Source organism: Cervus elaphus, chromosome 10, assembly GCF_910594005.1.
Source record: "Cervus elaphus chromosome 10, mCerEla1.1, whole genome shotgun sequence".
NCBI lineage: Eukaryota > Metazoa > Chordata > Mammalia > Artiodactyla > Cervidae > Cervus > Cervus elaphus.
Genome location: NC_057824.1, coordinates 16967928 through 17089823, shown reverse-complemented (window position 1 = coordinate 17089823; position 121896 = coordinate 16967928). Strand labels below are relative to the sequence as shown.

Below are 121896 nucleotides of genomic sequence, written 5' to 3'. Positions count from 1 at the left end.
ACATTTGAGAAAAGACAGCTGGCTTCTCATATCTGTGTCTGCCTTCACTCTTTAAGAATACATTGATTTGATTGAAGTGCATGAAGAAAATTTAGCCTCAGATTTGAAAAAAATTGGAAAAGAAAGTAGTCTTTTTAAAGCCTTTTCAGATAATTATGGCTGTTCTTCTTTGATACTACACCAACACTCAGAATGTGGTGGTTTTTTAAAGGTTAGCTGCAACATGGAATCTCAGATGATATTCGTGTGCTTTTTGTGTTCTATTACATGAAAACCCACTGATCTATCTTGCACTTTGAAAGGATCTTTTACTCACATGTGATTTTGTAAATCACATGTTGGTCTTTCCAAACATATTTGTTCACTGACTAGATCTTGCAACCGTTGACACATCTTATTATACAATATGAAAAAAAAATGTATAACATTCATGAATATTGCAACCCTGTCAATATTAGGAAGTTGTGAAGCTAAAGGTGGCAGATACAGTCTCCAAAATTGTACTTTTTGCCAAAAGCCTTAGAATTTTATTATTGGCAACAAATTCTGTCAGTTTGGTGTCACTGTCTTGATTCACACTAAGAACCATCACTGCTTTCGCAACATTGGTGCAAACTCACCACAGTGAAAAAGGTCACAATTGCCTCAGTATTATTAATACTATGAAATATTCATGGGCCTCCTGAAAGGGCTTTGGGAACCCCTAGAGGCCACCAGAATACACTTTGAGACCTGCTGCACTATTCATTTTCTTTCTTTCTTTTTTTTTTATGAGTTAAGTTTTATTTAGGGCAATATAAGGACCGCAGTCTGGGAGACAGCACCTCAGACGGCTCTGAGAAACTGCTCCAAAGACGTTGGGTGAAGAACAGTATATATGTGATTTTGGTAAAGGGGAATAGATGCAGTCAAGCACATTTATTTTTTTTAGAAAGTTTCTGCTGGTCTTGTGAAGCTTCTGCTAGTCACGAGAAACAGTTGTCACCACGAAGGATTTTAGTGTTTTTCTAGATATGAGGAGGTACTAGAATTGGGCTCATAAAATCAGCTCCTGAGAACATCTCTCTGAAGACCTGTCCTTGTCCTACCAGCTTTCTGGAGCACCGAGTGCCTCGTTTCTGCTCTCCACCCTGGACTTCAGGGGATGCTGGAGGGCAGCCGCTGCAGCAGCGCATGATTTAATCCTTGTAGAGGCAGATGGCGAGCACCCATGGCAAGTGCCAATATGTGGTTGACAGTGATTTAGTTGCTAAGTCATGTTCGACTCTTGTGACCCCATGGACAATAGCCCACCAGGCTCCTCTGTCCGTGGGATTTCCCAGCAAGAATACTGGAGTGGGTTGCCATTTCCTCCTCCATCATTTTTCTATGAACTGGTTCATCTTTTGCTTACTGATTTAAGAAACCTTACTGAATTCAGTTAACCCTAGCATTCCACATTTGATGGAAACATTATCATTTGCATCTGGTGGGGGAGGTGGTTAGGAAACTTGGTGTATGCATCTACACATCTGAATATTTATTTATTTATTGGCCACGCCTGCCCACTTGTGAGATCTTGGTCCCCAACCAGGAATCAAACCAGGGCCCTAGAAAGTGCAAGCAGAGTCCTAACCACTGCACCACCAGGGAATTCCATATTCAGCTAAATCTAGTGGTCTTTTCCGATTTGAGTTTCTTGTTTTTTAAAAAAATCATCCTGGCCTTCCCCAGTGGTACAGCGGATAAGAACCACCTGCCAAGGCAGGGGACATGGGTTTGATCCCTGGTCCAGGAAAATTCCACATGCCCTGTGCAACTAAAGCCCGTGTACCACAATTACTGAAGCCAAGCACCCTAGCGCCTACATGCTGCAACTACTGAAGCCCACGTGCCTAGAACCTGTGCTCCACAACAAGAGAAGCTACCACAGTGAGAAGCCCTGGCACCGTAATGAAGAGTAGCCCTCTCTCATCGCAACTAGAGAAAGCCCAGCCACAACAGTGAAGACCCAGCACAACCAAAAATAGATCAATAAATAAAATTTTGAAAATTAAATAAAATAATCCTAAGCAAGTTCTTCCCATATTAGTATTAGTGTGTAAGTATCACAAATGGAGTGGCTGAAACAATAGAAAATTCTCATCTGATAGATCTGGAAGCCAGAAATTTGAGGTCAAGGTGTGGACAGGATGGCCTCCTTCTGAGGGTTGAGTTGCTCAGTCGCTCGGTTGTGTCCGACTCTTTGCGACCCCATGAACTGCAGCACACCAAGTTCCCCCTGTCCTTCACTGTCTCCCAGCGTTTGCTCAAACTCGTGTCCTTTGAGTAGGTGATGCCATCTAACCATCTCAGGGCTGGGAGGGAGAGTCGATTCCAGGCCTCCCTCCTTGGCTTCTAGTTGCATCACCCCGCTCTCTGCCTTCACCTTCATAGAGTGTCCTCCTGTGTGCATTTCTGTGTCCACATTTCCCCTTTTCATAAGGACACCTGTCATTTGAATTGGGTCCACCCTAGCAACTTCATCTTAACATGATCATCTTAAGGACTTAATGGCAAAGTCCTTATTTCTAAACAAGGTCACATTCACAAGCACCGGGGATTAGGACTTGAACTTCTCCGTGTGGGGAGTGGGGACACAATTCAATTCATAGCATTTGCTTTGACTTGTTTCTAACGGTTTGATAATTTCTCCCTTTCCGCTCGATTCTCTCATGTTTGGAAATGTTTTTTTTTTAATATATTGCCAAATTGTTTCAAAACACTGATAATGCTTAGAGACCTGTCTATAATTTTAACTGATTGAAAATCGAATTTCTCATTGCCCCTATCAAATAGTTTTTTCGGCATGTGGGATCTTAATTCCCTGACCAGAGATCAAGTCCATGCTCCTTGCAGTGAAAGCTGGGAATCTTAACCACTGACCACCAGGGAATTCCCCTGGGATTTATTTATTCAACAAATACGTCTCTAATAATGACTAATGTATATTTCCAAAGGGAAAATTTTATTCTGTGTCAACTGTACTTCAAGGACATTGCTTTTATAAAAAGTAAGTATTGTGAAAGGAAGAAAGAAGGGAGGGAGGAAAGAAATAAAGAGAGGAAGGAGACGGAAGAGGGGCCTGCAATTAGCATTGAGCTTTATGTCGGAGGAGTTTGGAGTGAAGGATATCGCCTGTATTCTTCAGATAGCCAGCCATCTAGCCGGGTGGTCAGTGAGAGATCCTTCCTGGCCGAATCACCACCCTCCCCCAACCTCTGCAGAAGACAAGTTAGAGCTGGGGCCCAGGCCTCAAAGGATTTGGATGGGCCTCCGAGGTCGGCTGGCTCAGACGGCGTCCCCACGCGTCCCTTCCCTGTCACCAGGAGCATCAGCTGCAGCGTGTCCACGGGGTGGGGGAAACGGGGGTCTGCTCTCCATGTTGACCCGGGACAAGCAGAGGTCGTGTGCACAGAAAGGCGGTTTGGTTTCTCCGGTCTTCCGTTCCCCCGACCCCGTTACTGAATAACTAGAAGACTTCCTGTTTATCCTCTGACATAGTTGTTTCACTCTTTGGCCTATCCTGAGGCAACCCGGATTTAGCCTCAGGCTTTTTGAGTTATTTATAACAGAGAAACAAATATGACATGACTTTGATGTCCATCCACTGACATGTGGATAGATAAATGCTGGCTATCCCTCAATGCAGCATTACTCAGCCACGTGCCGTGTCTGTGCTAAGTCGCTTCAGCCGTGTCCGACTCTTTGTGACCCTATGGATTTGTTGCCTGCCGGGCTCCTCTGTCTATGGTATTCTCCAGGCAACAACACTGGAGTGGGTTGCCATTTCCCTCTCCAGGGGATCTTCCCGACCCAGGGATGGAACTCGGGTCTCCTGCATTTTGTGCAGATTCTTTACTGTCTGAGCCCCCATAATAAGGGACCAAATACAGATACCTATATACCGTAGAGGAACCTGGGAGACCTCACTGCTGGGTGAAAGAAGCCAGACAGTAGATGACAAATACTGTGTGTTCCATTTATGTGAAACACAGAGAAAAGGCAAATCCATAGAGACAGAAAGTAGACTAGTAATGGCTGGGGGCTGAGAGATTTGGGGGGAAATGAGGAGTGACCGCTGAAAGGGGACTGCCTTTCTTTGGGGGTTATGATGGCATTCTGTAATTAGATAATGGTGATGGTCGTAAATATACTATTAATAAAAGCCACAAAGCTGTACACTCTAAAACAGTGAATATTGGGAATTCCCTGTTGCTCTAGTGCTTAGGATTCAGGGCTTTCACAGCCCTGCAAGGGTGTGGTAGTGGGAGGGGAATTCCATCCCTGGTGGGGGAACTGAGGTCCTGTGTGGCCAAAATCTTTTTTAGTTGTTTAAATTAAAAATGGTGAATATTATGGCATGTGAACTAAATCTCAGTTGAAAAAAAAAAAGAAAAAAAACAGAGAATTCCCTGTGGTGTTTAGGAGTTCATGATTCCATTGCAGGGGGCACAGGTTTGATTGATCTCTGTTCAGGGAACTAGGATCCCATATGCTGCCACATAGCATGGCAGTTAAAAAGAAAAAGAAAAAATAATAAATGTGGGAGTTTGGGATGAGCAGATGCAAATTATTACATATAAGTTGGATAAACAACAAGGTCCTCCTGTATAGCACAGGGAACTATATTCAATATCCTGTAATAAATCATAACAGGAAAGAATATGAAAGAGTATATATATATGTGTGTGTGTAACTGAATCACTTTCCTGTACAGCAGCAGAAATTAACACAGCATTGCAAATCAACTCTACGTCAGTAAAATAAATCAAAGCATAGTTGTCATAAAAATCTCAGTTGTTGCCCACAGAAAGTCAGAAAACTGGCAGATGTGATCAATCCCACATCTGGTGTGAGACGTGTTGGTGTGTGACTGTGAGTGCAGGAGAGGTAAAGCAGGGTGCTTTTCCCTTGTCAGGGCTTCAGAGCACAGAGGCCCCAAAGGGGCCAGGCCAGGCAGCCCTGGAGAAGGGCCAGGAGCCTGTTTGGGGTGGGGAGAGTTCAGGGCTGCTTGGGTTAGAGCTGGGCCTCCAAGGGCTCTGAATCCTGGGATTCAGAGACCAGTTCTGTAACAGAGTCAGGCACATTCAATACGTGTGTGTTCAACAAATTTATTTTTATGCCCACAAGTTGATTTTGTTCAAACCCCAAAGATAAAATGTTGCTTCAAAGGATTCCTGACCCCAGGAAGGTGGATCCTCCAGTCTGCAGGGGGCTGGGAGAAGATTCCTTTCAATACATTTTAGGGTTCTTGTTCATTTTTACCTGCAAGAGAAGTGGGTGGGGTCAGGCAGGGCCCAGAACTGACCATGGGAGGAGGACAAAGGTGGCCAGTTGGGTGGGGCCACTAGACCTCCAGGCCAATGGAGGGAGCCCCACCACCTTCTCCCCACACCTGTGCCGCCCCCAAACCACGCCCAGGCTTCCCTCTTACTCACACACTCCCCGATCCCTACCTGTGGTCAACCTAGGACCTCTTAGGGCATGATGTTTCAGTGCTCCTCTTCCAGGCGTAAAGGGCCATCCCAGCGACCACTACTAGTGCAGCGGGCCACACTGCAGACCCTATGGCCATAAAACCCACAGACACAGAACCCTTTGCCTATAAGGGGGGGAATGAGGTCAGGTGACGTGAGTGACCCCAGGGTGACCCCACAGGATGGAGACAGTGAGGGGATTGTGGGGCTCGGGGTCCCAGACTGACGGGAGGAGGTGCAGGAACCAGAAAAAAGACAGGGACACTCAACAAGATGGCCCCATCCCTGCCCCTCCACCCCAGATGAGCAGGAAGAACAAACCCTTAGGCGGATGTTAGCCTTGCCCCTCCCTCTGCAGTAATTTCAGGGCAACGACTTGGCCCTCATGGAGACGGCACCCTCTGCCTCCTGGCCTGGTGGGAGGAAACAAGTGCCCACCAGGGGTGGGGGGCATCTGGGCCAGGACTGCCTGGGGGAGCCCTCCCGGGTGAGCCAGGTATGGGCTCTAGGGTCTGGGGTGAGGGGGGCACTCTGGCTGCTAAAGCATGACTCCAGCCAGACCCGGGCTCCCAGCAGGGGGTGGAGGCCGAGGGGTCCCCGGAACCTCCTGGTCTGTAGCTGGGGATGTGCTGGGAAGCACAGTCCCTCCACCTCCTCCAAGGGAAGCAGTCCCTCCACCCTCACCCCTAGGTCCCTGGAGACTTCATCTGTTCTGGAAACAATCAGGGTCCTGCTCTTGGGCCAGGAGCTGTTGGCTGGGCCTGGTCAGGTCCGGCTGGTTTCGAGGGGGGCACTTGTCTCTCACCATGAAGAAGATTATCCCGCTTTTCACGCCAGTCATCTTCTCAAGGTATCAGAGTTCACCCCTGTGGGGGGACACCTGTAATCTTCCTTCCCCCACACTCCGACTCCCCCAAGGTCCCCCTGCAGAGACTGAGGCCCCTCCCCAACCCTTCTGGAGGGGTCGCCCAGACAAGAGACGACTGCCACTTGCCTGGAGCTGACCTGGGGCGGGGCGGTCTGCTGGAAGGTGACAGTGGGGTGCAGGCTGGGCCACCCCAGGGATTGCTGGGTGTGGAGAAAGGAGCATCAAGTCCCCCTCCTTCCCCTCCTTCCCCTCCCCCCCACTTCCTGCCCAACTGCCCCCACCCCGAGCCTGTTCAAAGGCACCCCCACATGTTGGTGCAGCAGCAATCCCACTCTGGTCCCCCCGTCTGGCACCCCCTCACCTTTTGAAGGAAGCCGAGCTCTCTCCTCTCCGACTCTCAGCTCTAACTCGGCCAGACCCGCAAATGGACTTGGGAGTGCTATTTGCTTTCTCCTCCCTCCTGTGCACCGCACCACACTACCAGGGCTTCTTAGAACAGCACTAGCTTCCCGGAAACCATGTTTCTGAGATCACGCATGCGTAGTTGCTCAGTCGTGTCCGACTCTCTGCGACCCCTATGGGCCGTAGTCCGCCAGGCTCCTCTGTCCATGGGATTCTCCAAGCAAGAATACTGGAGTGGGTTGCCGTGCCCTGCTCCAGAGGATTTTCTCAACCCAGAGATCAAACCTGCGTCTCTTACATCTCCTGTATTGGCAGGCGGGTTCTTTACCACTACCGCCACTGGGAAGCAATGGTTTGTTCCATTGTTCTCTTTCTCCTGCTAAGCAACAAAAGCTTTTAAAGGTACCAGCTGTGAGACAACTCAGGGCTCTATGTGTGCAGATGAGGGGGAGAGGGAGCGCCCAGCATCTGGGCGAGCTTCCCACATAGCTGGTAAAGGAGCCATGGAGAGGTGGTAAGCCACAGGCTCAGAAAATGGAGCCAAAGACCCCGTAACTTGGAGCCCTTTGGAGAGGAGGCTGAGCTCCTGCGTAAACACAGCTGCAAGTCCAGTCCCTGCCCACTCAGTAGCCTCCAGCTCCTACTGATCAGAGTCCCTGTAGCCAATAGTTTTGGCAGCAGACGTTTACTCTGGGAGGTCCCAGCCGGGAGCCTTCAGTCCTGGGAGACTTCCTGGAGGAGGTGACAATTGGTCTTGGGAGGGCAGTGACTTGGGGAGGGCTGTGTCCTGGGGAGGGCTAGCTAGCAGGAGGAAGCCTGAGGCTTCCTGGGGACAGGTCCTGTAGGGGGAGGCCCCGAGTCTCTGACACATACAAAACACCACTTATCTTACCATTCACCCCCCACCACCCCTGTGTCATCTACTTCCCTATGTTGGCAGAGAATACAGCCTGCCTGATGCATGTGCCTTGACAACCAGGAGAACAGAGTTGCTCTTTTAATGCAAGGTTTTTTCACCATTACTTCTATCTATCCTATAGATGGGCATTTAGGTTTTTCCCATTTTTTTCATATTATGAATTTGTGCCAATGCTATGCATGCACGGATGTGTCCTTCTGGTCTTCAGCTGGCATCATGCTCTGTGGCCCCTCCAGGGAGTGGCTCCCACCAATGCTCTGAGGGCTCTGCAGTGTGGGGTACCAGCTGAGGGAGTGCCACTTTATATTTTTGTAAAATATGTTTACATCTTTATAAAGAATGTTTGCATTTTTATAAAATATTTATATTTTTATAAAATACATTTATATGTTATAAAATATGCATATTTTTGTTATATGCGTATAATTTTTAAGTGATAGGATTTTGAGTGGTCTTTTATAAAATATAAAATATATAAAATGTTTATATTTTTATGAAATACATTTGTAATTTTTAAGTGATGGGATTGTGATTGGTTGGTCTTTTATTTTCAGTGTTTAGGGTTTTTTTTCCCTCAGTATTTTTTAAGATTAAAAATGTGTCATACTTCATTTGAATTTTCATGAAGGCTCAACTGCTAAGAAATAAAGGTAGTGCTCTAAAAAAGCTCTAGAAACCCCCAAGTTGCAGAGAGCATCCACCCAGAGAAGAAAAGGCTGGGGAGCACAGTGCATCCTGGTCTGTGGCTTACCTGTATGCGTGAGCTTCCCAGGGCTGCCATAACAAATTGCCACAAACGATGTGGCTCAAAACAACAGGAATTTGTCTCCCGCAATCTGGAGGCCAGAAGTCCTAACTTGAACCATTGCAGAGTCTCCCACCCTTCCAGAGGCCCTGAGGGAGGCATCTCCCAGCCTCTCCCAGTATCTGATAGCTGCTGGCGTCCCTTGGTTTGTGTTTGCATCCCTCTTATCTCTGCCTTCATCTCCATAAGGCCTTTTCTCCTGTGCATCTGTCTCCTCTCTCAACTCATGGTGATTTCGTCTGGAGATCCTTCACTGGTGACCTCTGCCAAGCCCCTTGCTCTAAACAAAGTCACATTCTGAGATCCCAGATGAACACGAAGTTTGGGGGGCCACCAGTCAACACACTACACCGTAGGATACAAATTACATTTCAAAGAAAAAGTAAGAAATCTTTTTGGGGACTTTCCTGGTGGCTCAGGGGTAAAGAATCTGCCTACCATTGCAGGAGACGCAGGTTTGATCCCTGATCTGGGAAGATCCCACAAGCTGTGGAGCAACTGAGCCCAAGCGGCAAAACTGCTGAGCCTGTGCTCTAGAGCCCAGGAGCCACAACAAGAGAAGCCACTGCAATGAGAAGCCAGAGCACCGCAACTAGTGAGTAGCCCCCACTCACTGCAACTAGAAAAAAACCTGAGCAGCAACGAAGACCCAACAAGGCCAAAAATAAATACATAAATACAATTTTAAAAGAAAAAAAAATCTTTTAGGAGGTTTCAGGAAGATTGGAGGGGAAGCCCAGAGGCTGGGAGCCTGGAGAGGAGACTGTCTGTAGAGTCCAGAAATGAAAACACTTGTCCCCACGGTAACCCGCATACTAATGATCACAGCAGCACTATTCCCAATAGCCACAATGTGGAAACAACTCAAAAGTCCGTCAGTGAATGCACGGGTAAACAAAATGTGGTATATATACATTCAACGGGATATTATTGTCATAAAAAAAAAGAATGAAATGCTGACACATGCTACAACATAAACCTTAGAAACATTATGTATTAAGCTTAGAAGCTTAGTACAATAAGCTGGGTGTGAAAGGACAGATAGACTCCACCCTGTGAGTGCTGGGGTGGGCACAGTGGGCCTAATATACTTTCCCAGCTTTAAGAATGCAGAAACAGCCTGGATTGGCAACAGAGACATCAATGGTTTAACGAACAGGGGGATCTTAACACATCCGAGCAGGCCTTCCCTGGTGGCTCAGACAGTAAAGAATCTTAATGCAGGAGACCTGGGTTTGATCCCTGGGTTGGGAAGATCCCCTTGAGAAGGAAATGACTACCCACTTCAGGATTCTTTCCAGGAAAAGTCCATGGATGAGGAGCCTGGCAGGCTATACAGTCCATGGAGGTGCTAAGAATTGGACACAAGTGAGCAATTTTCACTTACGTGTCTGAGCAAGGTCCTGGAGCAACCACCTCACCATGTGGGGTTGACAGTGGGCAGGACAAAGTGGCAGCCTTGGCTCCCAGGCACACTCCTTAGTGTCCCTTTCATAAGAACAATCAGTAGCTGGGGCCTGGGGTGAGGTCAGTCATGCTTAAGATGCAAGTGAAGCAGGCGCTGGCCAGAGAGGGCGCGCACAGAGAGCAGAGAATGGCTGTCTTGAGGGCCGATCGAGCAATGAGGAACCTAGAACTGATGCAGGGAGGGGTCCCCTTCTAGGGCCCGACAGTGGGCTCTTGTCTAACACTCAGAAGTGAATTGTCTGAGGAGACACACATGCTGGCAAAGCAAGAGACTTTACTGAGGAGGGGTGTCTGGGCAGAGAGCCGCAGGGGAAGAGAACTCAGGGGTCTCGAGGTTTGCAGTCTCGGGGTTTATGGTGATGGGGTTAGTCCTTCTGACTCAGGGTGCTTCTTGGTGGCGAGCACGTCGCTCAGCCAAGCTGGATTCCAGGAAGAAGGATTCTGGGAGGACATGTGGACTGGTGTCTCCTTTTGATCTTTTGCTAGTTCTTTTGTTTGGAGGTGGCTTGTTAGTTTCATGTTCCTTATTAGGATCTCCTGTTGTAGAATAACTCATGCCAATGGTAACTGTGGTGCCTGGCCAGGATGGACAGTTTCAGTCAGAATAGGCAAATTCATAGAGAGAAAATAGAGTAGAGTTTACCAAAGGCTGGGGGGTAGGAAGAAGTTACTGTTTAACGAGTACAGAGTTTTAGTTTGGGGGATGAAAAAGTTCTGGAAATGGATAGTGGTGATGGTCGCACAACACCATGAATGTATTTAATGCCACGGAATTGTACATTCAGAAATTAGTTTAAATGGTAAAATTTACATTCATGTGCACTTTACCACACACAAAAGAGCTACACTGTAGTAACATTCCTGACCTATGAGGTTAGCCAAAACGGAAAAGCACCGCAAGGTAGTCTGTTGGTGAAGCAGCGGGAAACAGGCCCTCTCATATTCTGCCAGTGGGAATGCAAACTGGTACAACACTTACAGAGAGGGATCAGTCCTTACTAACAAAACTATGTTTGTCTTTACCTTTTGCCCTAGCAATCCAACTTCTAGGAATTTACCTTGAAGATATTGTTGTTGTGACCCTATAGCCTGTAGCCCAGTAGGCTCCTCTGCCCATCGGATTTTCCAGGCAAGGATACTGGAGGATTAAAAAAAAAAAATGAACACTGGAGGGATTGCCATTTCTTCCTCCAGGGGATCCTCCAGATCTAGGAATCGAATCCCAGTCTACTGCATTACAGGCAGATTCTTTACCACTGACCCACCTGGGAAGCCTACCTTGAAGATATACACTCCAACAAATATGAAAATATGTATGCACCTGGTTACTCATTGTGGCATGGTTTGTGATCACAAAACACTGGCAACAATTTAGGTGCTCATGTATAAAAGAGTAGGTCTTCCCTGGTGGCTCAGATGGTAAAGAATCTGCCTGTGATGTAGGAGATCTGGGTTCGACCCCTGGGTTGGGAAAATCCCCTGGAGAAGGGAATGGCTATCTATTCCAGTATTTTTGCCTGGAGAATTTCATGGACAGTGGAGCATGGTGGGCTATAGTCCACGGGGTTGAAAAGAGTTGGACATCACTGAGCAACACACACTTTCACACTTTCACAAACTAGAAATTTCATGAGAAAATTGGTTGACTCCTTCTTAACCAAATGATCAGAATCAGATCAAAGTCAGTGTTGGCAGTAATGGAACTACCGTGCAGAACGTATCTCTTCCTACTGTACACAGAGAACATGTATCACTTCCCTGATCTTCCTGCCAAAAATGTGTAACCTGCATTTTAAAAATATGATGAAACATCAGACATACCCACATTGAGGGACCTTCTACAAAATAAATGGCTTGTACTCTTCAAAGATGGTAATGCCATGAATTACAAAGAATCAGCAACTCTTCTGGATTAAGATGTCTAAGAACACAACATTTATGATTTTGAATTTTCTTTTGCTATTCAGGGTATTATCAGAACAACTGATAACACCTCTATAGAAAGTTTCTAGATTATTTCAATGTTACTTTTTTTTATTTTGAAAACCACACTGTGGATATGTAGGCTTCCCAGGTTGCACAGTGGTAAAGAATCCACCTGCTAATGCAGGAGATGTGGGTTCAATCCCTGGGTTGGAGAGATCCCCCTGGAGTAGGAAACAGCAGTCTGCTCCAGTATTCTTGCCTGGAAAATTCCATGGACAGAGGAGCCTGGTGGACTACGGTCCATGGGGTTGCAAAGAGTCGGACACAGCTGAACAACTGAGCACACAGACTGTGGATATGTAAATGAATTCATAGTTCTCATAATTCATCCTTTTCTCATAGGAATAGGATGTTCTCACAAGCATTAAATGCAGTGATCCACATACAGAACTTAGCACAAAATATTCAGTAAATACAGGTGAAACCATTCACCTCAGATTGGGACTTGAACCCATGTGCCAGGATTTGAACCCAGTCAAAACCCTGCTTGGGACTCAAACCCACAGCTTTCCAACTGAGATGGCACGCCTGGTTTCAGGACCTAATAAAGCTCAGGTTCCTGGTGTCTCATGGCAAAGAGAACTCAGTGAGATCAGGATGGTGGGGCGGGGGTGCGAACGTGCGCCTGTGGCTGATCCCTGTGTGGCAGGGGCTACCACCTTGTTGTGAAGTGATTGTCCTCCAATTAAAATAAATCAACAAACTTAAAAAAAAACAAACCCTCAGCAAGAGACAGTGATATGTAAGAAGTTAATTTATTTAGAGAGAAACTCAATCCACAGAGTGTGGGCCATCTCAGAGGGTGAGTGCAACCTCAAAAGGTCGTGGTGGCTTTCATGGACTGGGTAATTTCATAGGCTAATGAGTGGGAGGATTCGTCCAACTAATTTGGGGAAGGGGCAGAGATTTCCAGGAACTGGACCACTGCGCAGTTTTTGGTCTTTGATGGTTGGCCTTGGAACTGTCATGGGGCCTTTCAGTGGGTCATCTAGCTCACTGATATATTAAAATGAGTGTATACTGAGGCTCACATTCTAGACAAAGTTGACTTGTGTGCCATCTTGAACCCATTTAATTCTAATCAGTGTTTACCTCGGGGCCTCAGGATATATCATTTTTTTCAAAGATTGTGCCCCACCTCCCCCCTCCTATCTCTTGGGAAAAATATCATTGAGAATTTGGTTACAGGAAAGGGCCTTACTGACGGTGGTGGGTTTTAAGAAACTATCACTCTTCACCCTCACCTGAGAAATATCAGCTTAAGCCCAGAAAGGACAGCCTTTTTCACTTTGCCATAAATCATTCCGAAGGTGCGTCCAAGCTCCAGCAAGCACTTGCTAGGAGTTCAAGAAGGTAAGATTACAACATCAGTCTCGGCACCTTTAAGCCAAAGCTACAGCTCCTACACCAAGCGGCGGGTGTCCCGGTCCAGCATATGAGGTGAGTTTATCTTTCCACGATTACAAAGAAAACCTAGTAACATCAGATACAAAGTCAAAGGGACCACAGTTCATTAAGTGGCTGCTGCTACAGGCTGCCCCCACCCCCACCCCCACCACAGATAACCAGGACGACTGGCCTGCCTGAGAATCTCAGCTTCTCCCAACTCTGCTCTGAGGGAGACTGCCTGGTCCTCAGGCTCAAGCAAAACGGACTTAAAAACATTAACCTAAGACATTCTGCAGAGGGCTGACAAACTTTCGGCGGGGGGGGGGAGGGTTGTAACATTTTTGCCCTGCCACGTAACACGCCTCATGTTCTGCAGGAGAAAATTGCACCTCTGTCTGGCCCCCTTACTCGTAGTCATAAAAAAAAAATCATTCCTCAGGGGCAGCCAGCCCGGTTCAGCGGACGGAAGCTGCGAACATCCCCCTTTGCTGGCTCAGCTCTTGGCTCAGGCCCTGGGCCTGTAGCTGGGCTCTGGGATTACCGGGGTGTCCGCCGTCCAGGGTCTGGGGGGCGGGTACTCTTGGGTCCAGAATGATGGGTGCAGCACGGCCCCCGGGCTCACCCCGGGAGGCGTGCGGTCACTTGGAGGCAGCGGTGTTATTGGCCTCGGGCCCACTGCCTCCTAACATGGTGAGACAAAATGGCGGCCTCGTGGGGGGGGGGGGGGGGGAGAGCGAGATACCTACGGGTTCCACGCCAGGCTAGAACTACAACTCCCAGGATGCTCTGGGTCGAAAGCGGGCGCCATCGAGGGCTAGCGTCGCTAGGCTGTGTGTCCTCTTGCTCCCAGTCGAAAACCCCCTGGAATGCGTTGCTTGCTCCGGGCCGCTCCCCTGCCCCTCCTCGCAACTGGCTGACGGGAATGGTAGTTCATCGACAACAGAGTTGAATCTCCTTCGGGACTCAAGAAACTACACATCCCGTGCTGATTCAGCGCCTGCGCACAAGGCCGCGGAGCGTACTACGGTTCCCGGCGGGCCTTGCGACGCGCGCGGCTGCGTGCTGACGCGTTTAGTTGGTCGTGCTGACGTGCAACGCGGCCCAGGCGGGGTGCGAGTGGCGCAGTCGGAGCCCGCTGCGGCCCCTGAGGAAGCGAGGAGGCGCCGGTGTCGGCTGAGTCGGGCGGACCGGCGAGGCAGAGCCGCGGCTCCAGGCCCCGAAGGACTCAGGAGCTCGATCTGCGGCAGCACCTCTCCCCCTCGGAGGCGGCGGGCGGAGGCGGCGGCGGGTGAGAGGGTGAGGGAGCGAGCGAGCCGGGTGGGGGAGGGGCGGCGGCCCAGGCGCCAGGCCAAAGCGCGCGGAGAACGGCCCAGGCCGCCGCGCGCACGCGCGCTCGCCGCCCCTAGCTCGCGCGGACGTCCCTGCTCTCCTGCCTCCCCTCCCCCTCTCCCGCGGTTCTTGTCGCGCGCGGGCTTTTATTCCCCCTCCCCCCTGGCAACGGCGCGCGCCGTCGAGTGCACTTGGGCTCGCGCGCGTTCTCGGCGAGGAGTGGGTAGCGCGCGACTCGGGCTTCTCGTCTCCTGGACGCGTGCGGCGACGAGGCCCTGTTGCAGCTGTTCTTGCCGACATCTTGTTTTCGGGGAGGGGGCTGCGGCGGCGGGGGCCGGCTGTCGGCTCCTTTGCCCCGCGCCTCTCCGGTGTCCGGCCCATCCGTCCCTCCCCGGGGCTTGGGGTCTGGCCCTGAGCCTCCCAGACTACCGGGCGCCGCGCAGCCCCCTCCCCCATCCCTCAAGGCCGAAAATAGGTCTTGGCGGCTCAGCCTGTGCAAAGAAGGTCTTGAACTAGATGCCTCCTAGCTTTAGACAATTTGGATTTGAATTTGTCTGCCATGAAGTATTAAGAAGCGAAGCGTTCAAAACGTTTTTGTTTTGTTTTTAATTAAGTATTCAGTCTAGGTATGTTAAGGCACACCACGTGCTCTTTTCTTTTTCTGCATCTCTTCATGATCTCCAAAGTTGTGTTGAAGCTGGGTAGGCGGCTGCCAGCCCTTTCTTGAGGAGAAAGCTCAGGGTTTTGTTATAATTGGACTCAAAACTCTTCCAGACCTTGGTTTTCACGCAAACGCTTATGTAAGATATCGCTTGGGTCAAAAATTTTAAAAGTTGTGTTGTCTTTGCTTTTGAGTGTGTTGAGTCTAGGCCTCCTTTACTGAGCTGGTGCTTCAGCTTTTTGGGTTCCATAGTCCCTCGTCAGCTACTATGGTGCCCCAGTGCTGAACTTGATGTGCTTACGTATTACTTAGTTTCATTTTTCTGCACTCTCCGCTCCCTTTTTGGTGCATTTCTTGGCTGTCATAATACTGAATTTTAAGACTCCTTTTGTCTTGTTAGTTTGACATGTGATAATTCTCCAACAGAAAAAACTGCTTTTTATCTTCTTTTGCAGCTTGCTTTTACTGTCTGCCTTTAGCTTGGGTGACTTTTGCATGCCCATAGTCCGTGGACCCCAGTTTAAGTATCTCCATTTAGGTTTTGGTGATTTGTGTATATGTATTTTTGATACACTTCTGTCCATCTGTCCTTTTTGAGCATTGTCTTGGATGCCATGGTATTTCTGTTTTTTGTTTTCTTTGCTGGCTCATTCTCTAAAAGTAGTCTTTTGTGATTGAATACCCTTTGCTTAGCAGCTGCTGGTTATCCTTCTCCAGGGAGTGGGAGGATTATTGTGTGAGGTGGTATGGAAGTGTGGGTGAATGGTTAAACTGAAGAATTATTTGCAGGTCAGAAGCTTTCTGCAAGGGAAGCAGAAACTAGGTAGGGTATAGAGAGCCAGAGAAAATCTAGCTTAAGAGTAAGGAGAAATTTTGAGAAAGTAAAAGCAAAGGTTGGAAGATTTCTTGCACTATAAAGAAATTTTTCATTTCTTCACACAGTTCCGCTTACCTTTCCTAGATTTAGCATCATCTTTTACCCCATTATGGTTATTTTTTTGTTTTGTTTTCAGATCTCTAGAGTCTACAACTGGGATTGGGTAGGGACCCAGCCTTAGAGTTGGGGGCGGGGTGGGGGATAAGGGGTACCAAACTGTTCTAGAGTTGAGCTGTTTTTTCATTCAACATCTACCTGTAAAGGGGGAGGTTACATTTTTCCAGGTATTTGTATAATGTTTCTTCCAGAGTATTTTAAATGAAACTTCCCTTTTTATCCAGTTCTGTGTTTTTTTCCTTCTGCCTTCACTAATCTCTCCACTTTGTTCCTTGGGTTCTTTCCTGGGGTCCTTTTCACTCACATTTCCCTTGTGAAACTATCTCGGACAGGAGGAGTTGAAGAAAAAAAGAGGAGAAAGGAATAGCAGGAGAAAGGAATAGAGTCTATATAGTCAAGAAATTTAATCAGAAAAAAATTAGCATTTGAGGGTTTTTTCAGAGTCATGTGGGCCTGGATGAGAAAAACTAGGAAGTAAGGTAACGAGGGGACTGTTAAAGAAAGTCAGCAGTTTGATATTAATGAAGGTGAGGGAGAAAGAGTGGGATTTTTGTGAATAAGTGTAGGGAAAGGAATGTAGAGAAGGTATGGGGAGCAGTTGACTAGAGGAGGCTGGTTTGATATAGAGAGAGCATTGAGTTGAAAACATAATCTTTTAACAGGAGCTAGGGAGAATTGGGTGAGCCACAAACTATATGAGAAATCCTATTGGGAAGGAAATTGAAGAAATAACATATCAGTCAGGATAGTTGATGGGACATGCCCCTTACCTGAGAGATGAAGTATATGGATTACGTGTCCAGGCTCCATGTGTTTCTGCAGTGCGTGCTGGCCTTTTAGGTTAGGCCTCCTTTGGGATATCTAGGGGTTCTTGAGTCAATTTGCATTCATAATTTCTGGCTACCTTCAGGGTAGCTAGCCTGAAATGCTTAGGTCAGTTCTTAGAAGACTAGACTTGACTGCAGGGCCTTGTGTGCCACAGATCTCTCTCTCTCTCTGTCTCTGTTTTTATTTTTCTATTGGTGTTTGTTGTGCCCTGTTTGGAGGCCTCAGTAAGTTGCCAGGGGTTAGGAATCAGAGTAGTTGGTAAAGATATCACATGTGCATATTGGGTTCAAAGGAGAATAAAAGGATAGTGTGGAGCAATTTGGGAGAAATGGAATCTTTGGGGTGGGTAAGGAAAAGCTAGGTACAAACAGAAGTGGCTCTTGCACACTGAGGGTAAAGACTGTAAGAGCTGGTCTTGATTTGGCAGAAAGAAAGTGAGGGAAGGATGAAGGAAGGGTTTGTTTAGGAGACCAGGAAGATTATGCAGCCAAAGGAGGTTTAGTGTGGAGAGACCTGTTGAAGTAGGGTTGCAGAAGAGCAGGGATTTGGGTGGTGGTGAGTGGCTAGTTTGGGGCCAGGGGCCTGACCCGTGTCTCCCCGCTCCCCTTCAGGAGCGGTGGTGCCCCCCCGGGCACGGGGCCATGTACAACGGGATCGGGCTGCCGACGCCCCGGGGCAGCGGCACCAACGGCTACGTCCAGCGCAACCTGTCCCTGGTGCGGGGCCGCCGGGGTGAGCGGCCTGACTACAAGGGAGAGGAGGAACTGCGGCGCCTGGAGGCTGCCCTGGTGAAGCGGCCTAATCCTGACATCCTGGACCACGAGCGCAAGCGGCGCGTGGAGCTGCGATGCCTCGAGCTGGAGGAGATGATGGAGGAGCAGGGGTGAGGGAGGTCTTGGGGAGAGCCACGCACCCAGCGAGTGCAGAGCCGGGAGTTAGGTGGGCTGTAGGGAGCGATGGGCAAGTTGAAAGAGGCCTGGAGAGGAGTGAGTTGTAGGAGGGGAGGCGGTAAAGAAGCTAGCGAGTTGAAAGGAGTTGAGGGGCAGTTCAAAGTGGAACCTGTGTGTGGAACATAAAAGGGAGCCTGAGGGAGTCTGAATTATTTAGATGAAGGCACGGGGGAAAGAAGGGGGCCATTGAGAAATACATGCTTTAAGGGAGAAGTGGGGAAGCAGACCAGGCAAGACACAAGAGCTCGGTAAGCTGATACGTGTTGTCATTGGTAGAGAAAAGGAAGGTGAATAGATGTAAGGGTTGAGGTCTTGGAGAGTAGCAAAGGAAGGAAAACAGGAAATTGGAATAATACCTGGATAAAGGGGATCATGAGTTGGGTAGGGAAGTGAGATTTGTGGAAAAGGAGCACGTTCAGGCAGAAAACCTTTTAGAGCAGTGGTTTTCAAACTTCAGCAGTGGCGTCCCCCCTGTTTTGTTTTTTTTTTTTTTTTTTTTTAACAATGCATGTTACTTTGGAATCCCACGAAATGAAAGACCTGTTCATGTTGATTGAAGTTGGGGAGGAACACTTGGAACTCTGCCTGCTTAACTTTCCTCTTTTGGCCCCGGAGTGTAGCATGTTTAAAATCCACTGTTCTAGAGGGTGTAGTCAGTGGAGGGAAGAAATTACAGGAAAAGAGCAGAATTTAAGAGGGGGGCCCTTTGGGTGACAGTGAGTGAAAGAGTCTATGTGTGCATGGACAGGGAGGGATCCTGCTGGGAATGGGGATTGTGACCCTGGGTCTGGGGAGGGTGTCTAGGCAGGCTCTAACCCTGAAGGCTTTTGTTCTTCAGGTACGAAGAACAGCAAATTCAGGAAAAAGTGGCGACCTTTCGACTCATGTTGCTGGAGAAGGATGTGAACCCTGGGGGGAAGGAGGAGAACCCAGGGCAGAGGCCAGCGTGAGTGTTTCCCTCTCCATTTTCTCCGGACTCGCTTCTGCGTTCACTGTTCTCTCTCTTTATTGTGGACTGTTTCCCGCTCTTGTCTGCCTTTTCTCCTGGCTGTTTGGTCCATGCCTGCAATTGTGTGAATATGACTCTGCATTTTGTTGTTTATCTCCTTTAGACCTTTGACCTTTTCTCCTCTAGGGTAACTGAGACTCACCAGTTGGCAGAATTGAATGAGAAGAAGAATGAGCGACTCCGAGCTGCCTTTGGCATCAGTGATTCCTATGTGGATGGCAGCTCTTTTGATCCCCAGCGTCGTGCTCGAGAAGCTAAACAACCAGCTCCTGAGCCTCCCAAACCTTACAGGTACACGAGATTAGTGTTAGTTTCTCTTCCTAATTCTAAGCGCTTTGCTCCATTTTTTTGTGTGTGAATTATTTCTTCTCAAATTCTTCAGATTTTGTTCTGAAGTTGAAATGTCTCAGAAAATTCATCTTAGCACCCATCTTTGCTTCTTTTCATCTTCACTCAGCCTTGTCCGGGAGTCTAGCAGTTCTCGCTCACCAACACCAAAGCAAAAGAAGAAGAAAAAGAAGAAAGATAGAGGACGGTAAGTTAGTTGGAAAGTTATTTTAGTAGCCAGAGGACCGCACCGTAAGGCTTTTTTCTCTTTGGAAATAGAGAATTTTATTTCTAGGAAGCAGGAGGGAGTTGTCAGGAAAGTCAGGGAAGACGCGTTATCATTCAGGTCTCAGCTGAGAGAGAAAATACGTGTGCTGCTTCAGTGGGGAAAGGCAGCTCTTTTGATCCCCAGCGTCGTGCTTGAGAAGCTGAACAACCAGCTCCTGATTGTGTAGCTCCGCAGAACCGATCAGAGTTTTGAAACTGTTCTCTTCTGAAGTTTGTTGCTATAGGTACTTACGCTGCTTAGAGAGTAAAGTTCTGGGTGTAGATCGGGCACATAGGTGCTGTTGGAGTGGTTCTGTGCACCCTTTTGAGGATGGATTGTAAGTAGGGTCGGCTAGGGAAGGAGGCAGGCTGAATGACCGTGTTTCTGAACCCATGTTTAGCAGGTCAGAGAGCAGCTCTCCTCGACGAGAGAGGAAGAAGAGTTCTAAGAAGAAGAAGCACAGGTATGAGGTGGGAGTACATGGGACGATGGGAGAAGCTTGGTGAGTTCAGGCATAGATAATGGTTTATGTTTTATTTATTTTTTATCCACAGGTCAGAATCTGAATCCAAGAAAAGAAAGCATAGGTAAGAGCTCTTTGTGGCATAGGGAGCATGGTGGCACATGGAGTGGTGAGCCATTGCTCTGTGATGGCTTTGTTTGCTCTTTTTTTTCCTCCTTAGAATAAAGCTCACTTCCTTGATTTCCTGCTGTTGATTCTCCTGAATAATTCTACTTGTCGTTTTTTTCTTTAAAAATGATTTTTATTTTAAATGATCTTGCCTTATTTCCCAGGTCTCCTACTCCAAAGAGCAAACGTAAATCTAAGGACAAGAAGCGGAAGCGGTGAGTAAATTAGAGGGAAATTTGCTTAATGGGTAGATGAGTGCTGCTTGGGAATTGGGCAGTCCAGTAGAAGGTTGAGGGATGGATAAGGGGAGCCTTGTAGACGTGTGACTGTGCCCTGAGCTGTGATATTGGTCTTTCTTCAGATCTCGAAGTACAACTCCAGCCCCCAAGAGCCGACGGGCCCACCGTTCAACTTCTGCTGACTCTGCTTCTTCTTCAGATACTTCCCGCAGTCGGTAAGGGGTGGTCCAGGAGGAAGGGAGGGAGAGGGACTTGTGGGTTAATCAATTTAATATTTATTGAGCGCCCACGGTGTGCTAGGCGCTGCACAGACCATTCGGAAGACACGGTCCCTGCCCTCTAGGAGCTGACAGGCTAAAGCAACAGGATGGACAGACATATACATTTCCCCTTCTCTTTTTTTTGTTTTTTGTTTTTGTTTATTTTATTTATTTTGTTATTTTTTGTTTTGTTCTGATATATATGGACTGCCAGAATAGGGGGGGTGGTGGTTTGTTCGTGGTGTCTGGGGGAGGAAGGAATCCTTACCCTGGCTTCCTTAATCGGGGAAGGCTTCCTGAAGGAGGTGGGCTCAGAGGTGAGTTGTAAATGAAGCGGGTAGGGAATGGACTGGGTGGAGGGTTCTGGGAGGTTTGGGGGAGGTAAATACGAAGGGATAGAGGGAGAACATTTTTGGGGATTGATGTTGAGAAGGAGCAAAATGAACTGGACCTGAATTTCAATATGAGTAATTTGAATCTTGTGAGTGAGAGAAGGCATTTTGGAGGAGGGTTATAGTCAGGAAAGGTAGATGGGAGCTGGGGAGGGGGTTTTTTGTTCTCTCCTGAACTGATTTTCTTTCTCTCTTCCCGTCCTCAATTACCTCCCTCAGGTCTCGAAGTGCTGCAGCTAAAACCCATACAACTGCCTTGACTGGACGAAGTCCTTCGCCTGCTTTGGGGCGTCGAGGGGAGGGAGATGTACCTCCCAGGGAACCAGGTACTACCAACATAGGGCAGCCTAGTAGTCCGGAGCCTTCCACAAAGCAGCCCAGCAGTCCCTGTGAAGACAAAGATAAAGACAAGAAGGAGGTATGTTCCTCAGTTAATGGATGTTCTTGGGGTTGCAAGGCTGTGGATTCTGGATAGCTGTTCAAAGTTAAGGGAGGAGTAAGATCAAGTTTTGTTTTCTGATTTGTGTCTTGGTATTCATGAAGTTCTCTTGCATCTGCAAATCATTTAGAATTGTGAGTTTCAAACTTCACTAGGTATTAATAAATAGGTTTACCTTACTGTTCTGTTTGTAAATGTAAGATAAAACTCAGAACAAAAAATTTTCTTTACACTTACTAGCCTTTTACTATTCAGTGTCTCTAGTATTTATTTCATTAAATGCTGGTTGTAGCTTACTAAAACTTCTCAGTCCACTGAGTTGCTGCTTGCAGTATGAAAACTACTTTTGGAAAGATCTTTTCCATACCTTTTCTTTTATATTTGCTATACTAATTCAAACCCTAATCATGTTTTCTTATTTCAACCATCACAATATATTTTTAATTGCTGTTTGTTAAAGTTGTAGCTCTCCTGTTATTTTTCACGTTCTCCAGAGTTGCTTTTCCAAACTGCAAGTTGGATCACCTCAGAAACATAATTTATTTCCTGTTTCTCTTGGCTTATGTTTTAAGGTTTTTATAACTTGGTCTCTTTTTCTGTGTTTTCCTATACTTTATCCTAGTTTTTGTTATTCACATGCCATGTTCTCAAACCTTTTTTTCCCCTTTAATATAGTTATTTTTTAAGGGTGAAGTCAATCACTTTGGGAAATTGCATTATCTTTATATTTAAAAATACTCTCTTCTGCATTTAGCATGTTATAGTGGTTGTGAACTAATAGTATGTTAGATTGCATTGTTTTTTTCTAGATTAGAAGACTCTTGAGATTATTATAGACTCTGTTTTCATATGTTTTTAACTGTATTTTGTATTATGTGATTATTGAATGAATGTGACTGCCTGTCGTGAGAAAAAGGTGTTTCATTGGAAGGGGTGTTGGGACCTTACAGATGATAGGAAGTTTTGGTGCTTACATTATCCCTACCCCTACTCTCTTTTCCACTCTTAGAAATCTGCAGTTCGACCTAGTCCCTCTCCGGAAAGGAGCAACACAGGGCCAGAACCACCGGCTCCCACTCTGCTCCTTGCTGAGCAACATGGCGGCTCCCCACAACCCCTTGCAACAACCCCCTTAAGTCAGGAGCCAGTGAACCCTCCTTCTGAGGCTTCTCCAGCCCAGGGTCATTCACCACCTAAATCTCCTGAGAAACCTCCCCAATCTTCTTCAGAGAGCTGCCCACCATCCCCTCAACCTACCAAAGTTTCTCGGCATGCCAGCTCTTCCCCTGAAAGCCCTAAACCGGCACCAGCTCCTGGGTCCCGCCGAGAGAGTTCTTCTCCTGCATCCAAGAGTCGCTCGCATGGCCGAGCAAAACGGGCCAAGTCACATTCTCATACTCCTTCCCGTAGGGTAGGGAGGTCCCGTAGTCCTACCACCACTAAGAGGGGGCGGTCTCGGTCTCGAACCCCTACCAAGAGAGGTCATTCTCGGTCCCGGTCACCTCAGTGGCGTAGGTCACGTTCTGCACAGAGGTGGGGACGATCTAGAAGCCCCCAGCGACGTGGCCGCTCTAGGTCTCCTCAGCGACCAGGCTGGTCCAGGAGCAGAAATGCACAGAGAAGAGGCAGGTCTAGATCAGCAAGACGAGGCAGGTCACACTCTAGATCCCCTGCAACTAGGGGCAGATCTCGTTCTAGAACACCTGCCCGGAGAGGCAGGTCTCGGTCTAGAACACCCACCAGGCGGAGGTCACGATCTAGAACACCAGCCAGGCGGAGGTCACGATCTAGAACACCTGCCCGGAGAGGCAGGTCTCGGTCTAGAACACCGGCTAGGCGCAGATCTAGGACCCGATCACCTGTACGACGGAGGTCTCGTAGTAGATCACCAGCCAGGAGAAGTGGCAGGTCACGTTCCAGAACCCCAGCCAGGCGTGGGCGCTCACGTTCTAGAACACCAGCAAGACGAAGTGGCCGGTCACGCTCTAGAACGCCAACTAGACGAAGTGGCCGGTCACGCTCTAGAACCCCAAACAGGAGAGGGAGATCTCAGTCTAGGACACCAGCAAGACGGGGAAGATCCCGTAGTAGAAGCCTAGTTAGACGGGGAAGATCTCACTCCAGAACACCACCAAGAAGGGGCAGGTCTGGCTCATCATCAGAGCGGAAGAACAAATCCCGCACATCACAGAGAAGGAGCAGGTCTAACTCAAGTCCAGAAATGAAGAAATCGCGGCTTTCTTCTAGGCGGAGCAGGTCTCTCTCTTCACCAAGGTCCAAAGCAAAATCCCGCTTGTCTGTGAGGCGAAGCCTTTCAGAGTCCTCTCCGTGCCCTAAACAAAAGTCTCAGACACCACCAAGGCGCAGTCGCTCCGGATCATCCCAGCGCAAAGCTAAATCTAGAACACCACTGAGACGAAGTCGCTCTGGTTCTTCTCCGCCTGGTAATCAGAAATCTAAAACACCATCAAGGCAAAGTCATTCCAGTTCATCTCCTCAACCTAAGATGAAGTCTGGAACGCCACCAAGGCAAGGGTCCATAACAAGTCCCCAGGTAAATGAAGAGTCTGCAACGCCACAGAGACGGAGCCGTTCTGAGTCATCACCTGACCCTGAGGTGAAGTCTAGGACCCCTTCAAGACATAGCTGCTCTGGGTCTTCTCCTTCTAGAGTGAAATCTGGCACACCTCCAAGACGGAGCCGATCTGGGTCGTCATCTCCACAACCCAAAGTGAAGGCAGTGACATCACCAAGCCAAAGCCATTCTGGCTTCTCTTCTCCAAGTCCTAGTAGGATGACATCTAAAACACCTCCAAGGCAAAGCAGATCAGTGTCTCCATGCTCTAAGACAGAATCTAGATTGTTGCAAAGACACAGCCATTCTAGATCTTCCTCTCCAGATACCAAAGTGAAACCTGGAACACCACCAAGACAAAGTCACTCAGGGTCTACTTCGCCATGCCCCAAAGCTAAGTCCCAAACTCCACCAGGGCATAATCTTCTTGGATCAAAGTCCCCATGTTCCCAAGAGAAGTCTAAAGATTCACTAGCACAAAGTTGCTCTGGATCCTTCTCCCTCTGTCCAGGAGTCAAGTCTAGCACGCCACCCTCATTTCTGCAACAGAAAGGACAATCTCCAACTTCACCAGACTCCAGATCTGGTACTTCAAGCCCAGAAATGAGACCAAGTTATTCTGAATCTCCATATCTGCAGAGCAAATCTCAAACACCTCCTAAGAGCAGCTGCTCTAGGTCCTCATCTCCAGTCGCTGAGCTGGCACCCAGATCTCCCACAAGAGGTGAATTGTCAGCAAGTCCTAAGCTGAAATCTGGAATATCTCCAGAACAGAGAAGGTCCCAGTCTGACTCTTTCTCATATCCTGCCATAGACTCTAAACCTCTTCTGGGGCAGAGCAGATTAGAGCCGTCTGAATCAAAAGAAAAAACCAGCTTAGTCCTGCAGGAGGATGTTAGTGCATCACCTCTAAGACCAAGAGACAAATTGAGTCCTCCTCCAGTGCAAAATAGGCCTGAGTCCTCACCAATACTCAGAGATACCCCTAGAACTCCATCAAGGGAAAGAGGTGGTGTTGGGTCATCTCCAGATACAAAAGACCAAAGTTCTGCATTAGCTAAGCCAAGCCAAGATGAAGAATTAATGGAAGTAGTAGAGAAACCTGAAGAATCCTCAAACCAAGTCCTGCCACATTTGTCTCCAGAACTTAAAGAAATGGCTGGAAGTAATGTTGAATCATCTCCAGAAATAGAAAGGCCTGCTGTACCTTTGACTCTTGACCAAAGCCAGTTGCAGGCTTCTTCAGAAGAAGTCCCTGCAATGGCCTCAGCTTGGAGTGGGCCACACTTCTCTCCAGAACATAAAGAACTATCAAACTCTCCTCCCAGGGAGAATAGCTTTGGATCACCTTTAGAATTTAGAAACTCAGGAGGCCCTGTTGCAGAAATGAATACTGGATTTTCTCCTGAGGGTAAAGATTTGAATGGACCTTTTCCTAATCAGCTAGAGACAGATCCATCTCTAGATATGAAGGAACAATCAACAAGGTCCTCCAGACATAGCAGCTCTGAGTTATCCCCAGATGTGGTGGAAAAAGCAGGAATGTCTTCAAACCAGAGTGTGTCTTCGCCAGTACTTGATACTATACCAAGAACACCTTCCAGGGAAAGAAGTAGTTCTGCGTCTTCTCCTGAACTGAAAGATGGCTTACCCAGAACCCCCTCAAGGAGAAGCAGGTCTGGGTCTTCCCCAGGACTTAGAGATGGATCTGGGACTCCCTCCAGGCACAGCCTATCTGGGTCATCTCCTGGAATGAAAGATATACCTAGAACACCATCCAGGGGGAGAAGTGAATGTGATTCCTCTCCGGAACCAAAAGCTTTGCCTCAGACCCCTAGGCCAAGGAGTCGTTCTCCATCTTCCCCGGAGCTCAACAATAAGTGTCTTACCCCGCAGAGAGAGAGAAGTGGGTCAGAGTCATCAGTTGAACAGAAGACTGTGGCTAGGACACCTCTTGGGCAGAGACGTCGGTCTGGATCTTCTCAGGAACTCGATGGGAAGCCCAGTGCATCCCCTCAGGAGAGAAGCGAGTCGGACTCTTCTCCAGATTCTAAAGCTAAGACACGGATGCCACTCAGGCAGAGGAGTCACTCTGGATCCTCTCCGGAGGTGGACAGCAAATCCCGGCCTTCTCCTCGGCATAGTAGGTCTGGCTCGTCCCCTGAGGTTAAAGAGAAGCCAAGAGCAGCACCCAGGGCACAGAGTGGTTCTGATTCCTCTCCTGAACCCAAGGCTCCTGCCCCTCGAGTCCTTCCAAGACGAAGCAGATCAGGTTCATCAAGCAAAGGCAGAGGCCCTTCTCCTGAAGGAAGCAGCAGTTCCGAGTCCTCTCCAGAACACCCTCCAAAATCCAGAACTGCTAGAAGAAGCTCTCGGTCATCACCAGAGCCAAAGACTAAATCTCGTACTCCGCCACGCCGTCGCAGCTCCCGGTCATCTCCTGAGCTGACTCGGAAGGCCCGGCTCTCCCGTAGGAGCCGTTCTGCATCATCCTCACCAGAGACCCGCTCTAGAACTCCCCCAAGACGCCGAAGAAGTCCCTCAGTATCTTCCCCAGAGCCAGCTGAAAAGTCGAGATCCTCACGCCGGCGGCGTTCAGCATCCTCTCCACGCACTAAGACAGCTTCAAGGAGAGGCCGTTCTCCTTCACCAAAGCCTCGTGGGCTCCAGAGGTCCCGTTCCCGCTCGAGGAGGGAGAAAACCAGGGCCACCCGACGTCGGGATAGGTCTGGATCTTCTCAGTCAACCTCTCGGAGAAGACAGCGGAGCCGGTCGAGGTCTCGGGTTACTCGCCGTCGGAGGGGAGGCTCTGGTTACCATTCAAGATCTCCTGCTCGGCAGGAGAGTTCCAGAACCTCCTCTCGACGTCGCAGAGGTCGCTCTCGGACACCCCCAACCAGTCGGAAGCGTTCCCGCTCACGCACATCACCAGCACCGTGGAAACGCTCCAGGTCTCGGGCTTCTCCAGCTACTCACCGGCGATCCAGGTCCAGAACACCCCTGGTTAGCCGGCGGAGGTCCAGGTCTCGAACTTCACCAGTCAGTCGGAGACGATCCAGGTCTAGGACATCAGTGACTAGACGAAGATCCCGATCAAGAGCTTCGCCCGTGAGTCGAAGGCGATCTAGGTCCAGAACACCACCAGTAACCCGCCGACGTTCAAGGTCCAGAACACCGACCCGCCGGCGTTCCCGTTCTAGAACGCCACCAGTGACTCGAAGAAGGTCCAGATCTAGGACTCCACCCGTAACCAGGAGGCGATCTCGAAGCCGAACCTCCCCTATCACTCGCAGAAGATCAAGATCCAGAACATCCCCGGTCACCCGAAGGAGATCACGATCTCGCACTTCTCCAGTAACTCGAAGAAGGTCTCGCTCGCGAACCTCTCCAGTGACACGCCGCCGATCTAGGTCCCGAACTCCTCCAGCTATTCGGCGCCGCTCCAGGTCTCGAACCCCATTGCTGCCACGCAAGCGTTCACGAAGTCGTTCGCCACTTGCTATTCGCCGCCGTTCCCGATCACGTACTCCACGAACAACTCGGGGCAAACGGTCCTTAACAAGATCTCCTCCGGCCATCCGCAGGCGTTCTGCCTCTGGAAGCAGTTCCGATCGATCACGTTCTGCTACTCCTCCAGCAACAAGAAACCATTCTGGTTCTCGGACACCACCTGTAGCTCTCAATAGCTCCAGAATGGGCTGCTTCAGCCGTCCTAGCATGTCGCCAACTCCTCTTGACCGCTGTAGGTCACCTGGAGTGCTTGAGCCCCTTGGCAGCTCCAGAACACCCATGTCTGTTCTGCAGCAAGCTGGCGGTTCCATGATGGATGGTCCAGGTCCCCGAATTCCTGATCACCCACGAGCATCTGTACCTGAAAACCATGCACAGTCGAGAATTGCACTTGCCCTGACGGCCATCAGCCTTGGCACCGCGCGGCCGCCTCCGTCCATGTCTGCGGCTGGCCTTGCTGCGAGAATGTCCCAGGTTCCAGCCCCAGTGCCTCTCATGAGTCTCCGAACGGCCCCTGCGGCCAGTCTTGCCAGCAGGATCCCTGCAGCCTCTGCAGCAGCCATGAACCTGGCCAGCGCCAGGACACCTGCCCTGCCCTCAGCAGTTAACCTAGCTGACTCCAGAACACCAGCTGCGGCCGCAGCCATGAACTTGGCTAGCCCCAGAACAGCGGTGGCACCTTCGGCTGTGAACCTCGCTGACCCTCGTACTCCCACAGCCCCAGCTGTGAACCTAGCAGGAGCCAGAACCCCTGCTGCTTTGGCAGCTCTGAGTCTCACGGGTTCTGGCACAGCCCCGACTGCTGCAAACTATCCGTCCAGTTCCAGAGCACCCCAGGCTCCAGCCCCTGCAAACCTGGTGGGTCCTAGGTCTGCACATGCCACAGCACCTGTGAATATCGCCAGCTCAAGAACCCCTCCAGCCTTGGCCCCTGCAAACCTCACTAGTGCTAGAATGGCTCCAGCCTTGTCTGGTGCAAACCTCACCAGTCCCAGGGTGCCCCTCTCTGCCTATGAGCGTGTTAGTGGGAGAACCTCACCACCACTCCTTGACCGAGCCAGGTCCAGAACCCCACCAGGGGGCCCAGGTTCCAGAACCCCGCCATCTGCCCCAAGCCAGTCTAGAGTGACCTCTGAGCGGGCTCCCTCTCCTGCTTCTAGAATGGTCCAGGCTCCCTCACAGTCTGCTCTTCCTCCAGCTCAGGATCGGCCTAGGTCCCCTGTGCCATCTGCTTTTTCTGACCAATCTCGATCTTTGCTTGCCCAGACCCCCCCTGTAGCAGGGTCTCAGTCCCTTTCCTCTGGGACGGTGGCAAAGACCACGTCCTCTGCTGGTGACCACAATGGCATGCTCTCTGGCCCTGTCCCCGGGGTGTCTCACCCAGAGGGTGGGGACCCACCTGCCTGTGCGGGGGCCCAGCAGCCTTCCACATTGGCTGCCCTGCAGCCAGCCAAGGAGCGGCGGAGTTCCTCGTCCTCGTCGTCCTCTAGCTCCTCCTCCTCCTCGTCATCGTCCTCGTCCTCCTCGTCCTCCTCCTCTGGCTCCAGCTCTAGTGACTCGGAGGGCTCTAGCCTTCCCGCTCAACCTGAGGTAGCACTGAAGAGGTGAGGGGGCTTTGTAGAGCTCTTGTCCGGGGAAGGCTTCGGGGATGGTTGGTGGGAGTGGGGAGGGAGAAGCCCTATCCAGAGGTTCTTTGCTCTTTGAGAAGAGGTACGGGGACCCTGACCCTTAAGTTGGGGGTAGAAGAGAATGCTGGGGTGGGGGTTAACGGGGGGAGGGATGGGACAGGTAAAAGTCGACGAAGGTTAATTCTCTAGAGGATAATGATAAGTTTTCCGTCTCTACAGAGGACAGAACTAGAGGAAATGGACTTAATTTTACAGCAGGAGGGATGGCAGTTAGACCTCAAGAGGAACTCCCTGGGCTGGAAGGATCTTCAGAGGTCATCCTATCCCTCTCCCTGCCTCCAGGCAGGACGGCCCCTCCCCCAGCCAACCCGCACACACAGTGGCCTCCCCAAGCTGCGGCTCTCCTCTCCGAGGACGGAGACCACCCAGCTCGGCTTCCACACCTGAGCCCAGGGGCCTTATTCCTCCTTCAGGGACATTCTTGAGGTTTAACCTTGATCCCTTTTGCTGCGGGCCCCAGCCTGTTGCTTGTGTTAGCAGAGGTTGGGTCGGCTGGGGCCACGCTCTCCAGAGAATGCGCTCACAGGCTCCCGGCTCAGCTCTCAGCTCGGAGAGCTCCCAGGGCCTTCCTCAGCACCCCTCCCCCACTGCCGTTCCTCCAGGCCAAGGAAGGTAGGGTTGGGGCTGGGGCAGCTTGTCTCCACGTGACACCCTCTTCTCCCACAGGGTCCCCAGCCCTGCCCCAGCACCCAAGGAGGCTGTTCGAGAGGGCCGTCCTCAGGAGCCAGCCCCAGCCAAGCGGAAGAGGCGTTCTAGCAGCTCCAGTTCCAGCTCCTCCTCCTCCTCCTCCTCATCCTCCTCCTCTTCCTCCTCCTCCTCCTCCTCTTCCTCATCCTCCTCCTCCTCCTCCTCCTCCTCCTCCACTTCTTCGTCCCCCTCCCCTGCTAAGCCTGGCCCTCAGGCCTTGCCCAAACCTGCAAGCCCCAAGAAGGCACCCCCTGGCGAGCGGAGGTGAGTGCTGCCTTGCTGGACACAAGGGTGGGGTGTGACCCTGGGGTGTGTCTGCTCGTACAGGAGGAGTTGGGCTCTCCTCTCCCTGCCTGCTCTTGTGCCCTGTTCTGGCGGAGGGCTGCGCCATCCAAGCGGGTGCGTGAGCCAGAATTCGGGAGTCCTAGGTTCCTTTCCCTGCCCCTGACATATAGCCTGGTCCCAGGTCCCAGGGATTCTAGCTTTTACGTCAACCTGTTACTGTTACCAGGGCTCTGGTCTGGCCACCGTCATCTTCTCCCGACTCTGTCCACAGCCTCTTCCCTGTCTCCCTGCCTCCACGCCATTCTCTTCCACACGTAGCCAGAGGGATCTTTCTAAAACCGCACATCTGGTTACTCCCTTCACTCCACAAATCCTTCCGGGACGCCCTGTGGCCTGCAGGATAAAGCCCCACCTCTGCGGGAATGGCGTGTGAGGCTCTTCACCAACTGGCCTTGCCTGCCCTGTGTTCTCCTCTCCTGCCCGCCCCCACACATGCCCTGTGCTCCAGCCACACTCAGCAGCGCCTTGCAGTCTAAGGAGAACCCATGCCTTTGGACATGCTGTTCCTCCTGCCTGGAATTCCCTTGTCCGCCTGGTGAACTCCTCGTTCTGCAAGACTCCGCTCAAACAGCACCTTCGAGAAGACTGCCCTGCCCCTTCCCTGCCCTGCCCTTGTCTTCCCTCCCCTGGGTCCCCAGACCCTGTGTACACCCTGTGTACAACTGTGGGGCTGCTTCCCACACATGGGGCCCAGCGAGCCTCCCTTGGCCTCCCTTCACCATCAGACTGAGCCCCTCCAAGGGCAGGGACTGTCTTTATCTTTGCGTCCCCCGCTGCACCCCGTGCCCCACCTGTTGGGGGACTCGGTGGATGGTGTGCGGGCGGATGGGTGAGTGAGCGGATGAAGGTGGGTCTGAGGTTGGCCCTGTGTGGTATGAGGTTTGGCGGTCAGGACCTGGGGTGGGGAGGGGGTGGTCCTGAGTGTCGGCTGCTGGGTTTGGAAGAGTGTGGCACTATGGAGAGCTGCTCTGATCCCCAGGTCCCGCAGCCCCCGGAAGCCAATAGACTCCCTCCGGGATTCCCGGTCCCTCAGCTACTCACCCGCTGAGCGCCGCCGCCCCTCACCCCAGCCCTCACCGCGGGACCAGCAGAGGTACAGTTGCCACTGTGCTCTCCTGCCAATAGCCCCGTCTAGCTGCTGCTTTCTGCAGAATGATGTTTTAAGGCTCCAAGGTACCAGGTGTTGGTGATGTGCTGTGTGTGGTCTCATGACGGTTCTCCGTTGCAGCAGCAGCGAGCGGGGTTCCCGGAGAAGCCAGCGTGGGGACAGCCGCTCCCCTGGTCACAAGCGCAGGAAGGAGACACCCAGCCCCCGCCCCGTGCGGCACCGCTCCTCGAGGTGAGTCCTCGTCACACTGCGGGGCTGGGCTCACTGCGGAGAGCGCGGGGCTGCCTGGGCCTCTGCACTGATGACTTTCTTCTTCCGTTTCAGGTCTCCGTGAATCCTTTCAGGGGAATTCCATCCTGCCCCAAGTTCTGGAGCTGTGGGGCGCGCCCTCCTTTTTTCCCAACAGAGCCGGGGGATGGGGTCTTGTCTGCCCTCCCCTCCCCCCCACCCTGGCAACATCCAGTGGGGGAGAGCTCCCTTATTTCCCTCCCTCTCCTTTTTTTTCTTTGTTCTGTGAAATGTTAATCTCTGTGAGTTTTTCCTGGTTCACATGTTTTGGGGGGTTTGGGGTGGGTTGGGAATGAGAATGGGAGTTGCGGGAGGGGAGGATACGGTTTGGGACTCCCAGGTCTTGACTCAGAAAGGACTTCGGAGGCACTGCCCCCCTTTAACCCTGAGTTCCTGGGGGGATGATGGTTTGGAACCTGCAGACCTGTGTGAGTTACACCCAGAAGGAAGGGGAGTTGAAATCAGTTGGCTCCTCCTGGCCTCCCAGTGAGGTTGTGGCCCCTCCCCCCCAACTTTTCTTCACGTTTCTTAAAGGCATTTTGGTTTTTTAAAATCTGTACAGCAAGAGCAACTTTTTCTGTCAAATAAAAATGAGAAATGCAGGAATTCGGTCTACAAACTTTATTGGGGGTGGGAGGGCTAGGAGAGGAGCTGCTTTTGCTTTCTGGCTGCATCACCTGCCCCCAAGGGCCACGTCTTAGGGGAGCCTGGTGAGGCTGCCTAGGCTCCGGATCCCCCACAGAACCCAGCCAGCATGCTGGGAGGGGCTGCCCTGGAGAAACAAAGCGCAAGACCCTTTTTGTTCCCAGGCTGAAAAGGCTGGGCTGGAAGAGGCTGAGGGTGAGCCACATTAACAGGGAGGGGGATGCCTGAGTCAGGAGAGGGTGTGCAGAAAAAGGCAGCAACCAGGTGGACACCCAAATCTTTTATTGAGAGGGGACAGGTGGGGAGACCTCTCACTGCACAGCCTGTTCGTTGGCGCTGCTTCCTGAGTCCTGTGGCTTCATCACATCCGGCAGCTCAGGTGGGCTGGAAAAGGGCTCGATGCGCAGGGCCTCGAACGCCTCATCTGGGGGAGAGGAAAGGGGGCCTCGCTGGAGTTGGGGTGGCCTCCGCTGCCCTCCCCCAGCCTGGCCACGCGGGGGCCCTCTTCCTTACCCTCTGTCTCCTTGAGTGAGCCTCTGGGCTTATCTGCATCCACCTACAATCTCCCCCATCTCCCCATTCCCTTCACACTTCTTCCTGCTTCACATCATGCCATTATGTTGCTCCACATGTTTTCCTATGCTCCCTTTGTTCCCACATCAAGCTTTTTCTTGCCTTGCCCTCTGCCATTTAGAATGGCTGCTGCCTCCAGGCACCCAAGGGCATTCAGATACCACCTCGTCCCTCTTCAGAGAAACCTTCCCCAGGCACCCTATACAGTCCCTCTATGTTCCCAATGCCCAGGACACACAACCACCAGTTGGGAATGCCCCGTTTCTCAGGACCACTGCTCTACTAGGAACAGCGGGTCCCAGGATGCTTAACCTATCTTGTTCTCAGAGCAACTGAACTGCACTTTTTCTTCTGCATGAAAAACCTCTCCACCTGGCTCAGGATCTCAACCAATTAGGCTCCCTGGCCAATTGGTTGAAACTGGCCTCTACTGGGGAGATGATTATCTCTACTAGGAGCCGGAGATGCTAAACATCCTGCAGTGCAGATGACAACATCACCCAGAATCATCCAGCCCCAATGTCAACAGTGCTGAAGACACCTGGCCCAGCTTAATCACCTCTCCCCATTCTCTGGAAATGGTCTGCAAGGTGCCATTTAGCACTTGACTGTCATCACACCTCCCTACCTACGCAGCCACTTTGGGGGGTAGAGATCTGTGTCTCTACACAGGGAGACAACCCCCCCACCCAGAAGTGCGCTTTGTGAGTACAATCAGCCTGTCTTCAGTCCACACCACAGCCCCCATCAAAATGGCAATTCCTTACCTGAGGTGCTGCCACCCAAGGTGCAGTCACCACAACGTATGCCACAGCTGGGGGTCATGGGGAAAAACCACCTCACTGCACTGTGACAGTTTTCACCTGCAAGATGGTTGAGGTGCTGCAAGTCCATAGAGTGCCTTTGTTCAAATCAGAGGAACAGATACTTTCTCTTGGATACATGCACATACTTGCAGCCTGGCCTAGCTTAGGAAGAACACATGTACTTTCAGCCCTCCCCTACCTGCCTCAGAGAACACGTTTATAGAGCACACTGCACCTGCCTGCCCACCACTGAGACTCAAGGGAACCCACAGAAAGACCCAGAATTGCCTTTTCCTGAGCACTCGTGGGGTCTGGGTGCACGAGGGCTTGCGCCCTCACTGTGAGGCTGGTCCTGGAGTCCTACTCCTTTTTGGAGACCACGCCAGTCTGGGAGGCACGGGGCATGAAGTAGCTGTTCGAGGACACGGCTGCTGAGGCTTCACTTGCTTTGTCCTCAACAGAACAGGATATTTGTGAGGCTAAAGTGTAACTGAGGCTATATGCTCCCTCCTGAGCCCTCGCTAAGATTTCTTACAAGCTATAAAAATAAACTTGTAACTTCATCCAAATTCACCAGCCCCTGGGTCTACAGCTGTGAAAAGACCCTATAACCCCTGTTTAAATTTTCAGAGACAAAGGATAAAATTTAAATCTTTTTCTTGGGAAAAAGAGATACACTGGAGCAACATAACCACCCCCACCACTCAGGTATCTAAGCTTTGGTCAGGCTGGCACGTGGTTGAGGACAGGACCAGCTCTGAGGGCAAGAAAGGGCAGAACCCAATCTAACCTCTGCAGGCTCAGCTCACTCACCCTTAAAATGATCCTAATAAAAGTCTGCCCAGTACAGAGATGCACCATGGAAACAGCAGGTGGCATGGCTCAAATAAGGTGGCCCCGCTCAAACAAGGGCCTGGCAGCCTGCATCTGGGCTGGGGGGTCCCCACGAGACTGACAGCAAGCCTGGGCATCCGAGGCTCCCAAATGGGGACGGCAGTGCTTACCCCTCAGGGCTAGCCAGAGGACTGGACCGGACAATGGAAATAAAATGCAGAGTGCAGGGCCAGGCCCTTAGTCTTCTGTAAGTGTAAGCCAGTACTGTGACTAAGGATCTGTGAATCTTCCAAGTAATGGGTTTCAGTTTCCACAAGCATCTCACATGCTTCACATTGCTTGTATTTGGTGTACCGGGAGACAGGGTTCACGAGATTTGGAGGAACAACTACAAACTGAACACCCCTTTCACTGGCTGTTTCCACCCTGTCGCTGCCCCTCTCACCTGCCCTGAAGGCTAGCCCCACAGTGGCAGGGGCCTGAGGCCGTGCTGTCTGACTGGTGAAGCCACACTCGCCCAACGTCTTGCCGTCGTCCAGAAGCTGGTCGTCCTGAGGAGAGAGGAAGGCAGGGTCTTAGGAGAGGCCCCAGGAGGGGCAAGGCACAAAGACTTCTCTAGTCAATAGCTACGCTGAAAGTCACAAGAGGGAAGAGACACAGCCCCAAGTAGGGCCCAGAACCACCCCAGAGTATGTAAGTTTCCAGGGCTACACCCAAGACTCTCCATATCAGAATCTCCCAGGATAGGGCTCTGGAATCTCCCCTGCTCCCCACCCCACCCCCTAACTCTAGGTGAATGCAATTCCAAGTGCCAGTGAACCAATCTGGCCACAGGTAGATTTGGTTGTACCCCAGCTCTACCACCTTGGACAAACAGGTTCCTCTTTTTGATGTGAAGTTTTCTTATCTGTAAAATACAAGTTATTGGAATTCTCAACTCATAGGGCAGCCAAGAGGCTTCAATGAGCAAAGGACACACAGTAGAAGGAACTCAGGCAGCAGGAAAGGTCCTTATCACAGAAATCCCAGTAGATAAGGAAAAAAAGCCTTTACAGACAAAGGGAGTGGAGCAAAAGATCAGTTTCCAGGCAGAAGCAGTTCAATGCACTAGGGTGAGCGACCTCTTGCTGACAGACTTGAAAGAGGGGCCGACACTCCGGACTGCCCCCAAAACGCCAAACCCCAAGCCATCCTTGCTGAGTAACTGCGATCGGTTTGTAAGGGGAAACGGAGGAGGGCAGGGGGCTTTTAGAACATCACCAGTAAACCGGGGAGTAACAAACAGTTGTTGGGGGAAGAAGTGGTGGGACCTGACGCATTTCAACACCCTCCGTTTCTTTACATTAAGGAGTGTCTGGGCCGAGGGGCGAGGGATAGGCTTTCAGAGGATTAAGAGCATCGCGGCTGAAATCCTGACTCTGCCAACGACCTTGGATTGGTCAACTGGCCACCTCCGAGCCTCAGTTTTCTTCACGGCCGAGCTAGGAAGTCAAGCGCCAGAATGTCGCAGGGGGACCGTAGTAAGAATGAGATGAGACGCCGGCCCTCGGCGCTCAGCATAGGGTCTGGCGCGAGCAGCTCACGCCCTCCTAATCGAGAACCCCGGTGCAGTGAGCGCTATCGGGGCTTCACCTCCCCGAGTTCAAGCAACGGCCCCACGCGGGGGAGTTCCGGCCCGCGGCGGCCGGTCGCCTATGTTTACATCAACGACGCTGCCGCCGTGCGCCCCCGGGCGCCTGGAACCTACGGGACAGCACCTTGTACAGCCGCTGCTCATCCGGCGGCCGCTTGAGGATACCCTCGACGATGCGCTTCAGCTCGAACACGGTGCTCGACTCCTTGGCGTCCGTGAAGATGGTGGTCTTGTGGCGCCGGATCATGAGGAACACGTCCTGGGGGCGGCGGGCCGGCGTGAGCGCGGAGCCGGGGCCCCCCCGCGCGGTCCCGCGCCCCCGCCGCCCCCAGCCCCGGCCCCGGCCCCGGCCCCGGCCCGGCGCCCCTCCCCCCGCGCCCGCTCACCATCTCGGCGGCTGCCTCTCCCCCTCGACGCGCCGGCGCGGCCGCGCTCCGCCCCGTTCCCGGCAGCCCGCGCGCCGGCCCCAGCGTGCCCCGCGCCCGACGGCCCCGCCCCGTATCGCCATTTTAAGTAATCCGCCAAGGGGGCGCTCCGGCCGCGTGTCTGGCCGCCATCTTGGCGCCGTGGCGCGGGCGGGGCCGGTTGGCGGAGTGGCGGAGGCGGTGGGAGTCGGGCGGGGACCGAGCGCGGGAGGGACTGTGGGCGGTGGAGCCATCTTGGTTGTGGCAAAGGCGAGGTCCGCGTGTTGATGCAGTCAGGCGGAGGCCTGGGCGCAGGTCCATCCTTCTTGCAGGGAATACAGGGCTGAAGTTCGCAAGTGTAGGGTGCCTCACGTCCCAAGGAGAGTGTATGAATGGTATGTCTTGGTCATCGCGGCGTCAAGACAGTCACATCACAGAGAGACCTGGGCTGCCGTAGACGTGGTATTCATCACAGTCAGACCTAGTAGTCTGACTCATGATTATGGAACTCCCTGGTGGCCATTTTGAGCAGGTGTTAAATTCTGGATCTTTCGGCCACCGTATCAGAAAACTGTACTGTCTCCCCCCACAGCCTAGGTTGTGAGGATTATTTAAACCAGTTTAGCGAGGCTTTAGACCCTGTAAGGACCCTTGGATGCTGTTGTTGGTGTGAGGCAGTGTGAAAGCAGCTCTTTGCAGGAAACTGCCCTCAGCAGGAAGCTCCTTTTCTTGTTACTAGCAAAGCTAAATTGTAAACAAGTTTTGAACCAGCACACACATCCCCTCCTTGAAACCATGCTTTACCCATCTCTAGGCTAAGCACACCTTTCAAATTTTTAATCGCACAGTGTCTTGCCATATTAGTTCTTTCCGCAAATCAAAAAAGGAGAAATGAAGAATTTAGCAGGTGACTGGATTGCTTCCCTAGCCTCTACTTCAGTAATCTGAACAAACTATGAACAAGATAGCCTCTAGAGGAAGAGCACAAGAAGTTGACTACATGGGTGAAACAGGAGGGAAGCGGGCAGGCACAACTTTTGAAAGAATGACATAACCAGAGGGCATAGCATAAACCGATTAGAACCAAATGGGTCCAAGGTAGCAGACAAATCAAGTTGACTAGACCTTGCTCCTCAGTATAAACTAATTATAACACAGCAGCAAGCTAATGTGAGCCACCATGACAGTTTGACCCTCAAAGATCTCAAAGGTTGACCCTCAAAGACCAAAAAGTGGGCAGTGGCTCAAACCCTGGAAATCTCCAACCCCTTCCCCAAAATAGTTGGAATAATCCTCCCACTCACTAGCCTGTCCCTGGAGTAGGAAATGGCAACCCACTCCAGTATTCTTTTTTTTTTTTTCCACTCTAGTATTCTTGTCTGGAGAATCCCATAGACAGACTAGCCCGGCGGGCTACAGTTCCTGGGGTCGCAAAGAGTCTGACACGAGTGAGTAACACTAACACATTAGCCTATGAAATTACCCAGCCCATAAAAGCTAACCACACCATATTTTAAGGCCACAGCACTCACCCTCTGCTGTGAGGGTGCACGCTCACATAGCCTGCACGCTATGGAGTGTGTTTCTTTCTGAATAAATACATTTCTTAGCTATCGCTTTGTGTCTCACTGAATTCTTTCTGATATGAGGTTTGTTAGGTCCTGAAACCAGGTCTGAGATCTCAGTTCGAAGACTATAGGTTTTGGCCGGGTTCAAGTCCCAAACTTGTGAGTTCAAGTCCCAAGCAACGTTTTGGCTGAGTTGGAGCCCCAGCACATGGATTCAAGTTCCAATCTGAGGTAGTTTCATAGGGTGATGATGACAATTCTGACACACAATCTCAAGGACTAACTGAGATTTCTTCCCTTTAAAAGTTTTTGGGGGAGGTTGAGTCCACTATCTCCCCAGATTGCCAGCATTCTGACCTGCCTCTTGAGAAACTTGTATGCAGGTCAGGAAGCAACAGTTAGAACTGGACGTGGAACAACAGACTGGTTCCAAATAGGAAAAGGAGTAGGTCAAGGCTGTATATTGTCACCCTACTTATTTAACTTATATGCAGAGTACATCATGAGAAACGCTGGGCTGGAAGAAGCACAAGCTGGAGTCAAGATTGCTGGGAGAAACATCAATAACCTCAGATATGCAGATGACACCACCCTTATGGCAGAAAGTGAAGAACTAAAGAGCCTCTTGGTGAAAGTGAAGGAGGAGAGTGAAAAAGTTGGCTTAAAGCTCAACATTTAGAAAACTAAGATCATGGCATCTGGTCCTATCACTTCGTGACAAATGAATGGGGAAACAGTGGAAACAGTGGCTGAGTTTATTTTTGGGGGCTCCAAAATCACTGCAGATGGTGACTGCAGCCATGAAATTAAAAGATGCTTACTCCTTGGAAGGAAATTTATGACCAACCTAGACAGAATATTAAAAAGCAGAGACATTACTTTGTCAACAAAGGTCTGTCAAGTCAAGGCTATGGTTTTTTCAGTGGTCATGTATGGATGTGAGAGTTGGACTATAAAGAAAGCTGAGAGCAAAGAATTGATGCTTTTGAACTGTGGTGTTGGAGAAGACTCTTGAGAGTCCCTTGGACTGTAAGGAGATCCAACCAATCCATCCTAAAGGAGATCAGTCCTGGGTGTTCATTGGAAGGACTGATGCTGAAGCTGAAACTCCAATACTTTGGCCACCTGATGGGAAGAGATGACTCATTGGAAAAGACCCTGATGCTGGGAGGGATTGGGAGCAGGAGGAGAAGGGGACAACAGAGGATGAGATGGTTGGATGGCATCACTGACTCGATGGACTTGGGTTTGGGTGGACTCCGGGAGTGGGTGATGGATAGGGAGGCCTGGCGTGCTGTGTGTGGTTCATGGGGTCGCAAAGAGTCAGACATAACTGAGTGACTGAACTGAACTAATTAAAAGCACCTTTCTTTTGCCACCAACACTTGTGAGTATGTAATTGATTTTGTGAGTGGCAAGCAGTAGGACCTCCATTCGATAACTAATTAGGCCATCGAACAGCCTAACTTGTTAGAAGCACCATGCATGGCCAAAGTTGGTGTTCCGTCTTCCCAGGCAGAGGGTGCCCTGGGCACCTACCTACTCTTCTGCCCAGGTCCACTGTAGCTCTTGAAGGGCATGTGGACTTCACTTCCCTGTCTGGCCATCCCTCATCCCTACTAACAGCCTAGGACTTCCTCCTTGGACACTCTCCTGTGTCACCCCAAATTGCAGTTACGCTAGCGCAAGGCAAGGAGGCTTTTCTCACAACCTCTCCCAGGGAGAAGGAGAATCTCATCCGGGTCATTGCTGGCATGTGCCAGAGAGGCATGCTGTGGCAGCACTGAGAAATGAGCCAGTGGTGATCCTGGATGCTGAGCAGCTCAGCAGTTACCGAGGCCACAAACTGGTAATTCTGTGGAGTGGGCGGAATCTGAAGATGCTGCTGCCTTGGCCCCTGAATCAGGCTGGTGGCTGGCCATGCAGGCTCTGGTCTCAGACCTGCTGAGATTCAAATCCTTGCTCTGGCACTAAGTGTGCAGCCTTGGGCAGTTAACCTCACCAAAGCCCAGTTTGCACCTCTCTGAAGAGGCAGAATAGCTGTTTGTAAAGTTTGTGGAGTCTTACTGTAAGCAGATGGGGCGGGGTGGGGGGTGGGGGGGGGTGTCCCTGGAGAAAGTGAACCTAGTATGGTTTTATTGACAGAAGAGAAGCCATTTTTGGCCTAGGCCATTTTGTGATCTAAGCCTGGCCTCAAGGCAACCCCCTTCATGAATATGCATGTACCCTTAGCTTAAAACTTCCCCACTTCTGCTGTCCAGGGAGACACTGCTTTTGAAGAGATACCCAAAGTGTTCTCCTCACTTGCCGCAAATAATAATGAATCCTTACTTCTTGGTTGTGTCTTTTTGCTCGATACCCACTAAGAAGCAAACCCAGCTTTTGGGTAATATCACCAAGAGTTAGTACTCAATAAATATAGATGTTTCCTAAACTATAGCCATAGTTATCATTTTTGACTTCTGACCTCTGGCTCCTCAGGAGTCCTCTGAAGCCCCTTTCCTTCCTGGGTCTCCTCCCTGCCTAGGCCTCAAGGCAGCCCTTCCCCTCAAATGGGATCTCTGTGCACCCTACGGTGCTGTGGTGGGGGGTCGGTTGCAGGAGATAACTTCCGTCCTCGTGTCAGTGAGTACAATGACACCTCCTGCAGGGAGCGTGGGGTCAGGAGAGGCTTGAGGGAGGTGTAGAGGTTCAGCCCCCAGCCCCCAGCTCTGTAGCTGGGTGCAGACCCTCCTCAAGATGGCAGGTGAGGCAGCTGGCTAGCTGCTCTTGCTTTCCTGCACAGGAAGTCCGCCTGGGTCCTTTCTGCCCGGTTGCTTCAACCACTCAAAGCTCACCATGGAAACTCTCCCTGGCTTCTAAACTAAATGTGTAGGGTCTCAGCTGGTGGACCTTCTCCTTTGCTCTATTTAAATTTCTTAAAATGTTATTAATAAATAGCAATCGTCAGGGACTTCCCTGGTGATCCAGTGGCTAAGATTGTGTGCTCACAATGCAGGGAGCTGGGGGCTTCCCAGGTGGCTCAGTGGTAAAGAACCGCTTGCCAATGCAGGAGATATAAGAGACACAGGTTTGATACCTGGGTCGGGAAGATCCCCTGGAGGAGGGCATGGCAACCCACTCCAGTATTCTTGCCTGGAGAATCCCAAGGACAGAGGAGCCTGGTGGACTACAGTCCATGGGGTCACAAAGAGTTGGACATGACTGAAGGGACTCAGCACGCACGTACTGGGTTTGATTACCTGGGCAGGGAACTAGATCCCACATGCTGCAACTAAGACCCAGTGCAGCCAAATAAACAAAATACTTATTAAAAATAAATAGTAATTGTCAATCACTGCTAGTTACTAGTGTGTCTTTCATTTCTAGCATTTTACAACTATTTTCTATAAGGGAAGTGACGTAATTCACTGTGGAATTTGAGTCCATGGCCCAGATTCAAATCTGGCTTCACATCTTGCCTGCTGTGGGTCGTGGGGCACATAACCTAGCCTCGTTGGGCCTGTTTCCCTATTCATGAAACGGGAACACCTCCCGAGTGTTCAGGGATCAGTTGAGAGCCCACCAATGCCTGGCACAACCCGCGTGCTCGCTGGGCAGATGGCTTGCTGTCATCTGAGTCATTTTTACTCTCCCAACAGCCATAATGGGGCAGATGTTACCAGGTCAGATCACAGATGGGGAAACAGGTGCATCAGTACTCCCGGGAGAGGCTGGGCCATCTGGCTGCAGCGCTACCAACTGGAGCAGGTGAACGGCTAAAAATACCTGCATGGACAGAAGCCCAGCGTCCTGTCCCCGGCAGGGGTGGTTCTCAGGACTACTCTGAATGCCCCTTCTGGCAGGTCAGGCAGGCTTTCTGAGGCCCGCGGGGACGGGGTGCAGCGTGAGACTGATGCTGGGCCCAGTTTACCCCTCACACACCCCCTCTGGGCTCACTGGCCTTGCTGATGGGCGGGATGCAGCGGCAGAGGGTGCTGTCCACTGAGCCTGCGGGCACAGAGGAGCAGTAGAGCCTGCACTACACCTCCTGGGCCCTTGTGCTGCCATTCCCAAGAGCCGCAACTGTGCCCCCGAGCCCGCGCTCTGCAACAAGAGAAGCCACCGCAAGGGGACGCTCACGTGTCGCAGCCAGAGAAAGACTGTGTACAGCAGTGAACGCCCACCACAGCCAGAATTTAAATAAATAAATAAAATATATAAATTATATAGAAATAAATTATATATATATAAAAGAAACACTGAGCTCTGAATGGGGACCCATTACTCTGATCATGGCAGGCCCAAGACTGAAGCATCCTGGCTTTTAGTCCCTGGCTTGTTCTGGTCTCAATGCCTTGGGAGGTGTCTTGAGGATGTTCTCTTGGCGGGCCCCAGGCTGAGGGCGGGATGGGAGGACAGTCAGCATCGCCCAGCCGGGGCTACTAGGGCCCCACTGCGACGCGCTCACAGCCTTTCGCCTGGCCCGCCACGGCCAACCTCTGCCTACGATGGAAGGCACTCAGCCTAGGGGAGGCGGCAGCCTAGAGCTCACTCGCTGTTCACAGACCCACCCTCCTTCCCAGCCGGGTCTGGCCCAGCAGCCACCACCTGCTGCAGTCACTTTTTTCCGCTGGGAGAAAAGAAAAAAAAAGGAGGCGGAGTTCCCTGGCGGTCTGCTGGTGGGGACTCAGTACTTTCACAGCAGAGGGCAGGGGTTCAATCCCTGGTTGGGGAACTAAGATCCCACAAGACACATGGAGTGGCACAAAAAAAGAAGAAAGAAAAGGAAGGGAGCCACGGCTCAGGCCTGCATGGGAGCAGCCGCACTCAGCGCCGTCCAGCCAGGCTGCCCCTTCAGGGACAGCCCCCCTTGATCCCCTGCCCCCCTCGCCCCTGTCAGCTCCGGAGGTTGGAGTCTCCAGGTTCTGTTCGGGTTCCTGTTCCTCCTGATGCTCTAGAAACTGAGCTCTGTCTACACAGGCGGATGACCCTTGGCCTGGGGGTGAGAAGATGGCAGAGGGGGCAAGGACACCAGGTACCAGCACCTGAGGGTGGTCAGGGAGCTGAAAGGGCCTAGGCCGGTCTCCAGGTGCAGGCGGGGCAGGGAGGTCCTGGGCCGGGAAGCCCAGACCCACCCAGGGCACGGAAGGGGGGAGTGGCAGAAAAAGCTAAGGACAGCAGAAACTACGGCCAGGCCTACCTGGGGGCCCCTCTTGGTAAAGGGCATGATGCCAAGTGCCCCAGGCTCCTGAATGTGTGGGAAGGCCAGGCCTGGTGGCCACCACCTGCCTCCTGGGGCACCTTCACTACAGTGGGGCAAATAGGAGTTTTCTACTGCTATGGCAGATGACTACAGACACAGCAGCTTAAACACTAATTTATTACATCACAACCCTGTGGGTGGGCTCAACGGGGTTCCTGTTTAGGGTCTCACCAGGCTGAAATCAAGGGCATAGACTGTCAGGGCTCTGGTCCGCAGGCTGGGGGAGGAGTTGTTGGCCTCCAAGCCTGTTCAGGTTATTGGCCAAATTTGGTCCCGTGCAGCTGTCGTGCCGAGGCGCTCCTTTCCCTACTGGCTGTCCGCCAGGGGCCACTCTCGGCTCCTCGCTACGTGGCCCCTCCACCTTCAAAGCTAGCAAAGGACAATCGTCTCCTTGGGGTTGGGTCCTGGTCACGTTTGAATCTCTCTGACTCCTTCTGGAAAAGAGGGGCACACAGACCAGACCCAGCACTAACTCACTTGCCTGTCTCTGGATGCCCTGGCTGGAGTTCAGGGTGGCTGAATAAGAGCAGGAAGGGAACAGAGGGCATGTGAGACCCCTAGACACATGGGAGGCTCCTAGAGGAGGGTTGGCAACTCGCATTTGGTGAGCTCCACGGAGGATGCCGGGGACAGACAGACGAATGGATGGATGGGTGGCTCCTTGGCTTTATCAGGCCTCTGAGCCTTCGGTCAGAAGGATGAGGGATGTGTCGGTCCCCAGACAGACCGGGCAGCCGAGGGTCCCCAGAGTCTGGCTTCCGGTCAGTCACTGCATCAGATGTTGAGGTGAGCCTGAATCCAAGGGCTGTAAGTGGCCACATTGGTATAGACCCCTGGACGGTTGGGCAGGGCACAGCCCTTGCCCCAGCTCACCACACCCACCAGGACCCAGCGCCCAGACTTCATGCAGACCAGGGGTCCTCCAGAGTCACCCTGCAGGAGAAAGGAGAGCTTAGGTCCCAGCCCCCCAGGGACTCTGGGTCCCAGGCTTCCATCCCTCAGTGGTGCCTCTGGCTCGGGGTTCAGTACACTGAGCCTGCAGGTGGTACATCCTGGGTCCCGGGTTCTAAGGAGATAGGGTGCTGGCCACAGAGGCGTGGGCCCCAGACGTTCTAGGCAGCTTCTCGCACCTGGCAGGCATCCTTCTGGCCCCCAACGTAGCCGGCGCACAGGCTCCCTGGCAGTACTATGTGCTCGACCCAGGGCACGTTGGTGCCCAGGTGGTAGAGGTGGTCACAGGTGCGAGTGTCCAGCAGTGGCACCCTCACTCCCTGCAAGGGTCGCCACTCCGGGAGCGGCACTGGAGGAGAAGGGGGAGGTCTAAGAGGCGGCAGAGACTTCCCAGATGGCACTAGTGGTAAAGAACCCGCCTGCCAATGTAGGAGACTTAAGAGATGTGGGTTTGATCCCTGGGTTGGGAAGATCCCCTGGAGGAGGGCATGGCAACCCATTTCAGTATTTTCGCTTGGAGAATCCCATGGACCAAGGAGTCTGGTGGGCTACAGTCCGTGGGGTTGGAAGAGTCAGACACCCAGGAAGAGCCCGCAGAGGGTGAGGTGGAAAGCAGGTGTTGGTGGGAAAAGCCTCACCTGCCAGCCCAGGGTTCCCTGGCCTGACAGGGAGGATGTCTGGGTCCCTGGAGGTCAGAGCGAGCTGGGAAGAGAGCCCCTGGCCCTCCCCCAGTGCCCCTGTGCCCTGCCTTCTGCCTCACCTCCTGGGCGGAGGCTGCCCCAGCCAGTGACCCAGCAGGGTGTGCCAGGCGGCGGGCGGGCCCCAGGCTCGGGCAGGCAGACGGGCTGGACTCGGGTGCTCAGGGGTGCTGGGCGGCGCAGCAGCAGCAGCGCCAGGTCCCCGCGGGCCCCGTCCTCCGAGTAGTCCGGGGGCAGCAGCACCCTCCTCACGGGCGCCAGGAGAGCAGGGGGCGAGCTGGGACCCAGGTGCAGCGCCCCGAGGCGCACGCGGTACTCAGCGGGCAGCGCCTTCCTGCGTGACGGGGGCGCTAGGTCTAATTAAAGCAGCTCCCCCTCCAGCCCAGGAGCGCTCGTCCCCGCCGCCCTCTCTCTTAGAGCCCGGGGTGAGACCTGTGCGAAGTCTAGGCGTGGGGTCCCGGTGGCTGTGGGACGCTGGAACAAGGGCTGTGCCCTTCCCAACCACCCGGGGGTCTGTACCAACATGGCTACCTACAGCCCCCGGATCCAAGACCTTCCCTGGGTCTTGCTCCACCCGCCCCGCCCCGGCAAACCTCGACGAGGAGCCCTAGGGGTAGGGGACCGTCCCTCGGCGGGGCCTGGCTGCCTGCTGACCTGGGGAAGCAGTGTGCCGCCGTCAGCACCCACTGCGGGGCGATGAGCGAGCCCCCGCACACGTGCGTCCCGCGGTGCTGGATGCTCGCCTGCCACGGCCACTCTCCGGCCCGGGCGTCCCGGCCGCCCACGATACGACTGGACACCCGAGGCTGCCCACAAGCTGGCAGGACAAGGGGACTGGGGGTGGGCAGAGCAGTAGGGGACGGGGAGGCGGGGGGCGGGGTTCAGGAGGGGGTGGGGCGGGGTTCGGGAGGCGGGTGGGGCGGGGTTCGGGAGGTGGGTGGGTGGGGCGGGGTTCGGGAGGGGTGGGGCCGGGGAGACGGGGGGCGGGGTTATGGAGGGGTAGGCACAGCGGGTTTCCGCGGCTTCCTTACCTTCAGACGCCAGGTTCCCAGCTGCTCCTGGAGGTGGAAGCAGGGAAGGGACTGGATTACGGGTCTGGTGTCAGGTAACGGGGTGACGGGGAGGGCGGTCACAGATTAGGAAGGAGGGTGGAATGTATATGTCGCACTGACTTGATGCCAGATTTTTGTGCAATCGGGTACAGGATTAAACCCTCCCCAGAGCCCTGTGAGGTGAGGACGTACACCCATTACACAGACGAGCACAACCAGATTCAGAGAGCCCAAGGTCAGTGACAGAACTTGAACCTTTGGAGCCAGTAGTGGGAGTGTGCTAGGTCACTTCAGTCGTGTCCGACTCTATTCAACCCCAGGGACTGTAGCCCACCAGTTCATGGGGTTCTCCAGGCAAGAATGCTGGTTCTCCAGGCAAGAATGCTGGAGTGGGTTGCCATTTCCTTCTCCCGGGGATCTTCCCCACTCAGGGATTTAACCTGCGTCTCCTGCATTGAGGCAGACTCTACCGCTGAGTCACTGGGGAAGCTCTGGAGCCAAGAATAGGATGCCTGAACTTCCCCGGTGGTCCAGTGGTTAAGAATCTGCCTCCCAATGCAGACTGGGAGACAGGTTCAATCCCTAGTCGGGGAAGATCCTACATGCAACAAGAGAAGCCACAGCAGTGAGAAGCCCACACAGGGCAGCTAGAGAAAGCCTGGAAGGAGCAAGGAAGACCCAGTGCAACCAAAAATAGAAAAAAGAGTAGGATGCCTTAGAGTGCTCTAGAGGAAGCAGGAAGGCTGGGCAGATGGAAGCCAAAGCTCCTGTGGTCAGCACCCCCAGCCCGCCCCCACTCACCCAGCCCCAGTAGGAGCAGGACCTGGAGGGAGGAAGCCCACTTCATTCTGTCTTCAGGGCTGGGCCCAGTAAGGGTGGTACTGCCCAGGACTAGCCTGGCTGGAGCCTGCCAAGAGAAGAGGAGGATCTAGCCCCCCACCCACCCTGAGCTCCTTTTGTCTTCCTTCAGACCCTGGTTGGTCCCAGACCTAGCCCTGTGGCCCAGGCTCTATGCCCTATGCCCAGGCCCCAGGGACCACCCCTGCCCCCCCAAGGGCTGCACGATTTGGGCGCCTTAGGTCTCCAGGCAAGCCCTGGAGCCCAGCCCCTCCCCCATCTTGTATTTCCCTGATAGGTGCCCCCCAACCCTGTTCCCCGCAGACCCGTATCCTTTTCTCACCCTTGCAGCTGGTGTCCTCCCTGCTAACTGGGCTGGGGGAGGATCTGGGGGCTTAAAGAGCCAGGAGAGGGGTGGGGGCCAGGAGTTAATTAAGGAGGTCAGGGCGGGGCTGCGGCTTCCTCAGTCCAGCCTTGAACAAAGATGCTTTGAACAGTGCTTTTGCCGTGGCAGGAAAGGGACACCTGGGTTTCTCGAAGGAAGCCTGGCTTGGGCCAAGGTGCACGGAACTGGGGGTGGGAGCCTGAGTCCAGCCAGGCAAGGGTGGAGTGGGGGGTGGGGTGAATGGCATGGGGTGGGGGTGGGGGCCTGGGCTGCATCCAGCCCCTGGAAAGGCTCCGGAACCTCCTTTTACCAAGTCAGTGCCCCCTCCAGCAGCTGTCCACTTGGTTCCCCGTCCTGGGGGCCTTTCTGTCCAGCACACCCCCTCCTTGGCTGTGTCCCAAGGTAATGTGTGACGGGAGATCTGATTCACGCCTGTTTGTTTCCCCTCCATGAGGCAGGGTCTGGGTCTCTGTCCCTGTCTTAGCGCAGGCTGCCAGGACAGCACACCACAGTGTCAGTCGCTCAGTCGTGGCCAACTCTTTTGTGACCGCACGGTCTGTCCATGGAATGCTCCAGGCAAGAATACTGGAGTGGTTTGCCACTGCTTTCTCCAGGGGATCTTCCCAATCCAGGGATCGAACCCGGGTCTCCTGCATGGCAGGTAGGTTCTTTACCGTCTGAGCCCATAGACTGGGGCTCAAGTTCCATTCTGGAGGCTGGACGTCCAAGAACAAGGAACTGGCCAGATGTGAGCCTCTTCTCTTGGCTTGTAGGGGGCTGCCCTGCCATCTCACTGAGTGATCACACAGCCTTCTCTTTGTGTCTGCTGGGCATGAAGGGTAGTGGAGGGGCGGGGAGATGCTGCTGTCTTTTTATCTTTTCTGGTTGCACTGTATGGCATGAAGGATCTTAGTCCCCTGGCCAAGGATTGAACCCAGGCCCCCAGCAATGGAAGCATAGAGTCCTAACCACTGTACTGCCAGGGAAGTCCCCTGGTGTCTCACTCTTTTCTTTAAAAAAATTATTTATTTATTGGCTGTGCCAGGTCTTAGCTGTGGCAGGTGGGATCTAGTTCCCTGACCCGGGGTCAAACCTGGGCCCCCTGGATTGGGAGCTCAGAGTCCCAGCCACTGGACCATCAGGAAAGTCCCTGGTATCTCTTTCTATAAGGACAATAATAAGTCCACCCTATTACTTCATTTAATTACATCCAGAGTCACTGGGGTTAAAGATTCAACATATAAATTTTGGCAAGTTCACACACGTTCTTCCCAGGTGGCTCAGTGGTAAAGAACCCACCTGTCAGTGAAGGAGACACAGGAGACACGGGTTCAATCCCTGGGTCAGGAAGATCCCCTGGAGGAGGAAATGCTAACCCACCCCAGTATTCTTGCCTGGAGAATCCCAGGGACAGAGGAGCCTGGTGGGCTACAGTCCACGGGATCGCGAACAGTTGGACACGACTGAGCACATGCACAAATATCCAGTCCCCAATGGCAAGAGCAGTGCCATCACGGAGTGGGCGCTGAGTGTTTGGGAGTAAGTGGGAGGGGCCAGCAGGCACGCGGGGTGGCGAGGGTGAAGGAGGGGAGCTAGTGGCGAACCAGCCCCAGTCCTTCCATGCAAAACAAGGGAGGGCGGCCCCGGGCCTGACTTCCACTGTCCACGTTCCAGGACCAGGCTCAAGCCCACGCTCCGGAGCTGGTTTGTAGAATGTCGTCCCTCCCACCCCCGAGACCTTGGGAGAGTTTCCTCTTCTGTAAACCGCCCACCCCCCCACCCCGAGGTGGTCGTGAAGTTTAATGGTTAGCCCTTGCAGAGCCTGGAACCGCGCCCGGCTGATGGAAACACTGTGGAAGGGCCACGAGAATAAAAGCAGCGCCCTCCCTGAGGTGCCTGACCTTGGTTACCCCAGATTCAGCCGCCACTGGGGGCCTTGGCTGCAGTGGAGCCAAGTGGGCAGAGCTGGGGCAGCTGGAGAGGCTGGTGGGATGGAGAGTGACCCATGACCCTGGGGACACACAGCCACCTCTGGGGCCATACCTTGAGAGGGGGTTCACTGGAAGGCTGGATGCCCAGTCCAGCAGGGAAGCTGGGGGGGGCATCTACCTGTTGCAATTTGGGAGGCCTGGAGGACACTTGAGGGCAGGGACCCCGAAACAAATTCCTCCTGAGGAACTGGCTTATGGTGGGAGGATCTGGAACTGGTTGACTAATGGGCAATCAAACCTGAGAGGAGTAGGAAGGGAACCCCTTCCCAGGGGTTTACCCCAACCCAGCTCCATGCCTCAGATCAAGAAACTGAGGCATAGGCCCCTGCTGGCCCACATGCCCTCAAGTCTCACCCCTGAGTCACCCTGCACAAACGGACCCTGGACAAATGTCATCTGCTTGCCCGTCTCACCACCCTCCTCCTGGGGGCCAGGCGGAGGAGGCCAGCTTTCTCTGCTGCCGGACCTGCCCCGACTCCCAGGTATGGGCAAATGATCCAAACAGGGCCAGCCTCCCACCATGACCCCTAGGTAACAGTGATGGGTCAAGAGGTGACATGTGACCCCAGACCAGCCAATCAGAATCCTCCCCTGAGATTTTCACCCTGGAGGAGGGAGGGAGGGAGGACCATTGGGGCCCAGGCAGGGGAAGCCATGGCTGAGGCCACAGGCAAGGACTCTCAGCTGGCTCGAGAGCCTGGAATCTTCCAGACTGAGGAACAGTGCCCTGTAGAATTGGAGCTCCTCATTCCAGCCATCCTTAGGCTCGGTGGGCTGCCCTGTATCCTTCTAAACCAACTCTCCTTCACTCATGCAGGTTCTAAGGGTTGTAAGGCTGCTTCCAATCAAAGTCTTTAAGTGCCAAGAATGAAAACAAAGTAACATTCAACAAAGGTGGAGGGGAGGTGTGCCCCGAGCTGGCTGCCCTGCCAGTGTGTTTCAGGATGGCAGCACCCAGCCCACCGCATGCAGCACAAGACTCGTCTCTGATGAGCGCCCAGCCCTGCTCTTGGCCAGACTCCCCGGCACCCTGCAGACCTGGCAGCAGATGAGGTGGGGGGTGGGGTGGCCTTCCCAGGACCCAGGTGTTTTCCCACTGATGTCCCAGCGCAACACGGGCCCCCTGGAAGGGCTGCAGCCTGAGCCCACCCCATGCCGACCCCAACAACAGGAGTCATGCAAGGAGGGACAATGGTGTGGGGTGAGCTGGGGCGCAGGGAGGGGTGCGCAGTGGCACCGGGCTGGGGTAAGTGGCCCTGAACAGGACGCTATGGGGAATGTGTGCCTGGGCGGGCTTGGCGGTATTTCTGTGGACGAGACTGTCACGCAGGCACTAGGCCACCAGAGGGTACTCGGCCTGCTGCTGGAGGAGGGGCCGTGACACGCTGCCAGGCAGGCCTGCGGGCTGTGTCACGGGGCAGCTGGGTCTGGGGCCCGGCGCTTCACAGGCATTAAATCACGCGGTCCTCCGGTAACACATGGGACACCAGGCAGAGAGCGTTCTGTGTGGGGCCAGCCCGGAGGGCCTTTGTGGGAGATGAGCGGGAATGCCCTCAGGTTTTGCCTGCTCCGAAGGACAGATGGCAGAGGGTGGAAATCTCAAAGCAGGTGAGTCCCACTTGGGAAACATGGAAGACACCAGCCACCAGGTGCCTGCTGGCGCCTCTGAGTCACGCACACCACACAGCCTGAGGTCGACATGGGCCGCTGTGAGCTAGGTGAGTTAAGGATTCTGTCACCTCTCTGGGACTCAGCTTCATCATTTTTAAAAAAACATTTATTTACTTTTGATGCCGAAGAATTGATGCTTTTGAACTGTGGTGTTGGTGAAGACTCGTAAGAGTCCCTTGGACTGCAAGGAGATCCAACCAGTCCATCCTAAAGGAGATCAGTCCTGGGTGTTCATTGGAAGGACTGATGTTGAAGCTGAAACTCCAATACTTTGGCCACCTGATAGGAAGCGCTGACTCATTGGAAAAGACCCTGATGCTGGGAAAGATTGAGGGCAGGAGGAGAAGGGGACGACAGAGGATGGGATGGCTGGATGGCATCACCGACTCGATGGACATGGGTTTGGGTGGACTCCGGGAGTGGGAGATGGACAGGGAGGCCTGGCGTACTGTGGTTCATGGGGTCGCAAGGAGTCGGACACGACTGAGCGACTGAACTGAACTGAACTGATTTCCTTTTGACTGTGCTGGGTCTTCGTTGCTGCGTGGGCTTTCTCCCGTCGTGGCGAGCGGGGGCTGGCTACTGTCTAGCCGTGCTGCTTGGCCTTCTCGTTGTGGTGGCCTCTCTCGTTACGGGGCATGGGCTCAGTAGTTGTGCTGCATAGGCTTACTGGCTCTGCAGCATGTGGGATCTTTCCAGAACAGGGATCATACCCATGTCTGCTGCATTGGCAGCCGGGTTCTGTACCACCAAGCCACCAAGGAAGCCCCTCATCATTTTTAAAACTTATTTATTTTATTAAAAAATATTTATTTATTTGGCTGAGTCAGGTCTTCACTGCAGCCTGTGGGCTCAGTAGTTGGGGAAGGGGAAGCTCCAGCTTTGGGGGCTGCTAAGGGGCATGAAAGTGGTGTCACAGCCGATGTGGCTTTTGGGCAGGCAGGAGTGAGGAGGACACCCCTCCCAGACTCCTCCGCCTGCCCCTCCACAGTGACCAGCCCTAGCCGGACCAGAGCTTCTAACACCTTCTGTGCTCACAGCACCTGTGGGTCCCATGAAAACGCACATCTGCCTGAGCAGTTCCCAGGGGCCCCAGACAACCCTGCTGACCTGTCCGTTGGCCACACTGAGGCTGTGTTCTGGGAGCCCAGTGGGGCCGGGGCAGACATGCTTGATGCCGCCCCCTCCATCCAGGCCACATGACGGAGCTTGGAGCCTCCATGCCCCCAGGACAGCCCTCAACCACAGGGAGTCAGGAGAAAAGTAGCCATACCAGGTCTTTGTCCCCAGGTGGTGCTGAGGTGTGTCTGTGTGAACTCTCCGGGGGCGGGGAGGGGGGGGGCCCAGCCAGACCGTGCCTCAGCTGCCACAAGGGTCAAATGTCACTAGCTCTCACCCCTTCTGCCTCAGTTTCCCTGCTCTTCACTGGGGCTTCTTGGCATTGCCTCCCGAATGAACTACCCGCACCCTTGAGCTGGTCCCAGCTCAGCCTTTGGGGACCATGGTGAGACCAGAGTGTCTGTGTCTGTGTGGTGGGGGACACGGTATGAGCACTGGGGAGTCTGGGGGCATTTCCACCACAGCACCCCCACTCCAGCCCTCCGAGCCCCCAGCCACCCTGGTGCTACTAACGTCCTCTCAGATTGAATTACCTGAGAGGGTTCTGTTGTTTGCAACCCAGACCTGGATGGATGATGATTTAGGAGTTGAGGAGTGGTCTTGGGGTGGACAGGACGCAGGTGACCATGAGGGCGTCCAGGAAGCCACCCGGAGCCACAGAATGTGCTGCTGGGCATCAACTTGAATATACACACTTTATTAGCAAAGGGGACAGAAGGGGACGAGGCCTGATCCAGCAGGCCGTCCTGCCACCAGGGTGCCCCCAGCCCTTGGTGACTGTGCCCGGAGCTGCGGTAACTACAGCATCCTCATGGACTCAAGTGTGCACAGGCCATCCGCAGGAGGAAGGGAGTCCAGAGCAGAGCCAGGGGGAGCAGCCACCGAGAGGGGCCTGGCCTGGGTGTGCTGCGGGCCGTCAGCAACTGGATCCAGTTGAAGTAAAGACTGACATTGGTGTAGACACCAGGCCGGTTGCGCCTACCACAGCCCACTCCCCAGCTCACGATTCCAATCTGAATCCACCGCCCATTCTTTTCGCAGACCAAGGGTCCGCCTGAGTCACCCTGGAAAGCAGTGTGGGTGAGCAAGGCCGAGGGTGGGGCATGAGGGGCCCCAGGAGAGGCTGGGAGAGCAGAGTCTGTCCTCTGGATTTCACATAGAGATCCAAGGAGGTACAGTGAATGTGAAACAGGAAGCTGGATAAATGAGGTCTACAGTGATCTCATGAATAAACTCTGAGGGTGCATTGGTGGGGGGTCAAGGGGGTTGCCCTCAGAACCAAGATGGGGAGGAGTGGTACAGCCGTCACTGGGGCCGGGTACTCACTTTGCAGCTGTCAGCGTCACCATCCTCAGAGCCAGCACAAATCATGTCATAATTGATGTTGCTGCGGTAATAAGGCTGCTGGAACAGGTAGGAACACCTGGATTTGTTTATGATGGAGACCTGCACTTCCTGGAGATTGTAGGGAGGCGGCAGCTCTGCCAGGGGTTGAGGGCGGGAGAGAGAAAGAAACAACCTTAGGCTCTCCTCTGCCATTTGGGGAAACGGGGTAAAAAGGTGGGGAGTGGACTTCCTGGGACACCCACAGTACCCGGGACATGGCTCCTCTGCTCCAGCCCAGGGCCCAGTACATGGTGGACCACAGAAGGGCCCAATGGATGGGGAGGCTGTTACAGCTCCTCCCCCAGATTCAGTTTCCCTCTCCGTGGCATGCAGATGACAGGCCCTGCCTGGACCAGTGGGGAGAGATCCTGGCTGAAGCATACACAGAGGGGAGGGGCTGATGCTGCTGAGCTTGTTTGTAATCAGTATACTACAGCTGCATGATCCGGGCTGAAGAGTTCCCAAATCTGATGAAAGATATGACTCAGTGATAAAGAATCTGTCTGCCAGTGCAGGAGATGTGGCTTCAATCCTTGGGCTGGGAAGATTCCCTGGGGTAGGAAATGGCAACCCACTCCAGTACTCTTGCCTGGAAAATTCCATGGACAAAGGAGCCTGGTGGGCTACAGTCCATGGAATTGCAAAGAGTCAGACATGACTGAGCACGCACACACACATGAATCTATACATTCATGAAGATGAACAAACTCCAAGTAGGATAAACACAAGGAGATCCACATCGAGATACATTTTCATCAAAATATCAAAAGGCAAAGGGAGAATCTTATTAAAAAAAACGTTGAGAGAGAAGACACACATCAAGTATAAGGGATCTTTGGCAAGACTGACAGCTAAATTCCTTCCAGACACCCTGGAGCCCAAGAGGCAGTGGGATGACATGTAAAGTGCTAAGAGAAGAAAACAGTCAACCAAGCATTCAATATCAGGCAAAACTACCTTTCAAAAATATGAAGACGAGATTAAGACATTCCCAGATAACAAATGCTGAGACTGTTCATCATAGTAGGCCTGCCCTTCAAGAAATGGAAAAGGGACCCTTTCAGGCTGAAATGAAAGGACAGTAGACAGAAACTTAAACCCACAGGAAGAAATAAAGAACAATGGTGAAGGTAACTACACAGGTAAATATAAAAGCCGGTATTATTATAATTTTGGTTCATAACTTTTCTCTATACAATTTAAAAGACAAATGCATAAAAATAATTATAAACCTCTGTTAATGACTACACAAAATATAAAGATGTAAACTGTGACAATAACAACTTAAAGGAGAAGAATAGAGTTGTATAGGAACAGAATTTTTGTATGCTATTGAACCTAAGTTGGTATTAATTCAAAACAGACTGTTACAAGTTTAAGTTATTAACTTATCTCCAGAGCAATTGCTGAGAAAATAACTAAAAAAGACACAGAAGAGGAAATGAGAAGAAAATCAATACAGTATACTAATAAAAATCAATTAAACAAGGAAATAAGAAATAAGATATAAGGCATAGGTATAGATATAAGATATAGATACAAAATATCTATATCTTCTACATCTGACAAAATATAGAAAACCAACAGAATAAAGGAAGCAGTAAATTCTTCCCTATCAGTGATTAATTTTAATGTAAGTGGATTAAACATCAATTAAAAGGCAGAGATTGGCAGAATAGATTAAAAACAGGGATCCAACTATATCCTGTCTGTGAGGTTAGAAGTTATTCCGTCGTGTCTGACTCTTTATGACCCCATGGACTGTAGGCTGCCAGGCTTCTCTGTCCATGGGATTCTCCAGGCAAGAATACTGGAGTGGGTTGCCATATCCTGTCTACAAGACAATAATTTTAGATCCAAATGCAAATATAGGTTGAAGGTGAAAGGTTGGAAAAAGACATTCATGCAAATAGTAACCAAAAAGAGCTGAGGTTGCTGCACTAATGTTAGACAAAATAGATTTTGAGTCAGAACATGTCATAAGAGTCAAAGAAGGACATTACATATTGATAAATGTGTCAGGTCTTCAAGATAAAATAATTATAAATATCTACACATCTAACAACTGAGCGTCAAACTACATGACACAAAATTGATGTAACTGCTGGGAGAAACAGACAGTTCTAGAATAACAGCCAGAGACTTCAATGTCCCACTTTTATTAATGGAAAGAACAATCAAAGAGAAGACCACTAAGAAAATAGAGGTCTTGAAGAGTCAGTAGACCAGAACAACCCCCCCAAAGAAGAGCAGAACACACATTCTTGGATACAAAACATTCTCCAAGATAGATGTCAGACCACAAAATGAGTTAGAATAAAGTAGAAAAGACTGACCGCATAGAAAACAGCTGATTGAGGCTAGAATTCTGTTCCTTCAACAGCAGAAGGAAAACTGAAAAATTCACTATATGGACATTCAACAACATACTCCTAACCAAAGAAGGAATCATGAGGAAAATTAGAAAGCACTGTGAGATGAATGGAAATAAAAACACAGCATATCAAAAATTCATGGCAGTGAGCAAAAGCAGCTCTCACAAGGAAATTTATAGCTGGAAATGCCTATGTTAATAAAGGAGAAAAATCTCAAGTTCATAATCTAACTTAAGGAACTAGGAAAAGAAGAGCAAATTAAACCCAAAGATGGAAGGAGGAAGGAAATAATAAAGAGGCAGATGCAGGTTAAAAAACAACTAGGAAAGGGGAAAACAATAGCGAAAAATCAACGAAAGCAAAAGCTGTTTCTCTGAAAGGTCAACAAAACTGACAGTGAAAGTGAGGACCCTATCACTGACCGTAAAGAAAATTTAAGGACTCTCAGTGAGCACTATGAACAATTGTCTGCCAACAAGTTAGATGACCTCGAAGAAGGGAGCAAATTCCCAGAAACACACAAAATACCAAAACAAATTCAAGAAGAAATAGAAAATCTAGGTAAAGAGATTTAGTCAGTAGTCAGAAATCTCCCAATGAGGAGAAGTTCTGGGCCAGATAACTTAAATGGTGGCATCTATCAAAAGGGGTTTTCCCAGGTGGTCCAGTGGTTAAGAATCTGCCTTGTAATGCAAAGGATGAGGGTTCGAACTAGGATCCCACATGCTGCAACTAAGACCCCACAGAGCCAAGCAAGTAAAAATTTTTTTTTAAACACAGAAAGAAATTAACATCAAACCTTTTTGAACACCACTTCCTAACTCGTTCTGTGACAACAAAGCCCAGATAAGCTATCTCACAAAAGAAACTACAGATCAACATATATGCAACAATCCTCAACAAAATACTAGTAAACTGACTTCAGCGGCATTGTTGTTTGGTTGTTCAGTCTGTCCAACTCTTGGCAACCCCCTGGATCACAGCACGCCAGGCTTCCCTGTCCTTCATATTAAAGGAATTCTAACACCATGACCAAGTGAGATTTATCTGAAGAGTGCAAGGGGGGTCCAATATATAAAAATCAATCAATATACTGCATACTATAGTAATAGAACAAAGGAAAAAACCCACATGGTTATCCTGATTGATGCAGGAAAATCCAACATTCTTTCATTATAAAGATAACCAGTAAGCATAGAGAGAACTTTCCTAACCTGATAATGATCATATGTGAAGCATCCACAGCTAATATCATACAGAATTGTGAAAGACTGAAAGCTTCCCCCCTAAGACAAGGATGCCAGTTTTTTTTTTGCCACTTCCACTTAACATTTTATTGGAAGTTCTAGTCAGAGCAATTAGACAAGAAAAAGAAATAAAAACATATTCAAGTTGGAAAGGAAGAAGTGAAACTCTCTTTATTCACAGATAACATGATCTTGTATACAGAAAATCATAAAGAATACACAAGAAAGGACTAGAATTAATAAACCACAAATCTGCAGATCTGAAATCGACATAAAAATCAATTATATTTCTGTACACTGCCAACGAACAATTCCAAAACAATATCAGAAAAGAAAATTCATTTATATAATAGCATCAATAAGAGTAAAATAGTTAAAAATAGATTTAATTGAGGAGATGAAAGATCTGTACACAAGAAGCACTACAAAAGATTGCTGAAAGATATTAAAGAAGATCTAAATAAATGGAAACATATCTCATGTTAACGGACTGGAGACTTAATATTATTTCAATGACAGTACTCTCCTAAAGCAATTTACAGATTCAATGCAACCTCTATCCAAACTCCAAAGGTCTTTTGAGTGGAAATTGACAAGCTGATTCTAAAATTTATGTAAAATATCAAGAGACCCCAAATAACAAAACCAATATTTGAAAAAGTAGAATAAAGCTGGAGAACACACACTTCTCAATTTCAAAGCATAATTGGAAGGTACAGGCATCAAACAATGGAGTCCTGGCAAACGGATAGAAACACAGACCAATGGAACATAATTTTGAGTGCAGAAAAAAAAACCAAACCCTTTCTTCTTTGGCCAACTAATTTCTGGCAAGGGTGCCAAGACAATTCAGTAGAGTAGAGAATAGTCTCTTCATCAAATGGTGCTGAGACAACTAGATATCCAAACGCAAAAAAATGAAGCCAGACCCCTTATCAGACACCATAAACAAAGATCAACTCAAAATGAATCAAAGACATACATATCAATGTAACAGCTAAAACTATAACAAAACTTAAAGTCTTCAAGAAAACATGAGAGTACATTTTCATGACCTTGAACTTGAATATGATTTCTTAAACATGACATCAAAAGTTAACGCAGAAAAAGAAAAAAGCAACCAGAACTTCATCAAAGTTAAAAATGTTGTGCATCAACAGACACTATCATGAACTTCCCTGGTGGATCAGTGGTTAAGAATCCACCTGTCAGTGCAGGGGACACAAGTTCAATCCCTGGTCCTCGAAGATCCCACATGCCACAACTACTGAGCCTGCGAGCCGAAATTACTGAGGTTACATGCCACAACTACTGAAGCTGCAGGCCCTGGAATCCATGCTCCACAATAAGAGAAGTCACTGCAATGAGGAGAAGCCTGCACACTGCAACTAAAGAAAGCCCATGAGCAGCAACAAAGACCCAGTGCAGCCAAAAATAAATAATTAAATATATTTTTAAAAAATAGACACTATCATGAAAGTGAAAAGAGATGTGGTCCGTGAGTCTTGGCTCAGCCCTGAGTCTGAAGTGCTATTCCCGAATTAACACCAGGGACTGACAGCATGGAGCAGCCTGAGAGGAGGGAGGTTATGATCCCTATTTCGAGGAATTTGAAGTTATGTAAGAGGATTCAAAACACAACTTTCAGACACTAAAGCCTACCTGTTCGACAGAACTTGGGCGAGGTCTTCATTTCAACTTTCAAATCTTTAGCTCTTTATCCATTTCCTGGAGATTATTGTAACCCTCCTTCCTGGCATCACTTGGCCCTCTGCTCATTATGAACCCCAACAAGCCAGCTGGTCTCACCCCTAGCTACATATTAGAATCACCTGGGAAGCTTTAAAATACCCCAGCATCCATGCCACATCCCAGACCAATTAAATCTATGCAGTGAGACCCAGGAACCAGTTTAAAAAAAAAATAGAAAAAGAAGAAAAAAAGGGGAAAAAAAAAAAAAAAAGAAACCCACAAAATAGGAACAAATATTTGCAAATCACATCTCTAAAAAGAGTCTAGTATCCAGAATATATAAAGAACTATTACAACTCAACTGCAAAGGCAACTCAATTTAAAAATGGGTTGGGGGTCTTCCCTGGTGATTCAGCGGCTAAGACTCCCTGCCCCAATGCAGGAGGCCCAGGTTCTGTCCCTTCTCAGGGAACTAGCTCCCACATACAGCAACTAAAAAAAAGAAATCCCTCACACTGCAACGAAGATCAACGATCCCTTGTGCAGTAACTAAGACCAGGATCAGCCAAATAAATTAATTAAATATTTTTAAAAATGAGGTGGGAATTCCCTACTGGTCCAGTGGTTACAACTGCTTTCATCATTGAGGATCCGGGTTCAATCCCTAAGATCCCACAAGTCATGTAGTGTGGCCAAAAAACAAACAAACAAACAAACAGGGAAAGGTACTTAAATAGGCATTACTCCAGGGAAGATATACAAATGGCCAACTAGCACATGAAAAAATGCTCAACATCACGGGTCATTAGAGAAAATGCAAATCAAAACCACAGTGAGAGGGGGCTTCCCTGGTGGCTCAATGCTTATGAATCCTCCTGCCAAAGCAGATGTAGGTTTCATCCTTAGCCTGGGAAGATCCCACATGCTGCGGAGCAACTAAGCTGGTGGGCCACAACTACTGAGCCTGCGCTCTAGAGCCCAGGAGCCACAACTACTGAAGCCCATGTAACCTAGAGCCCAAGCTCTGCAACAGAAGAAGCCACTGCGATGAGAAGTCTGCACCCCACAATGGGAGGAAAAAAGTCTGTACAACAACAAAGACCCAGCACAGCCAAAAATAAATATTATTATTTAAAAAAAACCACAGTGAGACACCACTTCACACTCATTAGGATGCCCTCCCCCCAAACAGCAACAACCTGGAAAACAGTAAGTGTGGAGGAGAATGGAGAGAAATTATAACCGTCATTGTTGATGGGGATATAAAATGGAGCAGCTGCTATGGAACACTGTCAGCTCCTCAAGAAGTTAAAATAGAATTATCATGTGATCCAGGATTGCACTGCTAAACGCATTCACAAAATAACCGAAAAGAGGTATTCAAGCACAAATTTGTATACTAATATTGACACAAATACCCAAAAGATGGAACGACACAGTCATCAGTGAATGAATGAACAAATTGTGATGCATCCATGCAATGGAATATCATTCAGCTGTAAAAAAAGAATGAAGTTTTGATACATACTATAACATGGATGAACCTTGAAAACTTTATGCTAAGTAAAGGAAGCCAAACATGAAAGGTGACATAGTGGGTGATTCCATTTTACTTGAAATACCCAGAAAACATAAATCCATAGAGACAAAAAGCTGGTAGTGGTTGCTAAGGGCTGGAGGGAGGGCTGTAATGGGGAGTGATTACGTAATGGTTATGGAATTTCCTTTGGGCATGATGAAAATGTTTTTGAACTTGATAGAGTCAATGGTTATGCACTGTGCATGTTTGAAATGCCATTCAATTATAGACTTTATTTTTGATGTGGACCATTTTAAAAATCTTTATTGAATTTGTTACAACATCACTTCTGTTCTATGTTTTGTTTTGCTTTTTGACTGCAAGGCATGTGGGATCCAGCATGCTGCAGTCCGTGGGGTCACAAAGTCGGACTCGGCTTAGCAACTGAACAACAACAACATGTGGGATGTTAGTCCCCTGACCAGGGATGGAACCCACACCCGCTGCATTGGAAGGTGAAATCTCGACCCCTGGACCACCAGGGAAGTCTCAAATTATACATTTTAAAATGGTTGATATGAGAAATAACACAAAAAGAAAGAAGGAATGAAGTATTGACACATGCCAAAACAAAAATGAACATTGAAAATGTTATGCTGAGTGAGAGAAGCTAGGCACCAAAGACCGTATGTTGTAGATCGTGTTCATATGAAGTGATCAGAGTAAGTAAATCCATAGAGACAGAAAGCAGATTAGTGGTTGCCAGGGACTATGGCCAAGGACAATGAGGAATAAGGAGTAATGGGTAATAAGCCTGGGATTTCATTTTGAGATGATGAAAATGTTCCATAATTAGATAGTGGTGATACCTACACCACTCTGAGTATCCAAAAAAAAAAAAAAAAAAAAAACCCCTCTGAATTTTATGCTTTTTTTTTTTTTTGTCATACCACATAGTATGTGGGATTTCAGTTCCCCAGCCAGGGATTGAACCCATGCCCCCCTGCAGTGGAAGGGCAGAGTCTTAACCACCAGACCACCAGGGAAGTCCCTGAATTGTACACTTTAAAAGGATGATTTTTATGCTTTGTGAACTGTATCTCCAAAAATAAAAAAAGCCCGGTGCTTTTCTGAAAAGTGCACCCCAAAACCTCATGCACCCCAAAACTCACACCCCTGCAGGCTGGGGCTGCAGGTGTGGGCAGGGGGGCCTCTGGAAGGGAGGGGGAGCTGAGTGTGTGTGCAGAAAGCCCTGCTCCGCGGTGGGGGAGGAGGGGAGGGCCAACGGCTGAAGGGAAAAAGCGAGGGCAGAGTGGGCACAGACCGAGGCGGGGCCCCTGGAGCTGGTGTGCGGCCGCACAGGGCCTGGTGGATACCGCTCCCCTCCCCCGCCCGTCTGTCCCCAACCTCACTCTCTATCTCACTGATGTCCCCCCAGCCAGTCACCCAGCAGTCATTCCGGTTCTTGAACTCCTCGGAGGAGGACACGATGCAGATGGGCTGGACGTGCTTATTGAAGGTAACCGGGGAGGAGAGCTTGACCAGGGCGATGTCATGCTGTGATTTCCTCCTGAATTGGGGGAATGTGATAATATCCTGGACTCCATATCGACGCAGGAAGGCCCGCAGGCTCCAAATGGATGGCGTGGCAGACAGTTCCCCGAACTGGACTGACCAATCGGAGGGATAACTGTTCCTGGCAAGGGAGGAGAAAGCCCTCAGGGGTCTTCAGAGGGAGGGTGGGCCACCCCAGCACGCCTGGGGCTGCTGAGCCTGAGACCACTGGGACGCTGCCGGGCTCACCCTGGACCCCATTAGCAGGTCCTCCTTCCACAAAGAGGCCAAGGTAGAAATGGGGAGAGCCCCGAGAGCCCCAACCAAAGTCCCACACCTGGGGACTTCGGGCAGGAGGGTGCCTCCCCTGCCAGCTCATCTGGCCGGTCACTCAACCACCTGTCGCCTCCAGGGCCCTGCTCTTAACAGGACCAGCAGGTTCACGGGGGCCACACAGGCTGGGCTCCAAACAGCTTCGGGGACCACTGACCCTACCAGCTGGGCTCCTGTCCAGCACTTAACCTCAGCTCATTCCCCCGGGGGCACACCTCCGCTGGGAGGTGGGGTGAGGAAGGTGGAGGGTGGAGGTGTCATTTGGGGACAAATGGAGCGAGAAAGAGAACAAGACACACAAATGTTCTGGAAGAAACCGCACAGGTTTTCCTCCGGGAGCGCCCCGGGGCCTCGCGCCGGTGTGTAACGGGCTGCAGCCCAGCCTGGGGCTCAGGAGCACACGAGGGTCACGGCCACGTGGGACATGGGCGCGCGTCCTGGCACAGACCCGGGACGTGGGGTCAGCGGGCCCCCTGCCCCCAGACTCACTTTTTAAAGCAGTGCGCGGCGGAGAGCACCCAGCGGCGGTTAAGCAGGCTCGCTCCGCAGCTGTGGACTTTATTCCAGCGCAGGCTGCCCTGCCACGGCCAGCGCCCAAGCTTGGCCTCATTTCCACCCAACACGCGCACCTGGATGCCCTGGAGGCCACAAGGCCCTGGGATGAACAGACGGACACCAGGCTGAGCTGTGGGAGGCAGGCTTATCCTGCCCACCCTCACCCACTGGGAAGGGAAGGGACTCCCGGGGGAACCGAGCGTCCTGGGGTCGTGCCACCCAGGAAGTGTCGAACGCTGGGGACCCGCCCCCGTGGCCCGCGGGCGCCCGCCCCATCCTGCCCCCCGGCCCCCTGGGGCCCTTCAGTTACTTGAGAGCATCGACGAGTTCTGAAAACCTGGAGAGGGGAGAGGGAAAGCTGAGGCGCCCTTCGCGCTCGGGCCCACCGCGCTCGGGCCCTCCGCGGGGAAGCGCCTCCCGCACGCCTTACCTGGAAGCAGCAGGTCCTTGTCCCGAAAGGCTGGGGGCAGGAGACGAGATGAGCTCCCCTCTGCCTCCTCGCGCCCCAGCCGCCCCCGTCACCCCGGCTCGCGCCCGCAGCCCTCGCCCGAGCTCACCCTGCTCGGCGATTTCGATCCGCACCAGCAGCACCGCCAGCAGCTGCGCCGCCCCCTGCGGGCGCATGGCCTCGCCCCCCGCCGCCCGGCGCCCTCTCTGATCCCACCCGCTCCAGGGCCCGGCTGAGCGCCCCCTGGGGGAGAGGGAGCCGCGGGAACCCTGGCCGCCCCGGCCGGGCCGTCGACCTGGCTGGTCCAAGGTTTGTTTGGGTACCTGGGACGTCACAGTGCCCGGCTTTGAGCTTGTTACTGGGACTGGTCCCCAACGACGTACCTTGCTGTGGCCCGGGAACCGGTGCGAGCTGCCGACCCCTCTCTCGTCCGCCGCGCTGGAGGCCTGGCCGCCCCCCGCTAACCTTTGTACTAGCCACTCCTTCCTCTAGCAAGGACCAAGGACCTGGGCCACCGTCAGGACTGTCATGAAAGCACAGTCCCAAGTCCTCACTGAGTGCCGATTGGGGCCGGGCACTGTTGGGCTGAGCCGGGAGGAGAAGACCCCCCCCCCCACAAGCCTCTTCTTGGGGACTGGTGGTTTGGGGTCTCGTCCTTCCCTCTGCGGGCCTCATGCTGGTCCCCGCGCGTGGCCCAAGCTGCCCCCTAGTGGCAGGTTCCAGCCCTTTTTGTCACCCTCCTCAGGGTGATTTTCAAGTTGAAATCGCCTTTTACAAACGTTCTTACCTGGGTCCTACGGGGAAGGAAATGGCAAAAAAAAAAAAAAAAAAAACGACAACACGGCGGCGGGGCGGGGGGCGGGGGGGGGGGGGCGGAACATCGCTGGTTATTCATTCCCGTGTCCCTGTCTCTACAGCCAGGAACCCGGGAGGAACCTGTGCCTCCTTGGTGCCCCTATGTGTGCACCCAGTGATGAGTCCCCAGGCATTGGCTTCTGGGGCTGGGGGTCCCTCCAGGCAGGGGAGGCAGTCTGGAGTCTGGACTTGGAGGACTATCCCAAGGAGGTGGGCACCCTCAGGGATACTGAGCCCTGGTACCCTCAGTGGGGCCCAGGTGGTGACTCTAAGGGAATGAGTCGCTGGGGGCCAGAGCAGGCAGAGCAGGGTGTTCTTGACCTTGGGAGCATTGGGGATACACGGGGGACATGCCTGGTGCTTGGGGAGCATAGAAGCTTCTCCAGAGGTTGAAGCTTGTCTGTCAGCACCCCTCCTGGACTTCACACGCTGCAGAAGGGGCAGTGGGCGTGGGCTCCGGCTGGTGGGCTCAGGGGCACACTTTGTGCAACAAGGGGTGGGGTTTCCCCTAAGAAGGCCCCCTCTGTGGTCTTTGTTAGACAGCGCTTGTGACTGGCCAGTCCCTGTGAGTTCCCCGGGTCAGGGCTGGGTGCAGCCCCTTGCAAGAGATGAGGCGCAGTGCCAGCACCTGCCTCCCCCGCACCCAACGGACCGCTTACATAGGTCCTGCTCTGGTCCTTGACAATGGTCCCGGAGCTCTCGCTTCCTCCTGACCGCCAACCTGCCTGTCCCCTGCCCCAACTGTCCTTTCCTGGTGAACACCAAGCTTGCTCCAGCCTCGGGCCGGCCTCTTCCTGCGGACTTCTCGCCCAGATGGTCACAGGGCAAGCTTCTTCTGAGCCTTCAAGTCAAGCCCATATGCCCCCACTGACTGTCCTTCTCACTGACCCGTTGTATTTCCTTCCTGAAAGTGAAAGTGAAGTCCCTCAGTCGTGTGCGACTCTTTGCAACCCCATGGACTATAGCCTACCAGGCTCCTCTGTCCATGGGATTATGCAGGCAAGAGTACTGGAGTGGGTTGCCATTTCCTTCTCCAGGGATCAAACCCGGGTCTCCCACATTGCAGGCAGAGGCTTTACCATCTGCACCATCAGGGAAGTCCATTTCCTTCCTAGAACTGAGCAATATCCAAAATGATCTTGTTCCGTCCTTTGCATGTGCAGCTGTCGACTGCCTCCAGGGACTGTGTGTGACACAGCTGGTGAACGTTCAAGGAACTGAAAGACTGATGGAGGTCCCAAAGGACCCCCGCCCCTGCCTCTTCTCCCTGACCCTGGACCTACGGCCCTGCCCTATGCTCCCTACGCCGGTGGCTGGCTTACATTTCTCCAGCCCGTCCTTAGGCTTCCCTGGAAAGATAGGGGTTGGAGAAAGAGGAAAAGAGATATGGAGCAAGCCCAGGGACTTCCCTGCTGGTCCAGTGGTTAAGAATCCACCTTCCAATGCAGGAACCCTGATTCCCTGATCAGGGAACTAAGATCCCACATACTGTGCAGCGCAGCCAAAAGATTAAAAAAAAAAAAAAAGTACCTATCTTGGATTGCTCTTCACATCAGCCTAGCCTGCAGGCAGCTCCCCCTCCAAGGGGCTCCGTGGGTCTCTGAGAAGCCCCGAATACTTGCGTATGTGCTCACTGTCAGTCATGTCTGACTCTTTGTGACCCCGTGGACGTACCCCACCAGGCCCCTCAGCCCGTGGGATTCTCCAGACAAGAATACTAGAGTAGGTTACCATTTCCTTCTCCACCCAAATGCTTGATTTAGGCCAAAGTCATGCTTAGTACTGCATTATTGCTCTTTCATTTACCTGATCTCTTGATTTCTGAGAGAAAAAAAACTGTGGATTTATTAGTTTCTTGAGTATTGAGAACATTTTTGTCTTATTTTTATGTATAACATCTTATGTTTTACTTTTATTATTTCAAAATAAAAATTGTTATTGGGGTATAAAATGCTCTGTTATTGGGGTATAAAAGCTCATGCCTCATATCTTTTCAGAGGCTTGTAACTCTTACCAATGTAAAATACCCCTGTGGCTCATAGCTCATTCTCAAGACTTTGAGCCTTGGGTTCTATTTTATCTGCAAGTATCTGGTACGTGATAGTCCACAGCCACTTTCATCTTGCTTGCGACTTTCCCACCAATATATATCCTTAGTCAAAACAAAATAAAAAGATGTTTAGAAAGAAATGGAAAGAAACAAAGTGAAAGTGAAGTTGTTTAGTTGTGTCCAACTCTTTGCGACCACATGGACTGTAGCCTACCAGGTTCCTCCATCCATGGGATTTCCCAGGCAAGAATACTGGAGTGGGTTGCCATTTCTTTCTCCGGGGGATCTTCCCAAGGATAAAGCCCGGGTCTCCTGCCTTGTAGGCAGACGCTTTACCATCTGAACCACCAGGGAAGTCCTAGAAAGAAATTACAAGAAGTTAAATTTCTTAATCTACTTATGTGTGCATGCTAAGTCGTGTCTGACTCTTTTTGACCCTTTGGAGTGTAGCCCGCCAGGCTCTGTCCATGGGGTTTGGTAGCCAAATACTGCTGTGGACTGCCATGCCCTTCTCCAGGGAATCTTCCCGAGTCTCCTATGTCTCCTGCACTGGCAGGCAGATTCTTTGCCACTAGCACCACCTGGAAAACCCAACCTACTTATGCTTGGCCTTTATTGGAATAGACTTGCTGGAATCCTTGTAAAATAGTAAAGTACCTCCACTAACAGTATTACAGATTTTTGTTATTGGAAAAAACAAACAAACAGAAGTTTCATGATTTACTGACACCTTACGGGGATAAAGAAAGACATGTCTTGCCTGTTTGTGATTTTTTGTTTCTTTGGTCCCAGAAATTATTTTGAGAATGTCTAGCTTATCAGAATTATGTAAGAGCCAGTGCATTTACTAATCTGATTTACTAATCTGATGTAAAGACATCCTTGTAATCAGCTATACCCCAATCCAAAATAAAAAGTTTTGTTAAAGAAGAATAAAAAAGAATGAGATGATACCATTTGTAGCAACATGGATGGACCCAGACATTATCATACTAAGTGAAGTAAGTCAAAGAAAGACAAACATCATATGATATCACTTATATGTGGAATCTAAAAAGAGAATGAAACAAATGAACTTATTTATGAAACAGAAACAGACTCACAGATATAGAAAATAAACATATGGTTACGAAAGGGGGGAGGGATAAATTCGGAGTTTGGGATTAAAATATACATACTGCTATATATAAAATAGACAACCAACAAAGACCTCCTGTATAGCACAGGGAACTATACTTAATGTCTTGTAATAGCCTATAATGGAAGCGAATCTGAAAAAGAATGTGTGTGTGTGTGTGTGTGTGTGTATAAACCTGGGACTTTCCTTTTGGTCCAGTGATTAAGACTCTGAGCTTCCAACTGCCAGGAGGTACAGGTTTGATCTCTGGTCAGGGAACTAAGATCCCACATGCCACACGGCAAAGCTGACAAAGCAAACAAAAAACGGAGTCACTTTGCTGCCACCTGAAACTAACACAGCATTGTAAATCAACTATAGTTCAATTGAAAATTTTTTAATAAAACATAAAAATAAAGACACGCTGACACTCCTGATCATCCAATGTCCCTTAGAACTCACAGCCATTCAACAACTCTTTTGTTATTTTGTTGGTGGTGTTAATTTAATGTATCTCTTTTTGGTGTGCTGGGTCTTCCTTGCTATGCGGGCTTTTCTCTAGTTGTGCCGAGCAGGGTCTACTCTCTACTTGTGGTGCTCGGGCTTCTCTTTGCAGCGGCTTCTCTTGTGGCGGAACAGGGGCCCTAGGGTGCTCGGACTCCAGTAGTTGTGGCTCCCAGGTTCTGAGGCACAGGCTCAGCAGTTGTGGTGCACAGGCTTAGCTGCTCTGCATGCAGCATGTGGGATCCTCCCAGATCAGGGATCGAACCCATGTCTCCTGCACTGGCATGCGGATTCCTCACCCCTGAGCCACCAGGGAAGCTCTCAATTACTCTTTTTGTGCTCACGAGTGTCTGCTCACCTATTCAGAATGATACTGAGGAGGTAAAAATAGATATGGAACCAATATCATGTACAGACATGCTTTTTTTTTTCTCCCTTTGGCTGCGGTAGGTCCTTGTTGCTACTGGTGGGCTTTCTCTAGTTGCAGCCAGTAGAGGCTGCTCTTTGTTGAGTTGCACGGACTTCTCCTTGCAGTGACTCCCCTTGTCGCAGAGCATGGGCTCCAGGCGCACAGGCTTCAGTAGTTGAGGTACACGGTCTTAGTTGCCCTGCAGCATGTGGGATCTTCCCGCGTCACTTGCATTGGCAGGAGGATTTTTAATGACTGGGCCACCAGGGAAGCCCCCCGACCTGCCTTTCTAATGATTTGCTAATGGGGATTCTAGAGACAGGCCTGATCGTCACCTTTTCTCAACCCCCTATTTTATTTCACTTAAAGCACTTTTTATTGTGGAGAAATGGATAGACAAGAACCACTCTTTCTTCATTATTTGTTTGGCTGTGGCGGGTGTTAGTTGTGTCACGCGGGGTATCTTCCTTTGCTATGCACGGACTGTCTAGCTGTGTCTCTCAGACTTCAGAGTGAGCTTCAGAGCTCTCAGACTTCAGTAGTTGTGGCGACATGTGGGATCTTAGTTCTCCAACCAGGGATCAAACCCTCGTCCCCTGCATTGCAGTGCAGATTCTTAACGACTGGGAAGTCCCAACAAGAACCAGTCTTGACTGTCACTCCATGTCTCTACATTTCTCTCTCATGTAACATGTCCCCTTTAAACTTTGGCTCTAAGTTCTCCATGTTTCACTACTCTGTCTTCAAGTTTGCCAATTCATTTTTTAGCTATGTCCATTTTCTTATTCAGGTGTTTGGCTAAGCTGCTTTACTTCAGCAATATTTTAAATTTCCAGACACTCTTTCTTGTTCTCTGATTGCTTGGTCTTCTGTAGTATAATTCTTATTTAATGCTGATAAACACCTCTTCAGGCTTTCTGAGGAAACCAGTTAGAATTTTTCAAGCTGTCTGCTGTTCCATGTAATATCTCAGTTTCCTCTGGAGTCAGTTCAGTTTATTTGAATAGATCCTTCCACTGCATGCACACATTTTCTGTGAACATTTCTTCATTCTTGATTGCTGTGCAGTAAAAGGTTAACTGAACAGGTCTAGGATGGTCAAACCCTGCATGGTCTAAAGAAAGGACTGGCCCTTTAACAGCTCTTAGGAAATAACATCCAGCCCTTGGAGAGTCCTGCCTGAAAAGGCTGTCTGTAGATCTGGGGTCCTGGGGCCTCTCCAGATAGGTGCTAATGATGTAATTTATGGTGGGGCCTTGGGTCAGACTGGATCAGCTGGACCTCTGGAGGGGCTGCAGTCTGAGAACTAAGGTCAGCCACGTGGGCACTCCATACCTTTGCGATGAAATCCCGATAGAAATTCCAGACACCAAAGTTTAGGTGAGTGCCCCTGGTTAACAGCAGTTCATGAGTGGGAAAATTAAGCAGTGCCCATCCGACCCCTCTGGAAGGGGACAGCTGGAAGCCTGCACCCGGTCTCTCCCAGACTCTTCTCTGCACCTTTGGCATGTGCCGATGTTATCTGTATCCATTCACTGTAAGGTACCATAGTCAGGAGAGGAACAGCTTTTCTGAGTTCTGCGAATCCTCCTAAAAAACTATTGACTTTGACTCTGTGCCCACAAAGTGACTTTGGTGCCCGCAACAGTGTCCACAAGGAGTGGAAGCAACCTGTAGGCTCTGCAGAGATAGATGACGCTCCGTGTGCGGCAACGGGCAGACAGGGAGGTTAGGAGCCCCCTAGATGGTCAAATCAGGCCAGCGTTTATTCTGTGGGTCCCGGGAAGGTCATCACTTTTAACAGCAGATAATACAGTGCCCAGCCCCAATCGGCACTCAGTGAGGACTTGGGACTGTGCTTTCATGAGAGTCCTGACGGTGGCCCAGGTCCTTGCTAGAGGAAGGAGTGGCTAGTACAGAGGGCAGCGGGGGGCGGCCAGGCCCCCAGCGTGGCGGACGAGAGAAGGGTCGGCGGCTCGCACCGGTTCCCGGGCCACAGCAAGGTACGTCGTTGGGGACCAGTCCCAGTAACAAGCTCAAAGCCGGGCACTGTGACGTCCCAGGTACCCAAACAAACCTTGGACCAGCCAGGTCGTCGGCCTGGCCGGGGCGGCCAGGGTTCCCGCGGCTCCCTCTCCCCCAGGGGGCGCTCAGCGGGACCCTGGAGCGGGTGGGATCAGAGAGGGCGCCGGGCGGCGGGGGGCGAGGCCATGCGCCCGCAGGGGGCGGCGCAGCTGCTGGCGCTGCTGCTGGTGCGGATCGAAATCGCCGAGCAGGGTGAGCTCGGGCGAGGGCTGCGGGCGCGAGCCGGGGTGACGGGGGCGGCTGGGGCGCGAGGAGGCAGAGGGGAGCTCATCTCGTCTCCTGCCCCCAGCCTTTCGGGACAAGGACCTGCTGCTTCCAGGTAAGGCGTGCGGGAGGCGCTTCCCCGCGGAGGGCTCGCGTGGGCCCGAGCGCGAAGGGCGCCTCAGCTTTCCCTCTCCCCTCTCCAGGTTTTCAGAACTCGTCGATGCTCTCATGTAACTGAAGGGCCCCGGGGGGCCGGGGGGCAGGATGGGGCGGGCGCCTGCGGGCCACGGGGGCGGGTCCCCAGCGTTCGACACTTCCTGGGTGGCACGACCCCAGGACGCGCGGTTCCCCGGGGAGCCCCTTCCCTTCGCGCACCCCAAAGATGAGGGTGGGCAGGATAAGCCTGCCTCCCACAGCTCAGCCTGGTGTCCGTCTGTCCATCCCAGGGCCTTGTGGCCAACGGGCCATCCCAACACGCATAGTGGGTGGAAAGGATTCAGCGCTCGGGCACTGGCCGTGGCAGGGCAGCCTGCGTCTGTGGGGCTCCCACTTCTGCGGAGCGAGCCTGCTCAACCGCCGCTGGGTGCTCTCCGCCGCGCACTGCTTTGAAAAGTGAGTCTGGGGGCAGGGGGCCCGCTGACCCCGCGTCCCGGGTTTGTGCCAAGACACGCGCCCCTGTCCCACGTGGCCGCGGCCCTCGTGTGCTCCTGAGCCCCAGGCTGGGCTGCAGCCTGTTATACACCGGCTTGAGGCCCCGGGGCGCTCCCGGAGGAAAACCTGTGCGGTTTCTTCCAGAACATTTGTGTGTCTTGTTCTCTTTCTCGCTCCATTTGTCCCCACATGGCACCTCCAGCCTCCACCTTCCTCACCCCACCTCCCAGCGGAGGTGTGCCCCCGGGGGGAGGAATGAGCTGAGGTAAGTGCTGGACAGGAGCCCAGCTGGTGGGGTCAGTGGTCCCCGAAGCTGTTTGGAGCCCAGCCTGTGTGGCCCCCGTGAACCTGCTGGTCCTGTTAAGAGCAGGGCCCTGGAGGCGACAGGTGGTTGAGTGACCAGCCAGATGAGCTGGCAGGGGAGGCACCCTCCTGCCGAAGTCCCCAGGTGTGCGACTTTGGCTGGGGCTCTTGGGGCTCTCCCCGTTTCTACCTTGGCCTCTTTGTGGAAGGAGGACCTGCTAATGGGGTCCAGGGTGAGCCGGGCAGCGTCCTGGCGGTCTCAGCTCAGGGAGCAGCCCCAGGCGTACTGGGGTGGCCCACCCTCCCTCTGAAGACCCCTGAGGGCTTTCTCCTCCCTTAATAGCAACCAAAATCCCTTTCACTGGTCGGTCCAGTTTGGGGAGCTGTCTGCCACACCATCCATTTGGAACTTGCAAGCCTACTACAACCGTTACAATGTGGATCAGATTTTCCTGAGCCCCTTCTATCTGGGAGCTCCGGTGTATGACATCGCCCTGGTGAAGCTGTCCTCCTCGGTCACCTACACTAAGTACATCCAGCCCATCTGTGTCGTGGCCTCCATCTCCGAGTTTGAGAACAGGAGTGACTGCTGGGTGACCGGCTGGGGAGACGTTGAAGAAGAGCTGAGTGAGTCTGGGGACAGCCGCGTCTGGGCCAGGCGAGGGTGGCAGTGTCATCGCCCGCGGGTTCTAGCTGCGCCAGCCTCACGCGGGCAGCCTGCTCGGTGCTCTCTCCACGCTGGCTCTCCACTCTTGCCCCTCGCCCATAGACAGGGCTTTCTGTACCCTAAGCTCCCCTTCTCTTCTGGAGATTATGAGCCAGAAACCAGAGAGGAAGACCCAGGCTAGCACCCCCAGCCTGCTGGGTGTCTGTTGGGTGCTGCGGGGGGAAGGGGTGTGTGTTTCAGGAAGCCCTTCTTTCTACCCCAGCAAGGTGCTCCCCCCCACCCCCTCCATCCAGCCTCCCACTCCAGCTCCCCCACCCCTTCTGCACTGACAGGGACGGTGGGAGTGGGGAGCCCTCCCATCCGGGAGTGCCAGCTCATTCATTCTCTCTCCTTGAAACTTCGAGCCTCGCTCCAGCCTTGTTCCCACTCAATCTCTGCGGGGCTCGGTGTGCTGGCATTAGTGAAAGTGAAAAGTGAAGTTGCTCAGTCATGTCTGACTCTTTGTGACCCCATGGACTGTAGCCTACTGGGATCCTCCGTCCATGGGATTTTCCAGGCAGGAGCACTGGAGTGGGTTGCCATTAGCTGCCACCCATTTCTCTCTCACCACGAGTCCCTCGAAACTGCTGGGCCCAGGCCCCCCAGAGGGGCTCACGGGTTAGACTGCTGGTCACGCTGCTCCCTGGCCTATCGCGGCCCTGCCTCGCCCTCAACCACAGCAGCCGTGATAGACCACGCTCCCCTGGTGCACCGTGTGTCCCAACACAGTTCTGGGCTCCAAGGACTCTCTTCCTTCCGAAGTCTGCCTGCCTAGAGGCTGGCAGCATCTTTATGCCTGCTTTACAGACGAGGAAGCCGGGAGAGGCCTGGAGAGTTTCCCAGGCCCTGGGGATCCATGGAAAAGCCAGGACTCCTTGGCCCAGAGAGGGTAGCCAGCCACACACCTGGCATTGCCAGCGAGGAGAGGGGAGTCGACTGGAGACCTGCCCCATCCTTTTCTTGCACCCCAGGGGGCTGGAGAAAGTGCCCCAGTGTAGACTTCTTGGGTCCAAAGGGCTGGACGGCCATGAGCTGAGCGGCCCAGCCAGCCTGACACTGCCCCTCTCCCAGCTGACAGGTGATCACACCCAGCGCCAGCTGAGCCCTCACTCCCACAGGTAGACGGTGACTTCTTGACCCCACCCCCAGAGCTGATGTACTCTGTGCTAGTGGGGAAATCTTGGGCAAAGCACTTCATCTCACTCTGCCTCACCTTCCTCATCTGTAAAATGGGGCAATAATAGTTCCCACCAGAGAGGCTAGTTCTGAGGCTTAAAAGCATTCCTATGTGAGGGCTTAGCAGAGCGCCTGGCAGCCAAGAAACGCTTGCCTCACCAGTGTTCAGTGTTAATGGGGTCACCATCCTCTGCAGGACAAGGAGGTGATTCAGGTCTAGACTTTGGACAGGGCTGGGTTCGTATCAGGGCTTCCCAGGGGGCGCTAGTGGTAAACGACCCGCTGACCCATGCAGGAGCCATAAGAGATCCGGGTTTGGTCCCTGGGTTGGGAAGACCCCCTGGAGGAGGTCATGGCAACCCACTCAAGTATTCTTGCCTAGAGAATCCCATGGACAGAGGAACCTGGTGGGTTATGGTCCATAGGGTTGCAAAGAGTTGGACACGACTGAAATAACTTAGCATGCATATTCGGCTCTGGTGGCTCCTGGTGCTTTGCCAGGATTGGGGGAGGGTGACCTTCCTCCTGAATCTTTCCTTACCCGAGACGGAGGCTGATTGCACTGCATCCCAGGAGTGCTGCAGGAGCGCCTGGTAGAGCTCTGGGCTCGGGCTGGGCAGGCGCGTTGCAGGGGGAGAGAGAGCGCGCCAGGCTGCCCCACATCCGCAGGCACTGGACGCTGGACTGTGCAGATCCTAAACTGTCCCAGCTGCACCAGCCCCACCCTGGACATGCTAAGGTCTCTCCCCGGGGGCTGGAGCGGGGGCTGGAACAGGGCCTGTTGTCTGTAGGCTACAGTGAGGGAAACTATAACAGCCTGTCCCTCCTCTAGGCCCTTCCGTGGTGTGTTCATCACCCACCACGTGCTGGGTGCTGGGCTAGAGCAGAGGAGTCAAGGGCAATGTCCCAGGTACTGTGGGTGCCCCAGGGTCCCCCCGGCGCATGCCTTCGTAGCCTGTGCCATTCTGATGGCAGAGGAGAGGCTCAGGACGCCATCTTTCTCTGTTCCCTCAACTCCTCGGCAGGTCTGCCATATCCCTACACCCTCCAGGAAGTGCAGGTCGGGATCATAAACACCACCATGTGTAATCACCTGTTCTCAATGCCTGATTTCCGCACTGACATCTGGGGAGACATGATTTGCGCTGGCGACCCTCAAGGCGGCAAGGATTCCTGCTTTGTGAGTGTCCCTCCCGTCCCCAGCTCGCGCTTCTGGGCCCATAGTACCTCATCACCCCAGGCACCCCCCTCCCCGCCCCGGCCAGAAAACACCCTGCATCCCTGCCCTCCATCTGGGCCTCGTGTCCACCCTGGGGGCAGGGGTAGGGACGACTGTTCCACTTTGCAGATGCAGAAACTAAGGCTTGCTCACTTCTGTGGAGGGGAGGTGTGGGATTTGCACCCCGTCTGCCCGGCTCCATAGCCCCTCCTGCTCTCCCAGCCTCTCTGCTCACCCCTCCCGCGCCACCCCAGGCTGGGCTCACCCATGCTGGTCCCCAGGGTGACTCAGGTGGGCCCTTGGTCTGTGAAAAGAAAGGGCTGTGGTATCAAGTTGGAGTCGTGAGCTGGGGAGTGGGCTGCGGTAGGCCCAACCGGCCGGGTGTCTACACCAATGTCAGTGCGCACTACAAGTGGATCCGAGAGGTTTTGGCCAAAAACAACACTTGCAGGCTGGACCCCTGCCTCCTGCTGCTGCTCCTTCCTCTGCTCTGGGCTCTCCCATTCCTACGGCTGGCCTGAGCCCAGCCAACGACCCCCGAGAGTTGGGGCCATCTGCTGAGTCAGGCCCAGTTCCCTTCTGTCCCCTTTGCTAATAAAAGTGTATATGTTCAAGTTGACACCTTGCCGCACTTTCAGTGGCCCCGGGTGGCTTCCTGGACACCCTCACGGTCACTCGCGTCCCGTCCATTCCAAGACGACTCCTTAACTCCTAAATCATCGTCCACCCATCTGTGCTATGCGGGTTTTGGTTGCAAACAACAAAACCCTTTCAGGTTAGTTCGATCGGAAAGATCATTTATGAAAAGACTCTCAAGAGTCTTCTCCAGCACAACAATTTGAAAGCATCAATTCTTCGGCGCTCAGCCTTGTTTATGGTCCAGCTCTCACATCCATACATGACTCCTGGAAAAACCATAGGTTTGGCTGGGGAGGCTTATGTCAGACCCAGTGTTGTCCTGGGCAGATGAGACCAGGGATCTCCCTCTGGGCCAGAGTTAGTCCCCTGAACGTGGAGAGGGCAGGACGGAGGAGGAAGGTCCTGGGAGGGGGGCAGTAGGGCCCAGATATGTCACCAGCCCTGTTTGCCCAGGTCTGGCCCTCAAGACACTGTGTCCCCCACTGATCCCTTCCAGGGACCCATACGGGGACCTGGGCCTGGCCTGGCCAGGAGTCTATAGAGCCAGCAGGGGTGGAGACCAGGAGCTTCTGAGCCGATACCAGGAAGATGGGCAGGCCTGCCCTGCAGCCACATGTGGTGAGGGGACCTGGGACAGGGGAGGGGGTGGGTGTGGGGGTGTGATCTCTGCTTTCAGAGCTGATGACCCACGAGTGACCCAGACAGACCTTCTCGTGGCTGGGAGGGAGGGGCATCTAGTTGACAAATAAATGAACAAAACCAAGAAATATTCACATCTCCCCTCTTTTTTCAGGATGGCCTCTGAGGGCTTCACACCCCTGTCCTGGGGGAGGAGGTCTCCCACACACAGTGCCCACCCAGCTCTGGCCCGCCCAGGCTGCTGTGCAGTTCGCGGGCAGCACCCCCTCCCGGCCACGAGAGGAAGTTCCCACGCCAACCCTGAGAAGTGCTGGGGGCAGAGCCAGAGGTGGTGCCCAGCGCCCAGCCCCCAGCCCAGCTTCAGGTGGGGTCCCCCGGGCTGGATGATGGTGCTCTCCCTTCAGAAGGAGCAGCAGGCTGCAGCCAGCCACCACGACATCCTCACTCCCCTCAGTATCCACCTCTGAGAATCTCACCTGAGACTGGTGGGCCTCTCAGGAAGCCTCTTATCTGAAGAAATAGCCCCCTCAGGCCATCAGGAGGCCCCGTGGGTGGCCCCGAAGGTGTTATTTTGATTTAAACATGTCACAAATTGTACGGCGGCCTGGGAGACACACCCAACTGTCTTCTAAACTGGAGGTACCAATAGTATGTTCCCACCAGCTATGAATGAGTTCAGCTTCATTTTTTATATCTAAAAATTAGTACCTTTCCTACAGATGGTTAGAATAAAATGAGTTAACTTATAAATGGCTTAGAACAATATCCAGTGTAGGAGAAGCAAGTTTCCCTGGTGGCTCAGTGGTAAAGAATTCACCTGCAATTCAGGAGATGCTGGTTCGATCCTTGGGTTGGGAAGATCCCTTGGAGGGGGAAATGACAACTCACTGGAGTATTCTTGCCTGGGAAATCCCAGGAACAGGGGAGCCTTACAGGCTACAGTCCATGGGGTCGCAGAAGAGTCAGATACAAATGAGTGACTGAACAACAAACATAGAATAAGCACTATGCATGGACTCTCATCACCACCACCACCCCGACCACCACCATCATCACCAACATCACCATCGTCACCCTGTGACCCAGCCAGCAGGATTCTGAAAGGAAGAGAATGCCCAGCTCCTGAGGCCCCAGTGTGAGCACCAGAATGACCACCTTACTTCTCTTTCTCTGGATCGGTTCTGGAACAGCCCAGTCTTCCTCAGCCGTGGCTCCATTTTAGCAGTGGTTCCCAACATGTGTACCATGGAATGTTATTTCCCAGGGCTGTGAATAGACTTCATTTCTAAAAGGATCCTATGATCACCGACGTTGGGGAAAGTTAAATCTTTTAAGAGATTTTTTTGATGACCTAGGACCTATTAAACAGAGTGAAGTGACTCAGAAAGAAAAAAATAAATATCGTATTCTAATGCATACATACAGAATCTAGAAAAATGGTGCTGAAGAACTTATTTACAGGGCAGCAATGGAGAAACAGACATAGAGAATAGACTTATGGACATGGGGAGTGGGGAGGAGAGGGTGAGATGTATGGGAAGAGTAACAGGGAAACTTACATTACCATGTGTAAAAAGGGGCTCCCTATCAATCTCGAGGGGTGGGATGGGGAGGAAGATGGGAAGGAGGTTCAAAAGGGAAGAGATATACCTATGGCTGATTCATGTCGAGGTTTGACAGAAAACAAAATTCTGTAAAGCAATTATCTTTCAATAAAAAAATAAAAAATATAAAGAAAAAAAGAAAAAATTAGTTTTTCAGAATAAAAGTTGTAATAATAAAAATTTTTTTGTTGCAGAACTTTCCAATGACTTTTATTTGCTAAAATGCATCAGGAATCTGAAAGAGAAAATATGGAGGGTTGCGTTTCCCACATTTCTTGACCATAGAACCCTCACTTGTGAGGGATTTCTCAAGGGATGTGTGGATGCTGCCCCACCGTCTCTAGGGCCAGGCTGAATCTTCGCAGTTCCCTTCTCAGGTGGATTTTTCTCCAGTACAATTTCCTTTCCTTTCTGCACCTGTCCCTCCCGGGTGCCCCATCTGACACGAGGGGGCGGTAGTGAGCTGAGATCCGGCTGCTCAAGCCGGCCCGGTGTTTATCTAGAAGTCAGGAAATGGCACAACATTGACATTTTCCTATTTTACTAAATACAGCCAGTAGATGAAAATACAGCGAATTGAGGTGCCTGAAACAATGCTCATTTCCATGCACTCATGTCTGTGTTATGACAGCTCTGGGCCCTGCCTTCCCATCGCCCTCACCCTCATTGTCATTCACCAGCTGCCCAGGTTCCCTGCATAGAGTCCCTCTTCACGGGGGTCTCCCTTTCTGTCCACCTCCAGGAGATCTCTCCGCTACAGAATCCGATGGCAGAGCCACCAGGTCATCTGACTAATAAAGAGGCTTGTTTTTCCTTTTAAAGTGGGAAGCAGATCAATGGCTTGAAGAATTGGCACGTGTCCTGTCTGGGGCTGCTCATCACGCCCCCACCTTGGGCAAATGTTCAGATAATGGGGAAAATCGCTCTGTAGAACCGGACTTCTTAGCAAAGTAAAAGTAGCTTTATGATGATTATCAAAATAATGCCTTCCTGTTAGAAAATAAAAATCAAAGGAGCTCAAAGAAGAGACTTTAAAAAAAATCACCAGAGCCAAACTTGTAATCAGTCTCCTAGTGTTGGATAGTTGAAAAGTTGTTGTCATTAAAAACGATATCTTCAGGAAAACCTTAATTTATAAATTCAGCACACCTTCCCAATCACTTTCACTCGTTTATTTATTTGGCTGCACCAGGTCTTAGTAACGGCATGCAGGATCATTTAGTTGTGGCAGGTGGGATCTAGTTACCCGACCAGGGATCGAACCCAGGCCTCCTGCGTTGGGAGCATGGAGTCTTAGTCATTGGACCACCAGGGAAGTCCCTCTCATTGTTTCTTTCTTTTTTGTTTTTTCATCATTTCTTAGGATAACTTTTCTGTGGGCGCAATGTTTTAGCCAAATGGGCTTCATGTTTGTAAGGTTTTTAAGTTGTGAGAAGGTCCTCAGTACACTCCCCCAGGGAAGTAAGAGAACCCACTCCCCACATTGTTCCTGACCCTGAGAACCTCTAATTTCATATCTTTTGAGAACTTATAGGTTAAAAATGTATCCCATTTAAAAAAGAACAATCATTTTTACTTTGTAAAATTAGTACAATCCTATTTAAAAAAATGGAAGCGGTACGAAAAAGAACAGAGAAGAGAATAGAAAAATGTCCTAAATTCCACCATCTGGAAGTGACCCTAGTTTTGTTTGAACATTGTTCCAGAAATAGGTTTGGAAAGACAAGTTCAAGGGCAGGCAGATGGAAGGAAAGATAAGCAGGTGGGGCACATGGAGACCTGCTTCTCTTAGACATTTCCAAACTCTAGAAAACAACACGATATGTACAAACAGAGTAATTCGCCAAGAATGCTGGACCCCAGCAATTCTTAGTTGGTGAAGCCTCTTAAAGGTATAAGCAGAGGCTTCCCTGGTGGCCCAGTGGTTAAGAATCCGCCTTGTAATGGGGATTACAGGGGACACCAGTTCGACTACAGGGGACACTGGTTCGATGTCTGGTCCGGGAAGACCTCATATACAAGGGAGCAACTAAGCCTGTGTGTCACAACTACCAAGCCCACATGCTACAACTACTGAAGCCTGCATGCCTAGAGCCCCTGCTCCACAACGAGAGGAGCCATGGCAACGAGAAGCCCATGCTCGCAACTACTTAGCCCCCGCTTGTCGCAACTAGAGAAAGCCAATGCATAACAAAGAAGACCTAGAACAGACAAAAATAAAAAGTTAATTAAATTTAAAAGAGAGAGAGGTAGGCAGATGGGCTTGCATTGACGTGGGTCTAGGGGCTTGTAGGCAGGATACAGTGGATCTGGGGTTCATGAGAGGCTCTCAAAAAACCTCGGCTGTTTGGTTAACTCCCTGCAGTGGGTTGGACCAGAAAGCAAGCCCTCACCAAGAACCGAGTCCCTTGGAGCCTTGATCTTGGACTTCCAGCTTCCAGAACTGTGAGAAGTAAACCTCTGTTGTTTGAGGCCCTGCCCCTCCCCCTGGTCTGCAGTATTGGTTACAGCAGCCCAGGCTAATTGACACACCAGGTGAAAAGCATTTGTGTCAGGGCAGCCTCGGGGAATTGAACCTGGAGATCTTGCCTCAGTCAACCTGACCCTTGGGTGGAGGTCATTTTATTTTCAGCACTTGCACTAATGGGACTTTAATTACATATGAGATCAGACAAAAACGTATGGCCAGGCTACCTGGCATTCCATTAAAAGTACTGAGTTTCTCTGCTGAAAGCTGGAGATAAATGTTTTGCTTAGAGCATTCAGTGAGATCTTTAAATGAGTGAGTAAAGAGGGAGAATCGAGAGCTTCAGAAATACACAGCTAAGTTGTCTCTCCGGAGGGGCCACTTGGTGTGGCAACAGCCCCCCAAAGGCAAGCGAGGGAAAGTCGTTCAGTCGTTTCTGGCTCTGCAACCCCATGGACTGCAGTCCGCCGGGCTCCTCTGTCCATGGGATTCTCCAGGCAAGAATCCTGGAGTGGATAGCCATTTCCTTCTCCAAGGGATCTTCCCAATTCAGGGATGGAACCCGGGTCTCCTGAATTGCAGGCAGAGTTTTTACTGTCTGAGCCACCATGGAAGCCCCACCAGGCACAAAGGCCAGCTTTGGACTTCTCTCGGGACCAGGACAGAATGCCCCTTCCCTTCTTGATCTCCCCCCTACCCTACTCAGCAGGATCTTCCATCTGATTCCTGGGGCCTCGGACATCAGATGGGGCTGCCTGCGGGACCCAGCACCCCCTACCCTGCCCCGGGAGCCTGAGCCTGGGACGCAGGATCCAGCCTCCAAGCAAGCAAGGCAGGGGCTCCCAGTTGAGGGGCCGCAGGGAGGCGCCCACCGGCCCTGAGTGCGCTAGGGCCGAGGCCTCAGTCGGTGTCCTGGGGCTGCAGAGGACAGCGGGGAGGGAGGCAAGGGATGTCAGACCTGACCCGCCCCCGACCCACATGCCAATCGGCCCAGCATCTGCCCCGGCTGGGAGAAGGGGACCCAGTTGTTCCGGGCTCCTGGCAGACTGAGATCCGGGGCACGCCCACAGAGGGGATTATGGTTTCAATGCTCCTAAACCCCCTCATGCGCAACTCTGATCCCCAGGGACAAAGGGCCTGTGTTAAATCTCCCCAGTGGGCTCAGAGCCAGCACTGGGCCAGGGTGACCGAGGGGGCGGGGCTTCCAGCGTAGGTGTGCATGTTGCACATGACCGTGCAGGGCAAGTGCAAACTCCTGGGTGTAGGGATAGCCGGGCAAATGTTAGAAGGTGCATCCTGTGTTGCACACATGCATTTGTAAGCACGTGTGTGCATGTGTGCCCCTAATAACCACGCGCCTGCCATCTATGATAATGTGCTGCCCATGTGTCCTCGGGCGAGTCCCGTCACCCCTCCTTGTCCAGGCAGGCAGCCAACACTTCCTCCAACTCCCACCCCAGGTACTGCATCCCGGAGTCCCAGCCAGACAGACCCTGCTTTTGAGCTCACACCCTGGCAGTCTGCAGTGAGAATGAAGCCTCCTAACGGGCAGCTTTTTCAGAAAAAGTGCCCGACGCTGGGCTGGGGCAGGAACACAGGCCCCTTTGTGCTGCCTCTGGGCCCCTTCGCAGCTGTACCTGCCGGGGTCCTAGGCCTTCTGCATCTCTGCCTCCCCAGGAGGGTCCGGGGCCCCGGGAGGGCTTCTCTGCCCCCTGCAGCCGGCTGGCCCTGCCCTTCCCCAGAGGCACCACATGGCTGGAGGCCTCTGGGGGCACGTGTGGAGCTCTGGAGTACAGGTGAGGGCCTCACCTTTGCCACAGGAGTCGGGGGGGGGGTGCCTGAGCCCTAAGGAGCCTGTCCAGGGGGACCAGTGCAGGCCTGGAAGGAGGGGCCAGCTTCTGGACAAAGCTGCCCTCTGCTCCACGTGTGCCGAGGTGCTCGGTTGTGTCCGACTGTTTGTGACCCTGTTGACTGTAGCCCACCAGGCTCCTCTCTCCATGGGATTCTCCAGGCAAGAATTCTGGAGTGGGTTGCCATGCCCTCCTCCAGGGGACCTTCTTGACTCAGGGATCAAAGCCATGTTTGTGTCTCCTGCATTGCAGGTGGGTTCTTTACTGCTGAGCCTGCAGAGAAACCCAAAAGGGTGATAACACGTGTTTGTTGGCAATGGCATTGACATTTCATGAACTTTTCAAATCTCACATTCTTCTTCTGAATTTCTACTAATCATTTAAAACGTAAAATGTATTCTCAGCTCACGGATTGTGTAAGAAGCAATGGCAGGCGGGACTTGGCCTGCGGATCAAAGTGTGCTGACCCCTGGCCCCAGGTCATGATGTAAGTAAGGGAGGTGGCAGCTAGACAGGGCCTCCACCCCGACACCAAGCCCCCAGCACGACCATCCCGGTGAAGCTGGAGTCCCCGGCTCCTGGCAGCCAGCCCTTCCCCAGGAGGCTGTGCACACACCAGGCCACTATCTGCGCCCCTTCTCCTTGTCATCACGGGGGGTTCTGGACCCTGAACCCAGTTCGACATGAGGCAGGAGCCCTGGGCCCCACGAGGCTCTGTGGGCAGCTACCCTGAAGCACCCCTGTGAGGCTGACCCTCTTTGGTTAACTGGGAAGGGCTCTCAGACACCTCCCCCACCTCTGAAGTCAAGGTCAAGTGCAGGGGCCTAGAAGAGAGACCCAAAGGTGAGAGGAAAATACCGGTCATTGTCTCCTTGTATTTGTGCAGGCTGCGGGGCCAAGACAACCCCAGAGCTCATCCGGGAGCCTCCCCCTGGATGGCTCTGGGGATTCCCCCAGGAAGACCCCCTCCCAGCTCCTTCCTGCCCCCTGCTGACCCCTTTGCTCCTTCCTCCTGGAGGAGGGCCCATATGGCTCAGGAGGGTATAAAAGGCCCAGCGGAGGACCTCCAGGCACCAGCAGACTCCCAGCACCAGGACGGGACCACAGGACTCTGCAGGCCAGGTAAGGCCCCCCCCTCCCAGGCTTGGCGCACGAGGTCAGGGGAGGCCCCTCTCTGAGATGGGATGGGCTGTCCTCTTCCCCCCAGGAGCCCTTGACTCTCCAGCCAGATGCCATGCTGCTGTGGCTGACCCTAGCCCTCCTGTGGAGCCCCACCTGCTGGGCACAGCGTAAGTCTGGCTGGGGGTCCCCCCAGCCCATCCCCCTGGAGGCCCCGTCCCTCCCCTCCCTCCGTCCAGGGCTGAGGTCTGGGCCAGCCCTTGTCACAGATGGACTCTGCTCTCAGGCCTGCCCCTTGTCTGGAGGGGCTGTGTCCTCCTCTGGGCAGAAACAGCCAACATGTCACTGTGTGTTTATTTTTTTTCTCTTCCCCACCTGGTTCTTTCATCTAATAGAGGTGTATGGGCCTGGAGGAGGTACCTATTTCAGTACCTCTAGAGATTTCCAAAACAATATCACCGGAATTCGAGTGTTTGTAGGTCCTCTGGGCCTAATCAAGAGGTGAGTAGGAGCAGGGCCTGAAGCCCCTCACTGCATCCCAGCCCCTGCCCCTGTCTCGGGAACCTGGGGAGGGGGCTGGTCCCTCCTCCCACCACCCTCACTGGGGTCCTGATGTCTCCTGAGTCAGCTGAGGTCTTGGGGTCCTGGAGCCCCCAGCCAGCACCTTTTGTCTGTCCCTCTTCCTCTGCTGTTTCCTCCCCTGCTCCCCAGCCCTGTCCCCTCCTCTCTCCTCCTGCAAGTCCGGCCTCTGCTTCCTGGGATGACCGAAAGGGAGGGGGGCTTCTCCCCACTGTCTCCTTTCAACTCCAACTCAGCTCAACCGGAAACGGTCTCTCAGTTTGAGAATACTTATGGAAAAGCAGAAGTTCTGCCCAAGTTAGGGTCAAAGAGAAAAGGAAGGAGGACCACTAATTGAAAAGTAGAAGTGTAGCGGCAGCAAGCCCAGAGTCTTCCCCTAATGGTTAAATGAGGGCTTTGCTCCAGGCCTGGGGTAGATATTTGCTCTGCATTTACAGGGTCCCAGGGACCTGGGGAGAAGGAATGGGCCAGAGCAGCAGGCACCATGGGGGCCAGTGTGTGGGCGGGGCCAGCGTGTGGGCGGGGCCAGGTGAGGAGGGGACACTCTGGGATGGACACTGAGGTGGGGGAAGGTCACAGATACGGGTCACCTGCTCCTGGGACCCCCACCTGGTCTAGTACAGTGACTGGGGCTGCAAATGCTGGGCCCGGGGTCAGCTCCCCGCTCCGAGTCGTGAGACCAGCTGCACCTCCTGAGGGCCCTGGTGACTGGGCACCTCGGGGAGCTCTCCTGATGGAAGATCTCAGTGACTGCTCCACAAAATCACTCTCACACTGCAGATGAGCAAACTGAGGCCCGGAGATACTGGGTAACAAGCCCCAAATCACAGAGCCTGAAAGTGTCAGAGCAGGGGTTGAGACCAGGAAGGCAAAAAAGTCATGTGCTCAGGCCTTTATGCTGCAGTGATAGGCCTTGCTGGTGACATTTGAGGGGGGGGGCGGTGTTTAGAGGATTGGGGATTTGCGGGTCACCCATATCCTGGACCTTCAAAGCTCCCCCTTCCTCTCAGTATCCAGGTGAGATATGGCTCTTCCTAGAGTGAGAAATACGGAGCCCCAGGCGGGACACCTCAGGAAATCATTCTGCAGCCAGAAGAACACATTACAGGAATCTACGGCTCCTATAGGAGTTTCCTCCGCTACTTGGTCATATACACAAACCAAGGGCACTGGTTCCCATTTGGGAAGGAAGTTGGCAACACCTTTGCTGTCTTCCCTGATGACAGTGACAAGGTGCTCACCAGAGTCTATGGCCACTACAGGCTTCTGGGCATTACCAGCATTGGCTTTGGATGGGGTTATCCTTGATTCTTAAACAAATAGCACCTCAACCGAAGAGAAATGACCATTCCTGAGCTCCCAGGTCTGATCTGTGGGTTACCCTGCCAAGGCCATCTGGTTGATGGTGGGTACAAGGCGGCAGGGACCTGACTGCAGCCCTGAATCAGAATCCACCAATAAATCCAGCTTCTGAAGCCACAGTGGGTCCAGGGTGCTCTTTGGTCTGGGATGTGAACAAAGCCTTCTGAGCTCGTGGGGACGAGGCCTCTGGGTTGGAGCTGTAGGAGGAGGCAGGAGGGGGTCCGACAACCCAGGGCTGGGTGATTCTGACAGGATGCAAGGCCTGCCCATGCAGACCCTGGCTGATCCCATAATCTCTGAGGATTTGGGACTCCCAGAGGCCCCATCCCGGCTCTCTGCTGCAAGGCCATCCAGGGAGCCTGAGCTGTCCAGGCTCAATTCCAGGATTCTCTGAGTGTTCAGGGGCTTGGGGAAGCCACTCAATCATTCATTCACCCATTCACTCACTCAGCATACAGTTGCCAAGGCCTGGGCCACAGATGGATCCTTGGACACCAGAGAAATGAAGAGCCCAGAGATCAGCCAGGGGCTCCCCATGAGAAGTGGATATAGAAGCTGATGGAGGCAGCTGCCTGTTGCAACTGCACTGATAGTAACAGGTCTAGCGCCTTGTGTTCAGGCACAAGCCCATTGGAGGGTGTGCTTCAGGGAAGCCTTCCCAGAGGAGGCACTATCTGCGCTAAGTATAAAGGCTGAGTGAGAGCTGGCCAGGAGGGGTTAAGGGAGGGAGGCCTTCCAGGCTAAGAGATCAACTCAGGAATGGCCAGAGCCAGACATCCCCAGGACCCCACTTCTTGAAAGGCAGGCCCGAAGGGAAAGGAAAGCAGCCCCCAGGCCTGGCACATTCTCTCAACACCTCCATCAGACTGCAGCAGCCTGCCCCTCAGCCACGGTGCAGAGGCCGCCCTGTCCCCCCTCAGCTCCCTGCCCAGCAGCCCTAGAGGGACAGGACTTCTGCTTCCCCATTTGCAGAAGGAGACAGCACAGGCCCAGAGGGCACAGAGGCTCTGCCTGTCACACGGCACTAGTGGAGGAGTTGGGATTCAGGGGGAGGAGGTCTGGCTGCAAAGTCTGGGCTCAGACACCCAGACCAGCGAAGGTTTCCAGACAGATCCTCATCTCTTTGAGGAGATCCTCACCGACATGTTCCTCTTCTCTAATTTTAAATTTAAATGCCTGTTGAGGGTCACTTGGGCTTCTCTGGTAGCTCAGATGGTAAAGAATCTTGCCTACAATGTGGGAGACCCGGGTTTGAATCCTGGGTCAGGAAGATCCCCTGGTGAAGGGCATGGTATCCCACTCCAGTATTCTTGCCTGGAGAATCCCATGGACAGAGGAACCTGGCAGGCTACAGTCCACACAGGAGGGTCACTTTGTGGTTTTAACCTGGAGTCTGTGGGGAAAATGCAGGAATCCATGAACTCAGATGTGGAAGAAAGCTCTGATGTTTTCATCATCTTCTATGGAAATTTCATCTTTCCTTTGGTATAAAGGGTACTTCAGACCACTCTTTCACATCACCTGTGACCTTGTCATGTAAATTACAGTCCTCCCAGATAGCTTGAATTTCACATTCAGCATGACTTCTAAATTCTGGCTGTTTGCAGATTTGCCTTTCTGGTTTTTTTTTTTTCTTTTTGTATTTTGGCCAGGCCTCAAGGCACAAAGGTTGGTCCCCCCGACCAGGGATCGAACCCAGACCTTCATAGCGAAATCCCAGTCACTAGGCCACCAGGGAACTGCCAGATCTGTCTCTTCCTGAAGCAGTAATAGAGGCACAGGGGTTCACAGGACGCTTGTGAGGCACACATCAACAGGTGTATATGAAACTGCTTTTCAGGACATTCCCTTCTTTCTGGTCAGGGAAGGCAGAAGGAAGGATCCAGAAAAGGCAGCAAGGCAGCAAAGGCAGCAAAGACTCACAGGAGAGCTTCTCCAGCCTCACACGTGGCGGAGGAGGCTCTCCAGCTTTGTCTTCACGGCTTCCTGGCGTCCTGTTTGCTGAGGGCTTAGCCGGCTGGCAGCTCTTCGGCATCCCCTCCCCTGCGGGCGGGCTTCCCACTTGCCCCCAGGGGGTGGAGTGGGGGACAGCTGTCCTCCGGTGAGGTGCCCTGGGAAGGTGGGTTGGATCGTGCTGAGATCCGCATGTGCCCCTTAGCTGGGGGACGTTTGTAAGAACCAGGGACAGGGAGGAGACCTAGGAGCAGGGCGCCTGGAGCTCAGCGGGGTCTCTGCAGATCTGGGGTGAAGGCGTGTGGCAATGGTGGTCGGGCTCAGGTCTTGTCCCCAGGATCCTGCCTGGCCTTGGCCACCATGTCCCCAAAGCGCCTTGGGCAAGGTGATCAACCTCTCCCAGGCTGTTCCTTCAGATACGGTGGGGAAAAAGCAGTGACGTGATGTCACCAGGGTTCAGACACTTGGTCTGGAGGCCTCATCCGAGTGATACCTTATTCCAAGTCTATGGAAGGGGCAGGGGTTTTAGATTTGTAATTTACACAGGAAATCTACCAAGAGCTCAGGCAACTCCACCCAAGTGAGGGAAGGGTGGGGCCTTCTCCCACCTTCTCTGCAGCCAGCCTCTGTTGGGCCATTGTTTCTGTGTCTCTCCTTGGGGGTCACCTCGGGTGGAGCCTGCCTGAATTCTTCCTTCCCACGAACCCAAAGCCCCCGGCTCTGTGCATCTTGGGTGTTTCAGAACAAACATCAGTCCTGGAGCGGGGAGGGGGTTGCTAGGGTAGGGAGGGGAGGCCGGTGAGTCTGCGTCCCTCCCAGCGTCCGGCTGGGGTTTGGGGCACACTGGAGCCCGGGGTCAGGAGCCCCCAGCAGCCTGGACTGGAGTCCCCGCAGTGGACGCGCTAGAGGCGTCGCCCGGCGGCCGCTTTCCGCACCCGCGCTGCGGCACCAGCAGGGACGCCAGCCGCCGCCGGGTACCGCGCGCTCCCGCCGCCCAGCCGCCGCTCTGGTCAGTCCGCCGGCCGCCTGCACCGGCTCCTCTGCCTTTCAGGAATCAGCTTCAGGTGGGGGTTGGACCCTGAGAAGCTGTCCGCGCAGTCGGCCCGCCGCGGTGACCGGAGCCGACGGCCCCCACCCCACCCCCCTCCCCGGGGAAGCAGGACCCAGCGAGGCCCAGTCCCGGATCCACCCCCCGCGCGGGGCTTCCTCGCGGTCAGGTGGGCTCCGATCACCTGTCGGGACCGGAGGCCAGGTGACTCCGGGCTGGTACCAGTCGGCAAGGCCAGAGCGACGCTAAGTGCCCGCATTGAATAAGGGTCCTGCACGCAGGTGAGCACGCCTGGTTCTTGTTCCCGAGGGCAGTGGTTCCAGGGGCCCCCAGGCTCACTGTCCCCAGGTGCTAGCCGCTGGCCCGCGCACCGTGTGAGCCTCGCATGCGGATCACCCTAGATGCTGAGGACCCGGGCAGCGTCCCCACCACGCGTGACTCCGTGGGGCCTGGAGGATGCCTCGGTGTTTGCTGTGGGAACCATGAAGGAATCCCTGAGAACCGGCTCCTGAATGGGGCTGGACTGTGCCCGGGCGTGGGCTTTGCAATAAACCCCCACAAGGGCCCCCCACCCAGTTGGCACCCTGCCCGGCCCCCACACCTCTGCCCCAGCTGCCTGCTCTCCTCCATATCCTCCTCTTCTCCTGCCTTCCTCAGACTAAGGCAGGGCCTGCTGTGAACATCAGTTCTGTCTCTTCCATCAACCTCCTTCCATCAACCTTCCATCCTGACCCTCCTTTCCCCAACCAGGAGACACTGTCAGGCGACCCCCTCCCAGCTGCCAGCTCCAGAGGAGGTGGGCACCAGAAAAGGGGTCCAGTCTCCTCAGGACTGAAACAGATGTCCCTTTTAGCAAGTCAGGGGCAAGGAATTAATTCTGCAACAGAAAGGAGCTAATTCCCAAGTGCCACTGGTGGAAGCTATTCCTGTTGAAGAGTTTTGTTTGTGTGTGAGCAGTTCTCCTGTGATTTGATTTATTCCTGCAGTAGTGGATGGATGGATGGATGGATGGGTGGAAGGAAGACTAGCATTGATCCTGAACCCTCATGGGGTCAGACCTAATGCCCGGGGGTTTCACAAGTGTGATCTCATTTAATCCTCACAGCCCTCTCAGAGGGGAGAGAGGCTCCTATCTTCAGGAGAGTTGACGTACTACACCCAGTGAGCTGTGGGATTAAACCCCCCACCGCTCTGCCCCCGCATTCAGATGTCCGTCCAGGGTCCATCGGGTGCCCTCTGGGGAGAGACGTCCTTTCCTGTGTCCCCGCACCCCACGTGCCCACGCACTTCAGACTCCCACGACTCGGGGTCTCCCTGCAGGTTTCCTTCTGCTGCTCTGGGAACTCAGGGCCAAGACCCTCAAGGGCCTTTGGCAGAACCGGCCTGGTGCCCGTGAGCTTCTTCTCGGCGGTTCCAGAAAGTTCAGAGACCAGGCACATGCCACACCTGAGCCCTGGGGTCCAGGCTGAGGGAGGGGCTGCTTATCCTGGGCTTGGTTCCTGCTCTTCATCTGGTCTGTGGTCAGATGTCAGCCTCACGGCCTTTGGAACATTTCAGGGCCTCTAACCCCTTCCTTACCCGCGTCCTAGCTGAGCCATGCAGGGTCCTCGCATGTGCGCTGTGAGCGGTTTCTCCTCCGCAGCACTGACCAGCGCTGCGCCTGGCCCCTCCCCTGTCCTGTCCTTGGACGGTGGCCCTCGTCCTGGGCCTGCCAGACGCCGATCAGGGCGCAGGGGCCGGCCAGCCCCGGGGCCTTGAGGAACATTCAGCCATGCAGCTGGGGGTGGGCAGCCAGGGGCCAAGAGGAGCTGCTGGAGGCGGGGCTCCCTCTGACCCCCAGGAGAACCCCCATGGGCCCCAAGAGAACCCTCTTTGTCTGTTTTCCAGGCCGGGGCTGGGGTGGAGTTCTAGAAGCACAAGGGTCAGTCTTCCGAATCCTCTGCAAACAGCCTCTGGGAGCTGCGGGCAAAGAGGACAAAGGCCTCCTGGAGCCTGGATCCTGGCCGAGGTCGGGCTGCAGGCTCTGGGCTTCAGGCTCCGTCCTCCTCACTCATTGGTGACAGCGGGAGGCGGGTGGGGGCGGAGGTACCCCGGGAGCGGAGCAACTTCTGCTGTCTGCTACCGGCAAGTGTGCGGGGTCTGAGGGACACACACACACAGACACAGACATAGACATACACACACACAGACAGACACACACACAGAGACACACACACAGAGACACACACAGACACACACACAGACAGACACACACACACAGACACACACACAGAGACGCACACAGACACACACACACAGACACACACACAGACACATACACACAGAGACACACACACAGACACACACACACACATAGACACACACACACAGACACAGAGACACACACACAGAGACACAGACACACACACAGACACACACACACAGAAATACAGACACACACAGAAATACAGACACACACAGAGACACACACATAGACACACACACACAGAGACACACACACAGAGAGACACACACACAGACACACAGAGATACACACACACAGACACACACAGACACACACACACACAGACACACAGAGATACACACACACAGACACACACAGAGACACACACACAGATTCACACACACACAGAAACACAGAGACACACGGACACACAGAGACACACACAGACACACACACAGAGAGACACAGACAAACCACACAGATGTGCACTCCACACGGGGTGTTTGGCTTCAGTGATGATCGCTGTCCCAGTGTTGGCGCCAGCTGAGGAAAGCAGGAGCGACTCCGTCTTGGAGCCTGTCATTGGTCTTAAAGACAGGATGTGGACTGGGCCTGAGCCCTGCCCAAGACTGAGGAAACCATTGCTGGTGAAAACCAGTACTCCTGGAGACTTCTCTCCTTACAGACAGCAAACAGAGATTGCTGTTGAGGTCAGGCTGCCCCTGTTAGATTAAACGTGGAGACATCCCCCCTTGATGCATAATCATTATTCCCCCCTCTTTAACCTTAATTGTTTGTTCTTCTAGCACCTACTTGTTGTAAAACTCAATCATATACAACAAAGAGGTTGCCAACATGTAACCAGTCACGTAGTGAGGGGTATAAAACTGGGCCTCTCAGAAACATCAGGGTCCTTGTTGGGAACTGATTCCCCTTGGACCTGCTGGAGTAATAAACTGTATGTCACTGTCTTGAGTGTCCTCCAAGGTGTGTTTTGCGACTCCGGATTCCAACACCAGGACTCATGATGCACCAGTCACTGTGAGCCCTGGGCCTCAAGCGCCTGGCTGTCTCCTTCAAAGCCCCCATTTTTTTCTTTTTTTGCTTGTTTGAGTTTCTGTTTTTGGCTGTGTTGCACAGCTTGTGAGATCTTAGTCCCTCAACCAAAGCTTGAGCCTGCTCTTGGCCGTAAGAGTGCTGAGTCCTGACTGCTGGACCACCAGGGAACTCCCAAATCCATTTGAGATTCACCATCTTCTGTGCCACCACCAAGGCTCCCGAATTGCAAATCTTACTGGGAGGGTGAATCTGGACGCCACTCAGGGTTCACAGGGCCCCAAATAAGAGAAAGGCCACCTGCTGCAGCAGGGGCGCGGGGGACAATGACGCTGCTTGAGGGAGACCTGCAGGGTTTGCCCACCCTGTCTGTGTAGGTCGGGGGTGTAGACACCAGGCTGGTGTGGCCCCGTGTGGTGTGATTCCCTGCTCACAGTCCCAACCTCGTCACCTTGGCCCAGGGAGGTCCGCAGTATGGAAACGAGGGGCTCCGACCCAGAGCCCTCCCGGCCTTAGGGGCAGGGCGGGCAGGGGGGCCCTGCTCGGGAGCCGTGAGCAGGTGTCCTGGGCCGGGGTCAGGGGCTGGTAAAGCTAGGTAGCAATGAGAATCGGAGCATCGGCTCAGCTTCCTGTGCACACAGGCCCCTGGCCCCGTATCCTGGACTGTGCTCGGCTCTGCGTCCAGGGCCCCGAGTGGAGACCCCTCTTCATGCTCACTGATGACAACCTCCTGGTCAATAAAGCGCAGCTGCTCCCAACCACGTAAATCAATCAATCAGTCAGGACAGAGATGGGGCAGACGAAGGTGCTGGGGGCGAAGTGAGGAGCCTGTGGCCACTCTCTGCCCACCCCGACCACCTGAGGAAGCAGTAACCCCGAGGATGCCCAACTAGGGGTGAGGGGGCCCCACCCTCCTACCCTCGAACCCGTCCCCCGCTGACGTGCGGCGGCCACGGTCCTTGGGGGCCCCTTGGTCTCCCACAGTCTTCCTGGCCTCCCTGGAGGGGCCACACCCTGGAGGGCCGGGCCGGTGGGGACGGGGCCCAGCCTCGCACATCAGACGTGTCTCATCCTCTGTTTCTTCTCCAGCGTCTCCTACACGTGCGCCCCTGGCCTGGATCCTTGGCTGGAATGTCCAGGGCTGGGCCTTCCTGGAGACTGCACATCTCCAAGGGCCCCTAGGAAACCAGACAGATGGGGGAGGTGGGGTCACCCTCCTGGTCTTAAAGGCCAGGAGTGCAAGGACAGGGCAAGCCCCAGTTCTCCGTCCGGGCTCGGGGGACCCACCCCCACTGAGGGGCTTCTGGGTCTCCTCCTTGATTCTTTCTCCTGCCCCCTCCCCAGCAGGCTCGCTGTCCCCCAGGCAGGGCCTTGGCCGGCAGCCCTATCCCGGACATCCAGGAAGTTCCCTGGAGGATGAGAGAAGTGGGAGACCCCAGCCCCACAGGACAGCAGAGTAGGGGCGGGGCAGGGGTGGAGGGTCCCCTCGGGGTCAGCAGATCTGGCATCAGGAGCAGCAGGAGGCAGCCCAGCCCCACGGCCCCTCCTTTTGCAGACCCTGCTCAGGGGTCGGCGGCCTGGATCACTGATGGCACCCGGGCCGCCGCTCACCCCAGTCCTCTCGGGCTCCTGTCCTGCCCTTCCAGGGAGATGGCCGAGAGGAAGCCAAGGACAGCAGGCTCATCTGAGGCCACCCCCTCCTAGGAGCCACGGTTGGCGGAGCCAGTCCAGCCTCCCCGGAGTGGACGTGGAGCCACACCATCCTGCAGGCAGCTCGTCACCCCTGTGTCTGGGAGACCCAGGCTCCAGTCACACATGAGCTGTACCTCAGAATAATTAAATAGAAGAGGAAATTACTCTTTACAGACAATTTGCAGCTAATTAGCAGAGAAGGAATTGTAGAATATCACCATGTTGCAATCAAATAAATAAATTGATCTTTGCAATGATGTCCAGCAATTGCCTTCATCACCAAGAGATGAGCAAGTGTCGCACACCTCCTGATAGAAGACACAGCTGCCACTCTGAAGTATCTTGTCCAGAAAAATTGATTTGTATTTGCTCAAGCCTCTGGATACAAATATCAATAAGCAGGAAACACAGAGGCAGGAAAATAAGTTAAGAGTCTGCACAGGATGGGTTATGAACTGAAAGTTGGGCTCCCTCCAAATCCGTATGTTACAGCCCTGCCCCAACAGGATGGGAGTTGGGCAATGGGGCCTTGGGAAGTCTTTATGTGAGATGAGGGCCTTCGTGTGGGGCCCTCTCAATGGAATCAGAATCCTTGTATACAGCAGAGAGCTGGCTACATCAGCCCTGGGAGGGCACAGCAAGAAGGTGACTGTCTGCAGGGCAGGAGAACTCCCCTGGGACGAGGGCTTGCTGCTTATGTGTGTGTGGTATACATAGGTGGAGGAGCATGTGCAAGCTCCTCTTGTCGGGAGAGCTGGCAGGTGTGTGTGTTTGAAGGTGTATCTGCCTACAAGCCTGTGGTACCTTTTGAGCTGCAGTTCAGTTCAGTCACTCAGTCGTGTCCGATTCTTTGCGACCCCATGGACGGCAGCACGCCAGGCTTCCCTGTCCATCACCAACTCCTGGAGTTTACTCAAACTCATGTTCACTGAGTCGGTGATGCCATCCAACCATCTCATCCTCTGTTGTCCCCTTCTCCTCCTGCCCTCAATCTTTCCCAGCATCAGGGTCTTTTCCAATGAGTCAGTTCTTTGCATCAGGTGGCCAGAGTATTGGAGTTTCAGCTTCAGCATCAGCTCTTCCAATGAACATTCAGGACTGATTTCCATTAGGATTGACTGGTTGAGCTTATGTCTGTGTACATGTGGGCTTCCCAGGTGGCACTAGTGGTAAAGAATCTGCCTGCCAATGCAGGAGACGTGGGTTCAATCCTTAGGTTGGGGAGATCCCCTGGAGGAGGGCATGCAACTCACCCTAGCATGCTTGCCTGGAGAATTCCATGGACAGAGGAGCCTGGTGGGCTACGGTCCTTAGGATTGCAAAGAGTCGGACATGACTGAAGCCACTGAGCACGCATGCGCGTGTGTGTGCATATCGAGTAATCGTGTGCTCTGTGAAAATGCACCCCTGTGCCCTCAGGCAAGTCCTGTTATCCCCTCCTTGTCCAGGCCGGCAGCCAACCCTTCCTCCAACTCCCACCCCAGGTACTCTTCCTGGAGTCCCGGCCAGGCAGACCTTCCTTTTGAGCTCAAGCCCTGGCAGCCTGAAGAGAGAAGGAAGGTTCCCAACTGACAGAAAAATCTGAAAAAGTGCCTGACGCTGGGCTGGGGCAGGAACACAGGCCCCTTTGTGCCACCTCTGGGCCCCTTCCTCCAGCAGCTGTACCTGCCGGGGTCCTAGGCCTCCTGCGTCTCTGCCTCCCCAGGAGGATCCAGGGCCCTGGGAGGACTTCTCTACCCCCTGCAGCCAGCTGGCCCTGCCCTTCCCCAGAGGCATCACGGGGCTGGAGGCCTCTGGGGGCACGTGCGGAGTTCTGGAGGACAGGTGAGGGCCTCACCTTTGCCACAGGAGTCGGGGTGGGGGTGCTGAGCCCTAAGGAGCCTGTCCAGGGGGAACAGTGCAGGTCCAGAAGGAGGGGCCAGCTTCTGGACAAAGCTGCCCTCTGCTCCCTTCTCTGCACAAAAGCTGATTGTTGTATGAAGCCCTCCAGCCCCTGCAGCCAGGACCACGGACAGAGTGTGGTCTCTTCCCAGGCAGGGAAGAGGAGTCCACCAGGAATCCTGACGTGGTGGGTGAAGGGCCACACATTTGATGTTTCCAGGTCATAAAGTACGTGGAACATGCTCCCTAGTGCCACTTCCAGCCTGGACACAGCCCCAGACTATATCCAGATGATGAACAATAACACGTGTTTATGGACAATGACATTGAAACTTCAGGGTTTTCCAATTGTTGCAAATTTTCTTGAAATTTATTCTAACCATATCAAAATGTAAACAGTATTCTAAGCACACAAGTAGTGAGGGAGAAACCCATGGAGGGTGGGACTTGGCCTTCAGGCCATAGTGTGCTGACCCCTGGGTTAGCCACGTGGTGTGAGTAGGCAGGTGGCAGCTAGACAGAGCTCCACCGGACACAGGCCCCCAGCACTGCCATCCTGATGAAGCCAGGGACCCAGGTCCCTGGTGGCCAACTATTCTCCTGTGAGGCCGTGCACACCCCAGACCACGCTCTGCACCCCTTCTGCTTGTTACCATGGGGGGTTCTGGACCCTGAACCGTGCTCTGCTCGAGGCAGGAGCCCTGAGCCCCATGAAGCTGCTGCAGGCAGCTACCCTGAAGCACCCCTGTGAGGCTGGCCCTGTTTGGTCAACTGGGAAGGGCTCTCAGGACACCTCCCCCACCTCTGAAGTCAAGGTCAAGTGCAGGTGCCCAGAAGAGAGACCCAGAGGTGAGAGTAAAATACCTGTCATTGTCTCCTTGTATTTGCGTAGGCTTCGGGGCCAAGACAATAAACACAGCACATCCGGGAGCCTCCCCCTGGATGGCTCTGGGGTTTGCCCCAGGAAGAACCCCCACTCCCATCTCCTTCCTGCCCCCCTGGTGACCCCTTTGCTCCTTCCTCCAGGAGGGGGGCCCACAGGGCCCAAGAGGAGGGTATAAAGGGCCCAGTAGAGGGTACCCAGGCACCACCAGACTCCCAGCACCAGCACGGGACCTCAAGACTCTGCAGGCCAGGTAAGACAACCTCCCCTCCCCACCATGGTTGGGCCCATGAGGTCAGGGGAGGCCCCTCTCTGAGATCGGATGGTCTGTCCTCTTCTCCCAGGAGCCCTTGACTCTCCAGCCAGAAGCCATGATGCTGTGGTTGACCCTCGCCCTCCTGTGGAGCCCCACCTGCTGGGCAGGGGGTAAGTCTGGCTGGGGCTCCCCTGTCCAAAGCATCCCCCCGGAGACCACCCTCACCTCCCAGCATCCAGGGCCCGGGGTCTGGGCCAGCTCTTGTCACAGACTAACACTGCTCTCAGGCCTGTCCCCTTGTCTGGAGGGGCTGTGTCTTCTGCTGGACAGAAAAAAACAACATGTCACTATGTGTTTATTTTCTTTTCTCTTCCCCACCTGGTTCTCTCATTAATAGCTTTGTATGGGCATGGAGGAGGCTCATATTTCAGTACAACTGAAGACAATGAAAATGAGATCACCGGGATCAGAGTGTTTATAGGTATTGCTGGCATAATCAAAAGGTGAGTTGAGCAGGGCCCAGAGCCCCTCACTGCATCCCAGTCCCTGCCCCCGTCTCGGGAACCTGGGGAGGGGGCTGGTCCCTCCTCCCACCACCCTCACTGGGGTCCTGATGTCTCCTGAGTCAGCTGAGGTCTTGGGGTCCTGGAGCCCCTAGCCAGCACCTTCTGTCTGTCCCTCTTCCTCTGCTGTTTCCTCCCCTGCATCCCAGCCCTGTCCCCTCCTCTCTCCCCCTGCAAGTCCGGCCTCTGCTTCTTGGGTTGATCTTAAGGAAGGGGAGCTTCTCCCCACTGTCTCCTTTCAACCCCAACTCAGCTCAACTGGAAATGATCTCTCAGTTTGAGAATACTTATGGAAAAGCAGAAGTTCTGCCCAAGTTAGGGTCAAAGAGAAAAGGAAGGAGGGTCAGAGTGGACCACTGATTGAACACCAGAAGTGTAGAGGCAGCAAGCCCAGAGTCTTCCCCTAATGGTTAAATGGGGGCTTTGCTCCAGGCCTGGGGTAGATATTTCCTCTGCATTTATGGAGCCCCAGGGACCGGGAGAGAAGGAATGGGCCAGAGCAGCAGGCATGATGGGGGCCAGGGTGTGGGCAGGGCCAGGGTGTGGGCGGGGCCAGGTGAGGAGGGGACACTCTGGGATGGACACTGAGGTGGAGGAAGGTCACAGATACGGGTCACCTGCTCCTGGGGCCCCCACCTGGTCTAGTGCAGTGACTGGGGCTCCAAATGCTGGGCCCGGGGTCAGCTCCCTGCTCTGAGCCAGGAGACCAGCTGCACCTCCTGAAGGCCCTGGTGACTGTGCACCTTGGGGAGCTCTCCTGATGGAAAATCTCAGTGATTCCTCCTGCAAATCAGTCCCACTTTGCAGATGAGCAAACTGAGGCCAGGAGAGGCTGGTCTGCTGCTGCTGCTGCTGCTAAGTCGCTTCAGTCGTGTCCGACTCTGTGCGATCGCCCTAGACAGTAGCCCACCAGGCTCCCCCATCCCTGGGATTCTCCAGGCAAGAACACTGGAGTGGGTTTCCATTTCCTTCTCCAATGCATGAAAGTGAAAAGAGAAAGTGAAGTTGCTCAGTCATGTCCGACTCTTAGCGACCACATGGACTGCAGCCTACCAGGCTACTCCATCCATGGGATTTTCCAGGCAAGAGTACTGGAGTGGGGTGCCATTGCCTTCTCCAGAGGCTGGTCAACAAGCCCCAAATCACAGAGTCTGAAAATGGGAGAGAAGGGGTTGAGACCAGGAAGCCTGTCTTGGGTACCAAAGTCACGTCAGGGACTTATGCTGCAGTGACAGGCTGTCCTTGCTGGACATGGGGTGGGGGGCGGTGGTGTTTAGAGGATTGGGGATTTGCGGGTCACCCAGACCCTGGACCTTCAAAGCTAACCCTTTCTCCCAGTATCCAGGTGAGGTTTGGCTCCTCCTGGAGTGAGAAATATGGAGCCCCAGGTGGGACCCCTCAGGAATTTGTCCTGCAGCCCGGTGAATACATTATAGGAGTTGATGGCTCCTACAGGATCTTCCTCCGGCACTTGGTCATCTACACTAGCTATGGGCATAATGCCACATTTGGAGAGATTGGTGGCAGGAGCTTTTCTGCCTTCCCTGATGGGAGTGAGAAAGTACTCACTGGAGTCTTCGGACAACATAAGCTTCTGGGCATCTCCAGCATCGGCTTTGACTGGGATTATCCAATAGTTGGTAGATAATCAAGAAAGTACTACCTCATCCTCAAAAGAGCTTGAAGATGTGTCTAGGATATGAGCACTCCTGGGTCCCCAGGGCTGGGCTGTGGGTTACCCTGCCAAGGCTATCTGGTTGGTGGTGGGCACCAGTCACCAGAGACCTGAGTGCAGCCCTGAATCAGAATCCACCAATAAATCCAGCTTCTGCAGCTACAGTGGGTCCAGGGTGCTCCTTGGTCTGGGATGCGAACAAAGCCTTCTGAGCTCGTGGGGACGAGGCCTCCAGGGCGGAGCTGCAGGAGGAGGCAGGAGGGAGTCCGACACCCCAGGGCTGGGTGATTCTGACAGGATGCAGGGCCTGCCCATGCAGACCTCGGGCCGATCCCATAATCTGGGAGGATTGTGGGGGTCCCAGAGACCCTATCCCCTGTTCTCTTCTGCAAGTACAGGCAGCCTGTGCAGCCCAGGCTCAATTCCAGGATTCTCTGAGTATGCAAAGGGCTTAGGGAAGCCCCCATTCATTCACTCATTTAGAACACATATGGCAAACCCTGGCTGGCAAAAAGCTCGGTGGACTCTGGAGGAATAGAGAATGGGCCAAGAGTCCAGCCAGGGGCTCCCCATGGGGAATGGACGCAGAAGCAGATAGAGAAAGCTGGTGGTTTCATCTGCATTGATAATGACAGGTCTAGTGCCCTATGCTCAGGCACAAGCCCAGTGGAGGGTGTGCTTCAGGGAAGACTTCCTGGAGGAGGCAACATCTGAGCTAAGTTTAAGGGCTGAGTGAGAGCTGGCCAGGTGGGGTTAAGGGAAGGAGGCCTTCCAGGCTAAGAGATCAACACGGGAATGGCCAGAGCCAGACATCCCCAGGACCCCACTTCTTGAAAGGCAGGCATCTGTTACAGCCCGAAGGGAAAGGAAAGCAGCCCCCAGGCCTGGCACATTCTCTCAACACCTCCATCAGACTACAGCAGCCTGCCCTCAGCCACGGTGCAGAGGCCGCCCTGTCCCCCCTCAGCTCCCTGCCCGGCAGCCCTAGAGGTACAGGACTTCTGCTTCCCCATTTGCAGAAGGAGACAGCACAGGCCCAGAGGGCACAGAGGCTCTGCCTGTCACACGGCACTAGTGGAGGAGTCGGGATTGAGGGGGAGGAGGTCTGGTTGCAAAGTCTGGGCTCAGATCCACAGGCCCAGCAAAGGTTTCCAGACAAACCCTCATCTCTGGGAAGACACTTGCTGACGTGTTCCTCTTGTCTACCTTTATTTTCATTTTACATGCTGATTGAGCGCCACATAGTGGTTCTTACTAAAAACAACAGAGTCTGTTACAAATTATGTTCAACTCTCTCAGCCTGAGTTTCCACATCTGTGATGATAGGAGATTGACATTCACTGGAAAGCTATTGTGAGGATTAAATCAGATAATTGTTAAACCACCTGGTATCCCGCCTGGCCCCACTTGGGTGCATGATTAATGCCATCTTTCCATCCATTCATCCATCCACCCACCCTTCATCCCCTCATTCAAGGAATAAATCAGATAGGAAATAAATAAATCAGACAGGAAACTTGCTAGCAGACACATAAATCTCTTTAGGAGAAACCCATTTCTATAAGCAGCACGTGGGAACAGAATTTCTCGTAATATAAGCCTATCTGCTCTCTCTCTCCCCACCCCACCCCCTTTCCCAGCGCTCTCAATCCTCAGCTGTAAAAGGAGTCCTAGCAGATGTCCCGGTGGCTCAGTGGTAAAGAATCCACCCACCAACGCAGGAGACATGGGTTCAATCCCTGGTCTGGGAGAAGCCCACATGCCACAGAGCACCTAATCCCGTGTGCCACAACTGCTGAGCCTGTGCTCTGCCAACTTAAGTACACCTGAAAGGTATTAGTTTGTTCACGAAAGGACCGCCCCTTCAAGGTGGCAGGGACATTTCAGGCATCAAACGAGAAAGTGAAGATCTCGGAGAAAATCCGTCTTCTACAGACAAGAGACAAGCTGGCCCAGATTGCACCAGTTTGCATTTCTGTGGTCTCTGTGGGGCCCATGGGTGAGCCCAGGCAGACATAGACGGAGTCTGGCAGTGGGAAGGAACATTCTCGGGCTGTGAAGTAAGAGAACCATTTGATCTTCCTTCACCTGTTCAATATAAATAAAACCAATAGTTGGGCAAAGATCTGGGGTAAGACTTCACAAAGGACAGTATACGAGTGGCCACCATGTACACAAAAAGATGCTCATCATTGGTTGGAGGATGGCCCAAGTGTCAGGACTGACAACAGCAAGTGTTGGTGAGGATTCGGAGCCAGTGGGATGCTCCTATGGCTGGTTGGAAGGTAAAATGGAAGAACCACTTTGGAAAGCGTTTGACAGCTTATTGTAAACTTAAACTTACATTCACCATGTGAGTCATCAATTCCACCCCTAAACATTTACCCAGGAGAAATAGAAACTTATGTCTACACAAAGATTTACAAACAAATATGCTTAGGATCTTTATTCATCATAGCCCAAAATGAACAACTCAAGTGTTCACCCACTGATAATTTAGACAAGATGAAGTAGAAATAAAATACTACTCAGCAATAAAAAGGCAACAGCTACTGAAATGCAATTAACATAGATGAATTTTGTTATGTTATGAATCCCATAACATTGATCAAAAGGAGACAGACATGAAAGAGAAAATACCATATAATTTCATGGATGTGGAATTTTAGAAAAGACAAAAGTAATTCATAGTGACAAAAGCAGACCTGTGATCAGGAAGCTGAGTTTGGGATGGGACCAAATGCCAAGGGGCATGCTAGGTGCCCTTTTGGGATGGCAGAAACTTTTATCAGTCTGAGTGTGGTGGGAGATGCATGAACATCAGTGTATACATTTGTCAAAAACTCATCAAACTGTTACCATACATGCATTTTATTGCATGTAAAGGGTACTTCAATAAAGCGGAATAAAAAACAAAACAGGAAAACTGGGGAGAGAATATAGCTGACTATGAAAACCTTGTGGAGGGTCACGTGATCACGTTAGAAGAGGCAGACAAGATGACTGAGCAAAACCTGGACAGACGTGAGAGAATGAAATGGAAAACTTGTATTCACAAAAGCATTTTTAAGGTCAATTGTATAAATGAGATAAAATAGCGGAACTTCCTGCTTAATGGATACTGGGTTTCTGAGGGGTAATAGAAAAGCTCTGAAGCTGAATAGCAGTAATATTGCAAAACCAGCAAATGTACTTAATCACGGATTTGTTTTCCTTGAAAAGATCTAAATGGTAAATTTCATAATTTGTGCATTTACCCACAATAAGAATATTTGCCAACCTCATCCAACATAGGAATAGATGTGGAAAAGATCACACAATCCATGCTTAGCTGGAAACCCCCGAGAGATGGGGCCCAGGACTGGAGAAGACAGGAATCAGAGGAAAGACCCCATGGCCAAGGGCATAGGGTGACTGTAACTGACGGGACGAGGGTGCAGGCGCTGTGAAAGGGGGACCCAGGTCTCAACAAACCAGAGGAAACCGGAAACTTTCCAGAGAGGACAGTGAAAACATCGGAGCTTTTCTCCTCATCCTGGGTCACAGATCCCTGAGTTCTTCCCGCAGACTCCAGGCTAAGAACCACCAAGTAGCCCTCGCTGAGACAGGAGGGAGGCGGCCAGCAGGCAGTGAAGACAGGCTGGACCAGCTGAAGCCAAGGGGACTCTGACAACAGCTGGGTCCTTAACTTTAGCTCATTCTGCCTTCGTTTTATTATTGAACATCACCCCCCTTCACCACGACAGTTCTGGGTGTGACCATAAAGACCAAAATATAGGCAGTGGCCCAATTCCTGGAAATTCCCACTCTATCCAGAAATAGCAAGAATATTCCACCACTCGTTACTGTGTGAAATGACTGAGTCTGTAAAAACCTCCAACCCCAAGCCCTGGCACTGCTCTAGGCTTCGGAGATGGACCGCCTTCTGCCTATGACGTGTGCATCTCCCCAAATAAACCTGCTCACCCCTTACTCTGACGCGCTCTTGATTTCTTTTCTGGGTAAAGGCAAGGATTCTCTCTGGGGATCCCTGTGGGGCCCAGGACCTGACACTCCCTCTCCCACACAACCAGCATTTACAATTAATGTAAAAGTAGAGAAGAGGAACACATCAGCGAGGGAACTGCAGAGAGATGATGATCAGTAAGGAAACCTTCTCTGGGTCTGTGGACCTGAGCCCAGACTTTGCAGCCAGATCTCCTCCCCCTCAATCCCGACTCCGCCACTCCTGCCGTGTGACAGGCCGAGCCTCTGTGCCCTCTGGGCCTGCACTGTCTCCTTCTGCAAACAGGGAAGCAGAAGTCCTATCCCTCTAGAGCTGCCGGGCAGGGAGCTGAGGGGGGACAGGGTGGCCTCTGCACCATGGCTGAGGGGCAGGCTGATACAGTCTGATGGAGGCGTTGAGAGAATGTGCCAGGCCTGGGGACTGCTTTCCTTTCCCTTCAGGCTGTAACAGATGCCCGCCTTTCAAGAAGTGGAGTCCTGGGGATCCTGGCTCTGGCCATTCCCATGTTGATCTCTTAGCCTGGAAGGCCTCCTTCCCTTAACTCCACCTGGCCAGCTCTCACTCAGCTCTTAAACTTAGCTCAGATGTTGCCTCCTCCAGGAAGTCTTCCCTGAAGCACACTCTCCACTGGCCTTGTGCCTGAGTTCAGGTCATTTGCTCAATTGTGTCTAACTCTTTGTGACCCTATGAACTGCAGTACTCCAGGGTTCCCTGTCCATCACCAACTCCCAGAACATGCTCAAACTCATTTCCATTGAGTCAGTGATGCCATCCAACCATCTCATCCTCTGTCATCCCCTTCTCCTCCTGCTTTCAATCTTTCCCAGCTTCAGGGTCTTTTCCAATGAGTCAGCTCTTCCCAGCAGGTGGCCAAAGTATTGGAGTTTCAGCTTCAGCATCAGTCCTTCCAATGAATATTCAGAACTGATCTCCTTTAGGATGGACTGGTTTGATCTCCTTATTATTCAAGGGACTCTCAAGAGTCTTCTCCAACACCACAGTTTAAAAGCATCAATTTTTCAGTGCTCAGCTTTCTTTATGGTCCAACTCTCACATCCATACATGTGGAAAAACCATGGCTTTGACTAGCTGGACCTTTATTGACAAAGTAACGTCTCTGCTTTTAATATGCTGCCTAGGTTGGTCATAGCTTTTCTTCCAAGGAGAAGGGTCTTTTAATTTCATGGCTGCAGTCACCATCTGCAGTGATTTTGGAGCCCAAGAAAATAAAGTCTGAGTACAGGGTCTAGACCTGTCCTTATCAATGCAGATGGAACAACCAGTTGCTCCATCTGCTTCTGCATCCATTCCCCACGGGAAGCCCCCGGTTAGACACATGGCCCATCCTCTATTCCTACAGAGTCCAGGGAACCCGTAGCCAGCCAGGGTTTGCCATACGTGTTCTGAATGAGTGAATGAATGATTGAATGGCTTCTCTGGAGCTGTTTGCACACTCAGAGAATCCTGAAATTGAGCCTGAACAGCTCAGGCCACCTGCATGGCCTTGCAGCAGTGAGCCGGGGTTGGGGCCTCTGGGAGCCCCGAATCCTCAGCGATTATGGGATTGGCCTGAGGTTTGCACAGACAGGCCCTGCATCCTGTCAGAATCACCCAGCCCTGGGGTGTCGGACTCCCTCCTGCCTCCTCCTGCAGCTCTGCCCCGGAGGTCCTGTCCCCACAAGCTCAGAAGGCTTTGTTCGCATCCCAGATCAAGGAGCACCCTGGACCCACTGTGGCTGCAGAAGCTGGATTTATTGGTGGATTCTGATTCAGGGCTGCACTCAGGTCTCTGGTGACTTGTGCCCACCATCAGTCAGATGACCTTGGCTGGATAACCCATGGCCCAGACCTGGGGACCCAGGAGTAGTCATATCTCTTCGGTTGAGGTGCTATTTGCTTCAGTTTGAAGGATAATTCCGGTCAAAGCTGATGTGGGTAATGCTCTGAACCGTGCACTGTCCGTAGACCCTGGTGAGTACCTTCTCTATGTCATCACAGGAGGCAGCAAAAGTGTTGTCTAATTTCCTTTCAAACTGGATGAACATCCTAGGTCAGTGCATATGAGCAGAGATTGAAGGTATTTCGTGTAGGAGCGGTGGATTCTTATAATGTGTTCACCCTGCTGTAGGAGCAATTCCTGAGTTACCCACCTGGGTCTCTGTATTTCTCACTCCAGGAGGAGCTGTATCTCACCTGGATACTGAGAAGAAGAGGGAGCTTTGAAGGTCCAGGATCTGGGTGATGCCCCAAATCCCAGGTCCTCAATTTCCCATCATCAACAAGGGGATGTCACTGCAGCATAAGCCCGTGACACATGACATTGAAACCTGAGACAGGCTTCCTGGTCTTAGGTCTCCCTGCTCTGCCAATTTCAGGCTTTGTGATTTGGGGCTTGTTAGCCAGCCTCTTCAGCCTTAGTTTGCTCACCTGCAAAATGGGACTGATTTTGTGGAGCAGTCACTGAGATCAGGAGAGCTCCTCAAGATGCCCAGTCACCGTGACCCTCAGGAGGTGCAGCTGGTCTCCTGGCTCAGAGTGGGGAGCTGACCCCGGGCCCAGCATTTGGAGTCCCAGTCACTGCTCTAGACCAGGTTGGGGGGCATGAAGCAGGTGACCCCTATCTGTGATCTTCCCCCAGCTCAGCGCCTGTCCTGGAGCCTACCTCCTCACCTGGCCCCACCCACACGCTGGCCCCCATGATGCCTGCTGCTCTGGCCCATTCCCTCTTCCCAGGTCCCTGGGACCCCATAAATGCAGAGCAAAGATTTACCCCAGACTTTGAGCAAAGCCCGCCCGCATTCAACCATTAGGAGAAGATCCTGGGCTTGCTGCCTCTGCACTTCTAGTGTTCAATCAGTGGTCCACTCTGACCCTCCTTTCTTTTCTCTTTGACCCTAACCTGGGCAGAATTTCTGCTTTCCTAAAGGCATTCTCAAACTGAGAGATCATTTCCAGTTGAGCTGAGTTGGGGTTGAAAGGAGACAGTGGGGAGAATCACCCCTCCCTTAAGATCAACCCAAGAAGCAGAGGCCGGACTTGCAGGGGGAGAGAGGAGGGGACAGGGCTGGGGTGCAGGGGAGGAAACAGCAGAGGAAGAGGGACAGACAGAAGATGCTGGCTGGGGGCTCCAGGACCCCAAGGCCTCAGCTGACTCAGGAGACATCAGGACCCCAGTGAGGGTGGTGGGAGGAGGGACCAGCCCCCTCCCCAGGTTCCCGAGACAGGGGCAGGGGCTGGGATGCAGTGAGGGGCTCCGGGCCCTGCTCAACTCACCTCTTGATTAGGCCCAGAGGACCTATGAACACTCAAATCCTGGTGATATTGTTTGGAAGTCTCTAGAGGTATTGAAATAGTCACCTCCTCCAGGCCCAAATATCTCTATTACATGAAAGAACCAGGTGGGGAAGAGAAAAAAAATAAACACACAGTGATATGTTGGCCCAGGGAGGACACAGCCCCTCCTACGAGGGGACAGGCCTGAGAGCAGAGTCCGTCTGTGACAAGGGCTGGCCTAGACCCCAGCCCTGGAGGGAGGGAGGGGAGGGAGGGGAGGGAGGGGGGCCCCCAGGGGGATGGGCTGGGGGGACCCCCAGCCAGACTTACGCTGTGCCCAGCAGGTGGGGCTCCACAGCAGGGCGAGGGTCAGCCACAGCAGCATGGCATCTGGCTGGAGAGTCAAGGGCTCCTGGCGAGAAGAGGACAGGCCATCTGATCTCAGAGAGGGGCCTCCCCTGACGTCGTGCGCCAAGCCTGGGAGGGGGGGGCCTTACCTGGCCTGTGGAGTCCTGTGGTCCCGTCCTGGTGCTGGGAGTCTGATGCCTGGGCACCCTCCTCTGGGCCCTTTATGCCCTCCTGGGCCGTGTGGGCCCCGGCAGGAGGAACGGTCAAGGGGCCGGTGGGGCAGGAAGGAACTGGGGGCTCTTCCAGGGGGACCCGCAGAGCCATCCGGGGGAGGGGACACGCTGCGTTCACTGCCTTGGCCTCGTGGTCACCACAGACAACACGCGACTCAGGGGCATTTTACTGTCACCTCTGGGCTTCCCTTCTGGACCCTGCACCAGACCCTGACCTCAGCCGTGGGGAGGTGTCCTGAGAGCTCTTCCCGGTTAGAGCGAACAGGGGCAGCCCCTCGGGTGCTTCAGGGTAGTGCCCCCAGCAGCTTCCCGGGGCTCAGGGCTCCTTCCTCATGCAGAACCCGGTTCAGGGCCTCATTCGGGCCCGGGCAGAGCCCTGTGTGCCCTGGGCTTTCCCCTCCAACCCTCAGAGCTGCAGTGGACAGTTCAGTTCTGAGGGCCTTGGCAGGTGGTAGAGACACCCCGGGCCTGGCCCTCCATGGCCTGTCACTGGAAGACGCCTGTCACCTCCTTCCAGCCACCTCTGGTGTAGCTGGGGATGAACTGGGCTCCGTGGGCTATGGGATGACTGACAGCAAGGACCCCAGGACAGGAGGGGTCACAGTGATGCTCCAGGTCAGTCTCCCCAGATCACCTGGGGCCAGGCCGAGGGGTCACCTTGTCCGGGAGGGAATGGGGGGCTTCTCGAGGGCTGGTGATCTGGGGGCCTCGAGGTCCAGCAGGTCCAGGCTCCCTGTGACTGGATGGTGCTCAGGTTGTCTGCACAGCCTCCCCGACCATTGGGAAGAGTCACAGGGTCACAGAACTCAACACAGGGGTGACTGTGGGCTTGGAGTTTGAGCCTGTCAGGTCTGAACCCCCACTTCCCATCTCCCTTGCCCTCCTTTGGGGTGCTCCCTTGACCACATGTGTCAATTGTCCCCCTGTTATATGCGGGAAGCAATAGCCCCTCCTCACCGGGGTTGTGAGATTTCAGTGACACCCTTCTCCATCTAGGGGGAACGCCAGGTCTTACACCTGTGGGCAGGGGCGCAGGTTTTCCTTTGAGCAGACTTTGCAATCGAAATGGCAACCCACTCCTGTATTCTTGCCTGGAAAATCCCACGGACTGAGGATCCTGGTAGGCTACAGTCCATGGGGTCGCAAAGAGTCGGACATGACTGAATGCCTTCACTTTCACTTTCAAGATTAGGAATGGCAGACCTGTCCGTAAGTGACTGGTTCCATGAATGGAGGTGTCCTCAGCATGGGGGAAGCTACACGGGCCCGGAGAAGGAGTGGACCCCAGGCTGTGCTGATACATTGCCTTAGGACAGGCTGGGCAGAGGCTGGAGCATCCAGGCTCCCACGTGGGGCAAGGAGAAGGGGCGCAGAGCATGGCTTGGCGTGTGCACAGCCTCTCTCGGGAAATGCAAGGCACCAGGAACTGGGGACCCTGGCTTCATTAGGTGGTAGTGTGGGGGGCTGTGTCAGGGTGGAGGCCCTGTCCAGCTGCCACCGCCTACTTACGTCAGGTCCCCAGGCCAGGGATCAGCACACTATGGCTTGAAGGTAAACTCCCATTGTCTACCTGTTTTTACACAACCAGCGAGCTCAGGCTGCATGTGTGCTAAGTGGCTTCAGTCATGTCCGACTCTTTGCAACCCCATGGGCTGTAGCCTGCCAGGCTCCTCTTATCCATGGGATTCTCCAGGCAAGAATGTGGGTGTGGGTTGCCAGGCCCTCCTCCAGGGGGTCTTCCCCACCAGGGATCAAACCGGCATCTCTTGCATTGGAGGTAGATTCTTTACCACTAGTGCCACTGGGAAGCCTGAGCTCAGAATACTTTTCATCTATTTGTACTGTTAGAAAAAAATTCCAAGAAAAATTGTGACAAGTGAAAACCTCTGAAATCCCAACGTCATTCATTGCCCATTTATATGCGCTCTTGTCCATTCATGGAGATGCCACCTGGGGCTGTGTTCCCAGTGCAGAGGCCTGGGGAGAGTTCTGACAGAGACTCTGTGGCCAAGGACAGTAACTGCTGTGGCCCTTCACTCACAGAATCAGGATTTATGGGGGACCCCTCTTCCCCACCCGGGACCAGAGGCAGCTCTGTCCATGGTGCTGACTGCAGGGAGGTGGCAGGTGCTCCACGTAACAACCAGCCTCTGTGCGAAGGGAGCAGAGGGCAGAAGGCACTTTTTCTGTTAAGCTGCCAGTTGGGGGCCTTCCTTCTCTCTGCAGGCTGCCAGGGTTTGAGCCCAGATGGATGGCCTATCTGGTCGGGGATGCAAGGAAGCAGTACCCTAAGTGGGAGACAGAGGGAGAGACAGTTGTTAGTCTGGTCAAGGTGGGGGGAATGGTGGGACTTGCCCAAGGGCACAGGGAGGCACATTTTCACAGAGTGCATGAACATGGTTATAAGGAACGCCTGTGCACATGTGTGAACTCAAGAGGCACCATAGGCTCACAGGTGGATACCTCCTCAAACACATACCCCTGCCACCTCTCCCAACTACTGGGGCTCACAGGTGTGACTTCTATCAGAAGCTTGCCTGTCTTTTGGTGATGCAAAGACTTGTTGGAGACCATTGCCGAGATCAGTGAACTCCTTCGACTGCAACAGACTGATATTCTCTTATCCCTTCTCCGGTGAGTAGCTGAAATTCATCCATCAAGAGTCAATTTTGGGGGCTTCCCTGGGGCTCCAGTGGTTTACAATGTGTCAAACAATGCAGCTGTCGGCCCTGGTCCAGGAAAACCCCACATGACTCAGGATGGCTAAGCCTGGGAGCCACAACTACTGAAGCCCACGTGCTGGAGCCTGTGCTCAGCAACAAGAGATGCCACTGCAGTGAGAAGCCCGGGAACAGCAACTAGAGAGTAGCCCCACTCGCCACAACAGGAGAAAGCCCGCGTGCAGTGACAAAGATGTAGCCCAGCAGAAATAAATATAAGTTAATTAAAGAAGAGCCAGTTTTCCTTTTGTATTTAATATTCTTGAGGTACAAATTATGTACTATAGATTTGTTATGTACAAGTGCTTGATCATTGATTTATTGTTTCTATTTACCAATTTTCCAAATAATGAGTTATTCCCTTGGCTTACTCCACAGATAAGAAATGAAGGATTGTGGTGGAATCACCCTGAACTCAGGGGTTTCTACATGCTGTGAGCTGCAGTTTTCTGGGGTGAAGGAAGCCAGGAGGTGGCCAGTCCACAAGGAGACCTCACGGGCCCTGGATGGGGCTGGGGGATGGGATGGCCTTCCCTGAGGGGGAGTGAGGACCCTCCGCCTCCTGGACTCCTGGTCACAAGCTGCCTGCAGGATGATGACGGTGCTTCCACGTCCACTCTGGGGAGGCCCCACCAGCTCCACTGACCCTGGTCCCTCAGAGGGCCTGGCTGCATTCTCAGCCTGGTTCCCAGCTGCCCATCCCTCCAGGGGCCCCTCCAGGGAGGCCGGGAGGATTGTGGGACACCAAGGGGCCCCTGAAGAACCGTGGCCACTGCAGGTCAGCTGAGATGGCCTCGGTGGGGCTCCCTCACCCACCTGAGCTGGACACCCTGAGCATGACTGCTTCTGCCAGGGGGTAGGGTGGGTGGAGGGTGACCACCAGCTCCTCACCTCGTCTGCAGACCTGTGTCTGTTCCCTCCTGGGTCTTTACTGATTGGTTGATTTGCATGGCGGGAAACAGCTGGGCTTTTTTAACCAGGAGGCTGTCATCAGCGAGAGTCAAGGTGGGTCTCCACCTGTGGCCCCGGACGGAGAGCTGAGCCCGGCCCAGGACGCAGGTCGGGAAGCGGACCCTGACGTGCCCTGTTTTACGTTGTTGCTGCCCTTCCTGTGGCCACTGTGGGGTTGTTGCTGCGTGGCTGCCGTCGTGTGGCTGGGGTTGTGTTGTCAGCACTGTTGCTGGGTTGTTGTGGTGGTGGTGCCCTTGCAGCTCCGGTGAGGGCAGCCCCTCAGTCCTGCTGTGAGGCTGGGGGGCCAGGAGCCCGGTCCCGCCTCCCTGTCCCCGGTGTGACGTGGGGGCCGCTGCTCTGTCCCCCTGTGGGACTTGGATCCCGGCAGGACTGTGAGCTGGGAGTCAGGCTGCCTGGGCCACACTGGCCTGGTGTCCACACCCACGTGCCCACACAGGAAGGGGGACCGGGCAGGGTCGCCTCAGGCACCCCCGGGGTCCCCGCTGTGACCCTCCTGCAGCCCTCCTGGCCGTACTCTTCCTGGAACCCTGGGAGCCCTGAGTGATGGAGTCCAGACTTACGCTCTGGTGGGGACTGTGGTCCAGGAGACTCGACAGTGGTAGAAAACCCGCATCCCAAGCCGGGGCCCCGAAGGAGGCAGCCCGGCGCGTGAGACCATCACAGTGACTCTGGTGATGGTGAGTCCAGGACCAGCTGGTCATCACTGAAGCCAAACACCCTGTGTTTAGTGCATGTCTGTGTGTGTGTGTGTGTCTGTGTGTGTGTGTGTCTGTGTGTGTCTGTGTGTATGTGTCTGTGTGTGTGTGTGTGTCTCTGTGTGTGTGTCTGTGTGTGTGTCTGTGTGTGTGTCTGTGTGTCTCTGTGTGTGTGTCTGTGTCTGTGTGTGTCTCTGTGTGTGTGTCTCTGTGTGTGTGTGTGTCTCTGTGTGTGTCTCTGTCTGTGTGTGTGTGTCTGTGTGTGTGTGTCCCTCAGACCCCGCACACTTGCCGGTAGCAGACAGCAGAAGTCGCCCCGCTCCCGGGGTACCTCCGCCCGCACCTGCCTCCCGCTGTCACCAGTGAGTGAGGAGGACGGAGCCTGAAGCCCAGAGCCTGCAGCCCGACCTCGGCCAGGATCCAGGCTCCAGGAGGCCTTTGTCCTCTTTGCCCGCAGCTTCCAGAGGCTGTTTGCAGAGGATTCGGAAGACTGACCCTTGTGCTTCTAGAACTCCACCCCAGCCCCGGCCTGGAAAACAGACAAAGAGAGTCTCTTGGGGCCCGTGGGGGTTCTCCTGGGGGCGGAGGGAGCCCTGCCTCCAGCAGCTCCTCTTGGCCCCTGGCTGCCCACCCCCGGCTGCATGGCTGAATGTCCCTCAAGGCCCCGGGGCTGGCCGGCCCCTGTGCCCTGATCGGCGTCTGGCGGGCCCAGGACGAGGGCCACCATCCAGGGACAGGACAGGGGAGGGGCCAGGCGCAGCGCTGGTCAGTGCTGCGGAGGAGAAACCGCTCACAGCGCACACGTGAGGACTCTGCATGGCTCAGCTGGGACGTGGGTAAGGAAGGGGTTAGAGGCCCTGGAATGTTCCAAAGGCCGCAAGGCTGACGTCTGACCACAGACCAGATGAGGAGCAGGAACCAAGCCCAGGATAAGCAGCCCCTCCCTCAGCCTGGACCCCGGGCCTCAGGTGTGGCACGTGTCTGGTCTCTGAACTTTCTAGAACCGCCGAGAAGGAGCTCACGGGCACCAGGCCGGTTCTGCCAAAGGCCCTTGAGGGTCTTGGCCCTGAGTTCCCAGAGCAGCAGAAGGAAACCTGCAGGGAGACCCCGAGTCGTGGGAGTCTGAAGTGCGTGGGCACGTAGGGTGCGGGAACATGGGAAAGGACGTCTCTCCCCAGAGGGCACCCGATGGACCCTGGACGGACATCTGAATGCGGGGGCAGAGCGGTGGGGGGTTTAATCCCACAGCTCACTGGGTGTAGTACGTCAACTCTCCTGATGATAGGAGAGGAACACCCCTCTGAGAGGGGCTGTGAGGATTAAATGAGATCACACTTGTGAAACCCCCGGGCATTAGGTCTGACCCCACGGGGGGTCAGGCCTAATGCTAGTCTTCCTTCCATCCATCCATCCATCCATCCATCCACTACTGCAGGAATAAATCAAATCACAGGAGAACTGCTCACACACACACAAACTCAGCAGAAGGCAGTTTCTACCAGCAACACTCATGTCCTTGTGAAGGAGACAGCAGAGAGCTCCCTGTGTCTGCCCATTGAGGACGCAGAGAGAAAGCCACCGTCTGCAGGGCAGAAGAGAGCTCCCCCGGGACGGGGGCTTGCTGCTTACGTGTGCATGGTGTATACATGTGTAAGAGCGTGTGCAAGCTCCTGTTGTTGGGACAGCCGGCAGGTGTGTGTGTTTGGAGAGGATCCGGTGATGAGCCTGCAGTGCCTTTTGAGGTCCGGTGTGCATCCGTTATAACCATGAGCCTGTGCTCCGGGAAAATGCAACCCCCATGACCTCAGGCAAGTCCTGTCATCCCCTCTTTGTCCAGGCTGGCAGCCAACACTTCCTCCAACTCCCACCCTGGGTACGGCATCCTGGGGTCCCGGCCAGACAGACCCTCCTTCTGAGCTCAAACACTGGCAGCCTGCAGAGAGAAGGAAGGCTCCCAACTGACAGAAAAATCTGAAAAAGTGCCTGACGCTGGGCTGGGGCAGGAACACAGGCCCCTTTGTGCCACCTCTGGGCCCCTTCCTCCAGCAGCTGTACCTGCCGGGGTCCTAGGCCTCCTGCGTCTCTGCCTCCTCAGGAGGATCTGGGGCTTCGGGAGGGCTTCTCTGCCCCCTGTAGAGAGAGGCTTCCCCTCTCTTGTTTTGGAAGTCTCTAGAAGTGTTGAAATAGGTACCTTCTCCAGGCCCAGATGTCTCATATGAAAGAACCAGGTGGGGAAGAGAAAAAAAAAAAAATAAACACACAGTGACATGTTGGCTATTTCTGCCCAGAAGAGGACACAGCCCTTCCCCAGCCCAGATGCATTCTGGGGCTGGAGGCCCCTGGGGGTGCATGCAGAGCTCTGGAGGACAGGGTGGGGGCCCTCACCTTTGCCACAGGAGTTGGGGGGCCTGAACCCTAAGGAGCCTGTCCAGGAGGACCAGCGCAGACCTAGAAGGAGGGGCCAGTTTTCTGGACAAAGCTGCCCTCTGCTCCCTTCTCCCCACAAAGGTGGGTTTTTATATGAAACCACGCCTTCCCTGATAGCTCAGTTGGTAAAGAATCTGCCTGCAATGCAGGAGACCCCACTTTGACACCTGGGTTGGGAAGATCCCCTGGGGAAGGGATAGGCTACCCACTCCAGTATTCTGGGGCTTCCCTTGTGGCTAAGCTGGTAAAGAATCCTCCAGCAATGCGGGGAGACACAGGTTTGATCTCTAAGTTGGGAAGATCCCCAGGAGAAGGAAATAGTAACCCACTCCAGATTCTTGCTTGGGAAACCCCACGCACAGAGGAGCCTAGCAGGCTATAGACCATGGTTTCCAAAAGAATTGGACATGACTTAGCAACTAAAAAGACAAAAAAGAGAAAACAAGGGCAATTTTCTACTTCTATCCTGCGTGATTGTGAAGTCTGCTCAAAGGAAAACCTGCGCCCCTGCCCACAGGTGTAAGACCTGGCGTTCCCCCTAGATGGAGAAGGGTGTCACTGAAATCTCACAACCCCGGTGAGGAGGGGCTATTGCTTCCCGCATATAACAGGGGGACAATTGACACATGTGGGTGACCTGAGCACCCCAAAGGGGGGCCAGGGAGGAGGGAAGTGGGGGTTCAGACCTGACAGGCTCCAACTCCAAGCCCACAGTCACCCCTGTGTTAAGTTCTGTGACCCTGTGGCTCTTCCCAATGGTCGGGGAGGCTGTGCAGACAACCTGAGCACCATCCAGTCACAGGGAGCCTGGACCTGCTGGACCTCGAGGCCCCCAGATCACCAGCCCTCGAGAAGCCCCCCATTCCCTCCCGGACAAGGTGACCCCTCGGCCTGGCCCCAGGTGCTCTGGGGAGAACTGACCTGGAGCATCACTGTTACCCCTCCTGTCCTGGGGTCCTTGCTGTCAGTCATCCCATAGCCCACGGAGCCCAGTTCATCCCCAGCTACACCAGAGGTGGCTGGAAGGAGGTGACAGGCGTCTTCCAGTGACAGGCCATGGAGGGCCAGGCCCGGGGTGTCTCTACCACCTGCCAAAGCCTTCAGAACTGAACTGTCCACTGCAGCTCTGAGGGTTGGAGGGGAAAGCCCAGGGCACACAGGGCTCTGCCCGGGCCCGAATGAGGCCCTGAACCGGGTTCTGCATGAGGAAGGAGCCCTGAGCCCCGGGAAGCTGCTGGGGGCACTACCCTGAAGCACCCGAGGGGCTGCCCCTGTTCGCTCTAACCGGGAAGAGCTCTCAGGACACCTCCCCACGGCTGAGGTCAGGGTCTGGTGCAGGGTCCAGAAGGGAAGCCCAGAGGTGACAGTAAAATGCCCCTGAGTCGCGTGTTGTCTGTGGTGACCACGAGGCCAAGGCAGTGAACGCAGCGCGTCCCCTCCCCTGGATGGCTCTGCAGGTCCCCCAGGAAGAGCTCCCAGCTCCTTCCTGCCCCACCGGCCCCTTGACCGTTCCTCCTGCCGGGGCCCACACGGCCAGGAGGGCATAAAGGGCCCAGAGGAGGGTGCCCAGGCATCAGACTCCCAGCACCAGGATGGGACCACAGGACTCTGCAGGCCAGGTAAGGCCCCACCCCCCGCCAAGCTTGGCCCACGAGGTCAGGGGAGGCCCCTCTGTGAGATCAGATGGCCTGTCCTCTTCTCGCCAGGAGCCCTTGACTCTCCAGCCAAACACCATGCTGCTGTGGCTGACCCTCGCCCTGCTATGGAGCCCCACCTGCTGGGCACAGCGTAAGTCTGGCTGGGGTTCCCCCAGCCCATCCCCCTGGGGGCCCCCCTCCCTCCCTCCAGGGCTGGGGTCTGGGCCAGCCCTTGTCACAGACGGACTCTGCTCTCAGGCCTGTCCCCTCGTAGGAGGGGCTGTGTCCTCCTCTGGGCAGAAACAGCCAATATGTCATATAATAGAGATATTTGGGCCTGGAGGAGGTGACTATTTCAGTACTTCTAGAGACTTCCAAAATAATGTCACCAGGATTTTTAGTGTTTACGGGTCATTTTCGCTGTATCAGAAGGTGAGTTGAGCAGGGCCTGGAGCCCCTCACTGCATCCCAGCCCCTGCCCCTGTCTCGGGAACCTGGGGAGGGGGCTGGTCCCTCCTCCCACCACCCTCACTGGGGTCCTGATGTCTCCTGAGTCAGCTGAGGTCTTGGGGTCCTGGAGCCCCCAGCCAGCACCTTCTGTCTGTCCCTCTTCCTCTGCTGTTTCCTCCCCTGCATCCCAGCCCTGCCCCCTCCTCTCTCCCCCTGCAAGTCCGGCCTCTGCTTCTTGGGTTGATCTAAAGGGAGGGGTGCTTCTCCCCACTGTCTCCTTTCAACCCCAACTCAGTTCAACCAGAAATGATCTCTCAGTTTGAGAATGCCTATGGGAAAGCATAAGTTCTGCCCAGGTTAGGGTCAAAGAGAAAAGGAAGGAGGGTCAGAGTGGACAACTGATTGAACACTAGAAGTGCAAAGACAGCAAGCCCAGGGTCTTTCCCTAATGGTTAAATGAGGGCTTTGCTCCAGGCCTGGGGTAGATATTTGCTCTGCATTTACAGGGTCCCAGGGACCTGGGGAAAAGGAATGGGCCAGAGCAGCAGGCACCATGGGGGCCAGCGTGTGGGCGGGGCCAGGTGAGGAGGGGACACTCTGGGATGGACACTGAGGTGGAGGAAGGTCACAGATACGGGTCACCTGCTCCTGGGGCCCCCACCTGGTCTAGCGCAGTGACTGGGGCTCCAAATGCTGGGCCCAGGGTCAGCTCCCTGCTCTGAACCAGGAGACCAGCTGTACCTCCTGAGGATCACAGTGACTGTGCACCTTGGGGAGCTCTCCTGATGGAAGATCTCAGTGACTGTTCCACAACATCACTCTCACACTGCAGATGAGCAAACTGAGGCCCGGGGATACTGGGTAACAAGCCCCAAATCACAGAGCCTGAAAGTGTCAGAGCAAGGGTTGAGACCAGGAAGACTGTCTCAAGCACCAAAGTCCCATGTCAGGAACTTATGCTGCAGTGACAGGCTGTCCTCCTTGCTGGTGAAGGCGGGGATAGAGGACCTGGGATTGGGGGTCTCCAGATCCTTCAAAGCTCCCCCTTCTTCTCAGTTTCCAGGTGAGACACGGCTCCTTCTGGAGTCACTTATATGGAGCTCAGGGTCTGAACCCTCAGGAATTCCACTTGCAGAAAAGCGAACAAATTACAGGAGTCCTCGGCTCCTTCAGGCATTTCCTCTCCTACTTGGCAGTACACACCAACCTATGGCCCCCCTTCCATTCTGGATGTCCACGTGGCCACTTCTTCATCGCTTCCCCTGATGATAGCCAGAAGGAGCTCACTGGAGTCTACGGACAGCATACAGTTCAGGGCATTGCCAGCATCAGCTTTGACTGGGATTATCCTTCAGACTGAAGCAAATAGCATTTCAGCCAAAGAGAAATGATCCCTCTGGGTTCACAGGGCTGGGCCATGGGTTTCCTGCCAAGGCTGCCTGGCTGGTGGTGGACACAAGGCACCAGGGACCTGAGTGCAGCCCTGAATCAGAATCCACCAATAAATACAGCTTCTGCAGCCACAGTGGGTCCAGGGTGCTCCTTGGTCTGGGATGCGAGCAAAGCCTTCTGAGCTCGTGGAGACGAGGCCTCCGGGGCGGAGCTGCAGGAGGAGGCAGGAGGGGGTCTGACACCCCAGGGCTGGGTGATTCTGACAGGATGCAGGGCCTGCCCATGCAGACCCTGGCCGATCCCATAATCTCTGAGGATTCGGGGCTCCCAGAGGCCCCATCCTGACTCTCTGAAAGGCCATGCAGGTGGCCTGAGCTGTCCAGGCTCAATTCTAGGATTCTCTGAGTGTGCAGGGGCTTGGGGAAGCCACTCAATCATTCATTCACCCATTTGGAACAGGTATGCCCCCTGGCTGGCTACGGGCTCCCTGTACTCTGGAGGAACAGAGAATGGGCCATACGTCCAGCTGGGGGTTCCCCATGGAGAGTGGATACAGAAAGAGATGGAGGCAAGTGCTGGTTTCATCTGCATTGATAGTGACAGACCTAGAGCCCTATGCTCAGGCACATGCCCAGTGGTGGGTGTGCTTCAGGGAAGACTTCCTGGAGGAGGCAACATATCAGCTCAGTTTAAGGGCTGAGTGAGAGCTGGCCAGGTGGGGTTAAGGGAGGGAGGCCTTCCAGGCCAAGAGATCAACATGGGAATGGCCAGAGCCAGACATCCCCAGGACCCCACTTCTTGAAAAGCGGGCATCTGTTACAGCCTGAAGGGAAAGGAAAGCAGTCCCCAGGCCTGGCACATTCTCTCAACACCTCCATCAGACTGCAGCAGCCTGCCCCTCAGCCACGGTGCAGAGGCCTCCCTGTCTCCCCTCAGCTCCCTGCCCAGCAGCCCTAGAGGGACAGGACTTCTGTTTCCCCGTTTGCAGAAGGAGGGAATGGAAGCAGGGGTCCCAGTGGTGCCTGAGGGAGACCCTGCCAGGGTTCCCCCTTCCAGTCTGCGTAGGTGGGCACATGTTTGCAGACACCAGGCCTGTGTGGCCCAGCACAGCCTGACTGCCTGCTCACAGTCCGGCCTGGACCCAAGTCCCACCGAAGACACAGCAGCGGCCCCCATGTCACCCTGAGGACAAGGAGGCAGGGTCTGAGCACCAGGCCCCCCGGCCCTGAGCCTGGGACCTTCTTCTGAGGCCGGGGTTCTGGGCAAACGTGCTCCAGGGACCCTGGGTTGTGGGTGTGGGGACAGGGTGGGGACACACCAAATGAGGGCAGCTGGAACCCCCTGTCGCCTGGTAGGAGCCCTTCTACTCACACAGGGGCCAGAACACGCCCTCCTGGCGGAGGCTGGTCCTGGGGGCTGGGCCATCCTGTGCGCACTGCAGGCTGGTCTCCCAGCCTAATGGGCAGGGTCGACTCCTGAGGACCCCCGCCGGGATGAATCTCCGGCTCCTCCCACCCCGCTCCTCCCTACTCCCAGAGTTGGAAGCAGGGGCTCGGGGAGCAAGTGCAAGCCCCAGGCGTCTACCTGGGGACCGAGGGGCCCTGGTAACTTCACAACCTCTCACCTCAACTTCATCGGCCCAAGCACGGGCAGAATCCTGGACGCTGGACCAAGGCCCCCAGTCCTACCAGCAGATGTTGCCCCGGGGGATCCACAGTTTAGAGAGCAGGGACCCTGACGCAGAGCGCTCCTGGCCTTTGGGGCAGGGTGGGCAGAGGAGATGGACTCGGGAGCCACAGAGCGAACTGTCCTGGGGGGCCCTGCTGGGGAGGTGTTGGCACAAGTCCTGGGCCCGGGGCAAGGGCTGGTGAGGTCAGGTGGGAGACGGGGCCCCACCCTCCTGCCCCTCGAGCCCGTCCCCAGCTGACTTGCGGCAGCCACGGTCCTCAGGGGGCCCCTTGGTCTCCCACAGTCTTCCTGGCCTGTTGGGGTCCAGCCCCAGCAGGATCCAGGGGAACCCTCAGGATGAACAGCATCAGCGAGTGAGAGAGAGAGAGAGAGAGAGAGAAAGAAAGAGACCAGACCGGGATGTGCAGCAGAGTCTGGCTGTTGCTTTATTTTTTACTGTCGCCTTTATACCCTAAGTTGGTACATTTCTAAGGGGGAGATAAGCACACAGACCTAGTTTAACATTACATCAGCTTGTCCTTCACGAAACCAGGTGTTCTCCATATACTTTTTGTTTATGAAAGGCTTTTCCCATAGATTTTTTTGTACATTATCTTCTGGCCTTGAGCTTAACAGAAAACAGAAAAGTGGCAGTCTCCTGGTACATCAGGTTGTAACATAGTAGAAATACAATCCTGTTAACACAAAGGTCAGTCTTTTTGCAGAAATTCTCAGCTAACTTTATCTAAAAAGTTTAACACACAAAGACTCTGCGGCTCTGGTGAGGCAGCCCCTGTTTAGCACTCCTGGTTAAAATTAACAATTATCTTATTGTTTTTACACTAGGGCTAAACTCTTATTTTTCTAGATCTTTAACTATATTAACAGTAGTTTCTACTGCACAACCTCAGCACATTAACAGCAATCAAACATTGATCCAATAACCACTTTTAGAATAATATTTTTGTGTTCTCTAACAGGGCTTCCTCACCCGCCGAAGGGCTCTGTGCCTATTAGGGCCTTTTTTATGGTTAATCTCTATGTATGATATCTTTTGGCTTTCAGGCCTGTTGACAATTATGGCTCGCACCTGGTGTAACTTTAAGCAACTTCAGTAGCCGACCCTGTCTTTTTTGTGGTTAAATCTATTTTCTTTCTATTAGGTGTCATCTCTATGGGAACTAAATAGGATTACATTATTACGGAACAGAAATGCAAAGGATTGCAAAAACAGCAGATATAGCACAAAACAGGCTCTTAGTCTAAAAGTTAACTGCCTGCAAGAAGTCACCAGCTAATCTCTTGTAATGGGAGCACACATTTATCAAACAAGCCAGAATGCCAGCAAAAGGGTTTGAACTGAAGCATTTCTTTCATCCCTGGCCCCTTCATAGGGTACCAGTGTCTAGGAGATTTATTAATTAGGGTTTTAAGTTGGTCTTTATTCAGTGAAAGAGGAGCAGGAGAGCTCTCGGCAGTCAACACAAGAATCTGCAGCAGGGCGAACAAGAACAGCGGCAGAAAAGGGGGGAGGATACAGGGTGGGGGAGAGGCCAAGGCCAACCTGGAGGGTCCCTTATCCTAGACGGCCTTGCGTGTCAGGTTCTTTCCTCGTGACCTCGTCATGGATGGGATCCTGAACGGCCTTGCGTGTCAGGTATTTTCTTCATGACCTCGTCATGGGTGGGATCTCCCATAATGGCTCCCGGCACTGGCCTCCCTGGAGGGGCCGCACCCTGGAGGGCTGGGCCGGTGGGAACGTGGCCCAGCCTCACACATCAGACGTGTCTCATCCTCTGTTTCTCCTGCGCTCCTACACGTGCGCCCAGCCCTGTTCTCAGGCTCCTGTCCTGCCCTTCCAACGAGATGGCCGAGAGGAGGCCGGGGACAGCAGGCTCATCTGAGGCCACCCCCTCCTAGAAGCCAGGGTCAGTGGAGCTGGTCCGGCCTCCCTGGAGTGGACGTGGAGCCACGTCATCCTGCAGGCAGCTCATCACCCCTGTGTCTGGGAGATCCAGGGCCCCGCTCACTCCCTCCTCCCAGAGGTAACTGTGGCTCATGGACAGTAGAAATTCCTGGGATCATGGTGATACCACAAAAAAAAAACCCTTCATTTGTTATGTGTTGAGTAGGGCAAGGAAAGTTGAATAGTGAGTTTGGTGTTATTGGAATTTCTCTGATGAACTCGGAGAGTCCTAACATGGTTCATTAGCAGAAACTAACCCCAAGGACCCCAAAGGCAATCCTCCTGGAGGATGGGGTCAGCAGCATGAGCTGAGGGCTGGAGGTCAGCTCATGGCTGGAGCTAGAAGCTCCTTGAACACGCCCCCCAGGTGCTGGTCTCTGAGTACAACCTGTTAGACCTTCAAGGGCAGACCTCATGTGCTTGACCGCAGGGCGGGCTGGCGTGAGCTTGCTTATAGTGTAACTGGGGAGAGGGGGTCAGTGTGCATCAGATTGTCATGTTCGTGGGGTCCCCACTTGACCTTGACCCAAGCAAGGGAACGGAACTAAAGGAATAATATGACTTTCCAGTTCTCATAGAGTGGGTCCCTACAGATCAAGTCAACCTGTAGGATTCTCAGATAATTTCTGGGCAGAGCAGGGCCATCTGGAGAGACTAAACATCTGCTAAAGAGAGAACACGGGGCTTGAGTGAAGAATTAGAGAAATGAAAGGGATGTGTCCACATTGTCTACTAAACTGATGACACTGATTATACTCATTACCATTCACTCAAGAAACATTTGCAGGGTCTTCCCTGGTGGTCTGGTGGGTAAGATCTTGAGCTCCCAATACAGGGGACCCAGGTTCAATCCCTGGCCAGGGAACTACATCCTGCATGCTGCACCTAAGAGTTTGCACATTGAAGCTAAAGATTTGGCATTTTGCAACCAGGACCCCAAGCAGCCAAATAAATAAATAAAATAAATATTTTTAAGTAAAAATAAAAAAAATAAACATGGTGTATCAATCAGTTTAAAAAAATAGAAAAAAAGAAAGAACATTTTCTAACATCTGCTATTTTGTCAGGACCTTTTTCTGGACACTGACCACATCAAGGTGTATAAGATAAGGGTCTCTCCCTTCGTAGGCCCAGAGTATTTCCTGGAAAAGATAATCAAGTAAACAGAGAGTAATGCGAGAACATGACAAAGGCAGGGACAGAGGCTTACCTTCTGGTTGTGTGTGTTTGGGAGGGGATGATAAAGAACAAATGAACTAAATAGTATGTTAAATAGTCATAAATGTCCTGGAAAAAGAGAAAGCAAGAAAAGGAACAAGAGAGGAGGGAAGGGACGTTACTGTTGTAAACAGGATGATGACAGGGTGACACGTGAGCAGGGGCTGGCAGGAAGTGAGGGAGTGGCCGTGCAGTCCTCCGGGGGAAGAGGAAACTGTGGGTGCAAAGGCCCTGAGGCAGGGACACGCCTGTTGTGTTCCTGAGCCCAGCTGGGAGGCCAGCGATGCTGCCGCACAGTGAACAAGAAGGACAGAGGTGAGAAGGGAGGCCGAAAGGATGATGTCATTTGCTCTGGTTAGGGTTTGCAATAGAGGAATGATGGGATCTGACTTCAGTCTCTTGCTTTTCTTTAAAGCTGGAGTCAAGCAGGGACTTTTTTCTGTTTTTTCCTTGCTGCTCACGGGCTCTTTCTGGTTGCAGTGAGCGGGGGCTACTCTCCCTCGCGGCTCACAGGCTTCTCCTGGCGGTGGCGTCTCTTGTTGTGGAGCACAGGCTCTGGGCCCACGGGCTTCAGCACTTGCAGCTCTCGGGCTCAGTACTTGTGGCACATGGGCTTAGTTGCCCCGCAGCATGTCCGGAATCTTCCAGGACCAGGGATGGAACTGGTTTTCCCTGTACTGGCAGGCGGATTCTTGAGCACTGGAGCACCAGAGAAGTCCCCGACTTTGGTTTTAGGAGA

At 53.2% G+C, this 121896-nt stretch overlaps 5 protein-coding genes and 2 long non-coding RNA genes across 30 annotated transcripts; 4 read left to right on the top strand and 3 right to left on the bottom strand.

Annotated features, from left to right (window-relative positions):
- Positions 1–5116: 5116 nt before the first annotated feature.
- On the bottom strand, positions 5117–6903 carry LOC122702326. The gene is made up of 4 exons (XR_006343210.1): positions 6728–6903; positions 6304–6364; positions 5478–5623; positions 5117–5286 (listed from the first exon to the last, which is right to left on the bottom strand). It is a non-coding gene; the product is annotated as an uncharacterized LOC122702326 (long non-coding RNA).
- A 7503-nt stretch (positions 6904–14406) lies between these two features.
- SRRM2 (serine/arginine repetitive matrix 2) lies at positions 14407–32468 on the top strand. Of its 16 annotated transcripts, none has more exons than XM_043916008.1 (15): positions 14407–14630; positions 17758–18029; positions 18935–19042; positions 19232–19396; positions 19563–19640; positions 20101–20163; positions 20255–20287; positions 20496–20546; positions 20693–20785; positions 21442–21640; positions 22671–29350; positions 30101–30385; positions 31446–31559; positions 31695–31805; positions 31899–32468. In XM_043916008.1, exons 2-15 carry the CDS (start codon positions 17788–17790, stop codon positions 31906–31908), a joined length of 8232 nt encoding a protein of 2743 aa, XP_043771943.1. In that variant the 5' UTR covers positions 14407–14630; positions 17758–17787; the 3' UTR covers positions 31909–32468. The 16 variants fall into 16 exon arrangements, with proteins under 16 accessions (XP_043771943.1, XP_043771958.1, XP_043771950.1 ...); XM_043916015.1 differs by lacking the exon at positions 31899–32468 and adding an exon at positions 30678–31295 and having other exon boundaries at positions 14413–14622; positions 31695–31711; XM_043916010.1 differs by having other exon boundaries at positions 14414–14622; positions 20104–20163.
- Positions 32469–32772: 304 nt separating this feature from the next.
- On the bottom strand, positions 32773–36899 carry ELOB (elongin B). Of its 2 annotated transcripts, XM_043916034.1 has the most exons (5): positions 36740–36899; positions 36478–36612; positions 35166–35271; positions 33848–33943; positions 32773–32931 (listed from the first exon to the last, which is right to left on the bottom strand). In XM_043916034.1, exons 1-5 carry the CDS (start codon positions 36740–36742, stop codon positions 32819–32821), a joined length of 453 nt encoding a protein of 150 aa, XP_043771969.1. In that variant the 5' UTR covers positions 36743–36899; the 3' UTR covers positions 32773–32818. The 2 variants fall into 2 exon arrangements, with proteins under 2 accessions (XP_043771969.1, XP_043771970.1); XM_043916035.1 differs by lacking the exon at positions 33848–33943 and having other exon boundaries at positions 36740–36898.
- A 6437-nt stretch (positions 36900–43336) lies between these two features.
- On the bottom strand, positions 43337–64063 carry PRSS33 (serine protease 33). Of its 8 annotated transcripts, none has more exons than XM_043916024.1 (12): positions 63767–64063; positions 63366–63395; positions 63246–63293; positions 62870–63035; positions 61906–62189; positions 53601–53755; positions 47073–47178; positions 46251–46277; positions 45874–46036; positions 45282–45553; positions 44701–44870; positions 43346–44503 (listed from the first exon to the last, which is right to left on the bottom strand). In XM_043916024.1, the coding sequence occupies exons 1-12, from the start codon at positions 64056–64058 to the stop codon at positions 44345–44347; spliced, it is 1872 nt and encodes a 623-aa protein (XP_043771959.1). In that variant the 5' UTR covers positions 64059–64063; the 3' UTR covers positions 43346–44344. The 8 variants fall into 8 exon arrangements, with proteins under 8 accessions (XP_043771967.1, XP_043771959.1, XP_043771960.1 ...); XM_043916025.1 differs by having other exon boundaries at positions 43347–44503; positions 63246–63272; XM_043916028.1 differs by lacking the exon at positions 63767–64063 and adding an exon at positions 63493–63574 and having other exon boundaries at positions 43351–44503; positions 63246–63272.
- A 6269-nt stretch (positions 64064–70332) lies between these two features.
- LOC122702321 (testisin-like) lies at positions 70333–75224 on the top strand. The gene is made up of 7 exons (XM_043916036.1): positions 70333–70595; positions 70693–70722; positions 70811–70837; positions 71054–71219; positions 71905–72188; positions 74469–74623; positions 74944–75224. Exons 1-7 carry the CDS (start codon positions 70529–70531, stop codon positions 75181–75183), a joined length of 969 nt encoding a protein of 322 aa, XP_043771971.1. The 5' UTR covers positions 70333–70528; the 3' UTR covers positions 75184–75224.
- A 7694-nt stretch (positions 75225–82918) lies between these two features.
- On the top strand, positions 82919–85036 carry LOC122702323. The gene is made up of 4 exons (XR_006343209.1): positions 82919–82983; positions 83069–83150; positions 83376–83481; positions 84570–85036. It is a non-coding gene; the product is annotated as an uncharacterized LOC122702323 (long non-coding RNA).
- Positions 85037–114559: 29523 nt separating this feature from the next.
- Positions 114560–116388, top strand: ZG16B (zymogen granule protein 16B). The gene is made up of 3 exons (XM_043915629.1): positions 114560–114614; positions 114789–114895; positions 116049–116388. The coding sequence occupies exons 1-3, from the start codon at positions 114560–114562 to the stop codon at positions 116271–116273; spliced, it is 387 nt and encodes a 128-aa protein (XP_043771564.1). The 3' UTR covers positions 116274–116388.
- Positions 116389–121896: the final 5508 nt, after the last annotated feature.

What these genes read in the sequence shown, in the direction of transcription:
- SRRM2 (XM_043916008.1), top strand. Translation starts at nt 17,788, where the DNA reads ATGTACAACGGGATCGGGCTGCCGACGCCCCGGGGCAGCGGCACCAAC. An exon ending in AACCCAGGGCAGAGGCCAGC is followed by an intron (nt 19,043 to 19,231) that starts GTGAGTGTTTCC and finishes TTTCTCCTCTAG; the next exon opens with GGTAACTGAGACTCACCAGT. An exon ending in TCTAAGAAGAAGAAGCACAG is followed by an intron (nt 20,164 to 20,254) that starts GTATGAGGTGGG and finishes TTTTATCCACAG; the next exon opens with GTCAGAATCTGAATCCAAGA.
- ELOB (XM_043916034.1), bottom strand. An exon ending in ATGAGCAGCGGCTGTACAAG is followed by an intron (nt 35,272 to 36,477) that starts GTGCTGTCCCGT and finishes CTCTCTCCTCAG; the next exon opens with GACGACCAGCTTCTGGACGA. An exon ending in CTTGGGTGGCAGCACCTCAG is followed by an intron (nt 32,932 to 33,847) that starts GTAAGGAATTGC and finishes CCTCTCCCCCAG; the next exon opens with ATGAGGCGTTCGAGGCCCTG.
- PRSS33 (XM_043916024.1), bottom strand. Translation starts at nt 64,058, where the DNA reads ATGAGGCCCGCAGAGGGAAGGACGAGACCCCAAACCACCAGTCCCCAA. An exon ending in CCTGCTCCTACTGGGGCTGG is followed by an intron (nt 46,278 to 47,072) that starts GTGAGTGGGGGC and finishes TTCCACCTCCAG; the next exon opens with GAGCAGCTGGGAACCTGGCG. An exon ending in GCCAGAAGGATGCCTGCCAG is followed by an intron (nt 44,504 to 44,700) that starts GTGCGAGAAGCT and finishes TTTCTCCTGCAG; the next exon opens with GGTGACTCTGGAGGACCCCT.
- LOC122702321 (XM_043916036.1), top strand. Translation starts at nt 70,529, where the DNA reads ATGCGCCCGCAGGGGGCGGCGCAGCTGCTGGCGCTGCTGCTGGTGCGG. An exon ending in GATCGAAATCGCCGAGCAGG is followed by an intron (nt 70,596 to 70,692) that starts GTGAGCTCGGGC and finishes TCCTGCCCCCAG; the next exon opens with CCTTTCGGGACAAGGACCTG. An exon ending in GCCGCGCACTGCTTTGAAAA is followed by an intron (nt 71,220 to 71,904) that starts GTGAGTCTGGGG and finishes CTCCCTTAATAG; the next exon opens with CAACCAAAATCCCTTTCACT.
- ZG16B (XM_043915629.1), top strand. Translation starts at nt 114,560, where the DNA reads ATGCTGCTGTGGCTGACCCTCGCCCTGCTATGGAGCCCCACCTGCTGG. An exon ending in CCCCACCTGCTGGGCACAGC is followed by an intron (nt 114,615 to 114,788) that starts GTAAGTCTGGCT and finishes GTCATATAATAG; the next exon opens with AGATATTTGGGCCTGGAGGA. An exon ending in CATTTTCGCTGTATCAGAAG is followed by an intron (nt 114,896 to 116,048) that starts GTGAGTTGAGCA and finishes TTCCACTTGCAG; the next exon opens with AAAAGCGAACAAATTACAGG.